The sequence below is a fragment of the Tachypleus tridentatus genome, chromosome 2 (genome assembly GCF_004210375.1).
Source record: "Tachypleus tridentatus isolate NWPU-2018 chromosome 2, ASM421037v1, whole genome shotgun sequence".
Taxonomy (NCBI): Eukaryota; Metazoa; Arthropoda; class Merostomata; order Xiphosura; family Limulidae; genus Tachypleus; species Tachypleus tridentatus.
This window is the reverse complement of record NC_134826.1, coordinates 155,220,111-155,335,829: the sequence shown is the minus strand read 5'-3', so window position 1 is coordinate 155,335,829 and position 115,719 is coordinate 155,220,111. Positions and strand designations below refer to the sequence as shown.

The 115,719-nt window shown below is 32.9% G+C and overlaps 5 protein-coding genes across 7 annotated transcripts; 4 read left to right on the top strand and 1 right to left on the bottom strand.

The window, feature by feature from the left end:
* Positions 1-2,850: 2,850 nt before the first annotated feature.
* On the top strand, positions 2,851-61,039 carry LOC143245424 (proton-coupled zinc antiporter SLC30A9, mitochondrial-like). 2 transcript variants are annotated; one of them, XM_076491772.1, is made up of 18 exons: positions 2,851-2,915; positions 3,583-3,744; positions 15,503-15,631; positions 18,551-18,662; positions 19,683-19,775; positions 19,942-20,024; positions 32,835-32,902; positions 35,946-36,001; positions 36,293-36,395; positions 38,896-38,951; positions 44,499-44,634; positions 51,048-51,087; positions 51,752-51,823; positions 52,361-52,571; positions 54,624-54,686; positions 59,036-59,165; positions 60,465-60,578; positions 60,849-61,039. In XM_076491772.1, the coding sequence occupies exons 2-18, from the start codon at positions 3,612-3,614 to the stop codon at positions 60,891-60,893; spliced, it is 1,644 nt and encodes a 547-aa protein (XP_076347887.1). In that variant the 5' UTR covers positions 2,851-2,915; positions 3,583-3,611; the 3' UTR covers positions 60,894-61,039. The 2 variants fall into 2 exon arrangements, with proteins under 2 accessions (XP_076347887.1, XP_076347886.1); XM_076491771.1 differs by having other exon boundaries at positions 32,832-32,902.
* A 3,389-nt stretch (positions 61,040-64,428) lies between these two features.
* Positions 64,429-83,161, top strand: LOC143245427 (uncharacterized). Its single transcript, XM_076491776.1, has 3 exons — positions 64,429-64,863; positions 79,375-80,150; positions 83,103-83,161. The coding sequence occupies exons 1-2, from the start codon at positions 64,774-64,776 to the stop codon at positions 80,053-80,055; spliced, it is 771 nt and encodes a 256-aa protein (XP_076347891.1). The 5' UTR covers positions 64,429-64,773; the 3' UTR covers positions 80,056-80,150; positions 83,103-83,161.
* On the top strand, positions 80,078-88,185 carry LOC143245658 (uncharacterized). The gene is made up of 4 exons (XM_076492007.1): positions 80,078-80,150; positions 82,691-82,818; positions 83,044-83,161; positions 88,037-88,185. The coding sequence occupies exons 1-4, from the start codon at positions 80,078-80,080 to the stop codon at positions 88,183-88,185; spliced, it is 468 nt and encodes a 155-aa protein (XP_076348122.1).
* LOC143245426 (uncharacterized) lies at positions 88,022-115,232 on the top strand. Of its 2 annotated transcripts, none has more exons than XM_076491774.1 (3): positions 88,022-88,332; positions 112,840-112,936; positions 113,395-115,232. In XM_076491774.1, exons 2-3 carry the CDS (start codon positions 112,858-112,860, stop codon positions 114,579-114,581), a joined length of 1,266 nt encoding a protein of 421 aa, XP_076347889.1. In that variant the 5' UTR covers positions 88,022-88,332; positions 112,840-112,857; the 3' UTR covers positions 114,582-115,232. The 2 variants fall into 2 exon arrangements, with proteins under 2 accessions (XP_076347889.1, XP_076347888.1); XM_076491773.1 differs by lacking the exon at positions 88,022-88,332 and adding an exon at positions 108,905-109,097.
* LOC143245657 (uncharacterized) lies at positions 94,306-108,836 on the bottom strand. The gene is made up of 3 exons (XM_076492006.1): positions 108,665-108,836; positions 102,025-103,839; positions 94,306-94,472 (listed from the first exon to the last, which is right to left on the bottom strand). Exons 2-3 carry the CDS (start codon positions 103,154-103,156, stop codon positions 94,306-94,308), a joined length of 1,299 nt encoding a protein of 432 aa, XP_076348121.1. The 5' UTR covers positions 103,157-103,839; positions 108,665-108,836.
* Positions 115,233-115,719: the final 487 nt, after the last annotated feature.

Sequence of the window (115,719 nt, the reverse complement as noted above, 5' to 3'; positions counted from 1 at the left end):
TTTATATCATCCCTTCAGTTTATACAGTGTCAAGTTAAACAAGTACATATATACAGTTGTTATATCATCCCTTCAGTTTATACAGTGTCAAGTTCAACTAGTACATATATACAGTTGTTATATCATCCCTTCAGTTTATACAGTGTCAAGTTAAACTAGTACATATATACAGTTTTTATATCATCCCTTCAGTTTATACAGTGTCAAGGTAAACTAGTACATATATACAGTTTTTATATCATCCCTTGAATTTGTACAGAGTGTGAAGTTAAACTAACTCAAATATACATTTTTTATATTATCCTTTCACCTTATACACAGTGTGAAGTTAAAATAATAATACATATACTGAGGCCTGATGAAATCCTGTACAAAGATAATAAGAGAAATACAAATAGAACTACTAATTAAGGAAAAAGTGAAAGACTCCTTTATCACGAGAGTCGACGCTTTACTCGACTTGTGCTCTAATCTAAAGTGCATATCGTTTTTATCAGTAAATGTGAAAACAGTATTTCTTGATAGTTTTGGAAAGTATTACGAGAGTAGAGTTTACCTCTTTGCTAACTACCATGGGAGAGATTTGACCGTCTTTGAACAACTTCTCTGATCTTTATGATACAAACCGAACTGTCCGTGAATAGCTTGGCTAGCCGTGTTATGACAAACTGAACTGTCCATGAACAACTTGGTTGACCAACCTAAGACAAATTAACTGTTCGTGGACAAAACTTTGCATCTTGGATAACCACTATCAAATAAACTCAACTGTTCGTGAACACTATCTTTGAATGTGGCTGATACTAATTAAAATTCAATTACTTGTTATTTTGTATCCACCAACTGCAGCAAATTAGCGTCTGCTGTTGTGTCACTATTGAAACATAAAGGTACTGAATAACTGGTGCTACTGGTTTAGAGGATTGTTGACTGTAATGGTATGTTCACTGATGTGATTATATGAGATCATGTAAAAAAATAAGAAATAAACAAGATTGGTCAACTTCACTAGGCCCGATATGGCCAGGTGGCTAAGGCACTCAACTTATAATCTAAGTGTCGTAAGTTCGAATCCCCGTCATGCCAAATACGCCAAAACATGCCAAACCCTTTCAGCCGTAGGAGCGTTATAATGTGACGGTCAATCCAATTATTCGTTAGTAAAAGAACAGCCCAAGAGTTGGCGGTGGGTGGTGATGATTAGCTGTCTTCCTTCTAGTTTTACACTGCTAAATTAGGGACGAATAGTGCAGATTGCCCTTGTGTAGCTTTGCGCGAAATTCGAAAACAAATAAACAAACAAATCAACTTAACTAAATTTTATTTATTTTGTAATTATATTGCATATCTTCAGGCTGAATAGAAATAAAAGTAAATGAGGTCAAATGAAATTAAAATGTAGAGCATGGTATTGAAGATGCAATAAAATATTTGCCCTAAAGCATCGATTTAAAACATACTCTTGCATTTTGAAAATAGAAACCAACCGATCTAAAATTGTGATATGTGCTTCAAATTCTTATCTCTTCTAGTTAACTAATCAGAAATATAGAACACAAAATTATATCTGGTGTTTGTGACGCAAGTAGATTTGTTTCACGTACAGAAAATAAAAAGGGAAGAACATAATACAGCTTTCCTGTGAATCACGTGGTCCTACCTTACAACAGAAAGTGATACCTAGAACAAAATGTAGCCCATGGGCTTTACCATATTTAATAATTTTGGAACAATTCGTTACAGTCAATTCGTCGCACTCTATTTTTGTCTCACCACAGATACTAGGTCACAGCTCAATTCGTAGCACTTGTAACAATTGCCGGGATAAATATTTTGTACAATCGAAATGTAGGCTTAAGAAAAAAAATTTAAAAGTGAAAATAGGGCAAAGTTTATTTATATGAATATATTAAAATGTAATAATTGACACAAATGCGATATGTCGAAACACATTTACTATATTTCATATTTGTCTCAGGCAAATTTAGTTGCACTACAACATTTCAGCAGCCCCTCCCCATTGACTCAGCGTTACGTCTGCGGACTTACAACGCTTAAAACCGGTTTTCGATACCCGTGGTGGGCAGAGCACAGATAGCCCATTATGTAGGATTGTGCTTAATTCAAAACAACAACAACAACAAACATTTCAGACAATATTTTACTGATGTTCGCTCAAATATACCCGCTTAACAGGTGTCGCAGGGGAAGGAGATTGTGTGTGTGTTTGTTTTTCTTATAGTAAAGTCACATCGGGCTATCTGCTGAGCCCACCGAGGAGAATCGAACCCCTGATTTTAGCTTTGTAAATCCGTAGACATACCACTTGTATGAAATGACAACATTAAAGAACCAAATACCCCCTCGCTGCACTTATTTCATGTTTTATTATGTAAAGGAACACAATTAGATATAATTGATATTTAATATAAAAGAATGAGACATATGGCAATTGTATAAAGTAAAAGATAAAGTTACATTACGCTTCAACGGCTTCTGCTCATAAAATTTGTTATTGCTAGTCAATAAATTTTACGTATCATTCAATTTAATTGATCTATAGAGGTCGTTGTCAAATAAAGTGTTTATCGATTTCAGTTGTAATAACAAAGCATCAAATAATGGGTTGTAACAGTTCTGTTAATACTTGCACCTGGAAATTGAATAAAAACATCAAAATGCCTTATGATCATGATTTTAATAAGAAAAATTCCAAGTATTTTTATGAATAAGCCACCGGAGAAAAATCTTTATTGTGTATATTAACAAACACTAAATAGATAATTTGCAGTAGTTCAGAAGAATGTTGGGTGTAAAGAAAAATATATGTAGTGATTTTTTGTGTAACCGATGGATGTTCCGTAAGAGGGAGCTACTTCAGTTCAGGAAAGAATGTTTTAATGGTTTTCATCAGTGTAAGCTCAACTGGATACTTAATTTATTTTGTAAAGCTAAGTGTTAAACGAAGATTATGAAGAAAATAAGTGAATGCGTTCTGTTACAACACTTTAACACTTATATACAATTTAATGCAATTTAAGATAAACAGTACAGCGACAGGCTATAAGTAGTACGACTTACTACTACTAGTGGTAGTGCAGAATAAGCTGCGTTACTTCGGTTATCGATGTTATTTCTAATATTAATATTTTAATATTAGAACGTTTTAATGGCCGAATATTGTATATTCAGTAATATGATATTGCTAGGCTTGGCTAGCTAGCCTAATGTTTCTAAAATTATAGAAGCACTAACAGTATTGCAGGTTTCTACTTCTATAAAACGGGTAGTTATGACTGTACCAAGAAGCTGAGTTCCTGTTCACATTACAGTTAAAAATATTATAATCTAAATGTGTAACTAGAAATAAATTAGAAAAAGCTAGAATATATATTTGACTGCTATAAAGATTATATCGTAAGTTCACTTGTTAAATATTTTCTTTAATGCATGTCAAGTACTGTTCATGTTTAAATAATTTTATTGCACAGACGTAAACATTTTAAAAATTGAGATGCGAGATGCACTTTTTAGAAACCTGTAGTTTTCATGTTGTCTAATTAAATTTTTTTCTCATTTAAGGAGGTTTAGGCCATTTTGTTTACTGAAACATGGTAAGGTCAGTGTTTGTTCCATTTGTCAGAAACCTTGTAGTTGCTACCACTAGACAAAAAATTAGCTACTGTCTTGCACCCTGTGAGGGTAGGAAATTTACCACCTGTCAGACTACTGTATTATATGCAAGTAAGTTTTCATATGTTGGGGTTTTGGCTTCACTACCCATTTTAGAAAATTTAGTAACCTTATGTTTTCTGTTTTTTAAGTTAAACAGAATTGTTCTGGAATTATTACATAAACCATTAAAATATTTATTTATGACTTTTGAAGTTATATATTTGAATTTACAGTTTTTAAAAATGGAAAAAAACAAACCAGTATGAACCATAAAGAATTAAGAGAGAATGTTACAGGTTTGAGAATGTGAGTGATAGGTTTATAAAAGTGTATGTTACAGGTTTGAGAATATGAGTGATAGGTTTATAAAAGTGTATGTTACAGGTTTGAGAATATGAGTGTTAGGTTTATAAAAGTGTATAGTAACATACCTAAAAAAGGTGGGGCCTAATAGGCCCCAGAGCAACTTGAAAGGTTATTAATATTAGGCTAATAATTTTGTATTTAAATGAAATTGCCATTTAAATCTATTAATGAATGGATTAACGAGATTCCCACTGTCCCTATCTACTATCTAGCGAAACCACAGCCATGGGAACGGGCTTGGAGAAATCAGGACTAGAAACGTCTTTTCGTAGGAGTGTTAAATGATTGGATATATGAGTGTTAGGTTTATAAAAGTGTACATTAAATGTTTGTAATATGAGTGCTAGGTTTATAAAAGTGTATATTAAATGTTTGTAATATGAGTGCTAGGTTTATAAAAGTGTACATTAAATGTTTGTAATATGAGTGCTAGGTTTATAAAAGTGTATATTAAATGTTTGTAATATGAGTGCTAGGTTTATAAAAGTGTACATTAAATGTTTGTAATATGAGTGCTAGGTTTATAAAAGTGTACATTAAATGTTTGTAATATGAGTGCTAGGTTTATAAAAGTGTACATTAAATGTTTGTAATATGAGTGCTAGGTTTATAAAAGTGTACATTAAATGTTTGTAATATGAGTGCAAGGTTTATAAAGTGTATATTAAATGTTTGTAATATGAGTGCTAGGTTTATAAAGTGTACATTAAATGTTTGTAATATGAGTGCTAGGTTTATAAAAGTGTACATTAAATGTTTGTAATATGAGTGCTAGGTTTATAAAGTGTACATTAAATGTTTGTAATATGAGTGCTAGGTTTATAAAGTGTACATTAAATGTTTGGAATATGAGTGCTAGGTTTATAAAGTGAACATTAAATGTTTGTAATATGAGTGCTAGGTTTATAAAGTGTACATTAAATGTTTGTAATATGAGTGCTAGGTTTATAAAAGTGTACATTAAATGTTTGTAATATGAGTGCTAGGTTTATAAAAGTGTACATTAAATGTTTGTAATATGAGTGCAAGGTTTATAAAGTGTATATTAAATGTTTGTAATATGAGTGCTAGGTTTATAAAGTGTACATTAAATGTTTGTAATATGAGTGCTAGGTTTATAAAGTGTACATTAAATGTTTGTAATATGAGTGCTAGGTTTATAAAGTGTACATTAAATGTTTGTAATATGAGTGCTAGGTTTATAAAAGTGTACATTAAATGTTTGTAATATGAGTGCTAGGTTTATAAAGTGTACATTAAATGTTTGTAATATGAGTGCTAGGTTTATAATAGTGTACATTAAATGTTTGTAATATGAGTGCTAGGTTTATAATAGTGTACATTAAATGTTTGTAATATGAGTGCTAGGTTTATAAAGTGTACATTAAATGTTTGTAATATGAGTGCTAGGTTTATAAAAGTGTACATTAAATGTTTGTAATATGAGTGCTAGGTTTATAAAAGTGTACATTAAATGTTTGTAATATGAGTGCTAGGTTTATAATAGTGTACATTAAATGTTTGTAATATGAGTGCTAGGTTTATAAAAGTGTACATTAAATGTTTGTAATATGAGTGCTAGGTTTATAAAAGTGTACATTAAATGTTTGTAATATGAGTGCAAGGTTTATAAAAGTGAACATTAAATGTTTGTAATATGAGTGCTAGGTTTATAAAAGTGTACATTAAATGTTTGGAATATGAGTGCTAGGTTTATAAAAGTGTACATTAAATGTTTGGAATATGAGTGCTAGGTTTATAAAAGTGTATGTTATAGGATGGAGAATATGAGTGTATACCAAACATAACTATATCCAGTTTAAAACAAATTTTACTGTGTATAGCAAACATAACTGCATCGCATATAAAACAAATTTTACTGTGTATAGCAAACATAACTGCATCGCATATAAAACAAATTTTACTGTGTATACCAAACATGACTATATACAATAGAAAACAATTTTTACTATATACCAAACATAAATATATACAATAGAAAATAATTTTTACTGTGTATACCAAACATGACTATATACAATATAAAACAAATTTTACTATATACCAAACATAACTATATACAATATAAAACAATTTTTACTGTGCATACCAAACATAACTATATACAATAGAAAACAAATTTTACTGTGTATACCAAACATGACTATATAGAATATAAAACAAATTTTACTGTGTATACCAAACATGACTATATACAATAGAAAACAAATTTTACTATATACCAAACATAACTATATACAATAGAAAACAATTTTTACTGTGTATATCAAACATAACTACATACAATAGAAAACAGTTTTTACTGTGTATATTAAACATAACTATATACAATAGAAAACAATTTTTACTGTCTATATCAAACATAACTATATACAATAGAAAACAATTTTAACTGTGCATACCAAATGTAACTATATACAATAGAAAACAAATTTTACTGTGTATACCAAACATGACTATATACAATATAAAACAATTTTTACTGTTTATACCAAATGAATATATTAAGGGTAAATTAAATATTACTGTTTTTCAAAAATAACTATATACAATTTAAAACAATTTGGCCTGGCATGGCCTAGCGCGTTAAGGCGTGCGCCTCGTAATCTGAGGGTCACGGGTTCGCGCCTGAGTCGCGCCAAACATGCTCACCCTCCCAGCCGTGGGGACATTATAATGTGACGGTCAATCCCACTATTCATTGGTAAAAGACTAGCCCAAGAGTTGGCGGTGGGTGGTAATGACTAGCTGCCTTCCCTCTAGTCTTACACTGCTAAATTAGGGACGGCTAGCACAGATAGCCCTTGAGTAGCTTTGTGCGAAATTTCAAAACAAACAAACAATAAAACAAATTTTTCTGTGCATGCCAAACGTGAATATATCCCCCTCAGTGTGGATTCCTGTATGTAGTGAGGTGACTTCCCAGGGAAAGTTCTGTTCTTTCAGTTTAACTCCTCTGAGATCTAAACATCCACCCACATGTTTGCTGTGCATGGCAACCTGTGAAGAGGAGGAGAGGATCCCAGTGGTTGAGAGGTCCAACCCTAACACACCACTTTGGCCTTGAATTCCTGTAGACGGGTAGTCTTGGGGTGGAACCCCTAGGGTCAGTCGGCTGAACCACTTGGGCTAGGGTCAACCAAGCATCAGTGTTGGATTTTCTCAACAGGTGTTGTGGACTTTATATCTGATGCTGTTGTTTGGATATAATGCTCACAAACCGTGGCATTGCTGCAGTGTCCTTGTTTGACATTGTAGTGCATCCCCTTGTAGGGTGGGGTCAGTGGGCACCAAAAATTATTTTTTATTATGGATCCTTCAAATACAAACTTAAATAAGATAGTGAAAAACAGTGTATAGGTAAACGACCATGTCTTGAAGATTCTGAACAGCAATCTTCAACATCTGTACCTCATTTTTGTATACTACATTCTCTTTCAGACAAACCTTAAGGGCACATCTCCCTTTACATTCAGAAGGGACAAGAGGGTCTTGCTGGCTCTCCAAAGTCAGTCAAAAAGCTTTGCTCTGGTGACATATTGGTGGAAACATCCACATCTAAACACAGTGAGCTCCTCTTACACTTAAAGGTAATTAGGGATATACCTACTGAAGTTATGCCTCATGCTATTTTGAATTTGTCACGAGCAGTTATTGTTGAGAGGATTTGATGAACATCCTCAGTCGGAGATTCTCACTGGTTTCTCCACCAAAGGAGTTGCTGCAGTGAGGCGTATCTCCACTAAGCTAAGATGGAGTTATGCTGCTGAGCAATGTCCTCACTTTAACATTTACATCACTTTGTCCATCTGCCACCATCAAGGCAGGTTATCTTAATTGCAGGGTATGGCCATACATTCCAAACCCTCTCCTGTGTTTCTAGTGTCAGCAGTTCGGTCACTCAAAGACATCACGTTGTGGTTTCTTGATGTGTGCTCATTGCAGTGGCAAGAACCACGGTGCCTCTGAGTGTGAAATGGACCCTTGTTGCATTATTTGCAATAGCTCTCACATGTCTTACTTTTGTTCTTGCTCTAAATGGTTGGAAGAAAAGAGGTGCAGCATTTGAAGATGATTGAAACATTACTTACCTTAAGGCTCAAAGTTACTGTCCATCACTTAACTTCAGATATTTGCTGCTGCATTTCATTCCATTAGTGCAGTGGGGTGCAAGCGGATCTCTGTGTCTCCAAAAGAATCTTTCTCAAACCAAATGAAAAGTATTTGACCTCCGTGGTTAAAAAAGTTAATCAATCAACATCAACACCCATGTCTCTCCTTAACATACATTCCAGCAAACCACAAGATCCACATCATTTGGTTCTGGGTACAGGCATTTCCTCAGGCACGTCTTCCCCACCCCAAGATGCAAAACAATCTTTTGCTCACATCTTCAGTTGCTGGAATCCTCTTTCAACAATGAAGACTTGCCCAATCAACCCAGGGCTAGATCCATGGAGGTCAAATAAATACAATAAAAAACAAGAGATGTGGTTGTAAACAGAAGGGCTCTCCACCCAGTTCACCTACACATAAATAAAAATGGCCATCTTGATACAATGGAACTGTCAAGGTTTATGTTCTAATCTGGATGACATCAAAGCATTGATTTCTTCCTACCATCCTGTATGTCTTTCCTAACAGGAAACATTTCTGAAACCTGCTGATACAGTTACTTTTTGGCAGTTTTCTTTGTTCAGAAATGTGATGGATGAGTGCATGGAGGGGTGGCACTGTTGGTTGATCAGCAGGTTCCCACCTTGTCTTTGCCATTCGACACAACCTTGGAGGCTGTAGCCATCCATGTTTTCTTGGGTCATGCCAACACTGTTTGTTCTCCCTACCTGTTGCTTGGAGAGACCTATGACCAATCAGCTTGGGTTGCTTTCATTGATCAGTTGCTGCCTCCCTTTTTAATCCTGGGAGATTTTAATGGATATCATTCCCTCTAGTGAAGTGCTTGATGGGAGGGGGTCACTATGGAAAGTGTATGTTTTCTAATAACAACTTTTCAATACTGATTCTTATGCTTGTTGTCATGCACCTAGGCAGTTCTTTACTGATATTGATCTCTCAATTTGCTCTCCATCACTGTTCTCCCACTCTTAATGGAGGGTTGACAATAACCCATGAGACAGTGATCATTTTCCTATAATTTTGAGAGAGACTGGCCATGGTCAATGCCACCTGACCTATGTGCCCTGATGAAAGCTGGATCAAGCAAACTGATAGCACTTGTGGGTTCCAATGATAGCACTCCACCATGGACCACCTGAATCAACTTGAAATATAAATCAAATGACAACATCTTATATCAATATTTTTTGACATTGAGAAGGCTTTTGATACAACATGGAGGTATGGCATTTTGTGAGACCTCCATTGGTGTTGGTTATGTGGCCATTTGCCCATTTTTACTAAACATTTTTAATGGACAGGCCATTCGAAGTTTGCATGGGTTCGACACTTTCCCATTCTTTTCTACATGAACTTGGAGTCCCTCAGGGCTGTATTTTGAGTGTCACACTTTTCAGTATAAAGATTAATGCCATCACTGAACAACTCCCTCTTACTGTTGCGAATGGGCTCTATGTCGACGGCTTTCACATCTCATGTCAGTCGTCGAACATAGATATATTGAGCGGCAACTACAAACTGCCCTCAATCGTGTACTGAAATGGACCACAGCAAATGGATTTAACTTCTGTCTCTCTCTACAACCATTTGCATGCACTTTTGCCACCAATGGGGTATTCACCCTGATCCTAAATTCTGTATTGGTGAAGTTGTGTTGCCTGTGGTCCCTGAGACAAAGTTCTTGGAGCTTATCTTTGACCATAAGCTGACCTTTATACTACACATCAAGCAGCTACAAGTCAAATATACAAGAGCACTGAACATCCTCTGTGCCTTCTCTTCCACCACTTTGGGAGTGAATCAATGTTCCATGCTAAAGATATATCGTGTGCTTATTCGATCGAAATTTGACTATGGATCACTGGTCTGTGGCTCTGCCAGGATCACAGCCTTGAAGATACTGGATTTCATTCATCATTAGGAACTTCATCTCTGCACTGGGGCTTTCTGCACTTCCCAGTCCAGAGCTAAATCACTGAGTCTCATGAACCTCCTCTATACCTCCACCATTTGCAACTGTCTTTACTGTATACTTCGAAACTTCATTTTTTACAAGAGCATCCCACCTGTGGTTATGGTTTCCTTCCTCAGTGGGCTACGCTTTTTTAGAACAGATGATCTGCCATTGCTCCTTTTGGCCTTCATATCCAGGTGCAGTTGGCTGAATTAGATCTGTCCTTGGATAACATTTCTGTATCCACTGGTCAGCCCATTCCACCATGGCTTCTTACAGTCCTCTAATGTGACCTATCTTTAAGTCATCTGAGAGAAGTAGACACTCCTGATTGGAAATACTGTCTGTTATTTGCTAAATATCTTTCAAACCATCCTTCTATTCCTGTTCATACTGATGGTTCGAAATCAGGTGACTGTGTGGGCTCTGCCATGGTTTGTTCTGGTTCAGTAGTTGTGTGCAGAATCCCCCCTACAACTTCTGTGTTCACTGCTGAACTGTATACCATTTCTCCTGCCATGGATCACATAGAAGCTAAGCAGTACTCAAATTGCACTATCTATGCTGTCTCACTTAGTTCTATACTGGTTCTGGAAATGCTTCATGCTAGTTCTCACCAATATTCAAAACTGACCAGGTTATTTCTCTTTAACATTTTCCTCTGTCCAGTTTTTCTGAATGCCAGGCCATGTTGGTATTTGTGAGAATGGGTTTACTGATACCTCAGCTGGCACTATCACTGCTGTGCCTGTTCTATACATGGACTATGGTCTTGCATTTAAGGCTGAGCTCCATGCCAGTTGGCAGTCAACTTGGAGTGAGCAACGTAAAAACAAGCTTTTCCAAATAAAACCCTCTATTGGACTTTGGCCGTCTTACTACTGTAAGGATTGGAAAAAGGAAATTGTTCTGACTAGACTACTCATTGGTCACAGTTTTTAACTCAACGCTTTCTTTTATCTGGGACTGATGCACCAATATGTTGTCTATGTAACACTCAGGTCACAAAAAGCCACATTTTACTGCCATGCTATCATTACGACTCTCAGTGATGGCACCATTTTAAACATGTTCTGTCCCAAGGTTTATCCATAACATCAGACAGTGTGATTGGTGAGGGTGGCACTCTCCACCTTAAAAATGTTTTTAGTTTTTTAAAGGCCTTTAATCCTTTTAATGCAATTTAAGTTTTTTTAATTTATACATTAGACCTTTTTTTAATATGATTCTCTTTTAAGAATCAAAGTACTTCCAGTTCAATTTCAAATTAGAAATTGGACATAACGTCAAATAACTCAAAACCAGGACTGGAAAGGCCAACTTCAGGTGTCTAAAACTGCTGTTTGAACTACCTTTTAGTCATCCTGCCAAGTTATAATAATTAAAATTTTGCTACAAGTCTTTTAAGTCTTGTATTACTTTACTTTCTGAAAATGGTCATAATATCAAATAACTCAAAACCAGGACTAGAAAGACCAACATCAGGTAAACAACACTTATTTTTGAACTTACCCGTTAGTCTTCCTGGTGAGTTATGATAATTACTGAAGTTTTTCTCCTACTGCTGTAGACTAGATATAAAAATTGGATTTAATGCTATTTATGTTTTAATTCAAAAATTAAACCTTGTTTTGTTTTATTTTAATTTTCTTTTATGAATTTTAATAATTTTACTTCAATTTTAACTTTTTACTAGATGTTTGGTGCAGATAGCCTAGGTCCTATGCACTATAAAACACCAACCAACTATAAATATACACAATCTAAAATAATTTTTATTTTGTATAACAAACATAAATACACTGCTGCCAAAATCTTAAGGCCAATGAACGTAAAGAAAAAATATGCATTTTGCATTGTTAGACTAAACCACTTATTTGAGTAGAGCTTGGAAAGATGAAAATAAGAAAAGGGAAAATAAAAATAAAAACTTTTTAGCATTTAATAGGGAAAATGTGAACACTATGAAATTAGGCTAAATACTAGCTGGTCAAAAGTTTAAGACCATACCAAAAAGAAGTCCTAAACAGGGTAGGACATGCCCAACAAGAGGTCTCAGTAGTGAGTTGAACGGCCATCATTGCGAATAACTTCAAACATTTGCTTTGGCATGGTCGATATAAGCATTTGCAGAAGGCTGGCTGGAATGTTATTCTAATTGGTGAAGACAGCTTCACGAAGATCATGCACTGTTTGGAATTGATGTCCATTTCTACAGACTTCCCTTGCCATCCACCACCAAACATTTTCAATGGGGTTCATTGGTTGGTCCAAAAGAATCACGTTTTTCACTGTGTATGCCAAACATAAATATATACAATTTAAAATAAATTTTACTGTGTATAACAAACATAAATATAGAAATTAAAATAATTTTTACTATGTATAACAAATATAAATATATACAGTTTATAATAATTTTTACTGTATATATCAAACATAAATATATACATATATGTAAAAACAGAGAAAAGGCCAATTAGCATTCAAGTAGTAGTTATTTAATAGATTTGAACCATTTTCTACATGAGACAAAGAAAGATATGATTGAGGTATTCTTTCATCATGTATATAGATACAGTTATTTGTGGAGAGAAGGACAGAAAGATCAGGAATAGAATTATTTGACAGATTAAGTCCAGAATATTGAAATGTGTTGTTGATGCTAAGGAACAATTTTAGTGTGTTAGGAGTAAACAGTGTAAACTATAATTTAAAAGAACATTTATAAGTATAAAGAACTGTTTCAGAGGTTTGAGTAAGAAATAAATACCAATATCAGCAGTACTCTCTGAAACTGTTAGAGGCTTTACAAGTAGGATGTTTAGGAAAGCTCTAAACAGTTGAAACTGAACAACTAGCATAGTTGTGAGGATGCTTGGAAAAGTGAGAATAAACACTGATGTGATAGCTAAAGTAAAAATAACTTTGTAAATAGGAAGTTCAAAGTAGATAATAGTTTTAAATGTGTAGATAAATGTAGCAGCATCAAGAATAAACTTATTTCCTGTTATTTTAGCATTGTGAGTACAAGGGATTAAATAGATGAGTTTAAGGCTGAAATGGAAGATTCTAAGAGTTGTCACCATGTTGAAACAATATTTGATGAATTTCATCGGTATGCAATTTTTAATTGGCTGTTGTTACAGATCACCTTTACAGAAGAATGGGATAAATATGGGGTAGTATAATGATACAAGGGCTGCTACTAATAAAAGTACTTTGGCAGTTGTTACAGATCACCTTTACAGAAGAATGGGATAAATATGGGGTAGTATAATGATACAAGGGCTGCAACTAATAAAAGTACTTTGGCAGTTGTTACAGATCACCTTTACAGAAGAATGGGATAAATATGGGGTAGTATAATGATACAAGGGCTGCTACTAATAAAAGTACTTTGGCAGTTGTTACAGATCACCTTTACAGAAGAATGGGATAAATATGGGGTAGTATAATGATACAAGGGCTGCTACTAATAAAAGTACTTTGGCAGTTGTTACAGATCACCTTTACAGAAGAATGGGATAAATATGGGGTAGTATAATGATACAAGGGCTGCAACTAATAAAAGTACTTTGGCAGTTGTTACAGATCACCTTTACAGAAGAATGGGATAAATATGGGGTAGTATAATGATACAAGGGCTGCTACTAATAAAAGTACTTTGGCAGTTGTTACAGATCACCTTTACAGAAGAATGGGATAAATATGGGGTAGTATAATGATACAAGGGCTGCAACTAATAAAAGTACTTTGGCAGTTGTTACAGATCACCTTTACAGAAGAATGGGATAAATATGGGGTAGTATAATGATACAAGGGCTGCTACTAATAAAAGTACTTTGGCAGTTGTTACAGATCACCTTTACAGAAGAAGGGGATAAATATGGGGTAGTATAATGATACAAGGGCTGCTACTAATAAAAGTACTTTGGCAGTTGTTACAGATCACCTTTACAGAAGAATGGGATAAATATGGGGTAGTATAATGATACAAGGGCTGCTACTAATAAAAGTACTTTGGCAGTTGTTACAGATCACCTTTACAGAAGAAGGGGATAAATATGGGGTAGTATAATGATACAAGGGCTGCTACTAATAAAAGTACTTATGCAATAAGTATGGGATACTTGAACTTTAATCAAGCCCTCTATGGCTTCTGACAGTGAGATTTCTTTTAGGATGGGTTTTCTATACCAGTTGGTCAGGGATCTAACTTGTGGAAATGCCATTTTAGATTTGCAACTGTCAGAGCTGGGTGATTACTTAGATTAAACTGTAGGGTCAGCCCTTCAGGAGCACCAGTTGTATAGATTAATATCACATAAAATCAATTATTAATCAAAATTATCATTAAATCAATGAGTAATTATGAAAAGCCACTGAAATTTATGTTTTTAACCATGTTATTTATCTAAGTAATCAAAATGTTGCATGACTTATCATTGTTATTGTTTCTGGTTAACTGAATGCTGCTCACTTTAATTAACATCACAACATAGAAAAATATCAACTTATTACAACTCATGTTTCTGATTATTCTGTCTTTCATGAGAATAAATGTTTAGTGAATGTAACTGATTGTTGAATATAATAATAATTAATTAGCAAATCATTCTAATTGCCCATAATATTTTCATTAATTATCTCATGCACTTTACATAACACATAACAGACCCAATGGACCACTGGGTTCATCGCTTGCACTTTACATAAGAGTACACAAGATCTTTGTTTGTATTGTGTTATGAAGATAATGGAACCAGAGGATTGAAGTTTAATATTTTTAAAAGACAGGCGATAGTAAAAACTCTTATTTTTAACATGATGAGTGATTTACAAAATAAACTGCTAGCAGTATACTGAGAGTTTAAGAAGAGAAGTGATTATTTCCTGAAAAGTAAAGGTTGGGTTTAAATTTCTTATTCGTTAGTGTGGAAGTATAGCCTATTTGAGAATTGTTTAGGCTGTTTACGTTTTATAAAGCCCATAATTTCTACATTAGTATTTTTCATTTGAATTTGAACTTATTATTCAAATTAAGTTCATTTGCTAAGCTCTCATGATTATCAGCTAACCGTATCATTTCAGATGTTTCTATTTGGGTCCTATTGGTTCAGAGGTTTTCTTAGTTACATTTTAAAGTAGTAATAGTGAGTGACAAAAAATGGAGAAAAGGAGTAATTAGTGAAATGAAGATCCTTGTTAATTAGTGATACATTGTATTAATTATTTTTGATAATGCACATTAGATGAGTTACTGGATTATTTCACATACAGCTGTGGTCATTATAGTTATTACCTAGTCAAATATTAGTGATTGGTATTGTTTTCATGTATTTTTAGAAACACATCAACTGTTTCTCCTACGATGTGTTGCTAGTGGAAGTAGTAAAGACAATGAAAATTCTTCGAAAGAAACCTCCAAGGAACCTAGTCAAATGAAATCCATAGGAAAAGAAACTATTATATCTGGTAAATATGGCAGGAAATAATGTTGAATTTTTTGTTATATGTTGTAGGATAATAAAAGTTTTTAAAAATGTGAAGATAACCACAATGACAAAAAGACATTTACAAGTGAATAACCTAGATTGTGAACCATAGGTGATATATATAGTGTATGCAAAACATTCATAATAATTTAGTCAGAATGTTTTTGCGCACTCCCAATTTTAATCCTAAACGCCACCCATACACTGATACAGTTGACACAAGTATGTGTAAAAGTTACAATAATCACAACAATAAAGTATTGTGAAAACGTATTGTTGAAATAAAGACAAGTTTACCTTATTAATCCTCAAACAGGATAAACAAAATAAACATGAATTGTTTTTCAGTTTGATAACAATTGGAATACACAAAAAAAATTTGCTTGCTTTAAATGGTTACTTAATTATATAAATGCATTTGTATAATTAAATTAACCAGTTGTATAGCATGATATCAATATCTGAGGTCATTCTAAAAGTGTAAGAAGAAACTAACAAAACTGAGATGATATTAACAATACCTTTTACCACTGAATTATAAACACAAATTCACTTATAAATCTACTTCAGTGAAATTGTTTAAATATGAGAAGAATAAAATTTGCAGTTGTATCATAAACATAATTGCTGTGGGTATTATTACAATACAGAACAATGTGTGAGTAGTATTACGATACAGAACAATGTATGAGTATTATTACAATACAGAACAATGTGTGAGTATTATTACAATACAGAATAATGTGCGAGTATTATTACAGTACAGAACAATGTGTGGGTATTATTACAATACAGAACATGTGTGGGTATTATTACAATACAGAACAATGTGTGGGTATTATTACAATACAGAACAATGTGCGAGTATTATTACAGTACAGAACAATGTGTGAATATTATTACAATACAGAACAATGTGTGAGTATTGTTACAGTACAGAACAATGTGCGAGTATTGTTACAGTACAGAACAATGTGCGAGTATTGTTACAGTACAGAACAATGTGCGAGTATTGTTACAGTACAGAACAATGTGTGGGTATTATTACAATACAGAACAACGTGTGAGTATTTTTACAATACAGAACAACGTGTGAGTATTTTTACAATACAGAACAACGTGTGAGTATTATGACAATACAGAACAACGTGTGGGTATTATGACAATACAGAACAACGTGTGAGTATTATGACAATACAGAACAATGTGAGTATTATGACAATACAGAACAATGTGTGGGTGTTATTACAATACAGAACAATGTGTGGGTGTTATTACAATACAGAACAATGTGTGGGTGTTATTACAATACAGAACAATGTGTGGGTGTTATTACAATACAGAACAATGTGGGAGTATTTTTACAATACAGAACAACGTGCGAGTATTATGACAATACAGAACAACGTGCGAGTATTATGACAATACAGAACAACGTGCGAGTATTATGACAATACAGAACAACGTGCGAGTATTATGACAATACAGAACAACGTGCGAGTATTATGACAATACAGAAGAATGTGTGGGTGTTATTACAATACAGAACAACGTGTGAGTATTATTAGAATACAGAAGAATGTGTGAGTATTATTAGAATACAGAAGAATGTGTGGGTATTGTTACAATACAGAAGAATGTGTGGGTATTATTACAATACAGAACAACGTGTGGATGTTATTACAGTACAGAACAACGTGTGGATGTTATTACAGTACAGAACAACGTGTGGATGTTATTACAGTACAGAACAACGTGTGGATGTTATTACAGTACAGAACAATGTGTGGGTATTATTACATTACAGAACAATGTGTGGGTGTTATTACATTACAGAACAATGTGTGGGTATTATTACATTACAGAACAATGTGTGGGTATTATTACATTACAGAACAATGTGTGGGTGTTATTACATTACAGAACAATGTGTGGGTATTGTTACAATACAGAAGAATGTGTGGGTATTGTTACAATACAGAAGAATGTGTGGGTATTATTACAATACAGAACAACGTGTGGATGTTATTACAGTACAGAACAACGTGTGGATGTTATTACAGTACAGAACAACGTGTGGATGTTATTACAGTACAGAACAACGTGTGGATGTTATTACAGTACAGAACAATGTGTGGGTATTATTACAGTACAGAAGAATGTGTGGGTGTTATTACATTACAGAACAATGTGTGGGTATTATTACATTACAGAACAATGTGTGGGTATTATTACATTACAGAACAATGTGTGGGTGTTATTACAATACAGAAGAATGTGTGGGTATTATTACATTACAGAACAACATTTTGTTCTTAACCTGAAGATGATCTAAGAAGGTCAAAACATTGTTATGTACTTTATTTTAATAAAAGTTTTATTACCTGTACCAGCTGTCTTAAAATACATTTTTACTTCAAATGGGTTTCTCATCATCATGAAAATTGCCAGACATTTTATTTATGATATGTACATATATGTACAAAAAGTACAGAAACCAGGTATGAATGAATATGCAAACCCTTACAAAAACCACTACATAATTAGCCAAATCTTTTCAAGAGTAAGTGTTGAATTTCTATCAGTTGCATAAATTCAGGTTTGAATTAAAGTATTTAAACTGAGTAATGCCTTACAGTTTTATAATGGTTGATAACCAAACTCTTGTGAGATCTACTCGTGGCTACTTATATACGGATTTTTTTTTGTATAATTTCATGTATTCAATCCTACCTTGTGTCTGTTATGTCTCTGAATCATGCTTAATAATGCAAAATTTGTTTCTATTGAGTGTAATATTATTAGGTGAAAATTAAAACCATCACTTCTACAGTGTTCTAGAGGACATTAATATGTTTGTTGCTAAGTAGAAGAAATGCTGACAAATCTAATTTTTCAGTGATTCCAAAACGGAAGAGCCAGAGGAAGAAACTGGACGTCACCCAGGCATTCACTGAAAGGAACTTTATCACTCCGCTACGAGCAATGAATGAGTACCTTCTGAAACCCATGTAATATTTAGCATTTTGTTCAACTTATTGGTTATATATGTCTATCTGTTAGTGACTCAGGAATTAAACAAGTGGTTATATATGTCTATCTGTTAGTGACTCAGGAATTAAACAAGTGGTTATATATGTTTATCTGTTAGTGACTCAGGAATTAAACAAGTGGTAATATATGTTTATCTGTTAGTGACTCAGGAATTAAACAAGTGGTTATATATGTTTATCTGTTAGTGACTCAGGAATTAAACAAGTGGTTATATATGTCTATCTGTTAGTGACTCAGGAACTAAACAAGTGGTTATATATGTCTATCTGTTAGTGACTCAGGAATTAAACAAGTGGTTATATATGTCTATCTGTTAGTGACTCAGGAATTAAACAAGTGGTTATATATGTCTATCTGTTAGTGACTCAGGAATTAAACAAGTGGTTATATATGTCTATCTGTTAGTGACTCAGGAATTAAACAAGTGGTTATATATGTCTATCTGTTAGTGACTCAGGAATTAAACAAGTGGTTATATATGTTTATCTGTTAGTGACTCAGGAATTAAACAAGTGGTTATATATGTCTATCTGTTAGTGACTCAGGAATTAAACAAGTGGTTATATATGTCTATCTGTTAGTGACTCAGGAATTAAACAAGTGGTTATATATGTTTATCTGTTAGTGACTCAGGAATTAAACAAGTGGTTATATATGTCTATCTGTTAGTGACTCAGGAATTAAACAAGTGGTTATATATGTTTATCTGTTAGTGACTCAGGAATTAAACAAGTGGTTATATATGTTTATCTGTTAGTGACTCAGGAATTAAACAAGATACAGGCAGAAAGGTGTGAATATAAAAGTTATTTTTCTTTCAGTTTAAGAATAGTATCACCCAAACAAATGAGCGAATTTTACTTTTCTTAAACTGAATCTACAAAGAAATTTATAACTTCTTTAAAAAAACTGGACAATACTGTAACATTATATTGTTAGCAAGTGGTACAGAGTTGACATAGTCTTTTTCTTTTAAGCGACTTGGAAGGATTGAGAAAAATCCAACGACGTAGTCCATACGAAGAGACTCCTCCTCTTATTGTGTATTTGAGGACAGATGTGGAAGCAAAGTAAGATTATCTTTACCAAACAGTCAATAATATTTTGAATTACAGCAGGATGTTTAAAGTCTTTTAGAAAATGTACAGGTAATTAATTTATTTAAATTATAAAATATTTTTAAACAAATCTGTCTTATTCAATTCTAATATCTGTACCACTGGGTTTTGGGTGTAGGGCACTTGAAAAATGGAAAAATAGTGAGGCGTTGAAGAGAGAATTACGAAAAAAGCGAGAAGAGGAACGAGCATATAAGGATAGTAAGTACAACACTGTTTAATATACATACCTTGTAATGTGTTACAGTAAGTACATCACTGTTTAATATACATACCTTGTAATGTGTTATAGTAAGTACATCACTGTTTAATATACATACCTTGTAATGTGTTATAGTAAGTACAACACTGTTTAATATACATACCTTGTAATGTGTTATAGTAAATTACAACACTGTTTAATATACATACCTTGTAATGTGTTATAGTAAATTACAACACTGTTTAATATACATACCTTGTAATGTGTTATAGTAAATTACAACACTGTTTAATATACATACCTTGTAATGTGTTATAGTAAGTACAACACTGTTTAATATACATACCTTGTAATGTGTTATAGTAAGTACATCACTGTTAAATATACAAACTTGTAATGTGTTATAGTAAGTACATCACTGTTTAATATGCATACCTTGTAATGTGTTATAGTAAGTACATCACTGTTTAATATACATACCTTGTAATGTGTTATAGTAAGTACAACACTGTTTAATATACATACCTTGTAATGTGTTATAGTAAGTACATCACTGTTTAATATACATACCTTGTAATGTGTTATAGTAAGTACAACACTGTTTAATATACATACCTTGTAATGTGTTATAGTAAGTACAACACTGTTTAATATACATACCCTTGTAATGTGTTATAGTAAGTACAACACTGTTTAATATACATACCTTGTAATGTGTTATAGTAAGTACATCACTGTTTAATATACATACCTTGTAATGTGTTATAGTAAGTTACAACACTGTTTGATATACATACCTTGTAATGTGTTATAGTAAGTTACAACACTGTTTAATATACATACCTTGTAATGTGTTATAGTAAGTACAACACTGTTTAATATACATACCTTGTAATGTGTTATAGTAAGTACAACACTGTTTAATATACATACCTTGTAATGTGTTATAGTAAGTACATCACTGTTTAATATACATACCTTGTAATGTGTTATAGTAAGTACATCACTGTTTAATATACATACCTTGTAATGTGTTATAGTAAATTACAACACTGTTTGATATACATACCTTGTGTGTGTTATAGTAAGTACATCACTGTTTAATATACATACCTTGTAATGTGTTATAGTAAGTACATCACTGTTTAATATACATACCTTGTAATGTGTTATAGTAAGTTACATCACTGTTTAATATACATACCTTGTAATGTGTTATAGTAAGTTACAACACTGTTTAATATACATACCTTGTAATGTGTTATAGTAAATTACAACACTGTTTTAATATATACATACCTTGTAATGTGTTATAGTATAGTAAGTACAACACTGTTTAATATACATACCTTGTGATGTGTTATAGTAAATTACAACACTGTTTGATATACATACCTTGTAATGTGTTATAGTAAGTACATCACTGTTTAATATACATACCTTGTAATGTGTTATAGTAAATTACAACACTGTTTAATATACATACCTTGTAATGTGTTATAGTAAGTACAACACTGTTTAATATATATATACCTTGTAATGTGTTATAGTAAGTACAACACTGTTTAATATACATACCTTGTAATGTGTTATAGTAAGTACAACACTGTTTAATATACATACCTTGTGATGTGTTATAGTAAATACAACACTGTTTGATATACATACCTTGTAATGTGTTATAGTAAGTTACAACACTGTTTGATATACATACCTTGTAATGTGTTATAGTAAGTACATCACTGTTTAATATACATACCTTGTAATGTGTTATAGTAAGTACAACACTGTTTAATATACATACCTTGTAATGTGTTATAGTAAGTACAACACTGTTTAATATACATACCTTGTAATGTGTTATAGTAAGTACAACACTGTTTAATATACATACCTTGTAATGTGTTATAGTAAGTACATCACTGTTTAATATACATACCTTGTAATGTGTTATAGTAAGTACAACACTGTTTAATATACATACCTTGTAATGTGTTATAGTAAGTACAACACTGTTTAATATACATACCTTGTAATGTGTTATAGTAAGTTACAACACTGTTTAATATACATACCTTGTAATGTGTTATAGTAAGTACAACACTGTTTAATATACATACCTTGTAATGTGTTATAGTAAGTACAACACTGTTTAATATACATACCTTGTAATGTGTTATAGTAAGTACATCACTGTTTAATATACATACCTTGTAATGTGTTATAGTAAGTTACAACACTGTTTAATATATACATACCTTGTAATGTGTTATAGTAAGTTACAACACTGTTTAATATACATACCTTGTAATGTGTTATAGTAAGTACAACACTGTTTAATATACATACCTTGTAATGTGTTATAGTAAGTTACATCACTGTTTAATATACATACCTTGTAATGTGTTATAGTAAGTACATCACTGTTTAATATACATACCTTGTAATGTGTTATAGTAAGTACAACACTGTTTAATATACATACCTTGTAATGTGTTATAGTAAGTTACAACACTGTTTAATATACATACCTTGTAATGTGTTATAGTAAGTACAACACTGTTTAATATACATACCTTGTAATGTGTTATAGTAAGTACAACACTGTTTAATATACATACCTTGTAATGTGTTATAGTAAGTACAACACTGTTTAATATACATACCTTGTAATGTGTTATAGTAAGTACATCACTGTTTAATATACATACCTTGTGTGTGTTATAGTAAGTACATCACTGTTTAATATACATACCTTGTAATGTGTTATAGTAAGTACAACACTGTTTAATATACATACCTTGTAATGTGTTATAGTAAGTACAACACTGTTTAATATACATACCTTGTAATGTGTTATAGTAAGTACAACACTGTTTAATATACATACCTTGTAATGTGTTATAGTAAGTACATCACTGTTTAATATACATACCTTGTAATGTGTTATAGTAAGTACAACACTGTTTAATATACATACCTTGTAATGTGTTATAGTAAGTACAACACTGTTTAATATATATATACCTTGTAATGTGTTATAGTAAGTACAACACTGTTTAATATACATACCTTGTAATGTGTTATAGTAAGTACAACACTGTTTAATATACATACCTTGTAATGTGTTATAGTAAGTACAACACTGTTTAATATACATACCTTGTAATGTGTTATAGTAAGTACATCACTGTTTAATATACATACCTTGTAATGTGTTATAGTAAGTACATCACTGTTTAATATACATACCTTGTAATGTGTTATAGTAAGTACAACACTGTTTAATATATACATACCTTGTAATGTGTTATAGTAAGTACATCACTGTTTAATATACATACCTTGTAATGTGTTATAGTAAGTACAACACTGTTTAATATACATACCTTGTAATGTGTTATAGTAAGTACATCACTGTTTAATATACATACCTTGTAATGTGTTATAGTAAGTTACAACACTGTTTAATATACATACCTTGTAATGTGTTATAGTAAGTACAACACTGTTTAAATATACATACCTTGTAATGTGTTATAGTAAGTACAACACTGTTTAATATATACATACCTTGTAATGTGTTATAGTAAGTACAACACTGTTTAATATACATACCTTGTAATGTGTTATAGTAAGTACATCACTGTTTAATATACATACCTTGTAATGTGTTATAGTAAGTACAACACTGTTTAATATACATACCTTGTAATGTGTTATAGTAAGTACAACACTGTTTAATATACATACCTTGTAATGTGTTATAGTAAGTACAACACTGTTTAATATACATACCAATGATGTGTTATAGTAAGTACTTGTAATGTGTTATAGTAAGTACAACACTGTTTAATATACATACCTTGTAATGTGTTATAGTAAGTACAACACTGTTTAATATACATACCTTGTAATGTGTTATAGTAAGTACAACACTGTTTAATATACATACCTTGTAATGTGTTATAGTAAGTACAACACTGTTTAATATACATACCTTGTAATGTGTTATAGTAAGTACAACACTGTTTAATATACATACCTTGTAATGTGTTATAGTAAGTACAACACTGTTTAATATACATACCTTGTAATGTGTTATAGTAAGTACAACACTGTTTAATATATACATACCTTGTAATGTGTTATAGTAAGTACAACACTGTTTAATATACATACCTTGTAATGTGTTATAGTAAGTACAACACTGTTTAATATACATACCTTGTAATGTGTTATAGTAAGTACAACACTGTTTAATATACATACCTTGTAATGTGTTATAGTAAGTACAACACTGTTTAATATATACATCACTGTATAGTATACATCACTGTTTAATATATATACCTTGTAATGTGTTATAGTAAGTACATCACTGTTTAATATACATACCTTGTAATGTGTTATAGTAAGTACATCACTGTTTAATATATACATACCTTGTAATGTGTTATAGTAAGTACATCACTGTTTAATATACATACCTTGTAATGTGTTATAGTAAGTACAACACTGTTTAATATATATATACCTTGTAATGTGTTATAGTAAGTACAACACTGTTTAATATACATACCTTGTAATGTGTTATAGTAAGTACAACACTGTTTAATATATATATACCTTGTAATGTGTTATAGTAAGTACAACACTGTTTAATATACATACCTTGTAATGTGTTATAGTAAGTACAACACTGTTTAATATATACATACCTTGTAATGTGTTATAGTAAGTACAACACTGTTTAATATATACATACCTTGTAATGTGTTATAGTAAGTACAACACTGTTTAATATACATACCTTGTAATGTGTTATAGTAAGTACATCACTGTTTAATATACATACCTTGTAATGTGTTATAGTAAGTACATCACTGTTTAATATACATACCTTGTAATGTGTTATAGTAAGTACAACACTGTTTAATATATACATACCTTGTAATGTGTTATAGTAAGTACAACACTGTTTAATATATACATACCTTGTAATGTGTTATAGTAAGTACAACACTGTTTAATATACATACCTTGTAATGTGTTATAGTAAGTACAACACTGTTTAATATATATATACCTTGTAATGTGTTATAGTAAGTACAACACTGTTTAATATACATACCTTGTAATGTGTTATAGTAAGTACAACACTGTTTAATATATACATACCTTGTAATGTGTTATAGTAAGTACAACACTGTTTAATATATATATACCTTGTAATGTGTTATAGTAAGTACAACACTGTTTAATATATATATACCTTGTAATGTGTTATAGTAAGTACATCACTGTTTAATATACATACCTTGTAATGTGTTATAGTAAGTACAACACTGTTTAATATACATACCTTGTAATGTGTTATAGTAAGTACAACACTGTTTAATATACATACCTTGTAATGTGTTATAGTACGTACAACACTGTTTAATATACATACCTTGTAATGTGTTATAGTAAGTACAACACTGTTTAATATATACATACCTTGTAATGTGTTATAGTAAGTACAACACTGTTTAATATACATACCTTGTAATGTGTTATAGTAAGTACATCACTGTTTAATATACATACCTTGTAATGTGTTATAGTAAGTACAACACTGTTTAATATACATACCTTGTAATGTGTTATAGTAAGTACAACACTGTTTAATATACATACCTTGTAATGTGTTATAGTAAGTACAACACTGTTTAATATATACATACCTTGTGTATGTGTTATAGTAAGTACAACACTGTTTAATATACATACCTTGTAATGTGTTATAGTAAGTACAACACTGTTTAGTATATAATATACATACCTTGTAATGTGTTATGTTATAGTAAGTACATCACTGTTTAATATATACATACCTTGTAATGTGTTATAGTAAGTACAACACTGTTTAATATATACATACCTTGTAATGTGTTATAGTAAGTACAACACTGTTTAATATACATACCTTGTAATGTGTTATAGTAAGTACAACACTGTTTAATATACATACCTTGTAATGTGTTATAGTAAGTACAACACTGTTTAATATACATACCTTGTAATGTGTTATAGTAAGTACAACACTGTTTAATATACATACCTTGTAATGTGTTATAGTAAGTACAACACTGTTTAATATATACATACCTTGTAATGTGTTATAGTAAGTACAACACTGTTTAATATACATACCTTGTAATGTGTTATAGTAAGTACAACACTGTTTAATATACATACCTTGTAATGTGTTATAGTAAGTACAACACTGTTTAATATACATACCTTGTAATGTGTTATAGTAAGTACAACACTGTTTAATATACATACCTTGTAATGTGTTATAGTAAGTACAACACTGTTTAATATACATACCTTGTAATGTGTTATAGTAAGTACAACACTGTTTAATATACATACCTTGTAATGTGTTATAGTAAGTACAACACTGTTTAATATACATACCTTGTAATGTGTTATAGTAAGTACAACACTGTTTAATATACATACCTTGTAATGTGTTATAGTAAGTACAACACTGTTTAATATACATACCTTGTAATGTGTTATAGTAAGTACAACACTGTTTAATATACATACCTTGTAATGTGTTATAGTAAGTACATCACTGTTTAATATACATACCTTGTAATGTGTTATAGTAAGTACATCACTGTTTAATATACATACCTTGTAATGTGTTATAGTAAGTACATCACTGTTTAATATACATACCTTGTAATGTGTTATAGTAAGTACAACACTGTTTAATATACATACCTTGTAATGTGTTATAGTAAGTTACAACACTGTTTAATATACATACCTTGTAATGTGTTATAGTTGTTTAATAATGTGTTATAGTAAGTACAACACTGTTTAATATATATATATACCTTGTAATGTGTTATAGTAAGTACAACACTGTTTAATATATATATATATACCTTGTAATGTGTTATAGTAAGTACAACACTGTTTAATATACATACCTTGTAATGTGTTATAGTAAGTTACAACACTGTTTAATATACATACCTTGTAATGTGTTATAGTAAGTACAACACTGTTTAATATACATACCTTGTAATGTGTTATAGTAAGTTACAACACTGTTTAATATACATACCTTGTAATGTGTTATAGTAAGTACAACACTGTTTAATATACATACCTTGTAATGTGTTATAGTAAGTACAACACTGTTTAATATACATACCTTGTAATGTGTTATAGTAAGTACAACACTGTTTAATATACATACCTTGTAATGTGTTATAGTAAGTTACAACACTGTTTAATATACATACCTTGTAATGTGTTATAGTAAGTACAACACTGTTTAATATAATATATATACCTTGTAATGTGTTATAGTAAGTACAACACTGTTTAATATACATACCTTGTAATGTGTTATAGTAAGTACAACACTGTTTAATATATATATATATTTTGTAATGTGTTATAGTAAGTACAACACTGTTTAATATACATACCTTGTAATGTGTTATAGTAAGTACAACACTGTTTAATATACATACCTTGTAATGTGTTATAGTAAGTACAACACTGTTTAATATACATACCTTGTAATGTGTTATAGTAAGTACAACACTGTTTAATATATATATATACCTTGTAATGTGTTATAGTAAGTACAACACTGTTTAATATACATACCTTGTAATGTGTTATAGTAAGTACAACACTGTTTAATATACATACCTTGTAATGTGTTATAGTAAGTACAACACTGTTTAATATACATACCTTGTAATGTGTTATAGTAAGTACAACACTGTTTAATATACATACCTTGTAATGTGTTATAGTAAGTACATCACTGTTTAATATATATATACCTTGTAATGTGTTATAGTAAGTACAACACTGTTTAATATACATACCTTGTAATGTGTTATAGTAAGTACAACACTGTTTAATATACATACCTTGTAATGTGTTATAGTAAGTACATCACTGTTTAATATACATACCTTGTAATGTGTTATAGTAAGTACAACACTGTTTAATATACATACCTTGTAATGTGTTATAGTAAGTACATCACTGTTTAATATACATACCTTGTAATGTGTTATAGTAAGTACAACACTGTTTAATATACATACCTTGTAATGTGTTATAGTAAGTACAACACTGTTTAATATACATACCTTGTAATGTGTTATAGTAAGTACAACACTGTTTAATATACATACCTTGTAATGTGTTATAGTAAGTACATCACTGTTTAATATACATACCTTGTAATGTGTTATAGTAAGTACATCACTGTTTAATATATATATACCTTGTAATGTGTTATAGTAAGTACATCACTGTTTATATATACCTTGTAATATAGTAAGTACATCACTTTTAATATACATTATGTGTTAGTAGTAAGTACATCACTGTTTAATATACATACCTTGTAATGTGTTATAGTAAGTACATCACTGTTTAATATACATACCTTGTAATGTGTTATAGTAAGTACATCACTGTTTAATATACATACCTTGTAATGTGTTATAGTAAGTACAACACTGTTTAATATACATACCTTGTAATGTGTTATAGTAAGTACAACACTGTTTAATATACATACCTTGTAATGTGTTATAGTAAGTACAACACTGTTTAATATACATACCTTGTAATGTGTTATAGTAAGTACATCACTGTTTAATATACATACCTTGTAATGTGTTATAGTAAGTACATCACTGTTTAATATACATACCTTGTAATGTGTTATAGTAAGTACAACACTGTTTAATATACATACCTTGTAATGTGTTATAGTAAGTACATCACTGTTTAATATATATATACCTTGTAATGTGTTATAGTAAGTACATAACTGTTTAATATATATACCTTGTAATGTGTTATAGTAAGTACATCACTGTTTAATATACATACCTTGTAATGTGTTATAGTAAGTACATCACTGTTTAATATACATACCTTGTAATGTGTTATAGTAAGTACAACACTGTTTAATATACATACCTTGTAATGTGTTATAGTAAGTACATCACTGTTTAATATATATACCTTGTAATGTGTTATAGTAAGTACAACACTGTTTAATATATACATACCTTGTAATGTGTTATAGTAAGTACATCACTGTTTAATATATATATACCTTGTAATGTGTTATAGTAAGTACATCACTGTTTAATATACATACCTTGTAATGTGTTATAGTAAGTACATCACTGTTTAATATATATACCTTGTAATGTGTTATAGTAAGTACATCACTGTTTAATATATATATACCTTGTAATGTGTTATAGTAAGTACATCACTGTTTAATATACATACCTTGTAATGTGTTATAGTAAGTACATCACTGTTTAATATACATACCTTGTAATGTGTTATAGTAAGTACAACACTGTTTAATATACATACCTTGTAATGTGTTACAGTAAGTACATCACTGTTTAATATACATACCTTGTAATGTGTTATAGTAAGTACATCACTGTTTGATATACATACCTTGTAATGTGTTATAGTAAGTACAACACTGTTTAATATACATACCTTGTAATGTGTTATAGTAAGTACATCACTGTTTAATATATATATACCTTGTAATGTGTTATAGTAAGTACATCACCGTTTAATATATATATACCTTATAATGTGTTACAGTAAGTACATCACTGTTTAATATACATACCTTGTAATGTGTTATAGTAAGTACATCACTGTTTAATATACATACCTTGTAATGTGTTATAGTAAGTACAACACTGTTTAATATACATACCTTGTAATGTGTTATAGTAAGTACATCACTGTTAAATATACAAACTTGTAATGTGTTATAGTAAGTACATCACTGTTTAATATACATACCTTGTAATGTGTTATAGTAAGTACATCACTGTTTAATATACATACCTTGTAATGTGTTATAGTAAGTACATCACTGTTTGATATACATACCTTGTAATGTGTTATAGTAAGTACATCACTGTATTATATAAATACCTTTTAATGGTGGAAGTGGGAATGTGTTTTGGTAAGTACATTACTATTTATTAAAATATCTTCTAATGGTGGAAGTGAGAATGTGTTAGTTTGTAGTTTCTCTTAGTTTAAACTACCAAATATCTTTTAATGGTGGAAGTGAGAGTGTGTTAGTTTATAGTTTCTCTAAGTTTAAAGTGCCGAATATCTTCTAATGGTGGAAATGAGAATGTGTTAGTTTATAGTCTTTCTTAGTTTAAAGTGCCGAATATCTTCTAATGGTGGAAATGAGAATGTGTTAGTTTATAGTCTCTCTTTATTTAAAGTACCAAATATGTTTTAATGGTGGAAGTGAGAATGTGTCAGTTTATAATCTCTCTTAGTTTAAAGTGCCGAATATCGTCTAATGGTGGAAGTGAGAATGTGTTAGTTTATAGTTTCTCTTAGTTTAAAGTGCCGAATATCTTCTAATGGTGGAAATGAGAATGTGTTAGTTTATAGTCTCTCTTTATTTAAAGTACCAAATATGTTTTAATGGTGGAAGTGAGAATGTGTCAGTTTATAGTCTCTCTTAGTTTAAAGTGTCGAATATCGTCTAATGGTGGAAGTGAGAATGTGTTAGTTTATAATCTCTCTTAGTTTAAAGTGCCGAATATCTTCTAATGGTGGAAATGAGAATGTGTTAGTTTATAGTCTCTCTTTATTTAAAGTACCAAATATGTTTTAATGGTGGAAGTGAGAATGTGTCAGTTTATAGTCTCTCTTAGTTTAAAGTGCCGAATATTGTCTAATGGTGGAAGTGAGAATGTGTTAGTTTATAGTTTCTCTTAGTTTAAAGTGCCGAATATCTTCTAATGGTGGAAGTGAGAATGTGTCAGTTTATAGTCTCTCTTAGTTTAAAGTGCCGAATATCTTCTAATGGTGGAAGTGAGAATGTGTCAGTTTATAGTCTCTCTTAGTTTAAAGTGCCGAATATCGTCTAATGGTGGAAGTGAGAATGTGTTAGTTTATAGTCTCTCTTAGTTTAAAGTGCCAAATATCTTCTAATGGTGGAAGTGAGAATGTGTCAGTTTATAGTCTCTCTTAGTTTAAAGTGCCGAATATCGTCTAATGGTGGAAGTGAGAATGTGTTAGTTTATAGTCTCTCTTAGTTTAAAGTGCCGAATATCGTCTAATGGTGGAAGTGAGAATGTGTCAGTTTATAGTCTCTCTTAGTTTAAAGTGCCGAATATCGTCTAATGGTGGAAGTGAGAATGTGTCAGTTTATAGTCTTAGTTTAAAGTGCCGAATATCGTCTAATGGTGGAAGTGAGAATGTGTTAGTTTATAGTCTCTCTTTATTTAAAGTACCAAATATTTTCTAATGGTGGAAGTGAGAATGTGTTAGTTTATAGTCTCTCTTTATTTAAAGTACCAAATATCTTCTAATGGTGGAAGTGAGAATGTGTTAGTTTATAGTTTCTCTTAGTTTAAAGTACCAAGTACCTTCTAATGGTGGGAGGGAGAATATGTTGGTTTACAGTTTGTCTTAATTTAGCCTGCATATCATCTTTCAGGCCCCTTCAGACTTACTTTGGCACATTACATATTTTGCCAAGTAGTCTGACCTTTTGCTCAATATCTCCACACTTTGGGTTGTGACTTCATTATTACATGGATAGCTGGCTTCTTGGCTCATTCTGAACAGGAATTGGCCATTCCTACTTAGAAGTTCCATTTGGTGATTGCTGAAATGGGCTGATTGATCAAACTGGATATGTTCTTCCTTAGACCCACTCAATATCTTGTCCACTTGGGTTTTTACAACACTCATTTCAGTTAAACTGAGTCTTCTACCGTACCACTTTGTTCAATGGAACTGTTGATTTGTCATGTCCTCTCGGCTCAGTCTCATAGTGTTTGCAAGGTTCTATTGCTTTTGGCGATGGTCATTGATAACATTACTGGTCTTCTTGGTTGTGCTTGTATGAGGTCCATTCAGTGGGCACCTCACGATTAATAGAGCCTTGATCTGGACCATTTCTCCACCCATTTTCCTTCTTTTGTACCTGGAAGATGATGGGGTTTAGTGTTTGGACAGAGCCCATATGTCTGCACGCATATCACTTCCTCACCTGTGTTCAGGTCTATTTTTTTTCATAAAAGCATCCCTTCAGGAATAAGGGGCATGGGTCAATCACCAGGAGACCACAGCATTGTCTGGTGATTGTTCTTTCACACAGTTCTACAGTTGAGGCATGTACCCATGTCATGTTCATGTTACTGCATCTTTTAGTCTTCCCCAGTTATTATGACAATATGTTGTGACTAGGATGAATCTTAAACATATGTTACTAATACCATGGGAATAAATGTCACTAGATTTTATCTCTATGTAGTAGTAGTTACTGATAACATTAGGAAATTTTTGTAATCTTTATAAGTTTTGTATTTAATGGTTGGAATATGGTTATTTATCATGACTGTATAAAAGCTAAAGTGAATAGTTGTGTGATTTGGTATCAGTTCTTTCTCTTTATGTAATTTCAGTATTCAATGAGGTAAAAACAATCCATTGATATTATTGAAGTGGTTGTCTGTAACATCTTGAACAAATTATTTTTGTTCCACATTTTTAAAACAAACACTTAAGGACAGAAACCTAAACAATACAGAGGGATAGGAGGCAAGTTAGAATTGGAGTGACCAAGACTGCATGAATTGAGAGAATAAAAGTATATTTGAAAAAACATCAGAATAAAAATTACTGCCTTGTTGATGTAGTTTTATGTTCAGATGTATGACATCTTTCTTCTATCCAAGTAGACATCTTTAACATGAAAAAGGAGTTGAAAGACTCGAGAAGAGCTGAGAGAGAAGATCAAGAACTCAAGGTTTGTCTCATATGATGTGACTTATATATTTGAATAACTTAGCTGTGTGTCATGGTTGTGTGGCTGAAATTGGCATGAAGACAAGTAGAAAATAATGAGGTAATGTTAAATATTTATGGATGTTTTTAAAATAATCAGTTCATATCTGGATAACAAATTCTGAGTAAAGAGTCATTTCTAGATAAAAAATGAGTAATCAGTTTATGTCTAGGTAAGAAATTCTGAGTAAAGGGCTCATTTCTATATAAAAACAATTTCTGTAACCAGTTCATTTCTGGGTAAGAAATTGTGTAATCAGTTTGTGTCTGTATAAGAAATTCTGAGTAAAGAGTTCATTTCTAGTTAAAATAACTGTGTAATCAGTTCATTTCTGGGTAAGAAATTGTGCAATCAGTTCATGTATAGGTACAAAATTCTGAGAAAAGAGTTCATTTCTAGATAAACAATATGTAATCAGTTGATGTCTTGATAAGAAATTCTGAGTAAAGAGCTCATTTCTAGATAAAATAATTGTGTAATCAGTTATTTCTGTGTAAGAAATAGTGTAAACAGTTCATGCCTAGATACAAAATTCTAGTAAAGAGCTCACTCCTTGATCAAAATCATGTAATCAGTTATTTCTGTGTAAGAAATAGTGTAAACAGTTCATGCCTAGATACAAAATTCTAGTAAAGAGCTCACTCCTTGATCAAAATCATGTAATCAGTTATTTCTGTGTAAGAAATAGTGTAAACAGTTCATGCCTAGATACAAAATTCTAGTAAAGAGCTCACTCCTTGATCAAAATCATGTAATCAGTTATTTCTGTGTAAGAAATAGTGTAAACAGTTCACGCCCAGATACAAAATTCTAGTAAAGAACTCACTCCTTGATCAAAATCATGTAATCAGTTATTTCTGTGTAAGAAATAGTGTAAACAGTTCATGCCCAGATACAAAATTCTAGTAAAGAGCTCACTCCTTGATCAAAATCATGTAAGCAGTTATTTCTGTGTAAGAAATAGTGTAAACAGTTCATATCTAGATACAAAATTCTAGTAAACAGCTCATTTCTAGATACAAAATTGTTTAATCAGATTATTTCTCAGTAAGAAATTCTGAGTAAAGGGTTCATTTCTAAAGAAAAGAAATTCTCTAATCAGTTCGTTTTTGGTAAGACATTGTGTAATCAGTTGATGTCTAGAAAAGAAATTCTCAGTAAAGTGTTTATTCCTAGATAAAAAATTGTGTAATTAGTTCATGTCTATATAAAAAAAATTGTGTAATTAGTTCATGTCTATATAAAAAATTGTATAATTAGTTCATGTCTATATAAAAAAATTGTGTAATCAGTTCATGTCTATATAAAAAAATTGTGTAATCAGTTCATGCCTATATAAAAAATTGGTTAATCAGATCATTTCTGGGTAAGAAATTGCATAATCAGTTCATGTCTAGATAAGAAATTCTGAATAAAGAGTTCATTTCTAGATTAAAATTGTTTAATCAGATCATTTCTCTGTAAGAATTGCATAATGAGTTCATGTCCAGATAAGAAATTCTGAGTAAAGAAGAGTTCATTTCTAGGTAAAAAATTGGTTAATCAGATCATTTCTGGGTAAGAAATTCTAAGTAAGTGATTCATTTCTAAAGAAAATAAATTATTTATTCAGTTCATTTTTGGGTAAGAAATTGCATAATCAGTTCATGTCTAGATAAGAAATTCTGAGTAAAAAAAAAAAGAGTTCATTTGTAGATAAAAAATGTGTAATCAGTTCATTGCTGGGTGAGGAATTGTGTAAACAGTTCATGTCTAGACACAAAATTCTGGTAAAGAACTCATTTCTAGATCAAAATTATGTAAGCAGTTAATTTCTGGGTAAGAAATTATGTAAACAGTTCATGTCTAGATACAAAATTCTGAGTAAAGAGTTCATTTCTAGACAGAAAAGGTGTGTAATCAGTACATGTGTTAATAAGAAATTCTGAGTAAAAAGAGTTCATTTCTAGATAAAAAAAATTCTGTAATCAGTTCATGATGATGAGAAAACCCACTTGTAGAGAAAATTATATACGTAAAAGTGGCTTGTATGGTTAGAGAAAGCACTAAGTAAAGGAACGAAGAACATTTTACCTTCTTTCAGGAACGTTGTCCTCTCCTCTACATTTTTACACATAATTTTCTTTAAAGAATTCGTTTCTGGGTAAGAAATAGTGTAATCAGTTTGTGTCTGGATAACAAATTCTGAGTAAAGAGTTCATTTCTGGATAAAAAATAGTGTAATCAGTTTGGGTCTAGATAAGAAATTCTGAATAAAGAGTTCATTTCTAGATTAAAATTGTTTAATCAGATCATTTCTCTGTAAGAATTGCATAATCAGTTCATGTCTAGATAAGAAATTCTGAGTAGAGAAGAGTTCATTTCTAGGTAAAAAATTGGTTAATCAGATCATTTCTGGGTAAGAAATTCTAAGTAAGTGATTCATTTCTAAAGAAACTAAATTATTTATTCAGTTCATTTTTGGGTAAGAAATTGCATAATCAGTTCATGTCTAGATAAGAAATTCTGAGTAGAGAAGAGTTCATTTCTAGGTAAAAAATTGGTTAATCAGATCATTTCTGGGTAAGAAATTCTAAGTAAGTGATTCATTTCTAAAGAAACTAAATTATTTATTCAGTTCATTTTTGGGTAAGAAATTGCATAATCAGTTCATGTCTAGATAAGAAATTCTGAGTAAAAAAAAAAAGAGTTCATTTCTAGATATAAAATGTGTAAACAGTTCATGTCTAGACACAAAATTCTTCTAAAGAGCTCACTTCTAGATGAAAAATTGTGTAAACAGTTTGTTTCAGGTAACAAATTCTCTGTAATCAGTTTTTTAGATAAGAAATTAACTAGCTGTAATATGGTTACATCATTTGTTTTTCTTCTGGTATGAGACTTTCTGTGATGTACGAATTTTTTAAAACAGACAGAACTTAAGAAATTAAAACTCATAGTTTTAAGATTCCATAAGCAGAGCTAACAGGGAAAGAATTGGACTAAAGAATTTATTATTTTTCAGAGAAGGGAGAAAATTCTTCGAGGTTCTGGCCGTGTCGTAGTAGCAGCTGTTGTAATGTATGTGTCAACAGGCTTACATTCTTGTATGTTGATGTTATTGTAGTTTTATATATAGAAAATTATGTTTGATTATTAAGTGTTTTTCTTTTAACACCTGAATTATAATGTGTTATTTGTTTTCAATAACCACCATGCATTGACCTTTGTGACAATTCAGTTTTTTCAACTTGATCTCAGTGTTCATATTTAATAATGTTATTAATTAAACTTTACCATTTAAAACTAGATTCACATATGCATCCATACAGCGATAAAATAATAAACCTTTCTTTTATTTTGTGATGACAGCAATGCAACCAACTTTATATTAAAGCTAATGGCCTGGCTGTACACAGGATCACACAGTATGTTTGCTGAAGTCATCCATTCATTTGCTGATACGTGTAACCAGGTGAGTTACATGTGGAGATAATTTTTGACACTTTTAACCATGAACATAGGTTTATATGAATCTGTTATGTATGAATACTTGTAAGTTGGTAACTCTATCTTCTACATACATAATACAATATTTGAATAATAATAACATGGTAACTATACATTTTATATACATAGCACAATTTTTCAACAACAGTTACATGGTAACTATACCTTGTATGTACATAACACAATGTTTCAGTAATAATAACATGATAAGTTACATATACATAGTACAATGTTTCAACAATAGTAACCTGGTACTTATAGCTTCTGTATATAACACAATGTTACAATAATAATAACATGGTAACAATAGCTTCAGTATACATAAGATATCACCAGCACTAATGTGTTAACTACAGCTTTCATATACGTAATGCAATGTTTAAACAATGGTGACAAGGTAACTATAGCTTTTATATATAAAACACAAATAATGTTTTAACAACATTAACAAGACAACTATAGCTTTTATATATAAAACACAAATAATGTTTTAACAACATTAACAAGGTAACTATAGCTTTTATATATAAAACACAAATAATGTTTTAACAACATTAACAAGGTAACTATAGCTTTTATATATAAAACACAAATAATGTTTTAACAACATTAACAAGACAACTATAGCTTTTATATATAAAACACAAATAATGTTTTAACAACATTAAGACAACTATAGCTTTTATATATAAAACACAAATAATGTTTTAACAACATTAACAAGACAACTATAGCTTTTATATATAAAACACAAATAATGTTTTAACAACATTAACAAGACAACTATAGCTTTTATATATAAAACACAAATAATGTTTTAACAACATTAACAAGACAACTATAGCTTTTATATATAAAACACAAATAATGTTTTAACAACATTAACAAGACAACTATAGCTTTTATATATAAAACACAAATAATGTTTTAACAACATTAACAAGACAACTATAGCTTTTATATATAAAACACAAATAATGTTTTAACAACATTAACAAGACAAGTATAGCTTTTATATATAAAACACAAATAATGTTTTAACAACATTAACAAGACAACTATAGCTTTTATATATAAAACACAAATAATGTTTTAACAACATTAACAAGGTAACTATAGTTTTTATATATAAAACACAAATAATGTTTTAACAACATTAACAAGGTAACTATAGCTTTTATATATAAAACACGAATAATGTTTTAACAACATTAACAAGACAACTATAGCTTTTATATATAAAATCAAATAATGTTGTAACAACATTAACAAGACAACTATAGTTTTTATATATAAAACACAAATAATGTTTTAACAACATTAACAAGACAACTATAGCTTTTATATATAAAACACAAATAATGTTTTAACAACATTAACAAGACAACTATAGTTTTTATATATAAAACACAAATAATGTTTTAACAACATTAACAAGACAACTATAGCTTTTATATATAAAACACAAATAATGTTGTAACAACATTAACAAGACAACTATAGTTTTTATATATAAAACACTAACTATTTCTTGTATATGCAGGAACTGATATATGAACAGTATTAACACTAACTATTTCTTGTATATGCAGGAACTGATATATGAACACTAACTCTTTCTTGTATATGCAGGAACTGATGTATGAACAGTATTAACATTAACTATTTCTTGTATGTGCAAGAACTGATGTATGAACAGTATTAACACTAACTATTGCTTGTATATAGAGGAACTGATGAAATGTTTGGATGGTATTAACACTAACTGTTGATTGTATATGCAGGAACTGATGTATGAACAGTATGAACATTAACTATTTCTTGTATGTGCAAGAACTGATGTACGAACAGTATTAACACTAATTATTTCTTGTATATAGAGGAACTGATGAAATGTTTGGATGGTATTAACATTAACTATTGGTTGTATATACAGGAATTGATGTTATGTTTGGACAGTATTAAGACAGTTGTTTGTATATACAGGAACTGATTTTATGTTTGGACAGTATTAACACTAACTGTTGGTTGTATATACAGGAATTGATGTTATGTTTGGACAGTATTAAGACAGTTGTTTGTATATACAGGAACTGATGTATGAACAGTATTAACACTATATCTTTTATATACAGAAACTGACGTAATATCTGAACAGTTTTAACATTGTAACTATTACATGTACATTCAGGAACTGATGTAATGTTTTGATGTTATTAACATGGTATCTATTGTATATAGTAATGTTTGAATGGTATTAATTTGTGGGAGATCACATCACACACTTGATCTGAAATCCAAACTGGATAAATCAAAAAAGGTGAACAATGTATCTAAAGAATACATGATCTTTAGACCTATCAATATTTTATCATAATATTTTGATTACATGTAGTTTTCTTGTTAATGTAGTTCTTTTCTGAATTTGTTATAAGTTTGGATGAGTTTATCTTTCTTTGTTTCAGTTAATCTTAGCCTTTGGAATAAGAAAATCCATCCAACAAGCAACACGAGAACACCCGTAAGCTGGTTTACTTTCTTTTTTTATGGTTCTTCAAATAATTATTGAATGAGATTTGATAAAGTGTGATGAAACCCACAAGAAAGAGAACGTTATTTAAGAAAGAGACTGAGTGTTATTGGTACTACTTTGAGTATAGTTTGATAATGGAATGGTTGTGTTACAGTGTCTGCTAGTAGCTTTGTTATAATGGAATGGTTGTGTTACAGTGTCTGCTAGTAGCTTTGTTATAATGGAATGGTTGTGTTACAGTGTCTGCTAGTAGCTTTGTTATAATGGAATGGTTGTGTTACAGTGTCTGCTAGTAGCTTTGTTATAATGGAATGGTTGTGTTACAGTGTCTGCTAGTAGCTTTGTTATAATGGAATGGTTGTGTTACAGTGTCTGCTAGTAGCTTTGTTATAATGGAATGGTTGTGTTACAGTGTCTGCTAGTAGCTTTGTTATAATGGAATGGTTGTGTTACAGTGTCTGCTAGTAGCCTTGTTATAATGGAATGGTTGTGTTACAGTGTCTGCTAGTAGCTTTGTTATAATGGAATGGTTGTGTTACAGTGTCTGCTTGTAGCTTTGTTATAACGGAATGGTTGTGTTACAGTCTGCTTGTAGCTTTGTTATAATGGAATGGTTGTGTTACAGTGTCTCCTAGTAGCTTTGTTATAATGGAATGATTGTGTCACAGTGTCTCCTAGTAGCTTTGTTATAATGGAATGGTTATGTCAGAGTGTCTCCTAGTAGCTTTGTTATAATGGAATGGTTGTGTTACAGTGTCTGCTAGTAGCTTTGTTATAATGGAATGGTTGTGTTACAGTGTCTGTTAGTAGCTTTGTTATAATGGAATGGTTGTGTTACAGTGTCTGTTAGTAGCTTTGTTATAATGGAATGGTTGTGTTACAGTGTCTGCTAGTAGCTTTGTTATAATGGAATGGTTGTGTCACAGTGTCTGCTAGTAGCTTTGTTATAATGGAATGGTTGTGTTACAGTGTCTCCTAGTAGCTTTGTTATAATGGAATGATTGTGTCACAGTGTCTCCTAGTAGCTTTGTTATAATGGAATGGTTATGTCAGAGTGTCTCCTAGTAGCTTTGTTATAAAGGAATGGTTGTGTTACAGTGTCTCCTAGTAGCTTTGTTATAATGGAATGATTGTGTCACAGTGTCTCCTAGTAGCTTTGTTATAATGGAATGGTTATGTCAGAGTGTCTCCTAGTAGCTTTGTTATAATGGAATGGTTGTGTTACAGTGTCTGCTAGTAGCTTTGTTATAATGGAATGGTTGTGTTACAGTGTCTGCTAGTAGCTTTGTTATAATGGAATGGTTGTGTTACAGTGTCTGTTAGTAGCTTTGTTATAATGGAATGGTTGTGTTACAGTGTCTGCTAGTAGCTTTGTTATAATGGAATGGTTGTGTCACAGTGTCTGCTAGTAGCTTTGTTATAATGGAATGGTTGTGTTACAGTGTCTCCTAGTAGCTTTGTTATAATGGAATGATTGTGTCACAGTGTCTCCTAGTAGCTTTGTTATAATGGAATGGTTATGTCAGAGTGTCTCCTAGTAGCTTTGTTATAAAGGAATGGTTGTGTTACAGTGTCTCCTAGTAGCTTTGTTATAAAGGAATGGTTATGTCAGAGTGTCTCCTAGTAGCTTTGTTATAAAGGAATGGTTGTGTTACAGTGTCTCCTAGTAGCTTTGTTATAATGGAATGGTTATGTCAGAGTGTCTCCTAGTAGCTTTGTTATAATGGAATGGTTATGTCAGAGTGTCTCCTAGTAGCTTTGTTATAAAGGAATGGTTGTGTTACAGTGTCTCCTAGTAGCTTTGTTATAATTCTTTAAAATCTGTGTGGTAGTTTGATAATGAAATTGGTTTCTGTCTCAATATTTGTAGGTTTATAATGAAATAACCTTGTGTTACAGTCTCTGTAGTTTGGATATAAATACTTGTTTATAATATTTATTTGTAGTTTTGTACAGTGTTTGGTTGTTTGATAATTATAATAAACTTTTATTTTACAGTTATGTGTAATGTATTGTCCTGCATCAGATAATCCAGAATAAAACTGGACTCTCTGGTAAACATCAGACAAAGATAACCCATGACCAATCTTAATGTAGTTGCTTATGTCAAACAAAGATAACCCATGACCAGACATAACATAGAACATTTTGGTATTTAAGTCAACGTTCAACAGTGTATTTAAATTTTAGGATTGATGCTGTAGTTGCTTAATGTATTTACATATCAGTTCATGTAACTCTTGCATTTTGTTTATTTATGTTTAAACATAAAAACAAGCAAAAGACGAATAAATATAAAAACTTTGGAATATTTTATTCAAAATGCATGCATATGATCATGAATGTATGTGAAAATGATTATCAAAGATATATAAACATGTACCTGGATATTTGTTTTAATAGAATTAGACAGTCCCATGAACATTGTATATGTGTTTTATCATTCTTTTAATAATAGAAATAAACAGTCCCATGCATATTCTATATCTCTTTTATCATTGTTTTATTAAAATAATTAGACAGTCCCATTCATATTCCATCTTTTATCACTGTTTTATTAACAGAATTAAACAGTCCTCTGCACATTCTATATGTCTTATATCACTCTTTTATTAACAGAATTAAACAGTTCCATGCACATTCTGTATGTGTTTTATCACTGTTTTATTAACAGAATTAAACAGTCCCATGCACATTCTGTATGTGTTTTATCACTGTTTTATTAACAGAATTAAACAGTCCCATGCACATTCTGTATGTGTTTTATCACTGTTTTATTAACAGAATTAAACAGTCCCATGCACATTCTGTGTTTTATCACTGTTTTATTAACAGAATTAAACAGTCCCATGCACATTCTGTTTGTGTTTTATCATTGTTTTATTAACAGAATTAAACAGTCCCATGCACATTCTGTTTGTGTTTTATCATTGTTTTATTAACAGAATTAAACAGTCCCATGCACATTCTGTATGTGTTTTATCACTGTTTTATTAACAGAGTTAAACAGTTCCATGTACATTCTGTATGTGTTTTATCACTGTTTTATTAACAGAATTAAACAGTCCCATGCACACTCTGTATGTGTTTTATCACTGTTTTATTAACAGAATTAAACAGTCCCATACACATTCTGTGTTTTATCACTGTTTTATTAACAGAATTAAACAGTCCCATACACATTCTGTGTTTTATCACTGTTTTATTAACAGAGTTAAACAGTCCCATGTACATTCTGTATGTTTTATCACTGTTTTATTAACAGAATTAAACAGTCCCATACACATTCTGTGTTTTATCACTGTTTTATTAGCATAATTAAACAGTCCCATGCACATTCTGTGTTTTATCACTGTTTTATTAACATAATTAAACAGTCCCATGCACATTCTGTTTGTGTTTTATCATTGTTTTATTAACAGAATTAAACAGTCCCATGCACATTCTGTATGTGTTTTATCACTGTTTTATTAAGAGTTAAACAGTCCCATGCACACTCTGTATGTGTTTTATCACTGTTTTATTAACAGAATTAAACAGTCCCATACACATTCTGTGTTTTATCACTGTTTTATTAACAGAATTAAACAGTCCCATGCACATTCTGTATGTGTTTTATCACTGTTTTATTAACAGAATTAAACAGTCCCATGCACATTCTGTATGTGTTTTATCACTGTTTTATTAACAGAATTAAACAGTCCCATACACATTCTGTGTTTTATCACTGTTTTATTAACAGAATTAAACAGTCCCATGCACATTCTGTATGTGTTTTATCACTGTTTTATTAACAGAGTTAAACAGTCCCATGTACATTCTGTATGTGTTTTATCACTGTTTTATTAACAGAGTTAAACAGTCCCATGTACATTCTGTATGTTTTATCACTGTTTTATTAACAGAATTAAACAGTCCCATACACATTCTGTGTTTTATCACTGTTTTATTAGCATAATTAAACAGTCCCATACACATTCTGTGTTTTATCACTGTTTTATTAACATAATTAAACAGTCCCATGCACATTCTGTTTGTGTTTTATCATTGTTTTATTAACAGAATTAAACAGTCCCATGCGCATTTTGTATGTGTTTTATTCTTGTTTTATTAACAGAATTAAACAGTCATGCACATTCTGTATGTGTTTTATCACTGATTATGGTGTTTTATCACTGTTTTTAAACAGAAATAAACAGTCCCATGCACATTCTATATATGTTTTATCACTGTTTTGTTAACAGAATTAAACAGTCCCATGCACATTCTATGTATGTTTTATCACTGTTTTGTTAACAGAATTAAACAGTCCCATGCACATTCTGTATATGTTTTATCACAGTTTTATTAACAGAATTAAACAGTCCCATACACATTCTGTATGTGTTTTATCATTGCTTTCCCACATATTTCTAATTTTGTCCAATTCATGCAGATTGATATACATAAATAACCAGTGGCATATTTATGTAGGGGTTAGAGGGGACTCAGCCCCTGGGCCGATGATCTTAATGGGAGTCGATTGATAATTTTATTCTATGTAAAATTACATGGGGTGTAGGGCCCACAAACAGTCTTAGCCCATGGTTACACACAACCTTAAATAACCAGTATCAATTCTAAAATATGAATTTATTGTTAGATTGTTGAATATTGATTTTAAATACTGAATTATTCCTTGCTGTTGAAACTTGAGCAGTTGAGAATGAACACAATAGTCATCGAAACATTGTATCCATTCCTAATACAACCCTTACTTACTATAAAAGCTCTAACTTGTAATAAAATAGTTTGGTTAGTTCTGTAATCAATTAACTCCATATTTTATAACAAAAATTTTGAAAATTAATTCACTTTTAAAACAAGGATTATAACACTAAAAAAACCAAGTATTGGTACCTGAGACTAGCACAGCACAGATAATAATGTCAGTATGTGTTTAACAAACAGATAACAAGTTACCAAGTATTGGTACCTGAGACTAGCACAGCACAGATAATCATGTTAATATATATTTAATAAACAAACAGATAACAAGTTATCAACTATTGGTACCTGAGACTAGCACAGCACAGATAATCATGTTAATATATATTTAATAAACAAACAGATAACAAGTTATCAACTATTGGTACCTGAGACTAGCACAGCACAGATAATCATGTTAATATATATTTGATAAACAAACAGATAACAAGTTATCAACTATTGGTACCTGAGACTAGCACAGCACAGATAATCATGTTAATATATATTTAATAAACAAACAGATAACAAGTTATCAACTATTGGTACCTGAGACTAGCACAGCACAGATAATCATGTTAATATATATTTAATAAACAAACAGATAACAAGTTATCAACTATTGGTACCTGAGACTAGCACAGCACAAATAGTCATATTTTTATGTGCTTAACAACAAACAAACAGGTAACAAGTTTAAGTGTTTGGTTTTGTGTTGAATATTATTTTGGAATGTGTAATTTCACCTCATAGTTTTGACTAAAGATTAATTTCTACATATTTTTACAGCTATGGTTACCACACCATGCGATATGTGGCTTCTCTTATCAGTGGTGTTGGCATTTTCTGTTTCGGAACTGGCCTCTCTATATACCATGGAATTATGGGATTGCTTCACCCAGAACAAATGGAACAAATTTTTTGGGTACAACAAACAAACATTTTTTTTATATTTAGTCGACATGAAAGTAGTAAATTTTGCTGAAAGTCTCATTCACACAATATTTATGTTGTTTTAATCACAATTTTAAAGTAACTATTTTAAATAACATTCACATTCTGTAATGTAAGTTCTAGTGAATTTGTTTGAATGTTCAGTTTACACAATATTTATATTGTTGTAACCACAGTTTTAAGGTAACTATTTTATATAACATTCCCATTCTGTAATGTAAGTTCTAGTTAATTTATTTGAATGTTCAGTTTACACAATATTTATGTTGTTATAATCATAGTTTTAAGATAACTATTTTAAATAACATTCACATTCTGTAATGTAAGTTCTGGTGAATTTGTTTGAATGTTCAGTTTACACAATATTTATATTGTTGTAACCACAGATTTAAGGGAACTATTTTAAATAACATTAACATTCTGTAATGTAAGTTCTAGTGAATTTGTTTGAATGTTCAGTTTACACAATATTTATGTTGTTGTAATCACAGATTTAAGGTAACTATTTTAAATAACATTCACATTCTGTAATGTAAGTTCTGGTGAATTTGTTTGAATGTTCAGTTTACACAATATTTATATTGTTGTAACCACAGTTTTAAGGGAACTATTTTAAATAACATTCACATTCTGTAATGTAAGTTCTAGTGAATTTGTTTGAATGTTCAGTTTACACAATATTTATGTTGTTGTAATCACAGTTTAAAGGGAACTAATTTAAATAACATTCCCATTCTGTAATGTAAGTTCTAGTGAATTTGTTTCATTTTTGGATTAACTCAAACTTGACGAACCATATTTATATGTTTCAAAACAGGATAAATTTGTGTCTGTGGTTTATTAGAAACATTAAATTATTCACTAGTTTATCCTGGAATATAATGTATTATAGATGTTACTCAAACAGTAATAACATAAAATATAGGTTTAAAAGTTGCATTAAAAGTAATAATGTTTAAATTCAGCAAAAACACAACATTTACTATGTAATATATAATATAATAATAGCTGTACATCAACCTAATAATTCAACTGCTAACACCATTTATAATTTACCAGTAATAATAACATTTAAAAAAGTATGTAAACAAACCTGAAGATCCACCCTGTTTTCGTGTTCATGTAAAGCCTGATCTTAACAGTAGGTCATTAACAGGTTATATAAATAGCAGACGTAACATGACATGATAGTATTTTAAATTTACAAATATTGGGTTCTCATAAGTTATCCGTAAGAATGATGATGTAACATGGAAATGTATATTATTAATATGTTACCCGTAAGAATGATGATGCAACATGGAAATGTATAGTATTTATATGTTACCCATAAGAATGACGATGTAACATAGTAATGTGTAGTATTTATAAATTACCCCTCAAAATGACAATGTAACATAGAAATATGTTGTGTTTGTAAGATACCTTTAAAAATGACAATGTAACATAGACAGATGTAGTGTTTATAAATTACCAGTAAGAATGACAATGTAACATATGAATATGTTGTGTTCAAAAGTTAACCCTAAGAATGATAGTGTAACATTAAAATGTTTATTAGTTAACCCTAACTTTGTGTTGTAAATTTTACATTTTATTTATTTGGTTGCAACTTTTAAACAAGAATAAGTCATTCCTATTTATTAATATCCATTTAAATGACATATTTTATCTTAAGTAGCCTACTTTTATAATGTAATCATATGGTATGTTTTGTTTCCTTTTAGTCTTAACTGTTATTTTGTATTTAAATACCATGTTTTGTTGTCTTATAGGCTTACTTTTTCTTATATATTTTTATAGTATGTTTTATTTTCTTACAGATTTAATTGTAATGTGTTTTATTAGAATTTCATTCTTGTATTTCATGTAAAGCACCTTATTCACTTGAGGTTATCACTTTATCTCAACAAAGCACCCTTAATGAGTTTCTTTGTACTACAGCCATTGGAAATACTTTGAGTGTTTTCTAACAACCATTGGAAATACTTTAAACATTTTTCATGTTACATAGTTTTGTAAAAGAAAATAGAAATTTTCTATTGCTTTGGTAAATCCAGAATGTTATTTCCAGCTCTTAGTCCCTCCTGTCCTCTGTCTGGGGATAAGCCACTCTCAGTTGAGATTGCCAGTGAACTTATTCGTGGTGAGATGGAGTCACATACTTAGTTTGCTGGAGTGAATTTAGATTTTCTGTTTCCTGCACCTTTTTTTTTTTTTTTATCTGTTGGCTCCTCAGTCCCAATGTGGGACAGCATCAAGCTTATGGCTGGCTCAGTTCTCTATAGTGGATGAGTAGATAGCCCAAATTTGCTTTGCTCTGTCAGAAATTTACCAGACTAAATGTTGTTCTTATAATGGCAGTAAACACAGTTTTTAAGTGAAACAGAGAAAACAGGAGGTTACTTTGATAAGCTGCGCCTGATTGGTTTTCTTTAGTTAGTTCATCAAGAGTGTGATATTTTGGGTCTTTCACGAGTTGGTTTTGAGTCTGCACTTTACCTAATAGCTGAAATGTCTTGTAGTGAATATTTAGTTGTCTCACCATCCATAGATGTTCTGGTTCATGCAGAGTGGTTTATTTTTGGTTATGTGAAGGGACAGTTATGCCTTATCCACTGTTGTTGTCAAAAGTACATGATTTAGCCCACTACCTCGAGGTGGAAACATTCTGACTCAACTAATACACTTGCTGCTTAAAATTAGTGGTTTTAAGATGCAGTTTGTAGTTAACTTAAATAGCTCAATTTTCCTTTATGGGACAGTTCTAAGTCTATGGATTTACCTCTCTCAAATCTCACATTTTGTTTTCTTAACACTAAACTTTATTGGAAGATTCTCAAACTCACCATCTTCATTGATGATTAGCTGAAACCATCATTGGTTCATACCTGTTGTTGGTGTCTCGTCTTTTATTGGCTTCTGCAGGATTCCAATCTCTGACAGATTCTCCCAACACAATGGTTCTATTGATTTTTGCAACATTGGTAATTGGTGGGCTGGCTACACATTGGAATTCCTGACTGCTGGCAATTTGGTCTCTGGTACTTCACCTTCGTGCTTTGACAATGGATGCATTTTGTCATAAAGGGAATGGATTACAACTATAGGTATTCTCTCCAGTTTTTATGCTACCCAAGATAATAACCATGATTTGTACCAACCATTTTCAGGTCCTGTTTATACCACCAGATTGGCAACTACACCCTATTTACTGCTTCTGTGTTATCTTCAAGAGAGTACACCACTTCCATTTCTCCTTTGGCCCTCTCTGTGAAGGCAACCATGTGGTACACTCGACCATCCGGCCCGGCATGGCCAAGCGTGTTAAGGGGTGCGACTCGTAATCCGAGGGTCGCATCCCAGTCGCGCCAAACATGCTCGCCCTTTCAGCTGTGGGGGTGTTATAATGTGACGGTCAATCCCACTATTCGTTGGTAAAAGAGTAGCCCAAGAGTTGGTGGTGGGTGGTGATGACTAGCTGCCTTCCCTCTAGTCTTACACTGCTAAATTAGGGACGGCTAGTACAGATAGCCCTCGAGTAGCTTTGTGCGAAATTCCAAAATAAACAAACACTCGACCATCAAGAAACTCAGACTTCAGGCGTGGAAGTCATGCAGTCTTTTGCACAATGTTGGGGGTTAATTTCTAAGGTTACAATGTATATATCTTAGTCTTTGCTTAATCCCTTGACAAACATTTATCAATGGAAGTAGCACATAACAGTAATAGTGTATTGAGAGGAGGTTGTACCCAATTCAATAAGAAGGGCCAGTCATAACTTGTTTTTTGACCTGGCTCTTCCATAATCACCCTTTCATCAAGAACCACTTGCAACAATATATTCTTTGGATCCCCAGTACTCTCTAGATTCCTGAAGTCACATTGGGTCCTTTATCTCATACGATCATTCCAGTTACCTAACTGGTATATCAAGGTTACATGCCCTTTCTCAACATCTGTTTGTGACCTTATTCTCATATACCATGTATCACCGTTTTTATTGATGCTGACCTATGGACATCCCCAGTCACATTGGTTTGTTCTGTGTATCCATAGGACACTTTATCATTCTATCAACATCCTCAGACTGGTTCTTCTTACCTAAGACACTGTCAGACATGGAAGAGAAGAACTCTTTTTCAGCAATTTATCTGATAACTATTTCTCACTTCTTTGACTGATCAGATTTTGATCATTGTTATATTCAGTGAGGTTCTTAAAAGATTTGTTGCCTGCACTGATGCCTCTAGAGATGACTTTTTATTCATCGGAATCATACTGTTTATACCTGGTTACATTGGTATGGTGGTACAACATTGATCCATACCATTTATTCTGGGCTCTCTTTGAAGAAGATGAATCTTTTACAAGTTACATCTGATCTGGTTTGTCATGTTTATATGTCCTTAGTGGCTCAGTTAAACTGCCCACTGGATCATGTTATGCAGACTGATATGTGGACCTTCTCCACTACTTTTGTCTCACTTTATTTGCATGACCTGGCAGTATATTCATCTGAGGGCTCTTCCTACCCCTGTAGTCATTTTAAGCATTTCCTCTAAATTATATAGAGAGGTGAGTGTTTTCACCTTTAAGTGTCCCTTAAATCTCTTTTTCACAGGATTCCACTCTTAGGCAGGTGTGTTTTATCAAACCAATTCTACACTAACAACCATTAATTTAATATACTTTATCTATATTGCATGCAGTCTCTGTAAAACTTAGGTGTTCCATAAGATCATCTGAAAACTGATGTGTGGTATCACTGTACTCCGACTTATTGCCTCTCATGGACTATCGTGAGTAAAACATAAGGGGATCCTGCCCTTTCCTGCTGATCATTGGATTGAAGAAATCAGGTTTGGTTAGCTTTCACCTACTGCTGAACTGTTTCTAGAGTACTGTTATTCAGGACTCTCCCTTTGCATATTACTCCAACAAATTCTACTAGTGAAACTAGGTGGTTCTAACTATACCCAGTTTTCAGTCACTGGGGTTGTAGAGAGAGGTGAAGTTAGTGGCTCTCCTACATTGGTCTCTGGATGAGTTCTCCTAGTTATTGGTAGGAAAGGCACCAAACTATGTGGGAGCTTATTACAAGTACCTTTTTAATCAATACTGGTTCAGAACATTGTCCCTGGAAGAGGGTCCATTGTCTCCTTTTCAATCAATACTGGTTCAGAACATTGTCCCTGGAAGAGGGTCCATTGTCTCCTTTTCAATCAGTAATGGTTCAGAACATTGTGCCTGAAAGAGGGTCCATTATCTTTCTTCAACCAGTATTGGTTCAGGACATTATTCCTGAAATGGAGTTCAATGTCTCCTTTTCAATCAATAATTTCAGGACCTTGTTCCTGGAAGAGGGTCCATTGTCTCCTCATAATTCTGAATTCAGTTTATTCCCATCCTGGGTCCTTGGTTGAGAACAGTTGTTCCACAAAGTTCCAGGAGCAAGTGAATTTACAGTACCTACTTGAATGGGAGAGAAGATGAGTGTTAATAATTCCAGACTTTATTAGTTTTGTTTCATCAGATTGAATTTGGTATAGAGGATCTTGTCACCCTGCAATGTTGTCTTTCAGACTTCTTCAGGTTGAGGAGAAGGTTTGTCCAGTTAGTGTTTCTTGTCATGATTTTGTTGGTTCAGAACATATTACTCTATGAGTACAGGTTGGGATCCATTCATATTCAATATACATATGCACGCGCACACACGCACGCACACACGCACACATATATATATATATAAAGACAAAAACCCCTTAATTCCAACCCCATGTAATGGAACCTCAACTATATAGCTGGGGCTAATCTATAGTGGTGATCAATCATTTACAGTTCCACCCACGGTACCCATTTTTCTGTTGACACACTCTTGACCCATGCAGATACTTTCTCTATGGATAATGCCCTCACCAGCCCTTAAACTTTTGAAGTGTAGGATTCTAGCTGCAGTGGAAGTAAAGATGTTTTGGAAGTTAACATTTTCATATATCAAAAATGTAATTCTAATCAATTTTGCTTCTTTCATGCTCTCCTGAACTTAGAGTTGGAAACTGAATCAGTTTCAGAAAGAGTGATGTATTTTGTGAGTGAAGTGCTTATATGTAGTACCAGGATAAAGGGTGTATTGATGTAGAGTCATGAGAAACATATCATAAAGTACAATTAAATGGGGTATAGAAGATCTGAGCTAGAAAGAAAAAAGTCAGAATAATGTTTGTTTAGATGAGAAAGACGAAACCCTAGTACTAACGTAATAGCTGTCATGGGATGGGAACGAAGTATTATTAAAAATAAATTTAGGATTTATGAAGATGTTAACGTACAGGTTTAGTTGTTATTAAGTGTTTCAGTAAAGTGTTTTATGGCTTCTTTCAGGCTTACTTGACGTTAAGCATATCCCTGATGACTGAAGGTGGTAAGTGTTGTTTTTGTTGACATAACTTACAGATCTTCAGACAGATCACATACTTCAGTGTTGTTCATGATCTAATATAACAATACATATTGTTAAGAGTGGTCATTTCTTTACTTACATTAATCAGTTTTGTTTCGTGTTTTACTGGTACATGAACAATAACGCAATTATTGTAACCAGTTCTGCTTTTCGGTTCTAATAGGATAAAATCAGTAACTTTAACTATTGTCATCAGTAATGGTTTGTGATTTTGACAGTATAAAAACAATAACCAATTTTTACCTTGTTTACACCAAATTACACCAGCAATGTTATCTTGTTGGGTGTCATTTATTTGGACACCCACCATCATCTAACTTTAACTTAATACCCATATAAAGAATAGATAATATTTAACTCTAATCATACCAGCAGATAACAGACAGAAGCCTTCTTTAGTAAACTGTATACCTTTTAAACTTCTGGGAATTACCAAAAAATAGCTTATACCAGCATGTTTATTTATGACTTTATTTAGCTTTTAAAACTAACATTATAATTGTTTAATGAGAGATTGGGGAAATTTTAGACTTAATTTTATGTTGTAGTAATTCTAGCAGTTGATGTAATTTATGTTTAAGTAGCTGACTAGTTTTGTTGGTCATATTTTGTTATCTATTTTCAGGAACTCTTATCATTGCCTATAATTCCATAAAGAAGGGAGCCTTTCAAGAAGGAATGTCTGTGAAAGAGTATGGTGTGTTACTAAAGTGATGTCAAAAACCTTAAAGTTTCTACCTTTTACAGTTGGCTATGTTTCTAATACATCATGTTATTTGCAACAGTATCTCTTGCTAAAAGAAGCATATAACTTGTGGTATCTAAATGTGGGTCATAGAGCAGTATTTCAGTGTCACAATATTTGATACTATTACATAGTATCACAATATTTGATACTATTACATAGTGTCACAATATTTGATAATATTGCATAGTGTCACAGTATTTGATAGTATTACATAGTGTCACAGTATTTGATAGTATTACATAGTGTCACAATATTTGATACTATTACATAGTGTCACAATATTTGTTAGTATTTCATAGCATCAAAATATTTGATAGTATTACATAGTATCACAATATTTGATAATATTGCATAGTGTCACAGTATTTGATAGTATTACATAGTGTCACAGTATTTGATAGTATTACATAGTGTCACAATATTTGATAGTATTTCAGTGTCACAATATTTGACATAGTTTTAAGACCTATAATATTGTGTGTCTAGTTCTACGCAGCCAAGATCCCAGTGTAAATGTAGTGCTACTAGAAGACCTCGCAGCTGTGTTAGGTGTTGGAATAGCAGCCGCATGTATGGGGTTGAGTTCCTATATGGGTAGTCCAGTCTATGATGCTGTTGGCTCCATCTTGGTTGGTGGACTTCTGGGAACAGTGGCTTCTTTCATTATTTATACTAACAGTGCTGCACTGGTTGGAAGGTAAGTAATATATCATTTACTCGGGTAAAAGTACAATGCCATTCTAGAGTGGAAAGATATACAGTTATTACCTAGATAACAATGTAGTGATGGTTAATAGGTGAAGGATACAGTTGTTACCGAGGTAACAACATAGTGATGGTTAATAGGTGAAGGATACAGTTGTTACCTAAGTAACAACATAGTGATGGTTAATAGGTGAAGGATACCATTGTTATCTAGGTGACAATATAGTGATGGTTAATAGGTGAAGGATACAGTTGTTACCTAAGCAACAACATAGTGATGGTTAATAGGTGAAGAATACGCTGTTATCTAGGTGACAATATAGTGATGGTTAATAGGTAAGATACAGTTGTTACCTAGGAGACAATGTAGTGATGATTAATAGATGAAGGATACAGTTGTTATCTAGGTGACAATATAGTGATGGTTAATAGGTAAGGATACAGTTGTTACCTAGGTGACAATGTAGTGATGATTAATAGGTGAAGGATACAGTTGTTACCTAGGTGACAATATAGTGATGGTTAATAGGTGAAGGATACAGTTGTTATCTAGTTGACAATGTAGTGATGGTTAATAGGTGAAGGATACAGTTGTTACTTGGGTGACAATGAAGTGATGGTTACCAGGCAAAGGATACACTAGTTGCCTAGGTAATAATGTGGTGTTGATTGTCAGGTAAGAAGTTTAATATTGAAGGTTACAAGTAATTTATTCATAGTTGGGGAACTAGAATAGTTGTTACAGTTAATTTTAAAAACAAGCTGACTAAACTGATTTTTTGCTTTAAGATTATGAAGACAGTAGGTTCTCTGATATTGGTGTTAAACACATTATGGTGTAAGACATCAAGTTTTCTACTATTGGTGGTATAAGTCAGGAATGTGGCAGGATCTCTTCTATTGATGGTATAAGTCAGGAATGTATCAGATTCTCTGCTATTGATTGTATAAGTCAGGAATATAACAGGTTCTCTGCTATTGATGGTATAAGTCAGGAATGTATCAAGTTCTCTGCTATTAATGGAATAAGTCAGGAATATAACAGGTTCCCTGGTATTGATGGTATAAGTCAGGAATGTATCAGGTTCTCTGCTATTGATGGTATAAGTCAGGAATGTATCAGATTCTCTGCTATTGATTGTATAAGTCAGGAATGTATCAGGATCGCTGCTATTGATTGTATAAGTCAGGAATGTATCAGGATCGCTGCTATTGATTGTATAAGTCAGGAATGTATCAGATTCTCTGCTATTGATGGTGTAAGTCAAGAATGTATCAGGTTCTGTGCTATTGATGGTATAAGTCAGGAATGTATCAGGTTCTGTGCTATTGATGGTATAAGTCAGGAATGTATCAGATTCTCTGCTATTGATGGTGTAAGTCAGGAATGTATCAGGTTCTGTGCTATTGATGGTATAAGTCAGGAATGTATCAGGTTCTGTGCTATTGATGGTATAAGTCAGGAATGTATCAGATTCTCTGCTATTGATGGTGTAAGTCAGGAATGTATCAGGTTCTGTGCTATTGATGGTATAAGTCAGGAATGTATCAGGTTCTGTGCTATTGATGGTATGAGTCAGGAATGTATCAGGATGTCTGCTATTGATTGTATAAGTCAGGAATGTATCAGGATGTCTGCTATTGATGGTATAAGTCAGGAATGTATCAGGATGTCTGCTATTGATGGTATAAGTCAGGAATGTATCAGGATCTCTGCTATTGATGGTATAAGTCAGGAATGTATCAGATTCTGTGCTATTGATGGTATAAGTCAGAAATATAACTGGATCTCTGCTATTGATGGTATAAGAGAATATAAAAGAAAGTGAATAAAATTGGAAAGCATATTAATGGGTTATTTCATAAGTTTAATAAAGATATTAAGTGAATTACACTGTAGACAGTGTCATATTAACATACCTATTCGTTGTTTTAAACAATGCACTTAACTTGCAATTAAATTTTTTCTTTCAACTAGTAGGTTAATGTATTAATAATTTAGAGATTGAAGTATAAAAACGTGTGAAACATTTTTCCATAACAGGTCTATTCCTCCTGAACGGCTACAGATGATAAATAAAGAACTAGAGAATGATGTTATGATTCGGTAAGTGAAGGATTTACAAATGGATGTATCTCCTGGTACTGTTAATAATATCATAAACAAGGATATGTGCAGCTCTTGGTACTGTCAATAACATAATAAACAAGGATATGTATATCTCTTGGTGGTGTCAATAACATGATAAACAAGGATATGTATATCTCTTGGTGCTGTCAATAACATAATAAACAAGGATATGTATATCTCTTGGTGCTGTCAATAAGATAATAAACAAGGATGTGTATATCTCTTGGTAGTGTTAATACCAATAAACAAGAATGTGTGTATCTCTTGAATCTGTCAGTAACAATAAAGAAGGATGTGTCTATCTCTTGGTACTATCACTAACATAATAAACAAGGATGTGTGTATCTCTTGGTACTATCACTAACATAATAAACAAGGATGTGTGTATCTCTTGGTACTATCACTAACATAATAAACAAGGATGTCTGTATCTCTTGGTGCTATCACTAACATAATAAACAAGGATGTGTGTATCTCTTGGTACTATCACTAACATAATAAACAAGGATGTGTGTATCTCTTGGTACTGTCACTAACATAATAAACAAGGATGTCTGTATCTCTTGGTACTATCACTAACATAATAAACAAGGATGTCTGTATCTCTTGGTGCTATCACTAACATAATAAACAAGGATGTGTGTATCTCTTGGTACTATCACTAACATAATAAACAAGGATGTGTCTATCTCTTGGTACTATCACTAACATAATAAACAAGGATGTGTCTATCTCTTGGTAATATCACTAACATAATAAACAAGTATGTGACTATCTCTTGGTACTATCACTAACATAATAAACAAGGATGCGTGTATCTCTTGGTACTATCATTCACATAATAAACGAGGATGTCTGTATCTCTTGGTGCTATCACTAACATAATAAACAAGGATGTGTGTATCTCTTGGTACTATCACTAACATAATAAACAAGGATGTGTGTATCTCTTGGTACTATCACTAACATAATAAACAAGGATGTGTATCTCTTGGTACTATCACTAACATAATAAACAAGGATGTGTCTATCTCTTGGAACTATCACTAACATAATAAACAAGGATGTGTCTATCTCTTGGTACTATCACTAACATAATAAACAAGGATGTGTGTATCTCTTGGTACTATCACTAACATAATAAAGAAGGATGTATGTATATCCTACTGTTGCTAACAATAAACAAGGATGTGTCTATCTCTTGGTACTATCACTAACATAATAAACAAGGATGTGTCTATCTCTTGGTACTATCACTAACATAATAAACAAGGATGTGTCTATCTCTTGGTACTATCACTAACATAATAAACAAGGATGTCTGTATCTCTTGGTACTATCACTAACATAATAAACAAGGATGTCTGTATCTCTTGGTACTATCACTAACATAATAAACAAGGATGTGTCTATCTCTTGGAACTATCACTAACATAATAAACAAGGATGTGTCTATCTCTTGGTAAAATCACTAACATAATAAACAAGTATGTGACTATCTCTTGGTACTATCACTAACATAATAAAGAAGGATGTATGTATCTCCTTCTACTGTTGCTAACAATAAACAAGGATTTGTCTATCTCCTGGTAGAGTCACTCACATAATAAATAATGATGTGTGTATCTTTTATTACTATCACCAACAGTAAATAAGGATGTGTGTAATTCTTGGTACTGTCAATAACATAATAAACAAAGATGTGTGTATTTCTTGGTACTGTCACCAACGTAATACACAAGGATAGTTGTATCTTTTAGTACTGTCACTAACATAATAATGAGGTGTGTACCTCCTAGTACTGTGAATAACATAATAAACAAGGATGGTGTATTTGTTGGTTCTGTCACTAACAGTAAACAAGTATGTGTGTATCTCTTGGTTCTGTGACTAACAATAAACAAGTATGTGTGTATCTCTTGGTACTGTCATTAACATAATAATGATGTGTGTACATCCTAGTACTGTGAATAACATAATAAACAAGGATGGTGTATTTGTTGGTTCTGTCACTAACAGTAAACAAGTATGTGTGTATCTCTTGGTTCTGTCACTAACAGTAAACAAGTATGTGTGTATCTCTTGGTACTGTCACTAACATAATAAACAAGGATGTGTATATATCTTGGTACTATCACTAACATAATAAACAAGGATGTGTCTATCTCTTGGTACTATCACTAACATAATAAACAAGTATGTGTGATTCTCTTGGTACTATCATTCACATAATAAACAAGTATGTGTCTATCTCTTGGTACTATCACTTACATAATAAACAAGTATGTGTCTATCTCTTGGTACTATCACTAACATAATCAACAAGTATGTGTGTATCTCTTGGTACTGTCAGTAACATAATAAACAAGTATGTGTCTATCTCTTGGTACTATCACTAACATAATCAACAATTATGTGTTTATCTCTTGGTACTATCACTAACATAATAAAGAAGGATGTATGTATCTCCTTCTACTGTTGCTATCAATAAACAAGGATGTGTCTATCTCCTGGTAGTGTCACTCACATAATAAATAATGATGTGTGTATCTTTTATTACTATCACCAACAGTAAATAATGATGTGTGTAATTCTTGGTACTGTCAATAACATAATAAACAAGGATGTGTGTAATTCTTGGTACTATCACTAACATAATAAACAAGGATGTGTCTATCTCTTGGTAATATCACTAACATAATAAACAAGTATGTGACTATCTCTTGGTACTATCACTAACATAATAAAGAAGGATGTATGTATCTCCTTCTACTGTTGCTAACAATAAACAAGGATGTGTCTATCTCCTGGTAGAGTCACTCACATAATAAATAATGATGTGTGTATCTTTTATTACTATCACCAACAGTAAATAAGGATGTGTGTAATTCTTGGTACTGTCAATAACATAATAAACAAGGATGTGTATATCTCTTGGTACTGTCACCAACGTAATAAACAATGATAGTTGTATCTTTTAGTACTGTCAATAACATAGTAACAATGTGTGTATCTCTTTATACTGTGAATAACGTAATAAACAAGGATGTGTCTATTCCTTGGTACTGTCTCTAACAGTAAACAAATGTGTGTATTTCTTGGTACTGCCACTAACATAATAATGATGTGTGTACCTCCTAGTACTGTGAATAACATAATAAACAAGGATGGTGTATTTGTTGGTACTGTCACTAACAGTTAACAAGTATGTGTGTATCTCTTGGTACTGTCACTAACATAATAACGATGTGTGTACCTCCTAGTACTGTGAATAACATAATAAACAAGGATGGTGTATTTGTTGGTACTGTCACTAACAGTTAACAAGTATGTGTGTATCTCTTGGTTCTGTGACTAACAATAAACAAGTATGTGTGTATCTCTTGGTACTGTCATTAACATAATAATGATGTGTGTACCTCCAATATTGTGAATAACATAATAAACAAGGATGGTGTATTTGTTGGTACTGTCACTAACAGTTAACAAGTATGTGTGTATCTCTTGGTACTGTCACTAACATAATAACGATGTGTGTACCTCCTAGTACTGTGAATAACATAATAAACAAGGATGGTGTATTTGTTGGTACTGTCACTAACAGTTAACAAGTATGTGTGTATCTCTTGGTACTGTCACTAACATAATAATGATGTGTGTACCTCCAATATTGTGAATAACATAATAAACAAGGATGGTGTATTTGTTGGTACTGTCACTAACAGTAAACAAGTATGTGTGTATCTCTTGGTACTGTCACTAACATAATAACGATGTGTGTACCTCCTAGTACTGTGAATAACATAATAAACAAGGATGGTGTATTTGTTGGTACTGTCACTAACAGTTAACAAGTATGTGTGTATCTCTTGGTACTGTCACTAACATAATAACGATGTGTGTACCTCCAATATTGTGAATAACATAATAAACAAGGATGGTGTATTTGTTGGTACTGTCACTAACAGTAAACAAGTATGTGTGTATCTCTTGGTACCATCACTAAAAGTAAACGAGGATATAGTGATGATAACTATGCTTACTACAATGTAAATTATAGTTTCTGTCAATAGTACTAAACCATTGGAAAAACAATTGGTATTACTGATGACAGAGGAAGTAATTGTGGGTGTGGTGTGGGACCTGGAACCTCAGTCTTATAAAGTTTGATTACTATAAGTTGTATAGATTGTTTATAGAATATTTTATCATTTTGGTAACATTACATTGTTCATTTCTAACTGTCATAAATAAATATCATCTTTATTAGAAAATTATTTGCAATTTCCTTTTCTCTAACGTGTATATATTTCTATTATCCTTAGTGCCATCCATGATGTTAAGGCAACAGATATGGGAAACCTTGTGGTCAGATATAAAGCAGAAGTGGACTTTGATGGTCGGGAACTGACGACGTCTTACTTAGATTCCCAGGACTTAGATAAATTGTTGCAGGTAATCTTGTGGTCTTTAGATATAAACAGACTATTTAACATTATGGATAAATTAAATCTTCTATTCTGTTGCAGTTTAAGCTGTCTACATTTTCATTACGTAGTACCTTGGTCTTAATAACTACTTTATAATGTAGTATCTTGTTCTAACTGTCTACTCTATGATGTAGTACCTTGGTCTAACTAACTACTTTATAATGTAGTACCTTGGTCTTAATAACTACTTTATAATGTAGTACCTTGGTCTAACTAACTACTTTATAATGTAGTACCTTGGTCTTAATAACTACTTTATAATGTAGTATCTTGTTCTAACTACTTTATAATGTAGTATCTTGTTCTAACTAACTACTTTATAATATAGTACCTTGGTCTAACTAACTACTTTATAATGTAGTATCTTGTTCTTAACTACTTTATAATGTAGTATCTTGTTCTAACTACTTTATAATATAGTATCTTGTTCTAACTACTTTATAATATAGTACCTTGGTGTAACTAACTACTTTATAATGTAGTATCTTGTTCTTAACTACTTTATAATGTAGTATCTTGTTCTTAACTACTTTATAATGTAGTACCTTGGTCTTAAAAACAACTTTATTATGTAGCATCTTGTTCTAACTAACTACTTTATAATGTAGTATCTTGTTATAACTAACTACTTTATAATGTAGTATCTTGTTCTAACTAACTACTTTATAATGTAGTATCTTGTTCTAACTAACTACTTTATAATGTAGTATCTTGTTCTAACTAACTACTATATAATGTAGTATCTTGTTCTAACTAACTACTTTATAATGTAGTACCTTGTTCTAACTAACTACTTTATAATGTAGTACCTTGTTCTAACTAACTACTTTATAATGTAGTATCTTGTTCTAACTAACTACTTTATAATGTAGTACCTTGGTCTAACTAAGTACTTTATAATGTAGTACCTTGGTCTAACTAACTACTTTATAATGTAGTACCTTGGTCTTAATAACTACTTTATAATGTAGTATCTTGCTGTAACTAACTACTTCATTATGTTGTAACTGACTACTTTATAATTTAGTACCTTAATTTAACTAACTACTTTAATATACTACACTTTGACACCAGTCTGTATTCCACAACCAACACTTTCATAATAGTTCATTTCTCCCATTAGATAAAGTCATTTATATAACTTTTTGTTTTATTCATGTGTAGATGATTTAAAATGTTGGTGAAAATTAATGTCCAGTACTTGGAGTTGTTAGACTTTAGAAAATCCAAGTGTATTAATTAAAGTATTTTTTACAACCTAAAGGAAATACAAAGTATCAAGACATTTGAGGAAATGGAAGCCTTCATGTTGAAACATGGTGAAAACATTGTTGATCTATTGGGGGCCCATGTGGACAGAATAGAGACTACCATGAAGGTAAAAAGTTTTGTCACACAAGTGACGTAATATATAAAACAGTAAATATAATCATGCAGTTTTATTTAATAAAGAAAGTTGAGCTGTTAATTCAAGGTAGGCTTAAGGTATTCTTACTTCCTATAGTTTAGAGGGGAGGTATCATAAGTATGTGTGAGTTTGAAACATGCTATACTGTGTTCTGCTACATTTATATTTTAATGTCACTGTTAAGATGTATGAATAAGCCATTACAATATAAAAATTTGTTGTTGTTGTTGTTGTTTTCAGAAACGCCATCCTGAAGTACGACATGTGGATCTTGAAGTTTTATGAACACAGGAACTTAGTTTATATACAAGATTGTAAAGTACTGTAAATAGTTGTACAGTGACACAGGTACTACTCATGTATTATTAGTTGTCTAGTGGACCTCATGTATCTTATTATGACATGAGGAATAAACTTAAGTGAACCTTAAACAGTTAATTGTATTTCTGTTGTCACTAGGTGAGAGCTCATAAAAGTATTTATCAAACTAAACTAATGTGAACTTTCACATTAAAGTTAAGGTCAGTGTCATCTTGTAGTGTGAAACTTAAGGACAGTGTCATCTCATGTGGTGTGAAAGTAAAGTAGCTTCGTGTCATCTCAATTAATATAAAAGTTAAAATGCTGTGTAGTTTTAGTCTCTATGGTACTTAGTACTGCTGCAGTTGGAACAAAAGCTCACCATTCTTTCTCTTTATATGAAAAGTAACAGCATCTGGAAATCTTCACCTAGCCATAGTTACCTTGGTATGTAAGTTGACATGGTAACATCTGGAAATCTTGACCCAGCCATAGTTACCTTGGTATGTAAGTTGACATGGTAACATCTGGAAATCTTGATCTAACCGTAGTTACTTGACATAGTAACAGCATCTGGCAATCTTGACCCAGCCATAGTTACCTTCGTATGTAACTTGACATGGTAACATCTGGAAATGATGACTTAGCCACAATTATCTTAGTTCATAACTTGACTTTGTGACATCAGCACCTAGAAACGATGACTTAGCCATAATTATCTTAGTTCATAACTTGACTTTGTGACATCAGCACCTAGAAACGATGACTTAGCCATAATTATCTTAGTTCATAACTTGACTTTGTGACATCAGCACCTAGAAACGATGACTTAGCCATAATTATCTTAGTTCATAACTTTACTTTGTGACATCAGCACCTGGAAACGATGACTTAGCCATAATTATCTTAGTTCATAACTTTACTTTGTGACATCAGCACCTGGAAACAATGACTTAGCCATAATTATCTTAGTTCATAACTTTACTTTGTGACATCAGCACCTAGAAACGATGACTTAGCCATAGTTACATTAGTTTTATAACTTGACTCTGACTAAGGAAAACATTAAGTCAATGCTTGTTTGTTTTTATTCAAGTTCCTACATTTATTTGATGAAGGATTTATAAAATCAATACCCAACTTGGAACTCAAACTACAATAGAGAAAGTCATAAAAATGTTTTAACGAAGAAACGACAGTTTATTTCTTCTGCAACTTAGTTCTGTTCTGATTGGATAGATGGCCCTATGATCCTGTAGTAAAGTTTTTAAAAATTTTGGGACAGCTAATAAAGTTTGAGTCATGTTTTATTTTACCACAGTAAATAATTTATAAAAATATCTTTCCTTTAATATACCTCTTCAAAATGGAACAGCTAGTGAATATTATTCTCGAGCAGCTCTCAACAAAATGACAAACAAATGTATATAATTAGAATTTTTATTACCATGTTCTAGTATTATAGTTATAATTTTTCACACAGTATGTAAACTTATCAAAGTAATGCCAGTCACATTTTTGCAAAACTCTGTCACTATATAAAGGAATGCAAGATCAGAAGTTAGTTTGCTTAAAAGCAAAACTCAGTGATCATGGACAATCTTTGCCCTGGATCCTAAAAACTGGTATAGAAGCCAACTCTAGATATCCAAGTACTGAACTTATAAGTAGTGTTCAGGGTATAACTTATTTAACAACTGTGTTCTGTTTAGGTTGCCAATATAAGTTAAAAAAGTTAATATTAATGTTGTTGTGAGGACAGTACTAGGAATATTGTTATTATTGTTGTGAGGACACTACTAGGGTTATTGTTATTATTGTTGTGAGGACATTTCTACAAATATTGTTGTTATTATTGTTCTGAGGACAGTACTAGGAATGTTGTTGTTACTAATGTTGTGAGGGCACTACTAGGATTATTATTATTCTTAAGACAGTACTAGGAATATTGTTGTTATTAATGTTACTCTGATGATAGTACTAAGAATATCAGTGAACCTGAAAATGACCGAAGAAAGTCGAAAGATTGATCGCTCCTCTTCATAGAGTTTTTTTCTCTACCCAAATCAGCTGTTTTTACATATATATTTTTCTCTACAAGTGACTTTTCTCGCCATCATGGACTAGAAATATTGTTGTCGTTAATATTATTGTGAGGACAGTACTAGGACTATTGTTATTAATGTTGTGAGGACACTGCTAGGGTTATTGTTATTATTGTTGTGAGGACAGTACTAGGAATATTGTTGTTATTAATATTGTGAAGACAGTACTAGGACTATGCTATTATTAATGTTATTGTGATAACAGTTCTAAGAATATTGTTATTGTTATTAATGTTCTGAAGACACAACTAGGAATATTGTTATTATTATTAATGTTGTTCTGAGGACTGTTCTAGGAATATTGTTGTTATTAATGTTATTGTGAGGACAGTACTAGGACTATTGCTATTATTAATGTTATTGTGATAACAGTTCTAAGAATATTGTTATTATTATTAATGTTGTTATTATTAATCTTATTTTGATAGGAATATTGTTATTATTATTAATGTTGTTGCAAGGACAGTACTAGGTATATTGTTATTATTATTAATGTTGTTGTATAGACAGTACTAGTATTATTATTATTTTTATTGTTGTGAGGACAGTACTAGGACTATTATTGTTATTAATGCTATTCTTATAATAATACTAGGAATATTGTTGTTATTATGTTATTGTGATGGCTGTACTTGGAATACGGTTGTTATTATTAATGTTATTGTGATTACAGTACCAGGAATAGTGATGTTATTATAATTGTTATTATTATTATTGTAAGGACAGTACTACGACTATTGTTATTATTGTAAGGACAGTACTAGGACTATTGTTATTGTTACTAATGTTATGATGACAGTACTAGGACTACTGTTGTTATTATTATTAATGTTTTTTGAATATAATACTAGGTCTATTGTTATTATTGTTTTTGTGAATACACTATTAGGACTATTGTTGTTGTGAGGACAGTACTAGGACTGTTGTCATGACAATGCTGTGACTATTCTTATTATTAATGTTTTATAAATGCAATACTAGGAGTATTGTTATTATTATTGTTGTGAGGACAGTACTAGGACTATTGTTATTATTGGAGGATAATACGAGGACTATTGCTGCTGTTGTTATTGTGAGGACAGTACTAGGACTATTGTTATTATTGGAGGATAATACGAGGACTATTGCTGCTGTTGTTATTGTGAGGACAGTACTAGGGCTACTGTTATTGTTATTAATGTTGCTGTGATGACAGTGCCAGGGATATTGTTACTATTATTAATGTTGTTCTGAGGACAGCTCTAGGACTATTAAAAAATATTATTATTAATCTTATTGTGAAGACAATACTAGGACTATTATTGTTATTGTGAAAATAATACCAGGACTATGGTTGTTATATTATATTCTTGTTGTTTTGTAATTGTCAGGAAAACCTTGTAGTTGTGTGGAATAATTAAGCCAGAGGGCAGACATATGATCTATTTAATAAACTCCCGGAATGCCTGCACGTTTTTATGACCCCTTCTTAGAGAAAACAAGACGAATTAGGCCTTACTCATTCATAAGCAAATCACGGAGCGTCCTTATTCTTCTAGCCAATGACGAATGATCTTGTCAAACCGAGGCTAACGGAAGACCACTTATCTTCCAAATAAGGAAGTGTATACATTTGCGCCTGCCTGGAGCTTGAGAAAGCGCAAATCCATTGATCAAACCTCTGTCACGCTTGCGGAAGGATATTCATTGATAACGAACAAGTTTCATTGGTATGTGCAGTAACTTTCTACGTCTTGAGTGCCAGTGCGCGTGCCTAACTTATGAATAGCAAACATTGCCAGACGTTCGAAGCTGACCAAATGGTACCCGATTCAGGACAGCCCGTAGCGGGAATGTGGCGTGGTCAGCAGGTAGGCAAGATTTCGTTATTGGTGTTTAACAAAATGAACATTCTGAATTCTCCAAGCTGGATCACATCACTTGTCCATCTACAGCTTTTCTCACTGTCACATTTTTAAGTTTAACCTTACCTATATATTTATTTATCTCTACTTTCACTGACCTTATTTCATGAGACCTTAGGTTAATGATCGAAGTGGACCTTTACTGTTCGGGATCGAGTACCGGTAGATATTATTGGAACTCATACCAAGGAAGTAACTGAACCAAACTATTTGTGATTTTTCATAAAACTTAGTTTAGCTTTTCAAGGGTGAAATGTTTTTTATTAGTTCATCAACAAAGAAAACAAACACAATCTTGTTTCATGAAGCTCATAACAATTCGTACAATGTATCCTACAGGTAACAACATTTTACGTGAAAGGACCCACCTGTCAAGTATTGGAATCTCAAAATACGCTTTTGTTTGTCGTTACTAGTATTGGCTCGATTTGTTAAAAAACAATAATCAATACGTTACTAGGGTTGTATAGAATTAATACATCAGAACAATAGTATCAAATTAATATACTGCGACAACAATACAGACCTACTATACCACCAGAAAGTAAAGTCAATGTTATTTCATGAAGTCGTGAGTGGAAGGACAATTATTGACCAGCCTGTGTATATGTTATGTGCAGGACCATTTTTAGTGGACTAGTTAGTAATTGTCTGAAGTAGAAGGCAGCGCCACCCTCATCAGAAACACTCATAATTAACAGCTTTCCACAAATGCCCACATTTCTCTATGTGCTGACGTCGTAAATAATATGTACTACGCCGAGTGAAAAACCGAAGTTCTTAAAGTCAATTAATATTCACAGATTTTTAACCAAGAACCAGATAAAATGGATTCTTGAATCTAGTGATTTCTATGAACTAATTCCAGTAATTTTACCATTTTCTACTCCCAAGCTTCTAACAAGACTTCAACTATTCTTTTTAAATAGGTTAGAAAAAAAAATAAACGTAAGCTTGTGTGTATTTTCTTAAAGCAAAGCCACATCGGGCTATCTGCCGATTTTACCGAGGGAAATCAAACCTCTGATTTTAGCGTTGTAAATCCGTAGTCCTATACCAGCGGGGTACTAAAAGTAAGCCAGGCGAAGACATTTCATTTCAGATATTTCTAAACAAAATATTACAAATTATATTTATTTCTATGATTATTGAAATTTGTCCAAAGTTCACCAGACCTTTCTTCACTGACCATTCCTAATTTTCGATTAACAGACCAGAGACAATGAGATAAAACATATAATCAACATCACCAACTAATAATGTGATTGACAGCTCAGACGCCAAACATGTTCGATGGCAAGTCTTCTTGGGTAAAAAAAAACAAAGCAAGGAACCATCGTTAAGACACATCACTAGAAATTAACAAACCAATCAAATTGTTCATCTTTCTTGTTTCAATACAGGTAACTGTACAAGTACTTTACCACTGACGTCAGTTGGTACAAGGAACAAAGATCATATAAATATTATATAAAGTGACGTCAGTAATTGAGTAAAGTTTGCCATATAAATAATATTATATAAAGTGATGCCAGTAAACTGAACAAAGTTCACCATATAAATAATAATATATAAAGTGATGTAACATAATATAATAATAATAATAAATAAAATAATAAATTTTGTTACTGTATAGTATCTATTATTTCTTAATTGTTTATGTTGTAAAAGTACATAAAATGGTCATTATTCCTTTCAAACTTTGCTTTTGTGACCTGGATAATGGAATTTAGAAATTAACCTATTTTCTGTGTAAAAAGAGGCAAATTTGCGCATTTTCATTTACATGAGGTCTGAATAAAACAACATATGATTTTCGACTGTAATGTAAATCGCTTTCACGTATCAGCCCCCAAGTATAGTCTCCCATCATGTTTTCGTTATACATTACTTTGTAGCAACGTTCAAAGTCTAGTATATCTTGGTGGAAGTGCTCGCCTTCCTCCTCTGATCCCATAATCTTGAATCACTCAAGCGTCAAGGATATGGACTTTCAGGGACATCTTACAGCCCATTTTGATGTAGTTCTTCACCAAAGCCTCAACCAGTTCCACATAATTTTCGGTCTTGTGATTGCCCAAGAAGCCCTGAACCACTGCGACAAAGCTGCTCCAAGCTTTTTCTTTTTTCCTACTGAGCTTCTTGGGGAATTCTGTGCACTCCAGGATCTTCTTTATTTGTGGTCCAATGAAGACACCATCTTTGACCTATGCCTCAGACAGCTTAGGGAAGAAGTCTCGAAGATACTTGAAGACTGTAGACTCCTTATCAAGAGCTGTGACAAATTGTTTCATAAGACCTAATTTTATGTGCAATGGTGCCTTATGGAGGTCCACTAATGACTCACATTTGACATTATGCCTCCTCACAGAGAACTCAGTCCGTTGTGGCCAGTGCTTCCTGTTGTAGTGCGCTGCGGTGTCTGCTGTTTCAAAGGCAAAGATAACAGGGAAACTTGGTAAAGCATCTTTAGAGACCATCAGGAATGCCACCATTTTGAAGTCTCCAATAACCTCCCAGCCATACTCATCATACTTGAAGGCATCTAGCAAGGTCTTGACACTGTTGTATTCCTCTTTGAGGTGCACTGAAATATATTTAAATTTTAAAAGGTCTGACGTTTGTAGAATATAAAATCTTACTATTCAAGCAAGCAGAAATTGTCCTTCTAGAGTTTTTTTGCAGAACTCACAGGTAAAATGAGGTGCCCAGGGTTTGTCTTGATACCCAACAGACATGCCGAAATATGTCTTGTAGGCTTCACACATTTTAACAGATGCTGTCACAGAGTACTTTTTCGCTCTTGTCTTGATAAATTGGCCACGTACATTGCAGAATCCATATGGAGAATGCTTACAGCTTCTTTATGCCATCTCTGATAAACTCAGATAGGTCTATGTGTTCACTTAGGCAGCTAAAACTAAACTGAAATGGTGAGTGGTGAGCCTCTGTATCTAGATTACTGTAGAAAGTTCCAGAAAATTCTAAAAGGTTCTTGAAAATTCTCGTAAGTTCTACAACATTCTAGAAAGGTCTTGTAAGTTTGAGAAAATTCTCTATCGGCTACTTAGCACTGATTCTACCTGGAATGTTCTAGAAAATGGGTAAATTTGAAAATTTCATTACCCAGGTCACAAAAGCAAAGTTTTAAGAGAAAAATAGGTCTTTTCCATTTACTTTAAGCATAAGCAATTGGGAAATAACACTTTCTGCCCAGGAACAACAAAAAGTACAAATTTTGTTACATAGTGTTATATAAAGTGATGTCAGTTGATTGAACAAAGTTCACCATATAAATAATAATAATATATAAAGTGATGTCAGTGGAGTGAAACAGACAGAAACGGGTTTACGATCGTTCTGAACATAACGACGACAAAAGTTATTAAATGTTTCATGTTTTCTTTCAAAATATTTTATCATATATTTCTTATTATTACTTAGCATAAAATAAAGTTGAAGTACACTGAATATATGCAGCACATTACATAGAGCGTCCGTTTAAAACGTATTCTCTACTGGGGTGACATACACGGACATAAAGTTTACCTTTCCAAGCGTAAACAAGTCAAAATGAAGGCTTAGAACATTTCTTCATGACGTCATCTACAGAATCCTAGTGTTCGGTTTGTGAATATGGTGTGTCATAGTTAATGACGGAACCTATATGTCTTGCCCCATCAGCCGGTATACCACTAAATATATCCTTTGCCATCGTTTTTTCTACTTCTTTTTGTGCTTTACGTTCTCTTCTATCCACCAGTAAACAGTGTTATTGATTTGTCTTGACGAACATTGTGTGGTTCGAGTATCACGTTACTAGTGTCACGTATAAACATCTCGAGCAGGACGTTTGCCCAACTCATCTGTTTTACCAGCAACGTATGATCGATCGTTGTGCCACCTGTTGGCATGCGAGAAACCAGCCCGGCATAAACTTCCCCACTAACCCACCAGGAGATTAGTGTGGGATTTTTGTTTTTCCCAGGAGTGTTAGATTTATTTGTGTGTGTCTGTCTAGTGGTTCTAGAGAAACAACAACAGGAAATATGTTCAGTGTAATCTCTCTGAATATTTACTTACACAGACAAGAAAACTGATGATATCTGTGTTGTATCTTACTGGTAGTTATCAAATTGTCTCTTCGGCATCAGTTTTGGCAGATGTTCTTAGTATTTAGAGAGTAAATGTTGTTAGTATTAAATAATGTATTTTAACCAATATGTAACGTTTTTATAGAAAAGAGTGGCTGGTAGATTTACCAAAGTAAATGATGGAAACGCATACATTAAAAAACACAATTAACAAACCTACAGGCGACACGTATGTTTACATAATATCACCAGTCATGACTTCTAATGACAAACCTACAGGCGACACGTATGTTTACATAATATCACCAGTCATGACTTCTAATGACAAACCTACAGGCGACACGTATGTTTACATAATATCACCAGTCATGACTTCTAATGACAAACCTACTGGCGACATGTATGTTTACATAATATCACCAGTCATGACTTCTAATGACAAATCTACAGGCGACACGTATGTTTACATAATATCACCAGTCATGACTTCTAATGACAAACCTACTGGCGACATGTATGTTTACATAATATCACCAGTCATGACTTCTAATGACAAATCTACAGGCGACACGTATGTTTACATAATATCACCAGTCATGACTTCTAATGACAAACCTACAGGCGACACGTATGTTTACATAATATCACCAGTCATGACTTCGAAAGGCCGTTCATGTAGACACACATGTTCTTAATTTATGAAAATTATTAGACATTTTCAAACTAAGTTAAAAACAAACTCCTTGCCACCATTACAAAATTCGCTGAAATTGAATGTGGTTAAAACGGAATTTCTGATTTTCATTTTGTATATCATTCAATCTTCATGAAGTTTCTAAGAAGGCAGGTCATAATGGACCGTTTAAATAAGCCTGCCAATTAGGTTTGCTTTTAATATTTCCTGCGTGATAGCTTATTGATTACTTAATGTATTACATGAATGACGCACGTTTCGCTTGTTTGAATAACGTCACAGAGTTGACTTAATATGGAAAACGAAAGATTTACAGGCACATCGTATGTAGTTATGTGGATTGTGCCAATTTATCGAACTACAGAACTGAGTCTCCAACTGAAAACAAGTTGTTAACTTGCAGTGAAGACATTTTCCATACACTATTAACTCGTGACTCACGAACAATTTTCTGTTTATTACGTTAGACGTAGTTTAACGCAGAAGGTTCAGTTCGAAATTATTTAAATCATCCTAATTAATCAGTTACCGCCTGGGGCGCATCGTGTTTTCGAAGTGAAGTAATATTTAAACCAAAACGTCTCCAACTGTGGCCTCGTGGAAAACATTTGTGAAAGTACAAACAGACTATTTTAATACATCGAAAGACTTGTTTTGAATTCACAAACCTGACGATGACCGAAGACGGTTGAAACGTTGTTCGCTCCTTTGGATAAAAAATTTTCTCGTTCCAAACCAGCCGATTTTACATATGTATTTTTTTCTACAAGTGGGTTTTCTCGTCATTACTGTTTATTTATTTATGTTCACTGTAGTTAAATGTTATTGATATAAATACACACTTCCCTATATCTCAACATAAAGTTCAAGCAATCCACTGCGTCTACACATACTTTCTTAACCAGACATTCAATCCGACATAGTTTTATTGATGAAGACGATCCATAAAGCTATTATAGCCAGCATTTGTTGAGGACCAAGAATCTATTACAGTCAGTATTTGTGGAGAACCAAGAACCTATTATAGCCAGCATTTGTCGAGAACCAAGAACCTGGTATAGTCACCATTTATCGAAAACCAAGAACCTACTATAGGCAGCATTTGTCGAGAACCATGACTGCGCACGAAACTTATCTTTAACAATACAGTCATGAAAAGATATAACTTATTTCTGACGAGTTTCCGATTTATTATGTTACATACGTTACGTATTACTATTTCAAACAGTTGGAAATTTGAATTTGAATATACAAACATAAAAACAATACAATTTATAATAACGGTCAGTACTAGTAGTTATTACAAATGATGATTTATATACAACAGTTTTACAAGTTTACAGACAATACTGAGTCTTATATCCGGTATAGAGCTGAATATTTTATTCATAACCCACGTCCACGATAAGCAAATTAATTCTGAGTTAATAATGTCACATCTCGCTTAAGGCTCGATTGACCTCATATCATTCATAAGTTCACTCCTTACAAAAGAAGAAAAAGTGTGAAGAACATCACTGAAGTTGAACATTCTGTAACGTTCAAAATCTGGAAAAGTTCCTAATATTCTGTGCTTTTTCGATTAATAAGCGTTAATTACAACTGTAGCTTCCTAGGCCTGTAGCGTACTGATTGTACCTGTCCTATTATATTCTCTCTGTCTCTAGGACGAGTCGGTTTTTATAAACCAATCACACGAGTTTCTAGAAATTTCAACAGTGATCTAGCGCATTTTCGTAAACAAGATTCTAACATTCAAGAATTCTCTACCAATTCCGATAACAGGCACGACATGCGCAATACACAGTCAAGAAAGCACGTAACATGCACACAAAAAAACTATACAGAAGCACTAAAATAAAGTTATAACGGTAATTTCCTTACAAATTGTTATCATCCACAGGTTATAAACTTAACCTAGTCTTTATCACTTCACAGGTTATATTTAACTAAATCTTGCTGTGTTAGGTAGAACGAAACCAACTTCTAATTGTATAACTATTGGTTTATTAAAAGCACACCAATAGTCAATTCTATGTTATACTTTCTTTATCATTGGTAAGACGTTATGATCATACATGTTACTAGGTAACTAAAAGATTCAGGGTTTGAGTGCATAGGTGCGGGAAGTTTCAGCGTTTGATATCGATCATAGTTTTCTTATTTTGACTTTTCAGAACACGAACTGAGCATTTGGAACACTGTCGTATAGAATTGGGGCATTTACCTCATGTGTGTCTGAGTTGAGGTTAAAATATGAGAATTAATTTAAAAAATACAGTGAAAAGCTGTAATATTTAATATGTAAATTAAACTGATTGGATGATGTCATGTAATATTTAATATGTAAACTAAACTTATTGGATGATGTCAGTTTTATTCGATGTGATCCTTGCGTATCATCGTCCTTTCATGCAGTATAACGAAAACGTCACGTGATTAAAAATTAGTTATCACAATTCGTCAGTATTTTGAAAAACTGTTGAAAACGGTAAGATAAAGAGAGGATCAGCGCTGCCTCGTGCACAAGAAGCTCACATATAGTTGAATGTCAGTTAATGGAGGTATCAACTGAAAACAAGTTCGGATGATGGATAACTAGTAGTTTATACAGTTGAAGAGAAAACCGAGGATTAAAATGAACCTGAACTTGTATTTAACACATTCTAACTTGAATCTTCCACTTGTATAGGTTAACAAATCCTATATATTCGTATATTGTAGTTTTGTTTTAGCCCTCTTTTTGAGGGGCCCGGCATGGCCAGGTGGGTTAAGCCCTCGATTTCTAATATGAAGGTCGCGGGTTCGAATCCCCGTCGCACCAAACATGCTCGCCCTTTCAGCCGTGGGGGCGTTATAATGTGACGGTCAATCCTACTATTCATTGGTAAAATAGTAGTCCAAGAGTTGGCGGTGGGTGGTGACGACTAGCTGCCTTCCCTCTAGTTTTACACTGCTAAATTAGAGACGGCTAGCGTAGATAACCCTCGAGTATTTTCGCGCGAAATTCAAAAACCCTCTTTCTTCTTGAGTGTAATATTAGGTACCGAATTGTTTCTCTTTTTGGCAAGAAAGTGAGGTGAAGATATTGCTGGTTTCCGTATTTGTATCCTACTTCAGGTTCCCGTATTTGTCTCCTACTTCATGTGAAATGCAGTATTCGTTCATGTGTTATATTTAATTTCAATATGAAATCTCTGTTCAGTAAAAGATAACTAATAAAGATAACTGAATTCTTTAGGTCGACTACACTTTTATCCGAAATCTTTTGGTTTACTACGCTGTAGAAAATGCCTAAATGTTCAGATCAACTGTGCTCTTATCCTACTAAAAGGGCTTTATATTTTGAAATCTACTACCTTCTTGTCCTAGTAGAGAGGCTTTTAATCTTTATACTACTCAGCACTGAATCTACCTGGAATATTCTGGAAAATGGATAAATTTGAAAATTTCATTACCCAGGTCACAAAAGCAAAGTTTGAAGAGAAAAAATAAGTCTTTTCCATTTACTTTAGGCAAAAGCAACTGGGAAATAACACTTTCTGCCCAGGAACAACAAAAAGTAAAAATTGTGTTGCATAATGTTATGTATGATATAGTAGAGTGTTTCTGTTATATAACGTTATGTATGATATAGTAGAGTGTTTCTGTTATATAATGTTATGTATGATATAGTAGTGTTTCTGTTATATAATGTTATGTATGATATAGTAGAGTGTTTCTGTTACATAACGTTATGTATGATATAGTAGAGTGTTTCTGTTACATAACGTTATGTATGATATAGTAGAGTGTTTCTGTTATATAATGTTATGTATGACATAGTAGAGTGTTTCTGTTATATAATGTTATGTATGATATAGTAGAGTGTTTCTGTTACATAACGTTATGTATGATATAGTAGTGTTTCTGTTATATAATGTTATGTATGATATAGTAGAGTGTTTCTGTTACATAACGTTATGTATGATATAGTAGAGTGTTTCTGTTACATAACGTTATGTATGATATAGTAGAGTGTTTCTGTTACATAACGTTATGTATGATATAGTAGAGTGTTTCTGTTATATAATGTTATGTATGACATAGTAGAGTGTTTCTGTTATATAATGTTATGTATGACATAGTAGAGTGTTTCTGTTATATAATGTTATGTATGACATAGTAGAGTGTTTCTGTTATATAATGTTATGTATGATATAGTAGAGTGTTTCTGTTACATAATGTTATGTATGATATAGTAGAGTGTTTCTGTTACATAATGTTATGTATGATATAGTAGAGTGTTTCTGTTACATAATGTTATGTATGATATAGTAGAGTGTTTCTGTTACATAATGTTATGTATGATATAGTAGTGTTTCTGTTATATAATGTTATGTATGATATAGTAGAGTGTTTCTGTTATATAATGTTATGTATGATATAGTAGAGTGTTTCTCTTATATAATGTTATGTATGATATAGTAGAGTGTTTCTCTTATATAATGTTATGTATGATATAGTAGAGTGTTTCTGTTACATAATGTTATGTATGACATAGTAGAGTGTTTCTGTTATATAATGTTATGTATGACATAGTAGAGTGTTTCTGTTATATAATGTTATGTATGACATAGTAGTGTTTCTGTTACATAACGTTATGTATGATATAGTAGAGTGTTTCTGTTATATAATGTTATGTATGACATAGTAGAGTGTTTCTGTTATATAATGTTATGTATGATATAGTAGAGTGTTTCTGTTACATAACGTTATGTATGATATAGTAGAGTGTTTCTGTTACATAACGTTATGTATGATATAGTAGAGTGTTTCTGTTACATAACGTTATGTATGATATAGTAGAGTGTTTCTGTTATATAACGTTATGTATGACATAGTAGAGTGTTTCTGTTATATAATGTTATGTATGACACAGTAGAGTGTTTCTGTTATATAATGTTATGTATGACACAGTAGAGTGTTTCTGTTATATAATGTTATGTATGACATAGTAGAGTGTTTCTGTTACATAATGTTATGTATGATATAGTAGAGTGTTTCTGTTACATAATGTTATGTATGATATAGTAGAGTGTTTCTGTTACATAATGTTATGTATGATATAGTAGAGTGTTTCTGTTATATAATGTTATGTATGATATAGTAGTGTTTCTGTTATATAATGTTATGTATGATATAGTAGAGTGTTTCTGTTATATAATGTTATGTATGATATAGTAGAGTGTTTCTCTTATATAATGTTATGTATGATATAGTAGAGTGTTTCTGTTATATAACGTTATGTATGACATAGTAGAGTGTTTCTGTTATATAACGTTATGTATGATATAGTAGAGTGTTTCTGTTACATAACGTTATGTATGATATAGTAGAGTGTTTTTGTTACATAATGTTATGTATGATATAGTAGAGTGTTTCTGTTATATAATGTTATGTATGATATAGTAGTGTTTCTGTTATATAATGTTATGTATGATATAGTAGAGTGTTTCTGTTATATAATGTTATGTATGATATAGTAGAGTGTTTCTCTTATATAATGTTATGTATGATATAGTAGAGTGTTTCTCTTATATAATGTTATGTATGATATAGTAGAGTGTTTCTGTTACATAATGTTATGTATGACATAGTAGAGTGTTTCTGTTATATAATGTTATGTATGACATAGTAGAGTGTTTCTGTTACATAACGTTATGTATGATATAGTAGAGTGTTTCTGTTATATAATGTTATGTATGACATAGTAGAGTGTTTCTGTTATATAATGTTATGTATGATATAGTAGAGTGTTTCTGTTACATAACGTTATGTATGATATAGTAGTGTTTCTGTTATATAACGTTATGTATGATATAGTAGAGTGTTTCTGTTACATAACGTTATGTATGATATAGTAGAGTGTTTCTGTTACATAACGTTATGTATGATATAGTAGAGTGTTTCTGTTATATAATGTTATGTATGACATAGTAGAGTGTTTCTGTTATATAATGTTATGTATGATATAGTAGAGTGTTTCTGTTACATAACGTTATGTATGATATAGTAGTGTTTCTGTTATATAATGTTATGTATGATATAGTAGAGTGTTTCTGTTACATAACGTTATGTATGATATAGTAGAGTGTTTCTGTTACATAACGTTATGTATGATATAGTAGAGTGTTTCTGTTATATAATGTTATGTATGATATAGCAGAGTGTTTCTGTTATATAACGTTATGTATGACATAGTAGAGTGTTTCTGTTATATAACGTTATGTATGACATAGTAGAGTGTTTCTGTTATATAATGTTATGTATGACATAGTAGAGTGTTTCTGTTACATAACGTTATGTATGATATAGTAGAGTGTTTCTGTTACATAACGTTATGTATGATATAGTAGAGTGTTTCTGTTACACAATGTTATGTATGATATAGTAGAGTGTTTCTGTTATATAATGTTATGTATGATATAGCAGTGTTTCTGTTATATAACGTTATGTATGATATAGTAGAGTGTTTCTGTTATATAATGTTATGTATGATATAGTAGAGTGCCTCTCTTATATAACGTTATGTATGATATAGTAGAGTGTTTCTCCTATATAATGTTATGTATGATATAGCAGAGTGTTTCTCTTATATAATGTTATGCATGATATAGTAGTGTTTCTGTTACATAACGTTATGTATGATATAGTAGAGTGTTTCTGTTACATAACGTTATGTATGACATAGTAGAGTGTTTCTGTTATATAACGTTATGTATGACATAGCAGAGCGTTTCTGTTATATAACGTTATGTATGACATAGTAGAGTGTTTCTGTTATATAACGTTATGTATGACATAGTAGAGAGTGTTCTGTTACATAACGTCACGTACGACATAGTAGTGTGTTTCTGTTACATAACGTCACGTATGATTATAGCAGTGTTTCTGTTACATAACGTTACGTATGATATAGTAGTGTTTCCTGTTATATAACGTCACGTATGATATAGTAGTGTTTCTGTTATATAACGTTACGTATGATATAGTAGTGTTTCTGTCACATAACGTTATGTATGATATAGTAGTGTTCCTGTTACATAATGTTATGTATTATATAGTAGAGTGTTTCTGTTACATAACGTTATGTATTATATAGTAGAGCGTTTCTGTTACATAACGTTATGTATGATATAGCAGAACGTTTCTGTTATATAACCGTTATGTATTATATAGTAGAGTGTTTCTGTTATATAATGTTACGTATGACATAGTAGAGCGTTTCTGTTACATAACGTTATGTATGATATAGTAGTGTTTCCTGTTACATAACGTTATGTATGATATAGTAGAGTGTTTCTGTTACATAATGTTATGTATGATATAGTAGAGTGTTTCTGTCACATAACGTTATGTATGATATAGTAGAGTGTTTCTGTTACATAACGTTATGTATGATATAGTAGAGTGTTTCTGTTACATAATGTTATGTATGATATAGCAGAGTGTTTCTGTTATATAATGTTATGTATGATATAGTAGAGTGTTTCTGTTATATAATGTTATGTATTATATAGTAGAGTGTTTCTGTTATATAATGTTACGTATGACATAGTAGAGTGTTTCTGTTATATAATGTTATGTATGACATAGTAGAGTGTTTCTGTTACATAATGTTATGTATGATATAGTAGTGTTTCTGTTACATAATGTTATGTATGATATAGTAGTGTTTCTGTTACATAATGTTATGTATGATATAGTAGAGTGTTTCTGTTACATAATGTTATGTATGATATAGTAGAGTGTTTCTGTTATATAACGTTATGTACGAGGGCTGTTGAAAATACGCGGACTGTTTGAATTGCGCGGCTCCAGTTGGTTCCAGGGGAATCCGTTTGGTGTCGCTAGATTCGCACAGATCAGCTGATTACGACGCCATTTCCCGATTGTAGATATCTTCATTTGTGTATTAGCTACGCGGTTTTAAGTGAAGTGCGATTTTTTCGTTTGGCAGATTTCAGAATGAATGACCTGAAGGAGCAACGACTTGCTGTGAAATTTTGTGTTAAACTTGGAAAATCTGCGATTGAAACTTTTGCTATGCTTAACACGGCTTACTGTGATGTTGCTATGAATCGTACGGCATGTTTCAAGTGGCATGAACGGTTTAAGGATGGTCGACAGTCCATTGAAGATGATGAGCGTCCTGGGCGTCCTTCCACGTCAACTGACGACCCATATGTCGACAAAATCAACACCCTCGTGCTGGCAAATCGACGTCTGACTGTCAGGGAGCTTGCTGAAGAGTGTGGGATATCTGTTAGATCTTGTTACGAGATTTTGACCGAAAAAATAGAAGATGCACCGCGTTGCTGCGAAATTCAGCCCTCAGAACTCGTGAGTTTTTGGCCAAACATTCGATCACTGTTCTTCCCCACCCCCCCTACTCACCTGACCTTGCTTTTTGCGATTTTTTCTTGTTCCCCAAACTCAAAAGACCCTTGAAAGGAAGAAGATTTGAGACGATTCCCAAGATTAAGGCAAATGAGACAAAGGAGCTGGAGGACATTACAAAAGAAGCGTACCAGGACTGTTTCAACAAGTGGAAACACCGTTGGGAAAAATGTGTGCGTTGGGGAGGAGAGTACTTTGAAGGGGTTCCAGACATGTACAGTACATTTTGTTTTATGACGTCTGTCCGCATATTTTTTGAACAGACCTCGTATGATATAGTAGAGTGTTAGAAGCTTCCACGCTATTCTTGTTCTTTTTTCCAGTTCACAGACTTGTTGTTGTGGTTACTGTTAAATATATTACAATACTCAATAATTAATTGTACATACAATTAAACTTCTATTGTTAAAAGACGCTCTGTATTTTCAACATCCTTAACGTTAAACTCAATGTAAATGTTTAAAAACAAGGTCATGTGACCGTTGGTTTACTGATGTAAACAAGACGTTAAACTCAATGTAAATATTTAAAAAACAAGGTCATGTGACCGTTGGTTTACTGATGTAAACAAGACGTTAAACTCAATGTAAATGTTTAAAAACAAGGTCATGTGACCGTTGGTTTACTGATGTAAACAAGACGTTAAACTCAATGTAAATATTTAAAAACAAGGTCATGTGACCGTTGGTTTACTGATGTAAACAAGACGTTAAACTCAATGTAAATGTTTAAAAAACAAAGTCATGTGACCGTTGGTTTACTGATGTAAACAAGACGTTAAACTCAATGTAAATATTTAAAAAACAAGGTCATGTGACCGTTGGTTTACTGATGTAAACAAGATGTACTTACTTTCTGATGTTCATTCTTCTTTCAGACGGAATTATTTCTTGCTTTAATGTAATATTATCAGAGTACTCAACTAGAACTAGTAGAGAAACCACAGAAATAATGAAACACAGTAAAAAACTCAACATCTATAAGGAATGTGTAGTCGACAAGTAAAGTGGTTGTCGTGTGAGATACAGATTTTGCAATAATATAATTGACTATTTACTATTCGTGTCTAATTAATACGTCGAAGGGGTTTACGTGTGGTACATAGGGCTTCCATATTCATATTGATAGATCAGAGAGGCATTTTGTACACACTTCACTTTATAGTATTACTTTACCGAAATGTTTCAGAACTAGCGGTGCTTACACCTCTCTTGTACGTTTCCCCAGACCAAGAGTGAAATGGACATTTACCTAGGAACAAATGAACCATTGAAAACAATGTCACAGAATCCTCGGCGAGAAAGTGTCTCTGAAGTAGATGAGTTTTCTGAGGAATATACCGAATTCCTACCGACAAACTGCTTTGACGTCGCAATGAACAGATTGTCTGCTCCAACTAGTCACGGGAAAAACAGGATTAGCTCCGAGGTTCGAAGTGACCATCCGTCATATTACAGTCATTTCTATCACCGCCACCTATCAAACGAAGGTTCGAGTCCAAGCTTCGGTAGTGAGTTGTCTGATGATAAAATATTTCTCAAGCCCACTTTGTCTCACATTATGAAGTTGGACGACGAAAGTCCAGAATTCGTTTCTTGTTTATATAGAAATAAGATCTCTGACCTGGCTCAACTCTCCATTAAACAAGAAAACATGCACATATGGGCATCTCAGTTTTCTCCTGATGGCGTCACGAGCTCTATGCAAATGTGCATATCAACTCCAGTGACATCACTGGACACAATGACCACGAGATCGGAACGTGATATACAAACGTGCAGCTCTTCCGTGGATCCTTACTGTGCATTTCCTTCCCTTCCACCACATTCACACAAGGTCGTCCATCGACAGAGAAGTACTCACTACGATCACCCCACTGCCGTACGAAATTCTTACTCAGAGCTCTGACACTGATGTTCCACCAGTCATAATGAGCACGTGCTTTAACGGACGAAAGAATCCGGACCTTGAAAAGAGACGAGTTCACCACTGTAATTACGGAGGTAAGTTGAGGTTTCAATACCCAGTCTAGTCTTACTAGTATATGTGGTAACTTTGGCTATGAATATAGTTCGTTTACATTTACTTTCTTTTCATGTTCATTTCTATACCTATCTATTTACCAACTTATTTGTCAATGTATAGTTTCAATAGTTTGTTTTCATGTTGATTTGCATATCTGATTACTTACCAACTTATTTGTCAATGTATAGTTTCAATAGTTTGTTTTCATGTTGATTTGCATATCTGATTACTTACCAACTTATTTGTCAATGTATAGTTTCAATAGTTTGTTTTCATGTTGATTTGCATATCTGATTACTTACCAACTTATTTGTCAATGTATAGTTTCAATAGTTTGTTTTCATGTTGATTTGCATATCTGATTACTTACCAACTTATTTGTCAATGTATAGTTTCAATAGTTTGTTTTCATGTTGATTTGCATATCTGATTACTTACCAACTTATTTGTCAATGTATAGTTTCAATAGTTTGTTTTCATGTTGATTTGCATATCTGATTACTTACCAACTTATTTGTCAATGTATAGTTTCAATAGTTTGTTTTCATGCTGATTTGCATATCTGATTACTTACCAACTTATTTGTCAATGTATAGTTTCAATAGTTTGTTTCATGTTGATTTGCATATCTGATTACTTACCAACTTATTTGTCAATGTATAGTTTCAATAGTTTGTTTTCATGCTGATTTGCATATCTGATTACTTACCAACTTATTTGTCAATGTATAGTTTCAATAGTTTGTTTTCATGTTGATTTGTATATCTGATTACTTACCAATTTATTTGTCAATGTATAGTTTCAATAGTTTGTTTTCATGTTGATTTGTATATCTGATTACTTACCAATTTATTTGTCAATGTATAGTTTCAACAGTTTGTTTAAATATTAATTTGTATATCTGATTACTTACCAATTTATTTGTCAATGTATAGTTTCAACAGTTTGTTTAAATATTAATTTGTATATCTATGTATTTACCAATTTATTTGTCAATGTATAGTTTCAACAGTTTGTTTAAATATTAATTTGTATATCTGATTACTTACCAATTTATTTGTCAAGGTATAGTTTCAACAGTTTGTTTAAATATTAATTTGTATATCTGATTACTTACCAACTTATTTGTTAATGTATAGTTTCAACAGTTTGTTTAAATATTAATTTGTATATCTGATTACTTGCCAACTTATTTGTCAATGTATAGTTTCAACAGTTTGTTTAAATATTAATTTGTATATCTATGTATTTACCAGCTTGTTTTCCAGAGCATGGTTTCTACAATACACTCATCAGAATATCTTGTTTAGTTGTACAACCCTTGTCAGTAAGATCTCGTACAGATACACTAACTTATAGAATCGAACAATCTTGTAACAACAGATGACACTGTACAGCTTAGACCACCTTGTACCAAGAGAGGACACTGTACAGTCAGACTACCTTGTAACAACAGATGACACTGTACAGCGAGACCACCTTGTACCAACAGAGGACACTGTACAGTCAGACTACCATTCAACAACAACTACATCGCATACAGTCTGACTACCTTTAACAACAACTACATTGTGCAAACAAGCTACCTTGTATAAACAGAGTACACTGAACAGACAGAATACCCTTTACGTTCAGACTATATTGTACAAACAAACTATCATGTACAGTTAGAGTATCTTGTAATGTCAGATTACATTCTATAGTCAGGCTAACCTGTAGAGACAGAATAGATTGTAGTGTCAGACTACCTTGAACTGATTACTGCATTGTACAGACAACCTTGTAACTTCAAACTACATTATATAGTCAGACTACTAGATTAAACTCTACATGTCATCATTTGAATATGCATTTATAGACATTATTTATAGAAATTATTTCACTGTTTTCTAATACTTGATATAGTTACTTGATGATATTATAGTATGTATTTACAGGATGTACCAAGGTGCACACCAAAATAAGCCATCTTTGATATTTTACTGTGTATTTACAGGTTGTACCAAGGTGCACACCAAAATAAGCCATCTTTGATATTTTACTATGTATTTACAGGTTGTTCCAAGGTGCACACCAAAATAAGCCATCTTTGATATTTTACTGTGTATTTACAGGTTGTTCCAAGGTGCACACCAAAATAAGCCATCTTTGATATTTTACTATGTATTTGCAGGTTGTTCCAAGGTGCACACCAAAAGCAGCCATATTTGATATTTTACTGTGTATTTACAGGTTGTTCCAAGTTGCACACCAAAAGCAGCCATCTGATATTTTACTGTGTATTTACAGGTTGTTCCAAGGTGCACACCAAAAGCAGCCATCTTTGATATTTTACTATGTATTTCTAGGTTGTACCAAGGTGCACACCAAAAGCAGCCATCTTTGATATTTTACTATGTATTTCTAGGTTGTACCAAGATGCACACCAAAAGCAGCCATCTTTGATATTTTACTATGTATTTCTAGGTTGTTCCAAGGTGCACACAACCATCTTTGATATTTTACTGTGTATTTTCAGGTTGTTCCAAGGTATATACAAAAGCAGCCATCTTTGATATTTTACTGTGTATTTTCAGGTTGTTCCAAGGTGTATACAAAAAGCAGCCATCTTTGATATTTTACTGTGTATTTCTGGGTTGTTCCAAGGTATATACAAAAAGCAGCCATCTTTGATATTTTACTGTGTATTTTCAGGTTGTTCCAAGGTATATACAAAAAGCAGCCATCTTTGATATTTTACTATGTATTTCTAGGTTGTTCCAAGGTGCACACCAAAAGCAACCATATTTGATATTTTACTATGTATTTCCAGGTTGTACCAAGGTGCACACCAAAAGCAGCCATCTTTGATATTTTACTATGTATTTCTAGGTTGTTCCAAGGTGCACACCAAAAGCAGCCATCTTTGATATTTTACTGTGTATTTCTAGGTTGTTCCAAGGTATATACAAAAAGCAGCCATCTGAAAGCTCATCAACGATCCACACAGGTAAATCATCTTCATTAACTCAGTTCAAGTGATAAAGTTATTGTTGTGTAGATCAATGGAAAAGAGCTACTGTAGTCTGTAAAAACACTACTCCAAAAAACTAAAAAACATATTAAACAGTTTACTGACTGTAGTGGTAATTACTGTAAAAACACTACTCCAAAAAAACTAAAAACATATTAAACAGTTTACTGACTGTAGTGGTAATTACTGTAAAAACACAACCCAAAAAACTAAAAACATATTAAACAGTTTACTGACTGTAGTGGTAATTACTGTAAAAACACTACTCCAAAAAACTAAAAAACATATTAAACAGTTTACTGACTGTAGTGGTAATTACTGTAAAAACACAACTCCAAAAAACTAAAAAACATATTAAACAGTTTACTGACTGTAGTGGTAATTACTGTAAAAACACAACTCCAAAAAACTAAAAAACATATTAAACAGTTTACTGACTGTAGTGGTAATTACTGTAAAAACACAACCCAAAAAAACTAAAAAACATATTAAACAGTTTACTGACTGTAGTGGTAATTACTGTAAAAACACTACTCAAAAAAACTAAAAAACATATTAAACAGTTTACTGACTGTAGTGGTAATTACTGTAAAAACACAACTCCAAAAAACTAAAAAACATATTAAACAGTTTACTGACTGTAGTGGTAATTACTGTAAAAACACAACTCCAAAAAACTAAAAAACATATTGAACAGTTTACTGACTGTAGTGGTAATTACTGTAAAAACACTACTCCAAAAAACTAAAAAACATATTAAACAGTTTACTGACTGTAGTGGTAATTACTGTAAAAACACTACTCCAAAACCAAAAAAAACACATTAAACAGTTTACTAACTGTAGTGGTAATTACTGTAAAAGTATTACAGATATCATACAAACATTGAAGATATTATACAGACTCAAGTGTCTACCAGTAATGACTTTACAGATATTATACAGCTTCAAGTGTCTACCACTAATGACTTTACAGATATTATACAGCTTCAAGTGTCTACCACTAATGACTTTACAGATATTATACAGCCTCAAGTGTCTACCACTAATGACTTTACAGATATTATACAGCCTCAAGTGTCTACTACTAACTACAGTAAAGGCATTAAAGATATTATACTGTATAACACTGTAACTTGTAATATAATACAAACCTTATATACTGTATAACACTGTAACTTGTAATATAATACAAACCTTATATACTGTATAACACTGTAACTTGTAATATAATACAAACCTTACTTACTGTAGAAACTGTAACTTGTAATATAATACAAACCTTACTTACTGTAGAAACTGTAACTTGTAATATAATACAAACCTTACTTACTGTAGAAACTGTAACTTGTAATATAATACAAACCTTACTTACTGTAGAAACTGTAACTTGTAATATAATACAAACCTTACTTACTGTAGAAACTGTAACATGTAATATAATACAAACCTTACTTACTGTAGAAACTGTAACTTGTAATATAATACAAACCTTACTTACTGTAGAAACTGTAACTTGTAATATAATACAAACCTTACTTACTGTAGAAACTGTAACTTGTAATATAATACAAACCTTACTTACTGTAGAAACTGTAACTTGTACTATAATACAAACCTTACTTACTGTAGAAACTGTAACTTGTAATATAATACAAACCTTACTTACTGTAGAAACTGTAACTTGTAATATAATACAATCCTTACTTACTGTAGAAACTGTAACTTGTAATATAATACAAACCTTACTTACTGTAGAAACTGTAACTTGTAATATAATACAAACCTTACTTACTGTAGAAACTGTAACTTGTAATATAATACAAACCTTACTTACTGTAGAAACTGTAACTTGTAATATAATACAAACCTTACTTACTGTAGAAACTGTAACATGTAATATAATACAAACCTTACTTACTGTAGAAACTGTAACTTGTAATATAATACAAACCTTACTGTAGAAACTGTAACTTGTAATATAATACAAACCTTACAGTAGAAACTGTAAATTGTAATATAATGTAAACCTTACTTACTGTAGAAACTGTAACTTGTAATATAATACAAACCTTACTGTAGAAACTGTAACTTGTAATATAATACAAACCTTACTTACAGTAGAAACTGTAAATTGTAATATAATGTAAACCTTACTTACTGTAGAAACTGTAACTTGTAATATAATACAAACCTTTACTGTAGAAACTGTAACTTGTAATATAATACAAACCTTACTGTAGAAACTGTAAATTGTAATATAATGTAAACCTTACTTACTGTAGAAACTGTAACTTGTAATATAATGTAAACCTTACTTACTGTAGAAACTGTAACTTGTAATATAATGTAAACCTTACTTACTGTAGAAACTGTAACTTGTAATATAATGTAAACCTTACTTACTGTAGAAACTGTAACTTGTAATATAATACAAACCTTACTTACTGTAGAAACTGTAACTTGTAATATAATACAAACCTTACTTACTGTAGAAACTGTAACTTGTAATATAATGTAAACCTTACTTACTGTAGAAACTGTAACTTGTAATATAATACAAACCTTACTTACTGTAGAAACTGTAACTTGTAATATAATACAAACCTTACTTACTGTAGAAACTGTAACTTGTAATATAATACAAACCTTACTTACTGTAGAAACTGTAACTTGTAATATAATACAAACCTTACTTACTGTAGAAACTGTAACTTGTAATATAATACAAACCTTACTGTAGAAACTGTAACTTGTAATATAATACAAACCTTACTGTAGAAACTGTAACTTGTAATATAATGTAAACCTTACTGTAGAAACTGTAACTTGTAATATAATATAAACCTTGCTTACTGTAGAAACTGTAACTTGTATTATAATATAAACCTTGCTTACTGTAGAAACTGTAACTTGTAATATAATACAAACCTTACTTACTGTATAACACTAACTTGTAATATAATACAAACCTTACTTACTGTATAACACTAACTTGTAATATAATAGAAACCTACTTACTGTATAACACTAACTACGAGATGATTTCTGTTTAACAATAAAAACACAATATTTATTTAAAGTAAAACAATAATTTTCATAATTAAATGTTAATAATTTCAGTACTAAGTAAATAACCAGATAAACTATAACTTTATTGGGATTGTATTTATACTCCAATTTGTATTATATTTGTACCTTTAATTTGTATTGTATTTATCAATCTTAAAATGTTCAATAAATAATGCATTCTGGGACACAGTCTGTGGAAGTACATGTACGGCTTTTGTTTTATGACCTATCGGTCTGAAAAAAACAGATGTAAAACACTGCCTGAAGATAGCAGTTTATCTGTTTTAAATTTTGATATAATGAGCTTGAAAATAACAGTTTATGTGTTTAGTCCAACTAATCCGTAAAATATGAGCAAAAAACGTTTATATCTGTTCTTTTGAATATTAAATTGTGTCACTTTACATAATTGAAGATAAATCGCATTTAATAATCGCTATATGGCAATACGGTTCATGGTGAAGAAAATCTCTACAGCCTGGTAATATTTTGGTTTCATATTCTTTCAAAACAGTCATCTACGTATTACGTTGTGTTACTTTGGAACGACATATTTTTGGGAAAAGTAAGAACTTCGTAAATACACTGAGATATACAGCAGTTAAAGCCGCTGGCGTGAAAGTATAATTCGTTTCTAAAAACAGTGAGCCTGTTTTAATAAGGAAAGCTCTTTGAACGATCTCTTATTTTACAATTATTCACTTATCGTTTTCTCAAATGGCTTTCCTTTCCAATTGGCCATACAATCCGAACTTAGAGCAGGATTTTATGACTGAGTCAGTTTTCTAAAGCGGACGTTATTTTACAACATATGTCGTGCTAACAGCGCTTCTTTTAACAAAAGCCGCCTCCTAACGGTTTACAGAGTAAACATTGGCTTAAAGGTAGTAAATCAAAGCTGGTTGTACCTACCACTACATACAACTGTGAAGTTGTACTGCACGTGTGTAACGAACAAAGTTCAGGCCAAGGTCAGTAGCTTTAACACAATGTGGACGTTTTAGTCAGTAAGTATATTGTATAGCTTTGAAAGTGTCAGTCAACAAGACCTTCACCTGACGTGTGAGTTGGTGATTGGACAACAACGTTATCGGCTTATTGACAGAGTTACTGTTTCAACACGGCACAGAAATACTAAGCAATTTGGAAATAGTAAATATATGACTTGAAGAGAGAAGGTTGATGTTTAAAGTTGTTAATAACATCAGATCAGAAGAACCATTAATGAACTTTAATGTCTGTGGAGTTACTACGTTAAAAGCAGGGTTTCGATATCCGTGGTGTATGTACTCTATGCTTTACTACAAACAAATAAATCAAGTCTGATTGGTCACATAAAACACCAGCTTAAAGGGATGGGTTTCAGATATCGACTTTAAGTGGTCACACATAATGCTGCAATTTTTCTGACCATCTAACTCAAGAGCTAACTTATCTGTAGACGATCGTAATTTCAGGTCAACTGCCCACAACTGCAGGAACAGTCATTCGTGTGACAGTACATATCGATTAGACAAAGAACCTCGCCTTACATTATAATCTGTCTGTGCCTTCTTGCTAGAATATTCATAAACTGCTTATTGCCCTATTGTTATGGACATTCACAAGTTGCTTATTTTGATCATTCGTGAGAAACTGAAACGTAATTTGTTTTAAAACTACTAATTTATTAGTGCATGTTAAATAAGAGGCTTAATGTTTTCCGATGTAGACAAATACGTTGATTAACTTCCTAATGTATGCTACTTGTGATATACATACATGTATTTGTTTTATTCAGGAGAAAAGCCCTATACATGTCACTGGCCGGAGTGTCAGTGGCGATTCGCTCGGTCGGACGAACTTACTCGCCACTACAGGAAACACACTGGAGCCAAGCCGTTCAAGTGCAATGTGTGTGAACGATCTTCGCTCGGTCGGACCACTTAGCTCTACACATGAAGCGACATCTACCGAAAGTAAAATGAACTGTAGCTGGATTCATTGAAGAATTCAACTATGCAAGCATGGGATGCCAGAAACATGTGAACTGAACTGTGAAAGACTAAGACACAGAAATTAGCGTAGTGTTTACAGGTACTTTTATGGTTTATCGTACAAGAGATAAAATAAACTGGCTCTTGTGTCTACCGTTTAAACCGTAACACATCGCAATACGTTTAATGATTTTAAGACACCTTCCAGTCATAGCGATGATAACACAGGATAAACCATTCCCAGAATTACAGCTTTTAATACTGTCCTATCTTCTAGTCACAATGTGATGATAACACAAGATAAACCATTCCCAGAATTACAGTTGTTAATACTGTCCTATCTTCTAGTCACAATGTGATGACAACACAAGATAAACCATTCCCAAAATTACAGTTGTTAATACTGTCCTATCTTCTAGTCACAATGTGATAATAACACAAGATAAACCATTCCCAGAATTACAGTTGTTAATACTGTCCTATCTTCTAGTCACAATGTGATGATAACACAAGATAAACCATTCCCAGAATTACAGTTGTTAATACTCTCCTATCTTCTAGTCACAATGTGATGATAACACAAGACAAACCATTCCCTGAATTACAGTTGTTAATACTGTCCTATCTTTTGTCACAATGTGATAATAACACAAGATAAACCATTCCCAGAATTACAGTTGTTAATACTGTCCTATCTTCTAGTCACAATGTGATGACAACACAAGATAAACCATTCACAGAATTACAGTTGTTAATACTGTCCTATCTTCTAGTTGCAATGTGATGATAACACAAGATAAACCATTCCCAGAATTACAGTTGTTTATACTGTCCTATCTTCTAGTCACAATGTGATGATAACACAAGATAAACCATTCCCAGAATTACAGTTGTTAATACTCTCCTATCTTCTAGTCATATTATGTTTAAATGAATGCAAACTTCAAAGCTATTAATTGAGTGAAAAACACCTTTAACTAGAAGTACAATTTAACAACTGTAACTTGTATTGTACTAACACTTACACCACAGAGTTAGAAACATATCTGTTTCATAAACACACTGATTCATGGTATTGTACTAACACTGAAGTCTTTCACCATGTTTTATTTTATATAAAACTAATGCTGTTTCTTCCAGTACCAAAATCAAAGTTATCCAATGTTTGAGAAACACGGACATGTTGTTGTCATTTATATAAGTTTATTTCAGTTATACACACAATTCCAATAACATTTTTTTGCAATTTTCTTTTCCATTTTCCATGTTTGTATATAATGCCTAACATGTAATGAAAGTTGAAGTATCTTTAACTGGTGTAGCAAGACGGTATCTTGTTCTTTTAAATTGATTCTAGAGAACATTCGAAGGACATATTTTCAGTGGATTAGATTCTCATAATGTATATAAAAAAATCCACTAACATCTATATCCTTTGTTTTAGTTTACATGTTCACACATTTGATCTCCCACTTTGTTAACAAACCAACCTATTAAAACATCCCACTTTTTAATCTCTCTTTCTACAGTAACACACCACACCATACTCCTTCCTTCTACAGTAACACACCACACTATACTCCCCTTCCTTCTACAATATACACCACAATATAATCCCTCCACACCACAATATACTCTTTCCTTCAACAGTAACACACCACACTATAATCCCTCCACACCACAATATACTCTTTCCTTCTACAGTAACACACCACACTATAATCCCTCCACACCACAATATACTCTTTCCTTCTACAGTAACACCCCACAAAATAATCATTCCTTCTACAGTAACACACCACAAAATAATCCCTCTTCTACAGTACAATATACTCTTTTTCCTTCTAATCCTCCACACCACAATATACTCTTTTTCCTTCTACAGTAACACACCACAATATACTCTTTTTCCTTCTACAGTAACACACCACAATATACTTTTCCTCCTTCTACAGTAACACACCACAATATACTCTTTCCTTCTACAGTAACACACCACAATATACTCTTTCCTTCTACAGTAACACACCACAATATACTCCTTCCTTCTACAGTAACACACCACAATATACTCCTTCCTTCTACAGTAACACACCACAATATACTCTTTCCTTCTACAGTAACACACCACTCTATAATCCCTCTTTCTACAGTAACACACCACACCATAATCCCTCCTTCTACAGAAACACACCACACTATAATCATTCCTTCTACAGTAACACACCACACTATAGTCATTCCTTCTATAGTAACAAGCCATACTATAATCATTCCTTCTACAGCAACACACCACACTATAATCATTCCTTCCACAGTAACATACCACACTATAATCATTCCTTCTAGAGTAACACACCACAATATACTCTTTCCTTCTACAGTAACACACCACAATATACTCTTTCCTTCCACAGTAACACACCACTCTATAGTCCATCCTTCTACAGAACCACACCACACTATAATCATTCCTTCTATAGTAACAAGCCATACTATAATCATTCCTTCTACAGTAACACACCACACTATAATCCCTCCACACCACAATATAATCATTCCTTCTACGGTAACACACCACAATATAATCTTTTCCTTTCTACAGTAACACACCACAATATACTCTTTTCCTTCTACAGTAACACACCACAATATACTCTTTCCTTCTACAGTAACACACCACAATATACTCTTTCCTTCTACAGTAACACACCACAATATACTCTTTCCTTCTACAGTAACACACCACAATATACTCCTTCCTTCTACAGTAACACACCACAATATACTCTTTCCTTCTACAGTAACACACCACAATATACTCTTTCCTTCTACAGTAACACACCACAATATACTCTTTCCTTCTACAGTAACACACCACAAAAAACTCTTTCCTTCTACAGTAACATACCACACTATAATCATTCCTTCTAGAGTAACACACCACAATATACTCTTTCCTTCTACAGTAACACACCACTCTATAGTCCCTCCTTCTACAGAACCACACCACACTATAATCATTCCTTCTATAGTAACATACCCATACTATAATCATTCCTTCTACAGTAACACACCACACTATAATCATTCCTTCTACAGTAACACACCACACTATAATCATTCCTTCTACAGTAACACACCACACTATAATCATTCCTTCTAGAGTAACAAGCCATACTATAATCATTCCTTCTACAGTAACACACCACACTATAATCATTCCTTCTACAGTAACACACCACACTATAATCATTCCTTCTACAGTAACACACCACACTATAATCATTCCTTCTACAGTAACACACCACACTATAATCCCTCCACACCACAATATAATCATTCCTTCTACGGTAACACACCACAATATACTCTTTCCTTCTACAGTAACACACCACAATATACTCTTTCCTTCTACAGTAACACACCACAATATACTCTTTCCTTCTACAGTAACACACCACAATATACTCTTTCCTTCTACAGTAACACACCACAATATACTCTTTCCTTCTACAGTAACACACCACAATATACTCCTTCCTTCTACAGTAACACACCACAATATACTCTTTCCTTCTACAGTAACACACCACAATATACTCTTTCCTTCTACAGTAACACACCACAAAAAACTCTTTCCTTCTACAGTAACATACCACACTATAATCATTCCTTCTAGAGTAACACACCACAATATACTCTTTCCTTCTACAGTAACACACCACTCTATAGTCCCTCCTTCTACAGAACCACACCACACTATAATTCATTCCTTCTATAGTAACAAGCCATACTATAATCATTCCTTCTACAGTAACACACCACACTATAATCATTCCTTCCACAGTAACACACCACACTATAATCATTCCTGCTACAGTAACACACCACACTATAATCATTCCTTCTACAGTAACACACCACACTATAATCATTCCTTCTAGAGTAACAAGCCATACTATAATCATTCCTTCTACAGTAACACACCACACTATAATCATTCCTTCTACAGTAACACACCACACTATAATCATTCCTTCTACAGTAACACACCACACTATAATCCTCCCACACCACAATATAATCATTCCTTCTACAGTAACACACCACAATATATACTTTTTCCTTCTACAGTAACACACCACAATATACTCTTTCCTTCTACAGTAACACACCACAATATACTCTTTCCTTCTACAGTAACACACCACAATATACTCTTTTCCTTCTACAGTAACACACCACAATATACTCTTTCCTTCTACAGTAACACACCACAATATACTCCTTCCTTCTACAGTAACACACCACAATATACTCTTTCCTTCTACAGTAACACACCACAATATACTCTTTCCTTCTACAGTAACACACCACAAAAAACTCTTTCCTTCTACAGTAACATACCACACTATAATCATTCCTTCTAGAGTAACACACCACAATATACTCTTTCCTTCTACAGTAACACACCACTCTATAGTCCCTCCTTCTACAGAACCACACCACACTATAATCATTCCTTCTATAGTAACAAGCCATACTATAATCATTCCTTCTACAGTAACACACCACACTATAATCATTCCTTCCACAGTAACACACCACACTATAATCATTCCTGCTACAGTAACACACCACACTATAATCATTCCTTCTACAGTAACACACCACACTATAATCATTCCTTCTAGAGTAACAAGCCATACTATAATCATTCCTTCTACAGTAACACACCACACTATAATCATTCCTTCTACAGTAACACACCACACTATAATCATTCCTTCTACAGTAACACACTACACTATAATCCCTCCACACCATAATATGCTCCTTCCTTCTACAGTAACACACCACACTATAATCCCTCCACACCACAATATACTCTTTCCTTCTACAGTAACACACCACACTATAATCATTCCTTCTACAGTAACACACCACAATATAATCATTCCTTCTACAGTAACACACCACACCACAATATACTCTTTCCTTCTACAGTAACATACCACACTATAATCATTCCTTCTACAGTAACACACCACTCTGTAATCCCTCTTTCTACAGTAACACACCACTCTGTAATCCCTCTTTCTACAGTAACACACCACACCATAATCCCTCCTTCTACAGAAACACACCACACTATAATCATTCCTTCTATAGTAACAAGCCATACTATAATCATTCCTTCTACAGTAACACACCACACTATAATCATTCCTTCTACAGTAACAAGCCATATTATAATCATTCCTTCTACAGTAACAAGCCATACTATCATTCCTTCTACAGTAACACACCACACTATAATCCCTCCTTCTACAGTAACACACCACACTATAGTCATTCCTTCTATAGTAACAAGCCATACTATAATCATTCCTTCTACAGTAACACACCACACTATAGTCATTCCTTCTATAGTAACAAGCCATACTATAATCATTCCTTCTCCAGTAACACACCACTCTATAATCCCTCCTTCTACAGTAACACACCACACCATAATCCCTCCTTCTACAGTAACACACCACACTATAATCCCTCCTTCTACAGTAACACACCACACTATAATCCCTCCTTCTACAGTAACACACCACACTATAATCCCTCCTTCTACAGTAACACACCACACTACAATCATTCCTTCTACAGTAACACACTACACTATAATCCCTCCACACCACAATATGCTCCTTCCTTCTACAGTAACACACCACACTATAATCCCTCCACACCACATTATACTCCTTACTTCTACAGTAACACACCACACTATAATCCCTCCACACCACATTATACTCCTTACTTCTACAGTAACACACCACATCATACTCCTTTCTTCTACAGTGACACACCACAATATAATCATTCCTTCTACAGTAACACACCACACTATAATCCCTCCACACCACAATATACTCCTTCCTTCTACAGTAACACACCACAATATACTCTTTCCTTCTACAGTAACACACCACACCATAATCCCTCCTTCTACAGAACCACACCACACCATAATCCCTCCTTATACAGTAACACACCACACTATAATCCCTCCTTATACAGTAACACACCACACCTTAATCCCTCCTTCTTCAGAACCACACCACACCATAATCCCTCCTTCTACAGAACCACACCACACCATAATCCCTCCTTCTTCAGAACCACACCACACCATAATCCCTCCTTCTTCAGAAACACACCACACCATAATCCCTCCTTCTACAGAACCACACCACACTATAGTCATTGCTTCTACAGTAACACACCACACTATATGCCCTCCTTCTACAGTAACACACCACACTATAGTCATTCCTTCTACAGTAACACTACACTATAATCTCTCCACACCACAATATACTCCTTCCTTCTACAGTAACACACCACACTATAATCATTCCTTCTACAGTAACACACCACACTATACTCCTTCCTTCTACAGTAACACACCACATTATTATCCCTCCTTCTCCAGTAACACACCACACTATACTCCTTCCTTCTACAGTAACACACCACACTATAATCCCTCCACACCACACTATAATCCCTCCTTCTACAGTAACACACCACACTATAGTCATTGCTTCTACAGTAACACACCACACTATACTCCTTCCTTCTACAGTAATACACCACACTATACTCCTTCCTTCTACAGTAACACACCACATTATTATCCCTCCTTCTACAGTAACACACCACATTATTATCCCTCCTTCTCCAGTAACACACCACACTATACTCCTTCCTTCTACAGTAACACACCACATTATTATCCCTCCTTCTCCAGTAACACACCACACTATACTCCTTCCTTCTACAGTAACACACCACACTATAATCCCTCCTTCTACAGTAACACACCACACTATACTCCTTCCTTCTACAGTAACACACCACACTATAATCCCTCCTTCTACAGTAACACACCACATTATTATCCCTCCTTCTACAGTAACACACCACATTATTATCCCTCCTTCTCCAGTAACACACCACACTATACTCCTTCCTTCTACAGTAACACACCACACTATAATCTCTCCTTCTACCGTAACAAACCACACTATAGTCATTGCTTCTACAGTAACACACCACACTATAGTCATTGCTTCTACAGTAACACACCACACTATAATCCCTCCACACCACACTATAATCCCTCCTTCTACAGTAACACACCACACTATACTCCTTCCTTCTACAGTAACACACCACACTATAATCCCTCCACACCACAATATACTCTTTCCTTCTACAATAACACACCACACTATAATCATTCCTTCTACAGTAACACACCACAATATAATCATTCCTTCTACAGTAACACACCACAATATAATCATTCCTTCTACAGTAACACACCACACCACAATATACTCTTTCCTTCTACAGTAACATACCACACTATAATCATTCCTTCTACAGTAACATACCACACTATAATCATTCCTTCTACAGTAACACACCACTCTGTAATCCCTCTTTCTACAGTAACACACCACTCTGTAATCCCTCTTTCTACAGTAACACACCACACCATAATCCCTCCTTCTACAGAAACACACCACACTATAATCATTCCTTCTACAGTAACAAGCCATACTATAATCATTCCTTCTACAGTAACAAGCCATACTATCATTCCTTCTACAGTAACACACCACACTATAATCCCTCCTTCTACAGTAACACACCACACTATAGTCATTCCTTCTATAGTAACAAGCCATACTATAATCATTCCTTCTACAGTAACACACCACACTATAGTCATTCCTTCTATAGTAACAAGCCATACTATAATCATTCCTTCTACAGTAACACACCACAATATACCCTTTCCTTCTACAGTAACACACCACTCTATAATCCCTCCTTCTACAGTAACACACCACACCATAATCCCTCCTTCTACAGTAACACACCACACTATAATCATTCCTTCTACAGTAACACACTACACTATAATCCCTCCACACCACAATATGCTCCTTCCTTCTACAGTAACACACCACACTATAATCCCTCCACACCACATTATACTCCTTCCTTCTACAGTAACACACCACACCATACTCCTTTCTTCTACAGTGACACACCACAATATAATCATTCCTTCTACAGTAACACACCACACTATAATCCCTCCACACCACAATATACTCTTTCCTTCTACAGTAACACACCACTCTATAATCCCTCCTTATACAGTAACACACCACACCATAATCCCTCCTTCTTCAGAACCACACCACACCATAATCCCTCCTTCTACAGAACCACACCACACTATAATCATTCCTTCTACAGTAACACACCACACTATAATCCCTCCTTATACAGTAACACACCACACTATAATCCCTCCTTCTTCAGAACCACACCACACCATAATCCCTCCTTCTTCAGAAACACACCACACTATAATCCTCCTTTTCTTCAGAAACACACCACACTATAATCCCTCCTTCTACAGAACCACACCACACTATAATCCTCCTTCTTCAGAACTACATCACACCATATAATCCTCTCCTTCTTCAGAACCACACCACACCATAATCCTCCTTCTTCTTTAGAACCACACCACACCATAATCCTCCTTTCTACAGAACTACACACCACACTATAGTCATTGCTTCTACAGTAACACACCACACTATAGTCATTCCTTCTACAGTAACACTACACTATAATCTCTCCACACCACAATATGCTCCTTCCTTCTACAGTAACACACCACAGTATAATCATTCCTTCTACAGTAACACACCACACTATACTCCTTCCTTCTACAGTAACACACCACACTATAATCCCTCCACACCACACTATAATCCCTCCTTCTACAGTAACACACCACACTATAGTCATTGCTTCTACAGTAACACACCACAATATACTCTTTCCTTCTACAGTAACACACCACACCATAATCCCTCCTTCTACAGAACCACACCACACCATAATCCCTCCTTATACAGTAACACACCACACTATAATCCCTCCTTATACAGTAACACACCACACCATAATCCCTCCTTCTACAGAACCACACCACACCATAATCCCTCCTTCTTCAGAACCACACCACACCATAATCCCTCCTTCTTCAGAAACACACCACACCATAATCCCTCCTTCTACAGAACCACACCACACTATAGTCATTGCTTCTACAGTAACACACCACACTATATGCCCTCCTTCTACAGTAACACACCACACTATAGTCATTCCTTCTACAGTAACACTACACTATAATCTCTCCACACCACAATATGCTCCTTCCTTCTACAGTAACACACCACACTATAATCCCCCCTTCTACAGTAACACACCACACTATACTCCTTCCTTCTACAGTAACACACCACACCATAATCCCTCCTTCTACAGTAACACACCACACTATAATCATTCCTTCTACAGTAACACACTACACTATAATCCCTCCACACCACAATATGCTCCTTCCTTCTACAGTAACACACCACACTATAATCCCTCCACACCACATTATACTCCTTCCTTCTACAGTAACACACCACACCATACTCCTTTCTTCTACAGTGACACACCACAATATAATCATTCCTTCTACAGTAACACACCACACTATAATCCCTCCACACCACAATATACTCTTTCCTTCTACAGTAACACACCACTCTATAATCCCTCCTTCTACAGTAACACACCACACCATAATCCCTCCTTCTTCAGAACCACACCACACCATAATCCCTCCTTCTACAGAACCACACCACACTATAATCATTCCTTCTACAGTAACACACCACACTATAATCCCTCCTTATACAGTAACACACCACACTATAATCCCTCCTTCTTCAGAACCACACCACACCATAATCCCTCCTTCTTCAGAAACACACCACACCATAATCCTCCTTCTCTTCAGAAACACACCACACTATAATCCTCCTTCTACAGAACCACACCACACTATAATCCTCCTTCTTCAGAACCACATCACACTATAATCCCTCCTTCTCTCAGAACCACACCACACCATAATCCCTCCTTCTTCAGAACCACACCACACCATAATCCCTCCTTCTACAGAACCACACCACACTATAGTCATTGCTTCTACAGTAACACACCACACTATAGTCATTCCTTCTACAGTAACACTACACTATAATCCCTCCACACCACACTATAATCCCTCCTTCTACAGTAACACACCACACTATAGTCATTGCTTCTACAGTAACACACCACACCATACTCCTTTCTTCTACAGTGACACACCACAATATACTCTTTCCTTCTACAGTAACACACCACACCATAATCCCTCCTTCTACAGAACCACACCACACCATAATCCCTCCTTATACAGTAACACACCACACTATAATCCCTCCTTATACAGTAACACACCACACCATAATCCCTCCTTCTACAGAACCACACCACACCATAATCCCTCCTTCTTCAGAACCACACCACACCATAATCCCTCCTTCTTCAGAAACACACCACACCATAATCCCTCCTTCTACAGAACCACACCACACTATAGTCATTGCTTCTACAGTAACACACCACACTATATGCCCTCCTTCTACAGTAACACACCACACTATAGTCATTCCTTCTACAGTAACACTACACTATAATCTCTCCACACCACAATATGCTCCTTCCTTCTACAGTAACACACCACACTATAATCCCTCCTTCTACAGTAACACACCACACTATACTCCTTCCTTCTACAGTAACACACCACACTATAATCCTTCCTTCTACAGTAACACACCACACTATACTCCTTCCTTCTACAGTAACACACCACACTATAATCCTTCCTTCTACAGTAACACACCACACTATAATCCCTCCTTCTACAGTAACACACCACATTATTATCCCTCCTTCTCCAGTAACACACCACACTATAATCCTTCCTTCTACAGTAACACACCACATTATTATCCCTCCTTCTCCAGTAACACACCACACTATACTCCTTCCTTCTACAGTAACACACCACATTATCCCTCCTTCTCCAGTAACACACCACACTATACTCCTTCCTTCTACAGTAACACACCACACTATAATCCCTCCATCTACAGTAACACACCACACTATAATCTCTCCTTCTACCGTAACAAACCACACTATAGTCATTGCTTCTACAGTAACACACCACACTATAGTCATTGCTTCTACAGTAACACACCACACTATAATCCCTCCACACCACACTATAATCCCTCCTTCTACAGTAACACACCACACTATACTCCTTCCTTCTACAGTAACACACCACACTATAATCCCTCCACACCACAATATACTCTTTCCTTCTACAATAACACACCACACTATAATCATTCCTTCTACAGTAACACACCACAATATAATCATTCCTTCTACAGTAACACACCACAATATAATCATTCCTTCTACAGTAACACACCACACCACAATATACTCTTTCCTTCTACAGTAACATACCACACTATAATCATTCCTTCTACAGTAACACACCACATTGTAATCCCTCTTTCTACAGTAACACACCACTCTGTGATCCCTCTTTCTACAGTAACACACCACTCTGTGATCCCTCTTTCTACAGTAACACACCACTCTGTAATCCCTCTTTCTACAGTAACACACCACACCATAATCCCTCCTTCTACAGAAACACACCACTCTGTAATCCCTCTTTCTACAGTAACACACCACACCATAATCCCTCCTTCTACAGAAACACACCACACTATAATCATTCCTTCTATAGTAACAAAGCCACACTATAATCATTCCTTCTACAGTAACACACCACACTATAATCATTCCTTCTATAGTAACAAGCCATACTATAATCATTCCTTCTACAGTAACAAGCCATACTATCATTCCTTCTACAGTAACACACCACACTATAATCCCTCCTTCTACAGTAACACACCACACTATAGTCATTCCTTCTATAGTAACAAGCCATACTATAATCATTCCTTCTACAGTAACACACCACACTATAGTCATTCCTTCTATAGTAACAAGCCATACTATAATCATTCCTTCTACAGTAACACACCACAATATGCTCCTTCCTTCTACAGTAACACACCACACTATAATCCCTCCACACCACATTATACTCCTTCCTTCTACAGTAACACACCACACTATAATCCCTCCACACCACATTATACTTCTTCCTTCTACAGTAACACACCACACCATACTCCTTTCTTTCTACAGTGACACACCACAATATAATTCATTCCTTTTCTACAGTAACACACCACACTATAATCCTCTCTCACCACAATATACTTCCTTCCTTTCTACAGTAACACACCACACTATAATCTTCCTTCTACAGTAACACACCACTTATAATCCTTCCTTCTTCAGAACCACACCACACCATATAATCCCTCCTTTCTACAGAACCACACCACACTATAATCCATTCCTTCTACAGTAACACACCACACTATAATCCTCTCCTTATACAGTAACACACCACACTATAATCCCTCCTTATACAGTAACACACCACACATAATCCTCCTTTTTCAGAAACACACCACACTATAATCCTCCTTCTTTCTTTCAGAACCACACCACACTATAATCCTCTCCTTTCTTCAGAAACTACACCACACTATAATCCTCTCCTTTCTTCAGAAACACACCACACTATAATCTCCTCCTTCTACAGAACACACCACACTATAATCCTCTCTTTCTTCTCAGAACTACACTACACTATAATCCTCTCCTTCTTCAGAACCACACCACTATAATCCCTTCCTTCTTTCAGAAACACACCACACCATAATCCTCCTTCTTCAGAACTACACCACACTATAATCCTCCTTCTTCTTCAGAAACACACCACACTATAATCCTCTCCTTCTACAGAACTACACCACACCATAATCCTCTCCTTTCTTCAGAGAACACACCACACCATAATCCCTCTCTTTCTACAGAACCACACCACACTATAATCCTCCTTCTACAGAACTAATACACCACACTATAGTTATTCCTTCTACAGTAACACTACACTATAATCTCCACACCACAATATGTTCCTTCCTTCTACAGTAACAATACACCACACTATAATCATTCCTTCTACAGTAACACACCACACTATACTCCTTCCTTTCTACAGTAACACACCACACTATAATCCTCTCCTTCCACACCACACTATAGTCATTGCTTTCTACAGTAACACACCACACTATACCTCCTTCCTTCTACAGTAACACACCACACTATAATCCTCCTTCTCCAGTAACACACCACACTATTATCCCTCCTTCTTCCAGTAACACACCACACTATACTCCTTCCTTCTACAGTAACACACACACTATTATCCTCCTTCTCCAGTAACACACCACACTATAATCCCTCTCCACACCACACTATAATCCTCCTCCATCTACAGTAACACACCACACTATAATCTCTCCTTTCTACAGTAATAAACCACACTATAGTCATTGCTTTCTACAGTAACACACCACACTATAATCCCTCTACACACACACTATAATCCTCCTTCTACAGTAACACACCAAACTATACTCCCTTCCTTCTCCAGTAACACACCACACTATAATCCTCTCCACACCACACTATATCCCTCCATCTACAGTAATACACCACACTATAGTTCATTGCTTTCTACAGTAACACACCACACTATACTCCTCCTTCCTTCTACAGTAACACACCACACTATACTTCCCTTCTTCTACAGTAACACACCACACTATAATCCCTCCTTCTACAGTGACACACCACACTATAATCCCTCCTTGTACAGTGACACACCACACTATAATCCCTCCTTCTACACTAACACACCACACTATAATCCCTCCTTCTACACTAACACACCACACTATAATCTCTCCTTCTACCGTAACACACCACACTATAGTCATTGCTTCTAGAGTAACACACCACACTATAGTCATTGCTTCTACAGTAACACACCACACTCTAGTCATTGCTTCTACAGTAACAAGCCATACTATAATCCCTCCTTCTACAGTAACACACCACACTATAATACCTCCTTCTACAGTAACACACCACACTATAATCCCTCCTTCTACAGTAACACACCACACAATAGTCATTGCTTCTACAGTAACACACCACACTATAGTCATTGCTTCTACAGTAACACACCACACAATAGTCATTGCTTCTACAGTAACACACCACACTATAGTCATTGCTTCTACAGTAACACACCACACTATAGTCATTGCTTCTACAGTAACACACCACACTATAGTCATTGCTTCTACAGTAACACACCACACTATAGTCATTCCTTCTACAGTAACACACCACACTATAATCCCTCCTTCTACAGTAACACACCACACTATAATCCCTCCTTCTACAGTAACACACCACACTATAATCCCTCCTTCTACAGTAACAAGCCATAATATACTCTTTCCTTCTACAGTAACACACCACACTATAACCCCTCCTTCTACAGTAACAAGCCATAATATACTCTTTCCTTCTACAGTAACACACCACACTATAACCCCTCCTTCTACAGTAACACACCACACTATAATCCCTCCTTCTACAGTAACACACCACACTATAATCCCTCTTTCTACAGTAACACACCACACTATAATCCCTCTTTCTACAGTAACACACCACACTATAACCCCTCCTTCTACAGTAATACACCACACTATAATCCCTCCTTCTACAGTAACAAGCCATACTATAATCATTCCTTCTACAGTTATACACCACACTATAATCTCTCCTTCTACAGTGTTACACCACACTATAATCCCTCCTTCTACAGTAACAAGCCATATTATAATCATTCCTTGAATAGGAACATAGGAAAAGAGAACCAATATCAGATATATAAAAACATTCTTTAAACCAGAAAAATAGGAAAAAAAGTACCAGTATCAGATGCGAAATAACATTCTATAATCAGGAACATAACAAAAAAGAACCAACATCAGATTTATAAAAACATAAGAAGAACCAATATCAGATTCAACTTCAAACAAATCAAAGTAAGATACAGGTAAATTCCCAAGCAGAATTAAATAATCTTTCATGTGAGGAGAAGAAGAGGAACCACAACGTTCCTCCTTACCACCCCTGTTGGGGAGAGAATTCTTCTGACTTCACAACGTTCCTCCTAACCACCCCCGTTGGGAAGATAATTCTTCTAACTTCACAACGTTCCTCCTAACCACCCCTGTTGGGAAGATAATTCTTCTGACTTCACAACGTTCCTCCTAACCATCCCTGTTGGGGAGATAATTCTTCTGGCTTCACAACGTCCCTCCTAACCACTCCTGTTGGGGAGAGAATTCTTCTGACCTCACAACGTTCCTCCTAACCATCCCTGTTGGGGAGATAATTCTTCCGACTTCACAACGTTCCTCCTAACCGACCCTGTTGGGGAGATCATTCTTCTGATTTCTCCCTCTCTAAACTAAACCCCTGCCAAGTTCGTTTGCGTTTCCAGTATCAGATGCGTACTAACATTCTTTCATCGGGAACAAAGGAAAAAACAATATCAGATTTATAAAAACATTCCCTATTTAGGACCATCAGAAGAACCAATATCAGATGTATAAAAAGATTCTTTAACTCAATAACATACAAAAAAAGAACTAATATTAGATTCATAATAACAGTCTTTAATCAGCACATAGGAAATAAAGAACCAATATCAGATTTATAAAAACATTCTTTAATCAAGAATAACCAATATCAGATGCATATTTTTTTTAATGAGAAACATCACAGAGAAAGAATCAATATTAGATGTATAAAATCATTTTTTAAATCAGGAACTTAAGATGACACAATATCCGATTTATAAAAAAACATTCTTCACGTTAGAAACATAACATGAACCAATATCAGACGTATAAAAACAATATTTAAATTAGAAAAATAGGAAAAAAGAGCCAATATCAGATTTATAGAAACATTCTTTAAATCTGGAACAAAATAAGATTCATATCTACATGAACATTATTTAATCAGGAACATAAGAAGAATCAATATCAGATGTGTAAAAACATTTGTTAAATCAGGAACATAAAATGAATCAACATCAGATGCATAATAACCCTTTTATTCATCAACATAGGAAAAACATATCAGACGAAGGAAAACATTCCTTAATCAGGAACCAAAGAACAGCCAATATCGTATGTATAAAAAAATTCTTTAAATCAGAAATGTGTGGAAAAAAACCCAACAATAATAACATTCTTTAAACAGGAACATTAGAAAAACCATCATCAGACGTATAAAAATATTCTTTATATCTGAAACATAAGAAAAAAAAGAATCAATATCAGATGCGTAATAACATTCTTTAATAAGTAAAATAGGAAGAAAAGAACCAAATTGAGATTTATAAAAACATTCTTTCATCAGAAACATAAGAAAACCAATATCAGATGCATAGAAACATTCCTCAATCAGGAACATAGAAAGAAAAGAACCAATATAAGATATATAAAAATATTATTTGATCACGAACATCAAAGAACCGATATCATATGTATAAAAACATTCTTTAAATTAGAAACATAGGAAAAAAAAGAACCAATATCAGAGGGAAAAACATTCTTTAATAGGGAACATGACAAAAAAGAACCAATATCAGATGTATAAAAACAACTTTAATGAGGAACATAGGAAATAAAGAGCTAATATGTGATTCATAAAAACATTTTTAAAAACAGAAAAAAAGAAGAACCACTATCAGATGCATAAAAACATTTTTCAATCACGAACATAAGAAAGAAAGAATACATTAGATATATAAAAACATTCATTAAATCAGAAATATAAGAAAAAAGAACCAATATTACATGAGTAATAACATTCTTCACATTATAAAGATAGGGAAAAACAACCAATATAAATGCATGCCTTAAATCAGGAATATAAGAAGAAAAAACGAGTTAATATCAGATGTTTAGGAACATTCTTTAATCAAAAACGTAGGATAGATAATAGTACCAATATCAGAAGCCCGGCATGGCGAAATGGTTTAAGGTGTTCGACTCGTAATCTGAGGATCGCGGGTTCGAATCCACGTTGCACCAAACATGCTCGCCCTTTCAGCAATGAGGGAGTTATAATGTGTCAGTCAATCCCACTATTCGTTCGTAAAAGAGAAGACCAAGAGTTGGCAGTGCATAGTGTTAACTAGCTGCCTTCTCTCGAGAATAACATTGCTAAATTAGTGACGGCTAGCGCAGGGCATATAGCCCTTGTGTAGCTTTGTGCGAAATTCCTAAAGAAACCAATGTCACATGTATAACAAATTCTTTAATCAGAAACATAAGAAAAAAGAGCCAATATTAGATGTATAAAAACATTCTTCAACCGGGAGCATAAGATAGAAAGTACCAATATTAGATTTATAAAAACATTTTTCAAATAGGAACAAAAGTACAACCAATATCATACGTATAAAAAATTCTTCAAATGTGAATTATATGAAGAATCAATATTAGATGTATAAAAACATTCTTTAAATCAGGAACATAGGGAAAAGAACCAATATCAGATTTATAGAAACATTCTTTAATCAAGAATATAAGAAGAACCAATATCAGATGGATAAAAAACATTTTTAAATTAGGAACATAAGAAAGAAAGAATCAATATTAGATGTACAAAACATTCTTCAAATGAGGAACATAAGAAGAACCAACATCAGATGTATAAACACATTCTTTAAATCAGAAACGTTGGAAAAAAAATCAATATTAGATACGTAATAACATTCTTTAATCAGGAACATATGAAAAAAGAACCAATATCAAATTTATAGAAACATTCTTTAATCAAGAATATAAAAAGAACCAATATCAGATGTATAAAAACATTCTTTAAATTAAAAACTTATGAAAAATGAACCAATATGATGGATAAAAAACATTTTTAAATCGGGAACAAAAGAAAGACAGAATCAATATTAGATGCAAAAAACATTCTTCAAATAAGGTACATAAGAACAACCAATATCATGTGTATAAAAAATTCTTTAAATCAGAAACGTGGGGAAAAAACAATATCAAATACATAAGAACATTCTTCAAAATGGAACATAGGAAAAAAGAACCAATATCATATTTATTAAAACATTCTTTAATCAGGAATATAAGAAGAACCATTATCAGATTATGAAACATACTCTAAATTAGAAAAATAGGAAAAAAGAACACTATCAGATGCATAAAAACATTTTTTAATCAGGACCATATGAAAAACCAATGTCAGATTTATGAAAACATTCTTTAATTGTGAAATATAAGAAGAACCAATATCAGATGTATAAAAACATTATTTAAATCATTAACATCAGAAAAACCAATATCAGATGTATAAAAACATTATTTAAATCAGGAACATTACAAGAATAAATGCCAGACGTATAAATATATTCTTTATATCAGAAACATAGGAAAAGAAGAATCAATATCAGATGCGTTATAACATTCTTTAATCAGGAATATTGGGAAAAAAATCAATATCAGATTTAACAAAATATTTTTCAAATTAGAAACATAGGAAAAACAACCAATATAAAAACATTATTTAAATCATTAACATCAGAAAAACCAATATCAGATGTATAAAAACATTATTTAAATCAGGAACATTACAAGAATAAATGCCAGGCGCATAAATATATTCTTTATATCAGAAACATAGGAAAAGAAGAATCAATATCAGATGCGTTATAACATTCTTTAATCAGGAATATTGGGAAAAAAATCAATATCAGATTTAACAAAATATTTTTCAAATTAGAAACAGAGGAAAAACAACCAATATAAAAACATTATTTAAATCAGGAACATAGGAAAAAAGAACCAATATCAGATGTATAAAAACATTCTTGAAATCAGAAATATAGGAAGAACCAATATTAGATGTATAAAAGCATTATTTAAATCATTAACATCAGAAAAACCAATATCAGATGTATAAAAACATTATTTAAATCAGGAACATTACAAGAATAAATGCCAGACGTATAAATATATTCTTTATATCAGAAACATAGGAAAAGAAGAATCAATATCAGATGCGTTATAACATTCTTTAATCAGGAATATTGGGAAAAAAATCAATATCAGATTTAACAAAATATTTTTCAAATTAGAAACAGAGGAAAAACAACCAATATAAAAACATTATTTAAATCAGGAACATAGGAAAAAAGAACCAATATCAGATGTATAAAAACATTCTTGAAATCAGAAATATAGGAAGAACCAATATTAGATGTATAAAAGCATTCTTTAAATCGGAAACATAATAAGAACCGACATCAGATGTATAAAATCATTATTTAAATCAGGAACATAATAAGAACCAACATTAGATGTCTAAAATATTCTTTAAATCCAAACACACGAAAAAAAGAACCAATATTAGATGCCTAATAACAGTCTTGAATAAGGAAAAGAAGAAGAAAAGAACCAATAGCTGATGGGTAATAACATTCTTAAATCAGGAACGTATTATGAAAAGAACCAATATCAGATTTATAAAAACATTCTTTAATCAGGGAAGTCAGAAGAACCGATATCAGATGTACAAAAACATTTTTTAACAAGGAACATGAGAGAAAAGAACCAATATGAGATGTGTGAAAACAATCTTTAATGAGGAACATAGGAAACAAAGAACCAATATATGATTTATAAAAACATTCTTCAAATTAGAAACAGGAAAACACAACCAATATAAAAACAATCTTTAAATAGGGAATATAAGAAAAAAAGAACCAATATCATATTTATAAAAACATTCTTTAATCAGAAACATAAGAAGAACCAATATCAGATGCATAGAAACATTTTCTAAATCAGAAACATAAGAAAAAAGAACCCATATCAGATGTACAAAAACATTCTTTAAATTAGAAAAATAGGAAAAAAGAACCAATATGAGATGCAAAAAACATTCTTTAATCTCGACCATGAGAAGAACCAATATCAGATTTATATAAAAAAACATTCTTTAAATAAAAAATATAAGAAGAACCAATATTAGACGTATAAAAACATTTTATATATCAGAAACACGAAAAAAAGAACCAGTATCAGATGCGTAATAACATTCTTTAATCAGGAATATAGGAGAAAAAGAACCAATATGACACAAAATCGGCTTTGAGGCCTACTAGCACAGGAAACGTGAAAACTGTTTGTCACTTCCTTCTTATTATTGTACAACCCTTTGTTCTGTTACTTACTGGAAATGTAAGGCATTTCCCTCTAAAAAATAAAAATACTACATTTATCAAATAAACAAAACATTACACTTACAATTTTAACCAACGATGACGAAACGGTAAGCCTAAGAATCGTTGATAATTATTCATTTCAAACATGCTGTTGAGGTATTTATATGTGATGTGATTTTGTAGAACAAGGTGTAGTTACGGTTACATGAACCAGTCCTTACTGAATAATAGAAACTATTAAAATGATTGTGACATCTAATGACTGAACACCACAAGATGCCACTTCCGGCGTTTTCAGCTTGTAAAGCACAAATTATTTATGAATGAAACTTCCTTTAGAAGATGACACGTTGCACGTGGCTCACATAAAACTTCACTATTGCACGCCCAATATAAATGCCGTTTAGTAGAGAACAGCACGTAAATGTAGTTGTTTATCGGTATGAGGCTCCCTATATATGTTGAACAAATCTTCTAAACCCGCATTGAAAAAATCTACAAGTTTATTAAGTCAGGTACGTATTTCTATTAGTGATACAAGTTTAGTTTGGGATAATATCTCAGTTATGAACAACAGTATCGTATCTTAATTATAATTGTAAGAAACACACAATGAGTTAATTTTTTTTAAAACCTTAATGTTTATACTCCTTTGTGCAAATTAATTGAAACAAATGGTCATTTTACAATATTTTCAGCATGGTGGCCGGTGTCGGCTCGCTGGACCCGCTGATTTCCTTTAATAGTCATTTATTCACATAGACGGCGTCATTAGCTGTGGTCTGTTTTTGGGATATATGACGAAATTTTGAGGAATATTACGTTATTCGAAATTACGTTAGACTTTCTCTTTCAGCCATCATACACTATGACTCCTAGAAAGCGTACAAAGATTGTGACACTGCACGAGCACACCGGCATGACTTACAGGGAAATCGCGAACGTCGTTGGTGTTAGCCTATCGACCGTGTGATCAAGGCCAAGGTCAGTCTATCAGTCCGAAACGTAAAGGAAAATGTGGCCGAAAAGGAAAACAACACCAAGAGACGACGTTTACGTGGTTATGGAGAGTGTGAAAGATCCACGGAAGACAAGTGACGCCATAAAAAGAGATTTCGAAGTCAAAGGAATAAAAGTCAGCTCTTCAACGGTTCGTCGTAGGCTTGATGTCGATCAAAGGGCAAGGAGACCAGTCAAAAAACAACTTACCAACTCAATAAAGAAAAAACGGTATCAATGGGGTCTGAAATATAGAAACTGGATGCAAGAACAATGGAGGAAAGTGTTATTCAGTGACGAGACTCATTTCTTCGTACAGGGTCAAAGAAGTCTGCATGTTTGCAGATCTCCAGGTGAGAAACTTCGAGAATCTCACATCAATCAGTTTGTAAAACATCCCTTGAAGATGTTTTGGGGCTTTTTCAGCTACTATGGCGTCGGAGGCATACATATCGTAGAAGGTATGATGCGAGGACCACAGTACATCAAAGTTTTGCAGAGAAGAGTCATTCCAGAATTGAAAAAGAGATTTCCAGATGGATCTGCCTTTTTCAGCAAGATCTGGCTCCGTGCCACACATAGAAACTTGTGAAGAATTTTATGACTACAACGCGAATAAAGGTGCTGGACTGGCCTGGAAACTCTTCGGACTTAAATCCTATTGAAAATCTTTGGGTGATTTGTAAAGAAAGGCTTCTAGGAAAAGACTGTACCACGAAAGATAAGCTAATTGAGGCCATAATTGAGGTGTGGTGCCGCGATCCAAAAATTAGTAAAGATTGCAGTCAACTCGTGGACTCGATGCCAAAGCGGATTAGTGATCTTCTGAAAAATAAAGGCAGTCATATCATGTATTAATTTGTGAGTAATTTTTGGCTTCTCAGAAATAAAACGCAAAAAAATTGAAAAATCGTAATTTTCTGCCTTGATTCAATTAATTTGCACAAGGGTGTATATTATAACAAAGTTAACAGTAAGAATCACCATCAACAGGTTCTGTGATATCGTTGTTGCTTTATTTGCAAATCAAATAATGCTAACAGTCATTGCACAGATGTTAACCTACTACCAATTACAGTGGTGCTTAGAGGGCAAAGAGGCATAATGGTTGCTTAATTTGGTCTGTTACTCTATCATGCTAAACCTCAGTTATAGCCTTACTCGACCACATAATTATCATTATTGAGTGTTTCGCAGCTTGTGAGACTTCCAGTATCATAGAAAAGTGCTGCTAAGGTGGAGAACTGTAGACTAGCTAAATAGCCAAGTGGTCATCTTCCTTTTTCATTATTCCAGGTTAACCAAAAATAAATGAAGCTTTCGTAATGACTTTCGTACGACAGAAGATAATTTTAAAGAGTTCTTAACAACAGTTTTCACTAAGCATGGTGGTGTTTTCTATCAGTTAAAGAGGCCAAGCATAGCCAGGTGGTTAGGGTGAACGACTTGTAATCCAATGGTCACGAGTTCGAATTCCCGTCACATCAAACATGCTCACCCATTCAGCCGTGGGGGCACTATAATGCGACAGACAATCCCACTATTCTTTGGTAAAAGAGTAACCCAAGAGTTGGCGGTAGGTGGTGATGACTAGTTTCTTTCACTCTAGTCTTACACTGCAAAATTAGCGATGGCTAACGCAGATAGCCCTTGTGTAGTTGAAGAAATCTAGTGTAAACTACATTATTTTTATCCCTTAAAGTTGGCTTTCTTAGAGAAATTTGATGTTCCTTTAAAAAGCTTAATCACAGGGTGAAACAAGAATTACCAGTTAATAGCAGGAGAACATTAGAACATGTAGAATATTCAATGATTTGTACACAATACAGTCGATGTCTTTAGGGAACCAAACCATATATTATGTATGAAGTGAACGAGTGAAAAAAAAAGAAGTCAGTAAATATAACATTAAATGTTATTACACACATTCATAGAAGACATTTGCTTTCAGTGAAGGGAACAAAGGTGAGAAAATAATTTAAAAAAACATTTTGTAAATATAAAATGATGTGAGGATAACAGTGACAAAAGTATAGAAACAAGATCGCGATATATACAATAAACCTGATTCAAATCACATATAAATAGCTAAATATTTTCAAAGATAACTTTTATCTCCAACTAAATCCGTGTCAGTTGTGTGAGTTCAGGTTTGAAATAAATGATTTAAACTGAATACTAGTCAGATTGACTGGAGATATTTGTTTCATAATTTCCATTCACGTTTACTCTATTTCGGCGTTTTTTGGTATTACTGTCCTTACGTGATCCTTGCTTTTGCAATTTTTTTGTTACATTATCTCTTGTCTAAGATATCTTTAGACGCATTACTTTAACTATAAGCCAATTGACTTTAAGGTGCAAAAGTTTATTTATAAATTTAACAGAAAGTCCATTGCTGTATTGAATACTCTGCGTCTTCTTATTAATTCTGAACCTTTACTTTCAGTGAAGCTTAATATTTTAAAGAAATATCTTCATTCATTGAACTATAATTGTACTTATATATAAATAAAGATATATTATAAGTATGGCAAAAATGCAAATTATATACACTATTTTTCTTACTTCACTAATATAACACACTGAAAACTGAAGAGTATACAATGTCATAAATAACTTCAGACATTTTTATGTATAATCTAGTAGTTTATAGAACTTGTAGGCATCCCATACAACTACTTTTTTAGGAGGCCAAACACTGTTTAGCTGTAAATTGTGCTACAAATAATTTAAATGTTAAATGAAGCAGAAAACATGACACTTGACAGTTTTCGCAATTTGGAAGGTAAAACTTTTATTTTAAGGGGTGGGTGGAAAATGAGCAGGACGTGATAAAATCAAAAGAAGCGAAATAATCAGTAAACACTTTACTCTTTCTATTCGTTACTGTTTGACCCCCTGATTAAGAGTATACATTCTTCCGAAAGTGCTTTGATTGTTGGGTTTGTTGTTTTGTGATACACCAAACTCAGATCTTCCAAAACGTCGTGGTCAAGAAAGATTATCTAACAACCGCTTTATGTATGTGTAGGCGGATTACAGTTATTTGTGATGATGCAAGTCTCACTAAAACTATTGTGCCTCATAATTACAAGAGGTTAAAAACGAAGACCTGTTTCTTTGTTGAACTTTGTAACTACTAGAGCGTGAAAATAACCTTTTTTTCTGGGCTGTACTCTGTAGTAATGAAGAATTTGGTTACCGACTGAATGTAATATCTTCGAATATTTTAAAGTGTATTTCCATTACTTTCAGGATTTCTTCGTTATAAAAATGGTACCAAAAGCAGGGAGGAAAAACAAGTGTTTTTTCTTATGGCTTTTCATCGTTATTCTTGCCTGTTGTCCGGAAGGTGAGTCCGACCGTTTTGTTTTGTAGTTTAACAACAGTGATAAATTTCTTTGCATTCTACTTTTAAGACAAGTTTTAAATATTTGCTACATTGCTAAAAATTTATGATTTAAGACTGTTCGCCTGATGAGAAGAAAATAATAAATTGCCATATTTACAATTTAATTAAAGGTATTTACAAAGTCAGTGTTTAAGAAAACAGGATATTAACGAAGTTTATGTTACTGACAGAAAGTTTGTACATCGTCACTGTTTCTGTACCGTTTATTTTCAATAAAATGTTACATGATTTAGTAACTAAAATATTATACACTGTTAGAACAAACTGTTTGTATCCTACGCTTCAGTACGATTTATTTTGATTTCCAATTCATATGTCAGAGATTTTGTAGACATTAGTTAGTTGATTTAGCTGTAGACGGTTTTCTTTTACTTATAAGATTATTTCTTTCTATAAAGGCACCTTTACGCAGGCTACTTTTGACCAGTTGGAGAACGTAATAACAGATGCTATACAAAAAGCTGTAGCTAATCTTCCCCAGTCCGTGCCTCTCGAAGACGTAAGCTTCGCCATTGACGTGACGTTTGGACCAATTGTCACTACGTTATCCGATTTAAACTTGACGGGATTACAAGCCATACAAATACAAGATATTCAACTTACGAATGCATCCACAATAACAGGAAGAGCCACTCTGATTGCTTCAGACATTTTAATCATCGGAATGGGACAGATAAGTGGTAATGTTTCTACTATTCCTTTTAATTATTCTGGCGATCTATCCGTGGGTTCAAATGACACCTCTCTTCTGTTGGATTTCTCACTTTCTTACGACGTAAACAACACGTTCACACTACTTAACGTTGTTTCTCAGTTCGTGTTTGGGACCAACTTTACGTCTCTGGACATTCCAATTATCACTTCACCTGTTAATGACGCTCTGATCCAAGGTGTTGTTTTGGCTTTCAAGCCATTAGTCGAATTACAAATTGCACAATTCTTTTTTGATGTTCTGTCACCTGATGTGGAATTATTAATAGATAATTCTACAATATTATTCCTAAGTCCAGCTGTTGGTAACCTTTCCGGAGGTGAAGCAGACATTTCGGTACTTTGTAAGAATGCTAGTGGATACCTGGACAGTTTGGTGGCGAACCTGCAGGCTCGTCTTAGAGCTGTAGAACCGGTTTCTCTTAGTTCATATCGGTTTGTGTTTGTATTTGTAAATAGCGGCCAGCTTAGCGGTTTCTCTAACATTAGAAGGGTTGGTGAAATCCAGCTCTCGTGTAATACAACAGATGGACGAGATATTTTAACTTTCAATCTTATGGTTTCGAACATTCGACTTCAACAGAATTTTCTATTTCGTTCTTTTCGCTTTTTCTATCTCTTGCGAATGACGGGAACTTTGTCCAGCTTGACTGTCCGAGTCCAGCTAGCGGTGCATCAGGGCAACTTGACCCCAGTTTTACAGCTATTCGACTTGGCTAGCGTAGAAAATATTAATATCAACGTGTTTCGTCAAAATCGTTTATCTTTAATTTTAAATAATATAAGAAATTTCAGGGATTATTTTAGACAACTATTGGCCAATACTGCTACCAACCAAATACGTCAAGCACTCGTGAACCAGCTACGTCAGTAATATAGGCAGGATTCCGAACAAGGTCTAACCATCATTTAACCCACTGCTGAATTTACTTTCGCTAAATCACATTGTGAGCTTGTTCTCCTCACCGGTGCAGAAGATAAACCTTGGTCACTTTCAACTAGGCACACATCAGCTGAGAAGTTTTATTATGTTTATTAATTGACAAACAATGATTTATAAACATAATAAAGAATACTATTTAGTTTACTTTTAAAGGGGAACCCATTTAATTTACGAACAAAATGAAGTTTGGAGAGATATGTTTATTTCTCTACAGAGTTTGTTCTCTAACAAAGAGACATCAACATACACAACATTTGAACTACAAGTCTTTAATTAATGTACGTGATCATGTCTCATTCTTAGACATGAAATAGAAATAAATATATCTCACATATAGCTGTTTCCAAACCTCTTCTATATACTACATCCAACAAAACATTAGCCAATCTTCTTATTTTAAGTGTCTTCATTATATTAATAAACCATTGTTTGTTAATTTGCTATTATATTAGTACAATGTTCTTCCAAACAGTAACACATTACTTGAGATTTAACTCGTAATTTGTATGTTATCCTCTCCAACAATAAAAAGGTTACCAATATTTCATGCCTTATGGATATTAAAATAGGTAGTTTATTGCATTTATATACCAGCAGTCTTGTTTTATCTATCTCACAGTCATCAACACGTACACATTTCGCTCTATGATATCAGCTTCCATACGTTAGAAGTGGAGTTACCTTGTGGTATTTATTATTCATTGCTTACCAAAGTTTCTGAACGAACAGTAAATATAAAATAAGTGTAAGGGAAGCCTTTTTTGAGTAATTTACTCTTGCAGAAAGTGTCCCTTAAGTTAACCCTATCTTATTCACTATTAGTTAGATTGAAACCTAGGCTTATCTTCACAACACGATGTTGCAGTCTAGAAAAGTTTACCTACTCTCTTAAAATTAGCAACAAAAACACAGACCCCAATTAAATAATACCGTGGAATACTGTTTATTACAGTAAATGCCCCCCCCCAAATCAAATGGTAATCATCATAAAACTGTAAAAAGGACCTGCACAAAATATATATATAACTGGACCACACTTTTCCAGATCATATTACAAGGACTAACCTAT

What these genes read in the sequence shown, in the direction of transcription:
- LOC143245427 (XM_076491776.1), top strand. Translation starts at nt 64,774, where the DNA reads ATGAATAGCAAACATTGCCAGACGTTCGAAGCTGACCAAATGGTACCC. An exon ending in GAATGTGGCGTGGTCAGCAG is followed by an intron (nt 64,864 to 79,374) that starts GTAGGCAAGATT and finishes ACGTTTCCCCAG; the next exon opens with ACCAAGAGTGAAATGGACAT.
- LOC143245658 (XM_076492007.1), top strand. Translation starts at nt 80,078, where the DNA reads ATGAGCACGTGCTTTAACGGACGAAAGAATCCGGACCTTGAAAAGAGA. An exon ending in TCACCACTGTAATTACGGAG is followed by an intron (nt 80,151 to 82,690) that starts GTAAGTTGAGGT and finishes GTGTATTTTCAG; the next exon opens with GTTGTTCCAAGGTATATACA. An exon ending in CTCATCAACGATCCACACAG is followed by an intron (nt 83,162 to 88,036) that starts GTAAATCATCTT and finishes TGTTTTATTCAG; the next exon opens with GAGAAAAGCCCTATACATGT.
- LOC143245657 (XM_076492006.1), bottom strand. Translation starts at nt 103,156, where the DNA reads ATGATTATAATATGGCTTGTTACTGTAGAAGGAGGGATTATAGTGTGG. An exon ending in TGTAGAAGAAGGGAAGTATA is followed by an intron (nt 94,473 to 102,024) that starts GTGTGGTGTGTT and finishes GTGGTTCTGTAG; the next exon opens with AAGGAGGGATTATGGTGTGG.
- LOC143245426 (XM_076491773.1), top strand. Translation starts at nt 109,041, where the DNA reads ATGTTGAACAAATCTTCTAAACCCGCATTGAAAAAATCTACAAGTTTA. An exon ending in CTACAAGTTTATTAAGTCAG is followed by an intron (nt 109,098 to 112,839) that starts GTACGTATTTCT and finishes CATTACTTTCAG; the next exon opens with GATTTCTTCGTTATAAAAAT. An exon ending in TCTTGCCTGTTGTCCGGAAG is followed by an intron (nt 112,937 to 113,394) that starts GTGAGTCCGACC and finishes CTTTCTATAAAG; the next exon opens with GCACCTTTACGCAGGCTACT.
- LOC143245424 (XM_076491771.1), top strand. Translation starts at nt 3,612, where the DNA reads ATGGTAAGGTCAGTGTTTGTTCCATTTGTCAGAAACCTTGTAGTTGCT. An exon ending in AATGTCTGTGAAAGAGTATG is followed by an intron (nt 51,824 to 52,360) that starts GTGTGTTACTAA and finishes TTGTGTGTCTAG; the next exon opens with TTCTACGCAGCCAAGATCCC. An exon ending in GAATAGAGACTACCATGAAG is followed by an intron (nt 60,579 to 60,848) that starts GTAAAAAGTTTT and finishes TGTTGTTTTCAG; the next exon opens with AAACGCCATCCTGAAGTACG.